Here is a 133472-nt window from a genome sequence, read left to right on the forward strand (position 1 = left end):
TATATGGGCACAGTTCATGGTGACCCAAAACAATTACAATAGTAGCATCAAAGATCACTGGTCAAAGATCACCATAACAGATATAATAATAATGAAAAAGTTTTAAATATTGTGAGAATTACCAAAATGCGACACAGAGACACCAAGTGAGCACACGCTGTTGGAAAACGGGTGCCGATAGACTTGCTCAATGCAGGGTTGCCACAAACCTTCAATTTGTAAAAAACGCAGCATCTGCAAAGCACAATAAAACAAGGTGTGCCTGTGTAATACTTCCCTCCCTTCTCCTCTCCATAACTATGTTTTTTCCCCACAGTCTGGAGTTCAGATGCTAGCTTGCTTATGGATTTGGCTTGCAATAGTTATTGAAAAGTGTTTTGTCTCCAGTGGCACTTGTGAAGAACTGAACTAAGTAGAGCATGGTCTGTGAACAACAGCTCAGCCACTATGGGATCTTCCCCTCCCCCCCAATCTTTGAGTTGCCTGTCCAGTTGCTGTTAGGTGCAAGAATACATGCAAAGTGTACTCCAGCTCCCTTGCTGCTTAAGTCTTTCTTTTTGTCCTTTTGCTTTACAGTTGGTCTTTTAAATATTGTTTCGTCCTCATATTTACCGCACCATTTTGTCTAGTTAATTAAAAACAAGATGTCTGTTGCTGAGTGATCTTGCTATTAATATGTCTGATCTTGGAGGGCTGCATCTGTCCAGGCATATTTTGAGTAATGCTGTATCATAACAAAAATTGGAGCCACAAGGGCAACCATACTGCAAAAAGCACTAGGAGCACAACACAGAAGTAGTCTACTTCTGCCATTAATATGATGTATTAACTGCCAACAAATAAAATTAAAATTGTTAAAAAAATTACTGCCCACAGTTCTCTATCCAACACTTGCTCTATAGGTAACCAATTTCCTTTGAAGGCAGCTTCTACATAGCTGCAATATAAATTCCAGAATTAAGAGGTAGGATGTCAACATTTTAAGCTGGCTTGGGAACAGAAGACTAAACTGTGATAGCTGAGGAACTGCTTCACAACTAACAGTTGCCTACAATATGGGGGCAATCACCATGTTAACTGTACATCTGAGAGTTAGCCTTCTGGATCATCACAGTCCTTCAGACCATGTAGAAAACCAAATTGATGAATGTAATGCTTTCATTAAGAGGGACTGCAGATAGTAAATCTCACCATTAAGGGTCTGTTGTACTCATTCAACAAATTATGCTCAAAGTGCATTGAGCTAAGATCAGAGAAAACTAAAGTTTTTGTCATCATGAACAAGCACCTTACTCAAAGAGCTGAAAGTATGATTTCCTCTCTATTTCACAAAAAGATGCAGTAGCACAGCCAAAGTCCAGATGAAGTGCAGATTACATATATTGAGCACTTCAATACTGGGACTGCAAACATGATTTTCCAAAACCCTGGAAAACAGTGCCTGCTCATGACACAAAGTTACTTCCAATATAGACGCTAATTCAGGATTGAACAGTGAAGTGACTAGTAATGGAAGTTTTGTGCTTTTCCACACGATAAAACCCCACTAGAGGGAGAGAACAGTTTTGTACATTCTGAGAACAGAATATAAGACTTAAGGCCCACAATCTTAGACAACTGAATGCATGTTAAACACTGGCATATTTTGAGGATTCAGACTCAGACAAGCTTTTTAGGCCCATTAGCTTAACCATACACAGTCACAGTATATTTAAATAGTGTGCTTCATGTATTACCTTTGATATGACTACAAAGATCTGGATTCCTTTTCACTGATACATATTTTTTATAGCACAGACCTAGAGCTTGCTTGTTGCAGGGACGAGACATTTATTTTGATACCCTCCACTACAGTAAAATCAAAATAGCTTTCTAATTAGCAGAACAGAACAGAAAAAGAAAGGTCAGACTTAGAGCATTTCCTTGCAGCCATCTGCAAGGTTGGATGTTTGGAATGCTTCTTGAACAGAGCAAGAGTTAGGTTCACATATAACTTGCACCAATAAGAAGCATTTACCTATGTAGATAGATGAAAATAATTCTGGTATTGGAGATTTAGATGTGGCATGTTACTTCCTTTTCAATGAATAACTTTTGCATGTGAGCTTCAGCAGGTGTTTTCATTTTTATGTTCTTTGGAGAACACTTTTTTTAATGTACTACTTGAAAATATAAACAATTCTAAGCACCTCAAAAATATAGACGATTCCTCTCTTAGCCTCACTTGCTCTTTTTGCCACTTAATGATATATTTTATTTCCTGTCCTTCAACCTTTTCCACAAGATGTTACTTGCTCCTTTCCTGGAGGAAAAAATAATCTTTCATTGCTGAAGTGTTTTAAACTTTCAGGTTATTATTAAAAAAAAGGGGGAAAAAATGCCTCTATTAACATCAGCAAGAAAAGTCTGGAAACTCCAGTAAGGTTTCTGATGTATACAAAAAGGATGAGAGTGTCAGACATGGACTGATGGATGTCTGTACACTGTACACTGATGGAGTGATGTAGTATTAAGGTCCTGCTCAACTATTCCCTCTCTCCTTCTTCAAAGGACTAGTTGTCAACCAGTCACAAGGGCATTCAGAACTCAATGTTTAAGTTAAAATCCTTGAATTATACCCATACTAAATCAGGGTAGCTCAAAGGAGCAGTAAAAATGCATCTCTGTGGCACCACCAATACTGCCGTATTTTGCAACCATTTGGTCTTTCAGTATCTTTCAAGGAAAACCAAATGGAAAGTAAATCACATTATTCCAACTCTATAATAATTGGTCAGTCTGTACATCACAAGAAAAGCAGTAAGGAAATAAAGGATCTATAAAAAATGAAACTGGACAAGATACTATAAATTTACGGTGGAGAACAAGCCTGTAGTGGCAAGGAGATAAGATAGAAAAGTCTTTAATCCACTTCATTTCCCCTCAGTCTTTCATTTTATGATTTAATTTCTTCCTTTCTACTTGTAGATGACAGACAGCCTTAAAGGGAATATTTTCCTAGTAACATTTCCAAATAGTTTTTTTGCCTACTTTCTAAGCATCTATTAAAAAAGAAAGCTGGGATGGAGGTAAAGTACAGTTTTCGAAAATTGTACATTACGGAAGAGCAGATAGAGATGAGAGAACAAGAGCATGTGTTACAGGTCAGCCCTGGAATGTGGAGAATGAATACAGTTGACAGAATGTGATCTTTAGAAACCACTCCGGGAGACTTTGACATTAATTTATAGTACATTTCACTCTTTGTACATCTCTGTAAATCTCACCTCTGGCAGTTAAAAAAAAAATCCACCAATCTGAGCTTTGCATATTGGGAACAAGGGAATTCCCCTTCCCCAAAACAACCATCTGCTACTTAAGTGCTAAGTTTTCTTAACAGACAAGAGAGAATGGCCAATTTATATCCAGCTGTTTAGAGAGAACACAGCCTTAGAAGCACCTTCTTATTAAGTATACAGGTTACACAGCTTTATTACTGGAGGCTGGGTCTTTTTTCTTTCAAGCTATTGTTTAATAAGGCTTTGTAAATATTTATAGTTATATTCAGAAATTTCATTAATTTATAGGCTTGGGTTTTGTTCTTCCATTTTAAACCTCTGACAGTAGAAGTTGGTGTGCTTCCCATCTGTTTCATCTCTCTCTTCAAATAAGCTCTTTTGTGCTTTTGAAAGGTTATTGATGTTGATTACAAAACCTGGAAAATATATGTTTAAGGCATGTCAAGCTCTACAAGACAATCCTTCAATCAGCTTATAGGCTACCTGCAGAAAACAAAAGGAAAGAAATGAAGTTTTTGCATCAAAAAGTGAAATAGAGTGCTTTGGGCATGGTCATACAAGAAATCCATTGGTGATGAATTGATTGCAGTACTCATAAGATCTCATCCAATGCCTCAAACACTTAAACATCTTTCCCCTTTTCCTATTTAGCCCTACAGTTCAGCATCTGCCTACATGTAGATATTGGCACCCTCTGTAAAAGGTAAAATCACAGCTGGTTTTTGATGCAGCTTTGCTTCATGCAAAGGAGTAACGAACAAACTAAAAAGCATTCTTGTTTTGGGAAGCCCCCCAGTATATGCAAGATAAAAACCAAAAGCAAAGGATACACAAAAAATAAGAATCCATGCTGGGAAAGCTTTTTAGAACCTAACATTAGAATTTACTTGCTCTTACTAAAAGACTACCATAGTAAGAATGGCTGTAGCTCATCCAGTATAAGGACAAACATTGCTATTTAGTAATCTTTAACATTGGTATCTAACTGCATGTTCTGCATGCTAAGAGATAGATACCAGAGAGTCTTCTGCATTGCAGAAACTGAATTAGGTAACCACTCCACTCAGAGATCTGCCTTTACCTTAGTCATAATTAAACTTCTGCCTCTGTCATGCACTAAAGGGCTGTAGCATGAAGCTCAATTAGGAGACATTACACAACTCTGGGCTATCTTGCAGGTCTCCCAGGCATGTCACTGCTCTAAAACAGAAACGAAGCTGAATCATTAAACAGGGACATGCAAATATTGATTTTTTTTGTTTGTTTGTTGGTTGCACTGAGAAGTTGGCCAAAAGAAAAAAAAAAGACATTTTGGGTCTATCTGAAGCATATCTTTTGGTTTCTCACTGAAAATAAAGAAAAAAAAGTGTGGTTGATTTGCTTTGTCACAGTATGCTACTGTTTAAATAAAGGCTACATTTCTAAATACATTTCTAAAGGCTATTCTAAAAAGACAGACGTATTTCATTTGATCTCCATACACAGAAGCTACTTATTTTTCAAGACTTCCCACCTAAAAAATACTTTTGAGGCAAAATAGTTAAACAGATCTAAACTAAAAAAATATTTTGAAACAAAAGCTTTGGTGAACAAACTGAAATTTCTTTTGAAGGTACTAAGGAATCACTTTCAGTTAGAGCAAGTTTATTAGAAGCACGCATGGAGGAATGTTCTAGTGGTAAGTAACTCTATATACGAACCAAATGAGTTTATTGTTGGTCAAGAAAGTCTTTCAGACTAAGTAATGTTTTGGGATCCTTCAAATTTAGGCTCAGCTGGACACTATTAAAACAATTCTCCTTTAGTGAATTTTAAGTTTGGTAGACAAATTGAGATATGCAGTCTGTTATGGTTTTAGCAGACTCTCCTGCCTCTCAGCTTTATGATATCAAGCAATGCCCCTTTAAATGAAAGCCCTAAGCCTTTAACATAAAAAGAAACACCCTCCGATCTTGGTATGTCCAAAGCAGACCCTATTGTCTGCGCCATCATTTCTCAGCAAGGCACTTCAAGATGCATGCAACTGCATTAATACTAATCAAAGTTTATGCTTGAATGAGATAGCCTTTTAATATCAAGCTGAATTAATCACCTGAAGTTTCAGGTTCTTTAAAATAGCATGACCAGATCAGTATCACCAAAGTCTACCGCAATAACAAGGATTTCATCTGTTATTGCGCCAGGAAATCAGCTGATACAAGATTTTGACATAATTCCTTGACTTCTTATATTTATCATGCTGGCTGTACAAATCTTTTTTCCATTGTTTGTGGAGGTTCCTTGTTGATCAGTGAATTTCACTGTTGTGGCATTCCTTGCTTTTCTTCCTTCATATTTAATCTGACTCCTGACTCTTTCCCTACCCAAAAATAAAATTCACTTAAGTGGGATAGAGAACCTTCTTGCAAAGAGCCAAAGTAGTCTTGTATAGGTAGACTCCCCTAGAAATTTGTATTTTAGTGTTTATTCAGGACCAACACTGCAGAAACCACCACCACCAAAAAAAAAAAAAAAAAAAAAAAAAAACCAAGCCAAAGACTGATGAAAACACCTTAAGGTAGAACTAAGGCTTCCCCATCCCTTATTTACATCAGCATAATAGATAACACAAAGGACAAATGGGGAAACAGCCTTACTTTTTTAAAAAAATATACTCCATATTCTTGACTTTATCATTTAAGAAAAATCACAGTCAAAAAGTATACACACATACACATGCATTGTCATACTCTTATCACCCATCTCTTAAATTTATCTAATCATTTAAAAGAGGAAGAAAACAAACCACACAATACTTAAAGTCAAGTTTTTAGCCTGTATTTTTTAATTCAGGCTAGACTGAGCTTGAAGTCCCCTTTAACTGGAAATGGCAGCTTCAACAATTAAAAAAAAATATATATATATATAATCCCCCAATGAGTAGCCTTACACAGGTTTAGTAAGCTATCTATTTAATAATAGAAGGTATAGAAAACTGCTGCTTTCTTCCTTACGATCTTAGAACATTTACATTTAGATCACTTTTCAAATCACAACTAGCATCATGATAGTGGAGCAGACTATGGTTTCCTTTACATTCATGTTTGTTTGTAGGTATTGCAATCCTTTAAGCTGTATCTTAGAACTAACTTTATTCTTTAAAAGAAAACCTATGAGGAAACAGCTTTCCAATTTTATTTTTATATATATATATATATATATATATATATATACACACACACACAGACATACACGCACTACACTGAAGGAAGCAAGTCTTGCCAGGCAATTGAATCCAGGCTGTTTCTTTAAAAGTTTGGAAGCATCATGAGCACAATAGCTCACAGGTGCAAAAAGTTAACATGAAAGCTAAAAGTAGTAATGCAGCCCTAAACACTTGACAGATTGGTCAAAGACTCTATGGAAATTGCAGTCAGCAGGTTCACTATCCTGATTAAGCTAAAATATGCCTGCAGCTTTCCTTCATCTACTGCATAGAGAAAAGAATTCTCTGCAATGTTTAAACATGCTAATATCATCTAGTGAAGACAATCTGTGTAGACTTAAAACATCAGTATTTATTAAATAGGCCTAATTCTCTTTAGAGAGGCACATCCCTCTTTTATACTTTACATGAGACTGGCCTCTACTTTTAGTCTGGGAAAAAGGCAAACTTCAGTTAGGGATCCCCGATTCCTCCCTGACCACTTCCTGTAGCTTCTCTTATACAGTTTAAAATATACATACTATTTTCATGTTTTACTTGATTTTGCTATACTGGCAGAACACAAGTAGCTGCTGATGGAGCAGATTTTTCTAAAGTTGCTTATTGGGACAATATTTGGCCTAATATCACTTTACAAAACAAGCTTTAAAATCCCATAATATTTTGTTGCTAATGTGTGCATGGAAGCTCTGTAGAAAAAAAAGTTATTTATTTCTATCAGTACAAAAAGGGCCCCAGAAAGCACCGATAACAAGGATGACAGTTTCATGCAGTTAGACCCAGTAAGGGAATCATCTCTTATGAATATATGGCAAACAAAACTTTTTAAATGAGTGTTGGCCCTTTCTTTAAAGCTTTGTGTTAGAGATTTTATTTTTAAAAATAGCATGAAGGCAGCAATAAATACTCTATTTTAAATATAGACATTAACATTCAGTAGGTTATTTTAAACAGTAGGCTGAAAGAAGTCTTAAGGAAACACCCTCACAGTATCTGTTCTCATTACAGCAGAGACTTGATTTCAAGGACAGATAAATGTTTCCACAGAGTTGTGATAAAACTTAAAGATGCAACTTTCTTCAGCTGAAATACTAATATCAAACACCTTTGATCCATGTCACAGGTGGCTCTCCTTAAAAAATATTAACAAATCCTTATCAAAAGCATCAACATGAGTGTTTCTCTACTGAAAGGCTAGTTAAACAAACAACTACCATGTATTGATTTGGCATTATACCTCCAGATGCAAGGCTGAATTCATATCTTTCTGCTTCAAGGAGAACCCTTCTGTTTTAAATTCAAATTGGCCAACAGGGATCACTTTCTATAGTTTAAGAGACTAAACTATTAAAGGACAAAAACCTCATTTTGAAACAGTTTCGGTTATGCTGATTTTACATGTGTTTGCAAGTGTTTAAAACTGGTTTGTAACATCCATAGAACTAGATATGAATTATATGGAACATGAAGCAGTAATTACCTGTAATTTCCCCTCATGCTCATCTCCCTCACATCACATGCCAGATAACAATGACTTATAAACAGATTAAATGGGGACATAACAGTCAGTGCTTCAGTTTCCATCAAGATAGTATTTAGATATTAAAGACAGCCCAATCAGAGGAGCAAAGGAATTTGATCTGTTCAGTCATTAACATTATGTGGGAGATCTCAACTATGCAGAGATACTTCCTTTTCCAACTTCTCTATTTTCTTTAAATCTAGTAATAATGGAAGAGAAGTAAACTGAGTGACAGTTCTCTCTATAGTATTATATTTGTTGCACCCTGAATATCCATTAGTTTGATAGGACTGTGACCATTTTCCCTTTCATATTGATTCACTATTACAGAGAAAATGCTTTTACAGTAACTGTGCATTAAAGTGCAAGTTTTGGTGGGTTTAATTTCCCCCCCCTTCCCTCCAGAGGTGAGTTCTATAGGCAATCGCTTTCTCTTCTCTCTATAGACCTTACCTTCAAATGCTGAGACAAGATCAGCATTGACAAGATCTTCCTTAGTCCCAGTTTGTTTTGTGGTATATGAAAGACACATGAATTTGTGATTCTAGGTGCAACGATTAAAGTGCGCTAAAGGACAGAAGAAGGGACAGATGAAATTGAAGTAGCTAGATGGAAGTGGTGAGAAGCAGAAAAAGACACAGGTACCTGGCAAAGACTACAAGATGGTATTTCCTACATGACAAAATAGGATGCAGGAATGTTCCTATAGTTCAGTAGGTAGAAGCTTCAAGATACACAAAGAAAGATTATCGGTACCTGAAAGTTCAAAATATATCATCCACAGTCATATTCAATACTGGCTAGCTTGCACTGACGTACCAACACCTCTTGGAAAGCATGTCTAAAGCCAACACTACTCAAATCTTCTAGTTACTGATGAGCATTCTTCCTTTCTTTTTTGCAAGTGTGCATATACAAATTCACATCACAACTCCTTTTTAAACCTCTGTAGTTACCTGATGAAAGATCTCAAGGCTCTTGGGAAAGGAACAGACAGATCACCATCCACTACTGCACCATGCCTGAAAGTCTCTGCAGTGACATCACGTTGAGTAAGAGAGAGGACTCCAAATGAGCAATCTGCCAGTGTCAGAGCACAAGTAATTTCAGCAGCGAGTTGCTTGGAACATACCATACCATGTTCAGGGTTCTAACCTGACATCCTCATTTCACTGCACTATAAATTGTAACAATTTGAGCATTTGTAGGCTAAAATAGCAATGCTCAGGATTCCCCCCCCCCCCCAAAGACAAAAAGGCAGGTAGTCATCTCCTAGAAAGGGTCTATCCTCTGTATCTAAAATGGAGTATCCATCACATCCAGATTATGAGCAGAAACTCTGCTCTGAAACTACATATGAAGACAGAGAGGTTAGGCTTTCCTCACTCCAAACACAAACTACTCCCAGTAACAATTCAGGGCACATTAAGCATGGAAAAAAATAACTTTAGCAGAATCAAGCACAAGAGTTCTCTTTCCTACCTTTCTAGCTAACAGCCATTTTTTTGATTGCTTTATCAAAACATGAAGTCAGGATGTGAGCCACTGGCTCAAAGACTTGACCTATTAGTGTAAGAACCACATTACACCCCATTGAGGAACTGTGTTCCTAAGCAAAGGAGTAAAACTTTTTGTTTTCCACCTTAAAAGTATCTACTTACATCAAAGTGGAAAAACTACAACTGTCCCTCTGTATTAAAGACCATATGGCCACTAGATGAACCTCAGTGCATTACTGCCAAAGTCCTTCACAACATTTTGAAGTAATGAAATGAAGGCACATTTGTGAAGAGGAACCTACTGCACAGTGTAAAAGAATCTTGTATTCTGCAGTAGCCTGCAGTATTCCTGAAAACTGAGGCCAAGACATTTAGGAAAAAAGCCATAGGAGAAGAGAGGCATGCAGGTGTTTTCCAAATACTACCTGAAGTATAAAGAAGCAATCAAGAGATTTCAGGATTTCTCCTATTTGAAGGAAGACTCTTCAAATTAATATCAGATCACAATAGCAAGCAATAATACCCAAATGCAACTTTTTCTTGTTTTACATTATTAGAAACTGTTTTGACTGTGAAGGCAGGGAGAGAGCACTGCTGCCACTAGGCAAAAGCATCATCCATTTCCTGAGCAGGCACCAAATACTATATGCTTTTGAAGCCATTCAAAGCACAAGAAACAAAATGCTTTCCATACAGTACGTATCCTTTACGCCTAGTAAAGTTTACAGCATCACTTAGCTGAAAGCTGTTCCAGGATGTCAGATTATGAGTAAAAGGAAAAACTGCCTTGGAGAGCGCTTTGAAGAGAGCACACTTTCCTCAAAATTGAGAGGGGCACTCAAGTGATCTAATTGGAAAAACTGCTTTTTCAGGCCAACTTTATTCTGGAAGACAGCTGAGAAAAGAATTTGCTCCAAAAGATCAGCCACAGACAAAGCACATGAGGAAAAGTGTTTACATGTGCAGACTAATTTGGTTATCCAGCCACTGAACAGCATAAGCAATGTCTGCATTCTGAATCTTAGCTAATGCTTGCTCTTACAGAAAAGCTATCCATTAAGCAAAAACAAACAAAAAACCCAAACCCAAGACAGGAACAGGAACTGAACCATGCCACACTTAGGAATTACCACTGGCCAACACACTATTTGAACTGCTTTGGAAGGTTGTGTATGATGTACATGTCCCTCTTCTATTTTCCAACACTTTGATGTAAATTGCAATGCATTAGAAGTTCCTGTTCTCAAATTTTAGCACCAAAAATGAAAAGAAATTTCTTTTGAAGTACTATTTTTCCATATTTATGCAATTTTCCCACTTCAATATACCACCTCCCTGTACCACTTTCTTTAAAAACCATACATTTAAAAAATAAATCCCATCAAACAATTCAAGCTGTTAGATCTAAATCTCTACTGACAGACAAAGTTACTAAATGGAACTCTGATGTGACAGTAAAGATGCAGCAAGTAATGACTATACATTTCTAGATAATTATGAAGAGAATGAATTGATTTAACCTTCGCAGACAACGCAGAGGGACATCATCTGCCCACAGACTGCCTCCTAGAATTTAACATGGATAAGAGATCTTCAACACCATGCATTATCATTTAAGAGGGAAATAGACTACAGAACCACAGGATTTATCAAAACATCTTTTAAAATGTATTTATGTAATTTAAAAAAAAATCACCTTTCTAGATTTAGTTTTCATAGTAGTTTCCATTCCACATTTAAGTCTTAAGGATCTGAATGTTTTAATCACTCTAAACATGAGATGGAATTTATATGCCTTCCAGGCAAACACGTATTTGTAGCCAGCAAAGAAATTAAGAAAACACAGGAGCAGAAGGAAGAGGGGGAAATAAAACTACAAATTCTTATATCACACAATTCAAGTTTATTCCATTCGTTCTTGCAACACAAACTTAAAAATACAGTATCATTTAGCATTCTGATGTCTATGAACCATGATAATGATGAACCCAACTGTGTCAAAACAGTTACAATGATGAAAAGAGGAAGTCAAATATCAAAATGCACAAAGCACTAATTTTCTTCCATCACTGCGTAGAAAGATGATTGTTTATCCATTTACAAAATATAATTAAGACAGTTTATTTTGAGATTTTGCATGCAACACTGCAATTGCTTGACCTAGGACACTCCACTCTTACCAGCCTCTTCTACAAATAATTCAATGCTATGTTCAAGAAAAAGGAGAAAATTTCCATTTAATTATTGTATTTCTTTTTCCACTTACTCCTCCTTAAGAAAAAGGAGCAGCAGGGTATAAAATCCAAAATGCATTTTAGGTTATAACTTATTGAGCAAAAATTTGAAAGGAAAAGGTGCAAGAAGAGAGTAGATTCCCAAGTGTATTCACTTCCAGTCTGACAAAGTATTTAACTACTGTTTACAGAATGTAAAATAACTTACAGTTTGGTATTTTCATCTAGTTAGGACCTACTCAAAGATACAGGTAGGCACCCAATTTTTTCTTCACAACATAGCTAAAAGGAAGGGAATGAATGAACAAGCCCAGTTTCTAGACAATTATGAAAGTTTAGCTTTTATCATCATTTTTTTAAAAGTCCGGGGCAAAATGATCAATCACCTCTCATGTAGTGCAAAAAAGCAAAAAAAGTATTTCTTTTTTATGATTCAAACACCAAATGCCATCTTTTAACTATCTGGAAAGGCAGCCTGGGTGTACACTACAGCCAAATTCACACTTGCCTTGAAGTTTGTTTGCATTTTTTCCTCAAGTAAGAAAGAATAAGGTGTTTACACATTTGTAGAAAAAGGATGGCAAAATTGCCTCAGTGAATCACCAGAAGAGTTAGTACAAAGATGATGTTTCTTTACTATGGTAATGCTCACTTAAATGAGAGTTGAAGGCAGGGGCAGGGAAAAGGGAAGAGCAAAGGAGAGGGGGAAAAAAAACAAAACAAAAACCTATGGCCAGACAATTTGACACTAATCAACACAAAAAACTTGTTTTCCACATAGAACAGATCGCAGTTTTCTAGACTAGTATTTTAATAGCTAAGTTTTTAATAGCATAATATGGAGACAAATTTATGCCAAGGATGGTTACTTTCATAGCTGAATAAAAAGTTAAACTTATATTCTATGTTCACACTTGCAATAACATGACAATTCAGCACTAATCAGAGTTAAGATTACAGAATTACCTTTAAATACTCATTAATAAGTCCTGCTCACCAAGCATGCTTGTCATTCTATCAACAGCTCACCAACTGATTTACCGCCGATTTCCAATCTTTCTGCTCTTTCTTGCCACCAATTTCCAAGAAGCAAAGATTAATTGCGCTGTATAGTTTATGGCCAGAGCTGATTTTTTTTCCCCCCTCATTGCTTTTCTTATGAGATGTGTACATGTAAATCAGTTTTGGGTCTCATTTTACCATTTAAACGCAAAGTGTTTTATAGCTGAGACATTCAATAATAATATGCAACATGATTCAAGTAAAACTAATCTCCATTAAATATTTGAGTGGTAGTCACTAGCCTACTTCTACATACCCTCCCAATTTCAGCCATGATATCAAAATAATATCAGCTACTTTTGTTTAAGAATTCAGCATAAAATTTTATATACACTTTTTTTGTATGGTATCAGAAAGTTTGAAATCTGTATTTAAAAAAAGGAAGATGTACAACTTTGTGGTATAAGCTTTTTTGTTATAAAACCTGTTATTCACTCTTGAGTGAATCAGCAGTCTGAAGAAAATTTTCAGGATGAAAGCCATAAGCTCAGACCTTCCTGAGAACTGTAGAATGTGACAGGAATCCCTATCACTATTTTAAATACCTTCCCATGAGTTGTCAAGGCTGTCATAGTACTGTCATGTTTAGTGATACAGTAAATCTTACCTAGAAGTTGACAGTTAATGTGGTAGGGCTGTAGTGGGAGCTTTCAGAACAAGCTCCATGCCTTAATAATAAATTTTAAGAGGTTCATTCAGTCAGCAATGAAACGTGAATTCAAGGACATGCACAATTAATGCTTCTCCCCCCCCCTTTGGTAGTTATAGCAAGTTGTTAAGATTTCTACTTGTAAGTCTTCCTGTTCCTAACAGCTAAACTTAGGAAGCTTTACATGTAGTTTAAAAGTTTACCAAAAAGTTTAGCAACTATATTTACCTTTGATATGAATGTCTAAATAATTATTGTTCGTTTTGCACATTTCATTTGATTATCCTTGCATACCAAACAGCCTGAAACTTTCACAGCCTATGCATTTCAGCCTATTGATTTTAGGCTGATATGATGAGTAAAGAAATTCCTTCTTACAATCCTTCTGGAAATAACTCGTGACATTTTTAATTTTCTCAAAAACAGCTGGTTAAAACTTCTTTTCTGCACTAGAACACATATGGGAAAGAAAAAGTTCAAGCATCCATAAGTACCTTGGCAGATATTCTGGAGTGTAACAAGGCCTTGCCTCAGCTGATCTTTCCTAGTTTACTCAAGAGTCAGAAAAACAGTAGTGTGACATCCAATTAGTCAATATGAAGAACAGCTCCAATAACTATTATCAAAAGTCCTCAGAACTGCAATGTAAGCTTTAGGCAAAAGGATAAAGCTACCCATTGAGAGAGGAGAGAAAAGCAACCCAGCCATCTATATTACTACACTTCAGATTATGGCAGACACTAATATCATGGGACTATTGTCTCCTTCACAATTACAGTCTTAGGTACATAGCACAATACTTCCATCTAAATGGATCTTTGAACAAAAACCTTAGGACTAACTTAGGAAGTTTACAAGCCAAAAATTCGAGATCGTGGTCTCTCTTCCTCCCTCTATTTTCACTAGAAATGAGAAGAGATTGTGCACTGAAAAGAAGTCCTAGAGGGACACTGTTTGTAATAGTTTTCAACCCTCTCCAAACATATTATCTTTGATACAAGCCCCTAACTAGTCTGATTCACAGAGAATTTCCCTCCCCCCCCAAAGTATTTAGCTGAAGAAGCTGGAAGATGCAAAGAGTGACAGACAGGCAGCAGTGTGAGGCCACAGGAGAGACATTTAAGATATCAGTCCATCCGTCACTGAAGAAGAGTTTTGATTGCCTGGTTGTCAGTGGCTTCAAAGGCAGTTAGTCCATCTGGGCCTTTCACAGTCTTATCAGCACCCTGTGAAGACATTGAAAAGGACTGTCAATTCATAAAGGAAGGCTGCATTATAGTATTAGGTGTGTCACAACAGTTACTTACCTTGGATAATTATATTGATTACATATAGCTTTTTATTCCAATGCATTTTTTCCACTTTGAAACCAAACAGGCCACATTTATCTGTGAAACTATTCAGCACACTTTTTTTTCCTGGTCAGAAGGCATAAAGTTTGAGAAGTCAGTCACATAACTTTTGTCACATAGCCAGCTGAAAGATCAAATTATTAATTAATACAGGATAGAGCCAAAAGTTTTTTGTTTCTAGCAGCTACTTATATGAATGCAAAAATTCAATCTCACACCTTTTATGAAACCAGGGTGCAATAAGCTTTTCCATATGACAAAATAATCATGCAACCTCTGGAAGAGCTTACTTATTAACAAAATAAAAATAAGTCAAAGAGGTGAGTGAGGAGCTCTATCATCCACCATAACAAAATTCCAGAGTAAGCCTCTGTACAGTACTTAATCCTATTTTGGATTAAAACTCAATGGTTGCCAAAGGGATTAGACAAGACCTAACTTAAATTTGCTTCATTTTCTGCTCATAAATAGTACTGAATATGACTGATTAAAGGCTTTACAGAATGTATACACCAGAGGAACCAAGAATCATCCTTACTGCAGACAGCACCTGCATAAAAGCCAAACCTATGACAAAAGAATGACCAATGAGTTCTAGACTCAAGGAATATGACTAAGGTTGTTTCATAACCAGTCTGACTAAACAGAGAATCATACCCCATTTTTCTGCGTCATAAAGATCACATTCATCTAGCATTGTGCTTCACTCCATTTTGAAAAATTAAAAAGGCATGCTTGCTACATTAAAAAAATTCTTAAAGTCAGAAACCAAACAAGATTTTTTTTGAATAAGCTAGGCCTCCCTAAAAGCAACAGAACAGAATATAGAGCCAAAATTACTTTTATTTACAAATCTGACATTACTTCACACAAAGTAACAGAAATGTACCAACTATACAAACTGCAGAAGAGTAAGCAGAAGTAGCATTAATGTCAGAAACAGAGAAGGAAATTAACAGTTAGAAGCAAAGAGATCAGCTAGTCACATTTGTTTTGAGCACTGTATAGTCATGCACATGAAAGTGAAAACCCAGGCTAAATGTAAATAGGGTAGTTAAAATAATAAAGGGATAAAAAGTTATCAGAAAACACAGGACTACAGAGATAGAGATGTTTCCTGAAGGTAAGTTAGTTCCAGAACATCTCCTTTTGGGAAGATATGCAAATCTCATTTTAAGATATCTAAATTAGGTCAATAAAATGACAGTAAGAATACTTTGGTACTAACATTCTTCGGTATGTACACGCACTGCAGAGTTCTGTCTTTAATTGTAATTTAACCTATCCTTAGAATAAGTACAAGTCTCTCCTCCCTCACATTACACAGAAGAAAGTGCACAGATTAATAGTAAAGGACACCCAATAGCTTTCTAAGAAAATGATGGACCTAATATTTTGAGAGCTTCTTTACTGAAAAAAAATATACATTAAAACAAACAACAAAAAACACAGTAAAGTTCCACACCTAAAACCATTTATTTATTCCCAGGATAACTCACAGTCTGAATAAGCTTCCCATTTAACTGACTTTCTAACAATCTAATAAGCTGCATCCCACATTGCTGTAACTTGCTGCCAATACTATCTTTCACATTGAATATTCACAAGTTTGAAGAGATGAGGTGTTTCAAACACGGAAATATTCCACCCTCCATTCTGAGGAGAATGCTTTACAGTGGTTTCAAAAGCAGCAGTGCTTCTCCCGTGGCACTGGCCAAATGGACCCTGTCACAACCATTCGTCTTGCTTGCAGCCTGCAGAGACCCTTGGGAGCACGACACAAGTTAAACGGATTGTTTGGCAGTAGTCAGCTGTGGGGCAGGGAAAAAAGTTTCTGCTATCAAGAGCCTGGGAAAATAAAACTGTCTCGAGAACTGCAGGAAAGAATTAGGAGAGAGAACTGCAATTGCTCGTTTTCTCTCCTACTTTTCGGGCAGCAGAATACAGACGTACCTTTTTGTGCTCATGCACTAAATTCAGTCAAGCGACAGGAGTGACCACAGCATTCACTACTCCTCCTGTCACTACATAACACACCTGACCAGGATGCTGCAGCAGTGCCTTGATGGGCATGAATGTGAGCTGAATCGGTTCATCCCAAAAAATGACTACTTGGTCATATGACAACTTAGGCAGAAAAGGGATTTTAACATAGACTTACCATTGAAACCCATTGTTTGTAAAACATTTTTCTCTGTGAAAAAACTGAGAAATTTAACACATTTGTCAATCACTATCTCAGGTGGTCTGGGAGAAAGATAGTCATAATAGCAGTAATAGCTTCTCTTGCAGATGTTGAATATTGCCACCATCTAGCTAGCACTCTCAGATTAGAATCCATGCAGAAATTAAAGGGCTTCAAAGTTGTTTTTTGTCTTATATTTAATTCTGAAAACCTGAAGAAATTTAAGTTTGAAAAAAGGGACTACACAGTAACTGACCTGTCAGTATTCATCTTGAATTTTAAAGAACCGAACTAAATCATAAGACTCTCCAATGTTTCAGCATTTATTTATAAAAGATATTCATAACTTAACTGAAATAATTTTAAACTATAGAGTGAACTTTTAGCTTAGATATAGGTCTGCTTTTCTGCCTCATACATTTGAGGAGTTGGTGACCTGTGAAAAATCAAAGATTCTACAGAGTGACAACATGGTTTTAAAAGCCACAATTTATCATTTAGCTAACTGCTACAGTTCAGATTAAAGCATGTACTACTGCAATTTTACAGGTAAACAGTTTATTATTAGAATACCACAAATTGATTTACACACGTTCTACAATTTCCCAACCAAAGTAGGTATTTAACATTTAACATTTAAAATGGCTTGTATTGACAGACCTGTTAGATATGCTACCATAACTAGAAAAAGAAATATTCTACATACCACAGTCTTCAGTATAATAAACTGCTCAAGCTTTTTAAGCTATTCCCAAAATAGGTAAATCCCCAAAGCAATCACAAGTTGACAATGCTGTGACAAACTACACAAAACATTATATACATGAAAACATTCCTTCAGTATTGGTAAGAACACTAGATCCATGTGGTAATACATCTTCATTATGTGGAAGAACTGAAATACAAGACAACCTGTAGGAGTGAACTTGTAGGTGGTATCAAGAAGACTAGTTTAACTTTTCTTTTGACAACACCTTTAACATACCTTTCAGCAATTTACAGCAGAAAAAAACCCACACAAATAAGATTCTGTGCTTTGCCCAGCACACATTTACCTCCAAGAGATACAGGTAAATAACATTTGAGCATCATTTTGGAAGCTGAATATTTTCCACAAACTTCACATCTATGTGCCAGAATACACATGAGAAGACAGAGCCTTTGATGCTACACATTTTTAAAAAAAAACAGGTGAAAAAAATCCAGCCTCCACCATTAAAAGACAAGATTTCTGTTCTCCCAAAAAAGCCCTCAATATTTTGCACTATGTTAACAGAGTTTAGTAAACCTACAACCAAAGAGGCAGAACTGCTGCTAGTACAAAGTTCTTTCTTTCCTTCCATCTCCTGCAAACATCAAGGGCTACCTTGCCTGAACCAACCAATTTTTTTTTATCCCCTTCCAAGGATGGAAAGCCTACAAGGCACTGACACCTTCTTTCAAGAGAGCTAATTCAGTGCAAAGAAAATATAAAGTTTTAAGTGTTTTCATCCTGATACAAACATCACAATCAGATATTGATGAAAATAAGGACAGTGTGAAATCCTACAAGGATCCATGCTAGACAGCAGTCTTTGAAAGAAGCAACAGATCAAATCACCACCACTCTTTGCTGCAGAGAAAACACCGGACCAAGGTGCTAGGCCATTCACAAGACAGTTGGCAAGTGAGGCAAGTGATTTAACAGTTCTTCACTGTTTGTCACAGTGAACAGATCTATAAACTTGCATATAGCTCCTGATACCACCAGATAAGGCAAACATCATGATTGTGTTTGTACTGTTCTGGAACTGATCTCTACTATGCAACTCTAATGCTGGGAAATAGAAGGCTACTGACACCAGATAGAAAAAAAAAAAATATATATATATATATACACTATGATTAATCAGAGCTTTGTTTTCTCCATAGAGTGTTCACTCTTGCTTACACTCTCTCTCTCTATATATATACACACACTTATATTAATAGTTTATTCACATATTTTTATATAATATATATATTTTTAAGGAGTACTTTAGGATATTGAAAGTTACAAGATACTTCAAATATGTCATTAGGACTTCAAGCTTTATGCTAATTTACACAATTTTGTATTGCATTTGTTGTGTACATTTATATTTCAGAAAACAGTTACAGGCATGTAAGATCTGAGTTTCTAAAACAGCTTTATTGAATGTAAGATAAGAGGGTCATAACTAAGAAAAAGACAGTTTAATACAGTCAGTATTAAAAAGTTAGAAGAATGGCTCCTTAACTAGGCAGAAAGATTCCTTCCAGCATTCTACAGAATGAGAAAGACATAATCAAGTTCAGGTCGAGATGACTTTAATTTTCAGAAGCACAACACTGCCTGGAAGCAAGTTCATTGAAAAGTTCATTGAAGTAAAATGATTCCACAGTATTCTCTAGTTGCCCAAAGTAGCTAATACTTTATCTTTATGTTCTTTTCCATATGTACACACACACATATATGTACATATGGAAAAGAACAGTGTTTGTGGTTCACTATTAATCTATGAACAAATTGGGGAACAAACCATGTTCTTTTCCATATATACATATACACACATATACGTGTATATATGGAAAAGAACAAAGATAAAATGTTAACAACTTTACACACACACACAGATGCTTTCTTTGACAGAGTAGTAAGAACAACCATGAATGCTTGGATTTTTGTCCCGCTTGGTCTCTTGTCCCACTAGGACAAACAAGGCAGCACAACAGCTACTGGGATACAGCTGCAGTTCAGAAAAAAATCATGAAGGCAGCAGGTAAGGTCATTGCAGAACTATTACCAAAACCTGTAAAACTGGAATGGGGGTACTTGATGAAGCTAGAAGACTGGCTTACAGAACAAGCAGCTAACTTCTGGAATTAGTTACCATAGGAAGTTGGTATCAGCTGTTTCAAAAAGGACCGAAACAAATACATAGACAAGAGATCTATAAATGCTTATTAAAGGGAACAGACATGCATGAACCTTTAAAATCCCTAATACAACAACTGGGGATACTCTGAAGTATGAGGGGAACAGATCACCAAAAGCAGTCAAACTCACAGCTCTTCCCAAATGGCATCCCTTTTGCCACTGTTGGGGGGGGGGGGGAGGCGGCAGCTAAACAGTTTATAAATGGTCTAACTCAATAGGATAGTTCTTAAAAACAAGACATTAGTAGTATAAACAAAAAGAATTAACTACAGCTAAAGAAGGCATTAGACAACAAGCCCTTCTTTTGAACTTTAAACAAAGTGTTCTTTCAGAGTACATCTAATTACTTTCATTATCAGTAAACCAGAGCAAGATAATATTACCAGTTGAAAGTCAGATCCCGACGGAACAGTTTTAGGTATTACTCTGCAAAACTCTGTAGGTTTAGCCTTTGGGAGACTACGCTACAAGTTTTCATAAACTTGTACTTATCCTCATTACTTGAAAGATATACTAAGAGTCCCCAAAACTATTTTTGGGCTGTATACTGTACAAATGAGGCATGATAATTTTTAAATGGTGGATTATCCAAAATAAGTTTTGGAGGAATCTGCAAAACAGGTTCTTCAAAAGTTATGTTTTAAGAATATATTTTTTTGATCTCTAGTCTGACCAGAGAGGTATTTATTAGAAAAGCACATCTCAACTCTGGCCTAGAGGTATTACATTACTTATGGTAGCAATAATACCTTAAGATTTAATTCATTCTACTTTAAGTTTGACAGAAAAATGTTACATCTATACGGGTTTACTTTTACTGATAGTCTGTGCCCCCAGAGATTATACACTTATACTGCCCTGATATGTGAAATGCAACAAGGGAAACAAAGTGCTCTTTACCAAGCCTACATCTATTCATCTGCTTTTCTTATTTAAGCAATATAAGCAACACAAAGCTTTTAAGAAGGATTAAAATGCAATCGCTGACAAAATTTTCAGAAACCAGTAGTATTATCAGAAAAGGATTATCAGCAATTTTCGAGACCAAGTAAGAACCAAAGAATGGCTATCAGCTGAATACAACGTCAAACTGGATATTGTTGTCAATTGGATTTTGGTCAGATTGTCTTGTTAAGTCTCAGCCTAAACATTTTGAAAGCAGACGAACTAAAATCTGCGAAAGTTTTATCATCCGTTCATTTCTAATGAAGTCTGAAACACAGCATTCAGTTCAGTCCTTCAGTCTTTCCTAGTTCAGCACAGGCCTTAGAAGAACAGTATGTGTGGTTCACTATTAATCTATGAACAATTCAGGGAACAAATCGTATTTATTTTTAATGCCTTGATTTGCACAAAACTCCTCACAGTATTTGGATTCTTTCTCCAGACACCAGGAAAGTCACTGTAGTCTCTTTAAGCCAAGTTCTCATGATACAGCTCCCATTTTCACATATGTTAAGACAGCAATTCTTCCTAAAAGAGTTGTGCTTCTGGGACAATAATCAAACAGCTACAACAATTTAAACTAGAAGAATATATGCCAGTGCCTTTAAGTCCAGCAGTGCTACACATATCTCAGTTCTCTAACGTGGCTCTCTTCTGTAAAAGAAAGACCAAATTTCCCAAATTTCTTCCTGACCTTGAGAATGGGCTGTATCTTTGTACTGCTTTTGTTGGCATACACTGATAGGTAGCACTGTTATTCAGGTAGCTATATGCAATAAAGCAAGCTTGTCTCCAGCTGTTAGCAAGATGTACACCTAAGCCACTGCCTGGCTTAAGTGGATTCACCAGCTCTGAAAAATCATTTCAACATATCATCCCTAGGGATACAAGAAACATGCTTTCAAAATATTCCTTTGGTAAAAAAAAAAGAAGAACCTTTCAAGGAATTTTCCACCTGAAAAAATAGAAAACATAACCCTGACCTGTAATACAGAAAGTAAATCTGCTGTGGAAACAAACAGAAGCAAGTCTAGGACACTACCTGCTTAAAGCCCACACCTTGTCCCCTTTTGATACAAAGCAACTTGAGGCCTCAAATTCTAGCTTTATGTTAATTCTGTCTAAAGGATATGTCTCAGTTATCTTAAAAGGTGGAACAGATCACCCAATACAGCAAACCTGTTACTGGGAACTTAGCAGCTGCAAGCCATTGAGATAATCACACTACACATAACAGGTAACAAACAAAATCAGAATGGGACAATTTCTTAGTTACTGAATTGACAGAACTCACATTCAATATAAAAATTATTAGCAAGCTGGTCCACACTTAATATTTAGCCATGCCTGCAAAAATGGTTTTATGTTATTACACATACTTACTGCTTGTACCATATAAAGAAATTGTATGCAGCATTTTTTATGTATTCACTTTTTTTGGCAAAAAACACCCATCCTGTAAAGATGAACTGATCCCTGAAAGTCAAGAAACAAGAGACGTTAAAGTGAAACCTATCAAATAGGAACGTAACATCAAACCAGCTAGAGTGTGATGGTTGAAAATTTGAACTAAACTAATACAGCTACTTGGTTAACTGAGATACTATGGTATTAGGGAGTGATCAATACCCTCCCCCTGTACCACTTCAATTCAATTCTTTTATCTCAATATATTGAGAGATGTGAGTACATAAGGTCTGTGGAGGAAGTTCTGACTAGAACTTTGACCTTTTCTATTCCTGTTTTTGCTTTGAGCAACTGGAATATGAGAACAATGGTGATTATTCAAATAAGATTATGAAAATTGCTATCCACCTTTCAGTCTTCTGTTACCCTAGACAAAATAATCTACGTGAGTTTCTCCTTTTCAGTCTTCCCCATGAAGAGAGATCATTCTGAGCTTTCAAATGGAAATGTAAGTTTTAATTAACAAGATTATACTTAGCAAAAAGCATTCTCATGCCCCCAAATCATTCACTTTTGTAAAGTTATTACTATATTTTTTGCTTGACTGCAAAGTTACTGAAAACAATCTTCTTTAATACACAATAAAATTACTTTATTTTATTACTTTATTTTTATTATATTACTTTATTTATAATTGCTCCCTACACAAGAAAGTTCTGCAGCGTATTTTGTTGCTATCTCAAATGTTAAGTAAAAGTTAGTTCAACCACTCCTTTTTGAGGTGAGTAAAACTGTTTCAGCCACTGTGTTTTTTAGTACACAGGTCTTTCAATCTTTGAGTACTGATACCATTTTGTATTGTTAAATTGTTAGACTTGCTCAGCAATACTTTCACCACTGGTGCAGAGAACAGTAACAACTGCTGCAGAGAACATTTATAGCAACATTTTAGGCATCTTATAACTCTATCCAGTATATCAGAAGAGACTTGGAGATCTAAACCTAAGAACCCTAAGAAAAAGCACAGGCTCACAATAGCCCCTTTAAAATCAAGATACTGTTCAGGATTTTAAAATACTTCTGAGTATAGAGTTTGATCTCTGAGAAGTCAGACTAGAACTTGAATGTTATTTGGGTCTCTGTCTCATTTCTTTCTAGTTTATTTGGCTCAAATCCCAATTAATAAATTCTACAATTCTACACTGTCTCTAACCCAGAGGGGCAAGACAAAACTCCAGCTTTATTAGAGGAAAAACCGTGGGAAGAACTTGTGTGATAGAGAGCCCAAGTGTGTATTTCATAACTAGTGCAGTTATTCTTTAATGGCAAACCTGGAAAAATGGATTAAATACCTCCTAACTATCCAAATCAAAAGAAAAAGCACCCTTGTAGTGTGCTCAAAAAAAAAAAAAAATCAATTAGAAGTCCAGCTAGAAGGATAGAGTGCTCATTTATTCTTGGAGCACAAACATTTATCTTATCCCGAAGAAATGTATTCTACACCTCAGGTCAGTGTTTTAGATTTACTGAAAACTTTATAGAAGAGTTGTTACTATCAACTGCTTAGTTATACTGTGAAACCACAATCTGATAAAATATACAGCTTTTTCTTCTTACTATGGTAATTTGAAGTGTTCTTGAAGGTCATTGTGAATTTTGGGAATTAGACCGATCTTTTCATTAGCCAAGCTGCTAAGAAATACAAGCCATACCATATCCAAAAACAATTAAACTTTGCAGAAGATGATCTAGCAAGCATAACAGCAGCTTAGATATTGCACTTTAAAATCTTCTGCCCAAATGTAAGATGTGGTCTTTTCGAAAGTCCATATATATAAAAAAAATCCAATTAACTATGTTTCAGTTTTATAATGAATTCAAGATTTTTAGATCAGCACTGAAGCTTTAAACTTTAAAGGTTTGGGAAGATGATAGCATTTGAAGATTTTACACCCATCAACAAAAGCTTTTTTTTTTGATCTTCAAGTTTAAATTAGTGTCTTATCAATGCTTTGTTTTAGCTGATATCAGGCAGACCTAAACCAGAGGTGACCACAACTGTTCCTATAATTGATTATGGCTGATCACTAATTAGCATTACAGCAGTGCTTGAAAACATTCAATCACTTGCAATGTCAGTTTTAAGTTTTTAAACTGCCCATTACTTTCTTACAATGTAAGAAATCAAACTGAGCAATGCATTTTCCAGAATTAAAGCATCTAAACAAGGCAATGGGAAGTCATCACTGAAATGCAAACCTTAGAAGAAAGTTTGTAACACAGGCACTTCTGAGAAACTACTTATTTACCTCTTGAGAAACTACTACTAGAGTAAGTATGTCTGTCCTTAAGTCACATTAGGTGTTTAGTAGTAACTTTATGTATGCATTATAATTATGTGAGCAAAGTCAGACAACTATTTTATTTTGTTTTAAACAATGAAAGATGTGTTCTTTATGCAAAATAATCATATGTTGGTTACATTTGATTTTTCATAATGGAAGAAATGTCTGAACTTGAATACAGCCACAAATTAGGGCAATGTGTGAGGCCTTAATTGAATTAATGATTAAGTACCTTAATCATAAAACAACAATTCAACAAAATGCTTTGTTCTGTGCTTCATGGATAGAGTAAAAAGAGAACTATATAAAAGCATTGGGGGTTAAAGGCACACCACCATTACAGTGGGTCAAAACCTGAAAGAACTAAACCCTTCAACAGTGAACAAAGCATTTGCCCAGTAGTAAAAGCAGCATGATAAAGCTTTACATTTTCTGGAACTACAAAATTACGGCTTAAGCTGACTGCAGTACTCATTTGCAACCACCAATAAAAATTAAACCACATTTCAAATACTCCCTGTAAAGTCCACCAGGAACTTCCATCAAATGATTCAGGAACACTGAGAAAGTTTCACAGTACTTAACTTGCCATTTTTGATGGATGTGTTCCCCAAGATCAAATCAAAACATTTAAAGTTTGTTTAAACTTTAAATGCTTGCATAGATTCTAAGGAACTTGCAGCTGAAACGCTTGGCCGACAGAGCTCTCCATACCCTCCAGACACAGAAATTTGGAAAGAGTACCAGAAGTGCTAGAACACACACCAGATTAAGGAAGAGCTCCTCTATAGTTTTAATATTGCCCCAGTTTTAATATGTAGCCAATGCCACAGGGCCTCCAGCTAGGTTAGAAAATGTAACTATGGCATAATTTGGAGCTGTGGTTGATCCAAGACAGAATTTAATGGATTCTTCAGGGGGAAAAAGGGGAGAAGCAGAAAATAAGATCTATGAAGTCTAAACCTCTCCAGAAATAATCAACCCCAGTTGCCTGAAATTGCACTAGAAGAGAAGTAGTAGTAAGGTATTCCCTGTTTTAGTAGGTGTAATACTCTGGACTTTCTGCCAGTGAAACCCCTTCTCATTGAGCGTGCAGCTGCAGCTTCTTTTTCAAGACTATTTCATTTCAGTTCTCTATGTCTTACCATGTTATCATCTTCCCTACAATTACAGCTGAGCATTACTTTCCATATAAAGGTCAAAACCATTGCATCATCCCAAATCAGTGGTTATTTGGATTATTTTGCCTAGCATGTTTCTTAGCATTTTTATCTTTTGCTGAAAGTAAGGCATTAGCAGATTTCTTGCCGTTAGAAAATGCAAATATTGAGTTACAAGTACATTTCCTATACAATGAAACTGTGCAGCCAAGCAGCAATGTGATTTACTGAGATCAGGTGCTTCCAAACAGAAATGTCCCAACATAAACTGCTGCTGAAACTTAGATTTCTAGAAATTTTATGTTGTACCAAAGTATGCAGACTCATACGGAAAAAAAGGAAGGAAGGAATAGAGGCAAGGCAATGGGCTAGATAACCTGTAGCCTTTATTAATTTTTTCTTAAAACAGAAGTTGTAAGGATGTATTACTTCCCCAGACAAGGGCATACTACAGTAAGTAAGGATCACACAGCTTATTAAAACTAATAAAGTGGAACTGAGCTTTCAAAGTGATGATGGCAAACAGGCTTGCAAGAATATTTTTCCTACAGTTCAAGAGTAAACATGAAAAAGTATGGGGAAAGGGAGAAATAGACCACTTGTGCCTTTATAACTGACAGTACAAGGCAAGTGTAGGTATAAGAGCTACTATGGGGGTATCTAAAAGGACTTCAGCTTCATCCTTCACATCCTTTCTTTGTCTCTTGCTCTTTAGTCTCAACTAAAATTCATCCTTCCCCTAAAAAAACAGGCAGCTGAGCAAGCATTTAGTACATGGCAACAAACAACTACCATCTGCAATTTACAGGAGAGCAATGTAGAGACTAGGTGAGTAGTACAACAAACTAGGTTCTAGTGCACACCTACAAAAGCTATAATCAAACCCAAGAAACCGCCCTCTAAAATAAGCACATCACACTTCAAGAGCACAGAAATTTTTCCCAAAGCAGCAGCTAAAGTGAAACTAAAGACATCTCATACTGAGAGTTTTTCAGTGGACCCATTATAGCTAAACTTACTTAACAGCCAGCTACTCATGAAGCTGCTCCCCTGTTCTTGTTCCATCTTTTGAAATGGCACCAGTGTATCTCCAGTTCCATAATACACAACTGCAAGGAACTAAACCAACAAAAAACCCTTTAGTTCAGAGACCTCAATTGGCAGGAAACTAACTACAGAAATTTCAATTGCAATAGGGTCAAATGAATGTCAGGGCAGTGTAAGGAAGCATTAGACTATACAAGTAAGAGTATTAAAAGACAGAACAGAATCATCCATTCTGCTGGCAACTAACCTTTATGTTGGCTTAGCTGTAACATGGATCTGCAGCCTCAGCTTCTACACCTAATGCTGGTGGGTACCCATCACACACTGAAGGGACAGCAGGGCAAGACAGACCGAGTAGACACACCTCACTTATGTGACTGAAGCTTCAGCAGAACACCACAAATTAAACTTTCAAAGATAAGCATCTGGTTGGGCAGATTTAAGCATAACAGACCCAGTGAAAGAAGCCTTGGTTGCATGTTACAAAGCATTCAGTGGCAATGCCTCCTTAAATAGTCCTGTTCTCTCCTCTCTCCACAGACCCATATCAATCCTGATAAAGTCAGTCAGGCTAGGCTGCTTTTCGTAAGGCCTGGCCAGATTCCTCATTCATTTCAAAGTGCTGCCACGCAAAATAATTTTATTGCTCCATTTAAAGGATTGGTGAGATTGCTCACACCACTAAATGTTTTTTTTTTTCCTTCTTATCAAGCTACAGCCTCAAAAACTGTTTTAACACTAGAATAGAATATTAAAGACTGCCCAAGGAAAGTACCATTTACAAATCACATAATATTTTTTCCTTTCTCTGCTTTGACATAGAAATCAACACCTTAAGTTAAAGTTATGTTAACCCAAAACAATGTCACTCAATTTAAGAGTTAAGGTTGCTAGTAAGACTCTCTTTTCCTCCCTCTCCCAGAAAGGAGATTAAAATATATTCAAGCCACTGAAAAACAGAAGATTGAGAAGCAGGGTGGCATCCCAACCCCCCTCTCCCAGCAACATTCCAGAAGCTGACAAAACCTAGCCACAAGTAATGTTTCGGTAACAATGGTGATACCACTTGATAAAGAGTTTGAAACTGAATTCCAGAAACTTGAACTCCAGCATGAGGAAAAAATTAACTAAGTAGTTTCAATGTCTGCCATTCCTCAAGTTGACTCAAGGTCTTCAAGAACAGGTCAGACAAACATCAGTTGCAGCTATAACATTCTTTAAACTGACTTGAAGATAACTTCTTGAGGCCCATTCTAAACTTTTTTTTTTAAATAATTAATCTGCACATCCAACTGATTTATCTACACTTTTCTCCTACATATTCTTACAAATACTGCAGAACAGAGTAGGAAGTCCTGCTTCTTAGATACAGGACTTGCCCAAGGCATTACTCTGCTATGGTATTGTCAGACTGGTGTCTCAGGGAGCTCTCAAAAATCTCAAGTCTTTCTTTCCCTCCATTGCCTACACATAAAACTACCTGTGCAGGCAGTTCTCAGAGGTCCTGGAGGACCTAAGCTGGCTCTGAATACATCACTGCAGACTCTACAACAGTCTTAATGTACTTACATTTCTTGTGAGTAATAGAATTTTCTGTAGATGGTGCTAATAGTGGAAGCCATTGCATCAGGAGAAGTCCTCCAGGACTGTTTAGTTCAATCTCTTATAAATGCAGTTGCACTGTTTCTAATGAGAACTTAGAAGCAGCTTGGCTGCTTTGTTATGGAGTGCAAGCCAATGTATTTTACAGACTGATCACTAATTACAGGTCTGATCACCATTATCCTGAAGCTTCAGTGGCCTACAGAGCGCCATAGAGTCCCTCAATGGCAATGTATGGCTTTCAGCTGGGTTCCAGCATGATGTGTACTACATGGGCTTTGCACTAACCATATAAAACCTAGGTTTGGCCCACAGAGTTCGTTCTGAGTGGGGTCCAGCAAAGCTTTAACTCAGGCTTCATTTTGTGACAGCCAAAATCAGTTTAGGTCCAGGTTACTGTCTCTTCTTCTCCAACCTGTGCCTCCCCCAGTCAAGAGACTATGCTCATGCAATTGAACAGTGAACCAGTAGAGATAGCTGATCCACTGAAAACTTGTTTGGCAAACAAAACAGTTTTTGCTGAATCAGCGGTCTATAGTCTGTTCACTGTGCAACTGCAAGACCACCAATACCAACAACAGAAAGTGCAAGTCCGCAGCAGCCCAGGCTACTTCAGCTTAAGATCAAGATCAAATGGCCACTGCAATCTCATCACTGAGAGCTTGGAAACTTGATTCAGTATCTCTTTACTACTTGTATATATTTAGTATCCTCTGCAAGTGAATCATGTCTAAATGTTTTTAGTGCTTTTACTACTCTCAGTAGAATATTCTTGAAAGAAAGCTTTTTGCTCATACTATATAAAAGAGCAAACAGCTTACCTCCATCAGATGAATCAAACTTCTACAGTAACAAAGTTTACAAAATCTTTGAGGTCACTTTAACTAAGTTTACATTTTTTCACATTTGGTTCCTTTATTACAGTTTTTTGGGGGTTTTTTTTGTTTGTTTGTTTTTTTACACTTGATGTGTGAAACAGTTCTTGGAACATCCTTTCTTCTCTCAATACCTCAAAAGTCTCACGTAAAAGGTTTAAAAATATTCCCACAATTCAAATACTGTAGAAAGCAGTATACAACGTTAGCTTAAAACATTTAAATTCTCAAGAACTGCATCCAACATTTTATACTACAATCTCTGAACACTTACTGAATTTTCATTCAATAAAACTAACCATAACCTTTTTTAAATATTTGCTGTATGCAAACAGACTAAGGAGATACACAATGTTTGAAAACTGACTGACACAGTAATGCATAAGTACTAAAGAATTGTCATTATTTTTGTTTTCCTGTTTAAAAATACTTTACAGAGAGTGTCGACTTATAGTCCAACAGGTGAGTACATTCTATGACAAAGGACACATAAAAAGAGATCAACTTACTGGGTAAATAAAGCCAGCTGAAAGTAGGTACATGTAAAACGAAAAATCTACTAAGCAGTAAAGCAGAACTGAAAAATACTTACAAAAGAACCAAAGAACAGAATAAACAAATATGAAAAATAATCTTAAATATACTGGTCTATCACTTGCAATTCAACTATTTACATACACTAATATTGGACATTCAGCATTTGTCCTGCATCTGGAATAATCATGAAATATACCTTAATCCAAAAGTAACTAGGAAAGATATTAAACAGCCACAAAGTTTAAAAAGTCAGTAAAGTGTTATAACTTTCTAGAATTTTGAAGAACACTGGCTGAAGAATTATGCTGCTTTTCAGCAAGTCTTAGTTTTTCCATAAACTACCAGGTATCTGCTATCAAAGAACATGAGTTCAGTCTATGTCACAAAGTGTGACAACGTATATTCAGACAGCAGTCCTAAGATAGTTGTATGAAGAGAGAGAACAACTTCTTAACATAAGATCAGCTTCAAACTGAATGAGATGGTGACAAGAGTTCAAATACATATATTTAGCTCTGCTTGAAGAAATTAGAAAATAAATGCAAGTTCCCAAATGATCCAGTTGCATTAACATTTTTCTAACTTTATTTCCTACTGTAAGTTCACTTTCTTACCACACACTGCACATCTTTATCAGACTGGCTCCTCTTTATGACTGTTCACTTTAACCAATTCCAATCAAACTGTACCAAGTATAAGCATCAATACATTCTTAACAGCTGTGTGAGAAATAGCTTGCTCAGAAAGGACCTTAATGTCCCCACTGAAAGAGACTGAAATGTATGTGAAACCCTTATCAGATGCCAGAAAAATCTGTGCATGAACTCAAATTTTGACACATCCATGCGAAAAAAATTTGTAGATTTCATTGCTCCCAGAGGTGGGTTTTTTTTTTTTTAAAAGGATGTAAAGCACAAAATGGCAAAAAATACAACATGGGATAAAGGCTTTTTTTTTTAATAATGCATATATAGTATTTATAAAACACACATATCCTTTTTTCTTTAACATATCTCAAAGCCTAACCTGAACCTTACTCTCAAGATCTTTATTTCAAGTTTCATTACATAATATCACAGAGCCATATGAACACTGATGCAATTCCAGTTGTGTACAAAAGCATACACTAAACAAAAACAGCATAGAAATTCTGAAGCAAAGTCACTGACACTGACATTTCTCTTAGATTAAAAGACCCCAGTTCTTTTAACAGTTTAGTAAGTTTGTCTTATTTTAACCGTTAAAGTCCAAGCAGACCAACTGCATTAATCTACAAAATAGTAGCATGTGGGAGCTTTAACTATTAATTTAATTAGGGGTCAAAAAAGTGATCACAGTAATACAAGGTGCCAATCTGCCAACTCCATTCAAAGCATGCAAGCTTTACATATTGAAAAACTGTACTGCTAAAAGCTCTCTCATCATAACACATTCCCTTTAAATCACAACCTTCCACTACTGTCCCAGGTGTGTTAAGCACAAAAGCAAGATTTAGTGATTCAGTTCACTAGCAATTTACTGTTCATCGGAATACAGTACCAAATGCATGTAAATCACTGCAGGCCACAGGGTAGAGATATTATTACAACCACACGCAGAAATTTTGATATTTGTCCTGGCTACTGGAATCCAAAGCAGAGGAAGTTTACCAATCTAGAACTGTACTCTTCCATTCTGGTTTGAAAACTGGAGAACCTACAAAGAATGCACACTTCCCTTGCAACAGATTCCCCCATGTGATCCATCATTAGAAGGATCTATCATTGCCCCATGTGGTCCATCATTTAGTATCTAAAAGGGACCACTCTCAGAGGAAGTCTGGATTTTAAAGGAAGAGAAATCAAGCCTTCTGAGCTAGCAATAAGCCCAACATCAAGGAACAAGAAGTCAAGCATCAAAATACTGATTAGACCTTACGAGTCTGCTTCTGAAGCTAAATTCCCCAAACTGAGCTTGTATCAGAAATGCTGTTAGGAACCAGACAGGTGCTCTGAGGACAAAAGTCTGCATCTGAGTATGTCTAATGTACCTCAACTGCAAACTATGCAAGAACAGCAGCTCAGAAAACTTGTAAATAAGTTTGTTCTCTTACCTAGTTAATTATATACTTTACCCAGCAAAACACACACTATTTTTCACATACCCCATGAAGATAAGCGATCAACTTGTAATTCTAATTAAATATCAAATTATTGATTGTATACATGTGTTAGTTTTCTTAGGTCCTAAAGTAAAGGGTCAGTCCTCACAACAACGTAGAGAAGACGGATGTATCATTTGAAGCTTTTTGAAATTAGAAGTCATAACATTCTTCGCAAAAAGCATAGCTAATATTAGACAAAGTTACAGAAGTGAAGAAGAGAAACAGAGTTCAAGTCATACAGTGTAAGTCAATTTTAAGGAAGTCATTTTACCTTGGAAGCTAACATATGAAAATGTTACACAAAACATGAAAGAAGTCTATCCTCTTTGGGCCAAATAATTTCAGTAGGTTTATACACAGCAAATGCACCGCTGTTAATCTCCTTTTTTCAAGGACAGTGAGCTCTAACAAGAAAGCGCATATAAGAACGCAGACAAAACACTACTTGACTTAACTAGTGCTTTGCAAAATGGACCACCTTTGCAATATGAATCAAAAGGGAGACCAAAACCAGATTAAGCTTATTCTGTCCAGGACAAAATTTACAAGCTCTATAGCAGAGAAACCTTGTCTTCTTCCTGGTTTTACTTCTCCCCTCCCTACCCCAGATGGGTTTTCAGACATCTGGCACAAGCAGAGGGAAACCACACCTCTGAGTAACTTCACAGCAGTGATCCCATGATTTGAGACAACTTAAGTAGCTGCCAAAGCTAAATCCCACTCCTCCCTGTCTGCTGAAAGAATGAACTTTTTTTTCTTGGCTGATTTGCTGTTGAATCCTCCCTAGCCAAAAAGCTCACAATACTGTCTTGGTGGTCACTACTACCTTTGCTGCAGTGCCCAAGTCCTAGAACTTTCTCCTTCAGTTATTTTGTCTATAGTGAGAGTTCCCTCACTGGTTTAAGCAACATAAACAGCCTTTGAAGTTTTGAACCCACCTGGGGCAGCATAATCTTATAAAAAAACAACACCACAGTAATACATTTCACTAATAGGTAATATGTTCTGAACATTTGTATCTCACCTTTGACAGAAGCAATTTCACACAGGAAACATGGCCCTCATAGACTGCTGATAGGAGTGGTGTGATATTATGTTTGTCTGGAGCCTGTAAATTGAGACACAGTTATTTGAAGCACAATTTCACACAGCATTAAAAGGTCTCACTTAACTTTAATTGTTTTGTCAACAGTTGAGTGAAGTAAAGGATTTTTTAAAGGATTTTTTTTCCCCCCAGAAATGCATTCCCTTAGAATTTTTTACTCTGCTTTCATATGAGAGAAGTCATGATATAAAAACCATTCAGAGCAACAAGCTATTCCTTCCATAAGGCTTTCAGGTATCCCAAAGTTTACCTTAAAAAAAAAAAGTCAGTGACAGAAAACGCTTTGTTTGTAGCTGACACATGTTGCCTAATTTAAAAATGCTACTTCTGATTCTCCCATTTCTCAGACAATTTAGTTTCAAATACGGCATGTTTTGGATGAAAAGGTTCTTTGGACTTTTTTCTCTCTATATTCCTGTGAAAGAATAAGAAATAGAGCAATTGAAATGTTCTTATTTTTTCCCCCATTTTGTGCTGAATTAGGAGGACTCCTGAGGAAGGGCTAATCTTTCCAGAAACCAAGGAAAAAAAACCAAGCCATTTTGTCAAGGATTAAAGTTAAGATGTTCTGTACATTAATTTTCAGGCAGATGTTCTAAAGCATAGTGTTTGGTATTTATGGTTAAAGTATTTAGAAACTTTGAGGGCTACACTGTTCAGGAGCATCAACTACAGCCCAGCCAAATCTTTTCATGACAAAAATCATGCATGTCAAGCTACAGCAGAACGACTAAGTTTCTTCAAGTAAGAATCTCCTGCAAAAAAGAAAAGCACAACAATTTAAGTAGAGTTGATCCTATCCTGGCAAAAGGCACATGATATCTTCTGATGTCCCTTCCAACAAATTTCATGTGTTTCATGTCATTTTTATTTAGGTGTGATTTCTGATTTAAGTCAAATTAAATCTGATTTTTTAAAGACGTTAACAACTTTTCATAATATATCCAAAAATGTAACAATGTCTACTAAATGTCATTTGAAGCTTCCAGGTAGTAGAATACTTCTCAATATTCTTAACTACATCAAATAGTTTAAGTAACTATTTAGTCATTTATACCAATCTCTTATATGAAAAGATTATGAAAGATTAAAAAAGATTCTAACTTCTTTTTGGAAATTAAAGTACATACATTAATATCAGCTCCTTTTAATAGCAGAAATTCCAGAATTTCAAGCTGTCCACAGTCTGCTGCATAGTGTAGAGGCTTCCTCCCACCTTCAAGTGTCCGGTTGACATCTTCACCCTTCAATGTAAAAAGAATCTAGTAAGCTATTTTTAGCTAGTTATCACACCAATAAGAGCTTGGATAAGAGAGAAAAAAAGACAAACAACACCTCAGGTATGCTGAAGAACATTCTATCCAAACATTTAAGCCATTAAACATTAAGTCATTATCTAAGAAAAATGAAAATCAAGCTGCTTTATTTCCTTCCCCTCTTCCTGTACACCTTTAAGACTGTATGATGACAACCTAAGTTTCTTCCATATTGCATCTCAAAATGTAGTGATTGCCCAAGTGAACTCTCATAAAAGAATTCATTGGAGCTTGAAAACAAGTGAACACAGGCATTTTTGCCTGCTCCTAACTTTCATCTGGCTACTCTGAGTTACTTTATTTGCTTTTATATTTATTCAGGTTTTACACACTGAGAAACAACACACGGAAGTCAGCGTCATAACTACTAGCAAGTACAAATATTCATAATTCAAAACCCAATAGCATCTGCCAATTCTATATGACAGAAACAAAAGTCTGAAGACAGTCAGTCAAATTAGGACACAGGAAGTTATATTCTAACACCACTTATATCAGCAGATTGAGACATCACTTAAGGCGTAAATAGAACTTAATTTAGTGAGTACCTAATCAGCTTTGTTTCCTCACCCTGTGTTGTGCAAATCAGGATAAACTGATTTGCTATACTTTAGCCATGCCAAGAAAGCACTGGACATCAAATACTGACAAGCTATGTGGTAAATGACTTTTTGTTTCATTTGTGCAAGTGATTTCAGTACTTTAGGACGTGGCTATTAGTTTAGCATCTTGCCTCAATTTGTGTCTCCCTTCAGAAAAACATGTCAGGAGAATTTCAGTTGCAGCACCAACTCACACTTCTCTATAGAATCCCTGCAGTTTCCTTACCCACCCCCACCAAAGCCCTTAGAAAATTCATAAAATGAAATACTTGAAACATATCTTCCAGAGAGCAGCTCCCTTCCAAGGGCAGAAGGGCAGATTACTGTCAGAAGGAAAGCTTATTCTGCATCTGATGTTCTATATTGTCCGGGTTTTATATTGCAGGCCAGGCAACAAAAACATCTCAGAATTCTTCTCTCCTGTCTTACCAACAACAGTATGTTCAGCTCCCTTCATAATATACACTGCTGAAAGTCAAAACAACAAAACAGTATTCTAACTTCAAGCGTTTAATCAGAACTGATTCTGCACATTCTCTGGTCTCAGAGAGCAGGACTTTATGTTCTCACATTTCTGAAGGTTCTGGCTTCAAAGTGGCATAAAAGCTTCAACAGAGGAAACCTGATGAAAAAACCTACAACTGGAGTTACTGATCCTGAAACAAGGTTATGGTTCCTGAAGAATGTTGTACATCAAGGATGTTAGTTTTACATTTATTTATGATTTTCAGAACAGGCTACAAGTAGAACTTCTAAGCAAAGTCCACCACAGCTTAGCTATGGATACTCAACACTAAAACAGTTAAAAATGCAAAGTTTCAGTATCAGTTAAACCCTCAGTTAGTCTTATCTGTGACATCCTTACCATTGAACATTGTTCTCTGCTATGCAAGTTTTGTAATATTGTTTCTCTTCTCCCTTATTTTGCTGAACTTCAGAACAACACACCAGTGGGAATATGTTAATATGGAATATGTTCCAAAGTAATTAGCCAGATCACAATACACTAACAGCATAAAAATAATCATGCGAGTCTGAAAAGCATGTAGAGGAAGTGGCATACTTGGCCGATCTAGTTAAGCTCTACACATTCTTATTTAAGCCTCACCATTTCCCACCAATTATAAAACAACTGGCACTTAAATAACACATGGTCTTTGCAGATACATCAGGACTGGGATGTGCAAATATAAGAAGCCAACCATATAACAGTCATATAATCACTATCTGAAAACACTCAAAAAACTGATGTCTGACATGCTAAATGCTAAATAAGGGAGAAGGACAAGCAAGCTAACTCCTAGGACAGCACACAGTAAAGGTACAAAGTTCATATTCAAAAACTACATTGAATCATTATTTCTTCAAAAGTACAGGAATGCTATGAAATTAGGATAGTTCAGCAAAACTCCTCTGTCTTACATTTATAAATATTGTTTCATTGGCTTACACACACAAAACCCCACAGATCTTGCTGTTCTTTCCTAAACTGGTTATAGAATAAATTCCTGCTAGACAATGAACTTAAGAAAAAACACTGCTGAGTTTTCTAAGTTTCCCTTAAAGATGATGAAAGCTTGTTCATAGGGGAGAACCTAGCATGACGTCTACAAATAAAGATGCCCCAAAGAGATTAGAGTTGAATACTAACACTAAGAAACTCTGTCAACAGCACCCAAAGTTGAATTATAACATCAGAATGTTTTAGTTTGAATTAACAAAGCCAAAATATCCTGAGTTGCAAAAATGAAAAAGTACTCCTAGGTTCTGCAGTAAGTAGAGACAAACATCCAGTTGTTTTACATGTGTGGAAAGCCACTGTAAAACAGACTCCTGAATGCTATAAAAATTAATACTCATCCAGCCTTCCCTACTCCCAACACAAGACGTAAGCAAGCAGGGATGAAAGACAAGTCAATCCATTTCATACAGAGAGATTAAATCCTGTCTAGACAGTGATGTGCAACACATCTAGCATCCTAGATAAGGTTGTCAAAGATATCTAAACAAGATGCTGTTTTCCTTCAAGCTTAGGATGTTTAATCCTGTGGGTGTTGATTTTTGTCTTCAGTAGATGAGCAATACAAAGTGGAATTTCTTGCTCTTTCACTTGAGGTACTTGATTCAGCTAAGCCAGGGAGAGATGCTGACTTAGGCGAGCAGTTGAGTTCTCATTTTTGACAGACTGGTCAGCCATGACAGACCACATTTTGTTCAAGAAATGCATCTTCTCCATATGGTGGTGTCCAAAAAGTGAATGAATACATGCTGGAGAATCCAAGGACTTACAACCTTCACAAAGGAATTATATATATATTGTAGCTATAGCAGCAAGCTCCAATCCTGATTCACATCTTCATAAGACAGAAGAAAGGTAAATACAAATATAAGGTAAAGTTTCTCAAGTCCTCTCCAGTTAACAAAAAACAAACTCTGGTGAAGATATGGCTAATTATGCCAACAGCATGAGATGAAGAGGTCTCCCAATAATATCTCCTGCTAACACACCAAGGCAGGAAACAGCACAGGAAGCAAAAATCCAGAGCAATGAGAGAATGGAGCTCTCTCTCCATAGCTTCTGAAATTACTACATTCTGAATAATATCTGCCAAAGATAACACATTGAATGCTCTAAACCTAGGTACCAGTGATCTTACCATCAAATAACAATTCTCAATACTGACCTCAATGACAGCAAAGTGACCAATAACTTGGTAGACCGAAGTAGAGACTGTACTAAATAGCTACTAAAGATTTTCTTTAACATGCATACACACACACACACCATATTCTGTAGAGCCCATATGGATTGTCAAAGCAGAGCATGGCTTTCCTTTATGTCCTCAAGAACAAAATCTTACAGATATTAGACAAAAAGCACAGGGACAGAGCAGTTCTTCTAGGAAGTTTTTAATGGGACTTCTGCCCTCTTCTAGAGTCTAACAGAGCAGCAACAAGATTAGTAGTTATGAGAATACTTTGGAGAATTAATCCAGAGTCTGAGATTCATATCAACTTCTGAATAAAATATACCTTCAAAGGCCACACTCCTCCTGAAAGAAGATTATTTTCTGTAGGGAAGGTCATCCTATAAGTTCATTAGCAATTGTGCAGCTGTTTGTGCAAAGCTGGGGAAAAAAGAATGTCCTTTCAAAAGGAAAGAGAAGATCACCTCTTTTAACAACTTTTCAGAATACACTGAGTTTGCGTAGTTAAACATTTAAGGCTGAGTCTGGCATAAACCACATCAGTAATATGTTTTTCTATGCAGATCAAGGACCTAGGGCACCAACTATTTGGTAACATTAAGAACCAGATCAACACACGAAACTTCAAAACCAGCAGTTAGCAGGTATCTACTTAAATGCTCTCTATTAAAATCTAATTACAGGGAAGAAAAGCCTCTCTCAATCTCCAATTACCCTTCAGAACATTGGTTTGAACAACAAGGCAGCATGAAAGAAGATGTAACATGCTGATTTTATGTTCCAGTTAGAAAACTCATACATGGATAACAGTAGAATATCCATTTACAAGGACTTGAAGCAACAGCTTCAACTGAAAGTTAGCTATCAGCTTTTCACTGAAGGCCAGGAACAAAAACACAAAAAGCTCAGTTAAAAATGCTTTCAGAAGTTCTCTCTTAAAACAAACAAACAACCCCCCCCCCCCCACACACACACTCTAATAGCATTAATTTTAGAGTCCTCCAAAGGCACTATCTGTGAGGGAGCAACTTAATCCATCAAAAGATCTCTTCCAGCCAACTTCTAGTCCGTAATTTTGAGAGTACTCTCAAGAATTTACTTCTCCCTCTGACCTTTATCACACAAAAGATTTGAGGCGAAACACTCTTAAGGTGAAACCTCAGTTTTGTCCAAATTTTTAAATGCCAAACTGTTAGGTTGTCAGAAGTGAGAAAAGAGAATAGAATCAGGAAAAAGTAAGGTCAGAAGGGGCCTCAAGAGATTATCCAGTCCAATTTCTGTTCAAAGTCAGATCAGATTGCTCAGGGCTTTGCCCAGTTCAGTTTTGAAAATCTCAAACAGTGGAGATTACACACGCTCTACAGTCAACCTTTTCCAGTGCTTAACCACTGCCACAGCGCAGAATCTTTTTGACTTGTGTCCAACCAGAATTTACTTCATTGCAACTTGTGACCGTTGCATCTCGTCCTTTTGCTGAACACCTCTGAGAGAAGTCTAGCTCCACCTTCTCTATAACTCTGCATTAAATAGTGGAAGACTGCTATTAAATCCCTGTTTTTGACTATCTTCTCCAAGCTGAACAAATCCAGGTCCCTGGGCCTCTCCTTGTATATCATACAATCTATCCCCCTTCAACATCTTCTCAGAACTAACTCCAGTTTATGTCTTTTATACCGAGGAGCAGCAAACTGGACACATTACTTCAGATGTGGGCTCAAGTGCTGAGGAGAAGGGAATAATCACTTTCCTCAACTTGCTTACAACCCAACATAACTGACTTTCAACAATGCAAAGCAACTCATCTGCAACTTGCTCAGTCCATCAGGACCAAGGTTCTCTCTGCAAAGCTGCTATCTAGCCAATTAGTCCCCAGCTTGTAGTGATACATGAGGTTATTCCATCCCCATGCAGGGCTCTGCATCTGACTTTCTCAAAATTCATGAGGTTCCTGTCAGCACACTCCTCCAACTTGTTGAGGTCCCTCTGAGTAGCAGTCCTACCTTCTACATTATCAAACACTTCCCCCCAATTTGGTATCATCTACAAACCCAGTGAGGGCATATTTCATCCCACTCACTGATGAATATTTAAGTAGTATCAAACCCAGGACCAAACCCAAAAAACATTACTTGTAGACAGTCACCAGCTGGATTTTGAACTACAGACACTTTGAGACCAATGGTCTAGCCAGTTTTTCACCTACCTAGTAGTCCACACTTTCCCAGTTTGGCTACAAAGATGCACGGTAGACCACATAAAAAATAAACAACACTGACTGTCTTCCCCTTGCCCACTGAAACAGAGTGACAAAACCATTCAGGTTGGAATGAACCTCAGGAGGTCACTCGTCCAGCCCTGTGCTCAAAGCAGGGTCAACACACAATTCAAACCTGGCTGTTCAGGACCTTCTCTAGCTGGGACTTGAAAGTCCTTTAGAATGTTGGTTTGAACACCTGTTCCAGTGCTTAATTATCCATAGTGAAAATATTTTTATTATATCCAAATGAAACCTCCCCTTTTTCTCATTTATGAGCATAAAATCATCAGAGAAGGCATCAGGTTTGTCTGGCATGATTTGTCATTCTTAAACTGTGCTGGCTGCTCCCGATCATTTTTTCTGTTCTTTTGGGGTCTGAAAAAGACCTCCAGAAAGATTTGCTCCATGATCCTCCTAAGGGTTGAAGTGAGCCTGACCAGCCTATCACTCAACAGATCCTCCTTCTTGCCCTTTTGGAAGATGGGCATGACATGCCTTTTTCCAGTCACTAGGGACTGTTATTAGTTGCCATGACTGAAAGGTCATGGTAGAAAGACATTAGGAAAAAAAAAAAAAAAGCCTCACAATGATGTCAGTCAGATCTGTCAGTACTCTTGGATGCATGCATCCAGTCCCATGGACTTGTATGCATCCAGTTTAAATGATCCCTTGCTCACTACCCACAATAGAGGAAATTACTTCAAATCTAAAGAATCCTGACAGCAGAGCTTACCTACAAAGAATGAAGCAAATGCAGCACTGAATACCTCAGCCTTTCTCCCATCTTTCATAGCTAGGTCATCTGTTCCTTTCAGCAGGATGTCACTTTCCTTTGTCTTCTCTTTTCCTGCCAATATACCTACGCAGAAACCCTTGTTGCATCTCTCATCCTTTTCCAGTTCAACTCCAGTCAAGCTTTGGACTTTCCAGTTTTGTCCCTGCATGCCTGGGGAAAGCGTCTACATTCTTCCTGGGTACCCTCTCCCCACTTCCACTTTTCGTACTTCTCCTCTTTGTGTTTGAGCTCAGAGAGGATTTCCTTGTTCAGCCAAGCTGGCCTCCTGTCAGGCCTGCTGGATGTCCCAAAGTTATCTGGAAGGATCTGCACCTTAACAGCTGCCTTGAATGAGTTCTGCCAAAATTAATTCCTTGTTCTTTTGCAGCCCAAGTTATAAGAATGAATTATATTTTACTGACTTTGTCCCTAAAATACAGTATGACATCAGCTCCTTAAAATTGTTGAATGAAAAAGTTTATTACTAAATTCTGAGTTTTAAAGCTTATTACCTTTCAGGCAGATTAAGTCACACCAAACTGGCAATTTTTTATTGTGACAGTACCCTCTAGAATAGCCCCCACTTTTTCTCTTGGCTACATTAAGACAGACGGTATTCCATATCTCACTTGATCTAGCTCTATCTGCTAACTTGCTCCTTTCCCAATTCCTGCCAGTTTCAAAAGCATCAACACTTAAAGCCACATAGGCAAAGCTAAACTCATCTAGAGCCACTCTAGCATCCCTATAGCATACCCTTAAGTGCTTCAATCATGGGTTTACTTTACAGAGGCACCCTAACTGAAACCAATTCTGAGCTAGCACAAGGCTATTCACTTGGGCACTGTAGCTTGCCAGTAGTGTTGCTCTAGAGCATTACTGCCATGCTACTAATGCCATAGTTCCACAACCAATTTAGCACTCATTTCCTCTTGACAGTCACAGTATCACTATTTCTAGTCACAATTTTACCCTTCCCACCCCTGCATCAGAATTAGTGGCTGAACAATAAATCCGGCAAGAAACTATTCAATTTGAATTAACCTGACCATTTTTCTTTTTTCCAGCTGAATCTGTTCCTTCATCTGATTCACTACATGGCACTCGAACACACCAGAAATCAGTAGTTGGCATGGGATTTACACTGTAGTTCCACTACAGGAATAGCAACTGAAAAGTAAATCCTCATTAAATCCTATTGCATAGATTAACTGTTTTAGTAGAGTGGGAGCTGAAATTCTGGTGGCATTAAAATACTCTTTCAGCATTAGAAATACTTTTTCCAACCTTAATGTCATTAACTCATTGTCAGACTGCTTAATTTCTCACGTAGAGATACTGAAATGTACCTGTGCTTTTATAAGCTTAATATTAAAACTCAGTGAAGTCAGTTGTTGGATAGGTATGGCAGACAAGACAGTCAGCTGAAGGACTACGATTGGGTCTGCTGTAAGTGGCAGTTTTATATAGTCACCTGACATTCGCAGATGCTCAATCAAAAAAGCCAACCCAATCAAGATTGAATTGTCACTATATGGCAGAAGAATCAACAGACTGTTGCAATATGCATTCTTCTGCTTGACTTAGAGCTACACAGACTTCAAAAACAACTCAAATTTGCAGTATATCCACTTTGATATGGAGTTCGCCCTAACAAATCCACCTGGGAATCAGTGTACAAGAGTCAGCATCAGTCAAGCTAGGCTTGAGAAGGCATACTCATGGGAGTCTGTGCACTGTGCTCAGCTATCAGTTCAGGGACAACATGCATACCTGGCTGTGCATGTCCCTCTCTGTCCTTACACTCTGACCACTATCCAAGACTTAACTCCATATCCCCATCTGCACTTACCCTATCATCCATAAATTACACCATCTCCCAGAAATAACTCCATCTCCCCATTTCAAATACCCTTTTCTTCTGACCTTAATGAACAAAAATGGATTTTATGTGGTCAGATGTCTTCATAGTGCAGGAAAACATCCAACAGGAACTGTATTAGTGGGTAATTCCAATCTCCATTATCCTGGAAAAGAACTCCTCGCTGTACAGTCTGTTGCATTAGTCTGATCTTTTTGCACACCAAAGATGGCAGTTCTTACAGGCTATTAGATAACTTTGACATTTTAAATAAAGCAATGTAACTTTATTGATATAATTTGAATGGGAAGGGAGAAGAGTGAGAAGATCCTTTTTCTGTAAAGAAAAGTTAAAACTTAAGGATGAGCTATTTGGACTATCTCATTGGATATTGAGAATACTACTTCTAAACATTTCATATTTTACTGTCTTTCCCATAAGCCTTTGTTCACACTGGCTAAATTTGATTTAAAAGTTCAACAAAAAGATTAAGTGAGATACAGTTCATCAGAAGTACTTCCAGCCAATCTCATTGTACAAACCTACAGCAAGAAAGCTAAAGCAAGCAGGAATATTTAGACAAACATTGGTTTTCTGATTTTAGGAACTGGTATGCAGAAACTGAGAACACCAATTTAGAGTGCTAATCGTAAACACCCCCCCCCCCCAACATTTCAAGTCTGATTAAAGTGTGCTTAATAGAGGAAAAGAAAAATACATGCTGTATTTTACTTCAATACCTTCCTCCAATTCTTTAACAAAGATTTACATATACTACATTATTAGAAAACCTTCAAGCTATATTTTTATAATTACCAATAAAAGGAAAAATGAAGACATTTAGAGAAGTCAACAGTTCACAGAAGTCAAAAAACAAGATATGTGTGTGTTTTTTTGTGTGTTTATATATATATTTATATATAAAAATATATATATATTCCTAGTATATGCTAGCTAAATAAGCATTGACATCCCCAACAGCAGTTATGACAATGGAGGTGACCTCTTGTGGAAAGCAGCTGAGGGTTACTATACCAATGTTCCCCAGCATAGGAACAATCAGGCAAATACTTGTGAATGAATGAGAAAGGTAAGATTTAGTATTTTACATTTCAGTTTTGTTGTCACACATAGGTGTACAGCCTTCATAGCTGAAAGGCCACATCGCAGTCTTTCTTTATGCAAGATGTTACTGACATTTTCCACTTTTACACGCACAGTGTAAAAATAAATGAGATCATTCTTTTATTTTATGCCAGGAGAAACATTTGAGAGCAAATAGACGAATTTATTTAGCATTGTCTGTTTCAGATGTATTCTTCTTGAAGATACATTAAAACACCACACACTCCTAGTATATGCTAGTTAAATAAGCATGATTCTCCCAATAGCAGTTATGGCAATGGAGGTGATCTCTTCTGTGTAACTGATATGTAAAAATCTTTCTTACATTGCAAGGTATTCTGAGTCCAGAGATCCACAAAATGCCCTCTGATGGAGAATAGCATGATTAGGTGTCCTGATTTAATTTCAACTTTGTAAAAATAAACTGGTAGAACTAAACTGTAAATCATTATGTTGGATACAATCTGAAGTCCTATTTTGCCAGAAGAGAAACTATAACTGTATCCACTGAATGATGTGTTTTTCCTCCCAAGTAAAGAACAAAAATACTCTAACTCGCAGTCTGAAAGAGTAAGTTTTATGCTTTTAAGTGGAATACAGAGAATCTGAGCTTTGAAACCACACAGGAGACCAACACATTTTTCAGGCTTCTGAAGGGAGAGCAAGATTGGACAAACCATGCCCTGAAAAAACTTAGTCACATATTCAAACAGGGTTTAGCAGGCAATCTTGCCTTCTCAAGTGGAAAGGAAAAAAAATGGACATGTATCAATCTTCTTCTAATGCTCTCCTTCCTTTTCTCAAATCAGTCACCCCCCCCGCCCCCATTCATCCTCAAAATAACTTTTTTCCAGATTTGTCTATCTGGGGAAAGATTTCTTTGCAAAAATACCCATACAAGTACTTTGAGGATAAAAATATTTCATTATCTCTGTAATTCTACTTGTATTCTCAAAATAGCAATATTTTAAATATCTAAGCTAAAGTTCATTGCTTAACCTGTGCTCATTTCAGTTATACATTCATAGTCTTTTCAACTCTTGATTGCTGTCACATTTCAGCTCTGTGGCTCATCTAATCCAAAAGTTACCTCCCTAGCACTGCAGATCTCAACCCCTTGATTGAGAATCTTTAAGGACAAGGCAACAACAGAGAAGGAGAAAAAAAAAGGTGGGGAGAGGGAGAGAGGAAGAGAGGGAACAATCCTATTCTCTAGGAATTTTGGGATCAAACATTCTGTAATTTCTACAGTCACCGTGAATTTAAGAATACGATACATAAAAAGAAACTGGTCTTACTCTGTTTGCTATAAGAGTAAAAACATAAGATGAGGCTAACTAATCCATGGGTCATAAACACCTGGCTGGAGGCAGCTAGGGCAAACTCAACCACCACATTTCCTGGGACAGTTCAATACTATAAGCTTCTGAATTTACAGATTCATGGAATCACAGAATAATTATGGCTAAAGAGGACCTCTGGAGGTTATTTAGTCCAACTTCTGCTCAAAGTAGATCCATCTAGATCAGGTTGCTCAGGATATTGTCCGGCTGAATTCTGTACATCTTCAAGGACGGAGGATTCCACAAACTCTCTAGACAACTCTTCCCAGTGTTTGATCATCCTCATAGTCAAGATTTTTTCCCCTTTATCTCTAACCAGAATTTCCCACATTCCAAACTGTACTGTTGCTTCTTATTCTTTTACTATGCAGCTCTAAGAGCCTGGCTTCGCCTTCTCTATACCCTCCCATTGGTACAAAAAGACAACAAAAAATGTCTTTCCTTTTTCTTCTCCTCTTAAGGCTAAAGAAAATATCAGTGTCTTCTTGTACGTTGTATGCTCCAGCGTCCTAACAGTCTTGGTGACTACCTCCTCCGAAATCACTCCAGTGTGGCAATATCTTTCTTGTACTAGGTAGCCCATAACTGAACACAATACCCAGATGCAGCCTCAGAAGTGTTAGAAGGGAGACATTATTTCTCTAAACCTACTGGATATGTTTTTGCTAATATAGTAGTATGCAGTAGCATACAGTGGTATGCCGCTGGCCTTCAACAATGCAAGGGGACACTGCTAACTTAACTGCAACTTGTCCACCAGGATCCTAAGGTCCTTTTCTGCAAAGTTGTACACAGCCAATTAATCCCCACTTGTACAGATGCATGTGGTTTTTTTCTTCCCCACTGCAGGACTCTGCATTTGTTTGTTGAAATTCACAAGGTTCCTGTCAGCATATTTCTCCAGATAGTCAGTCCTTCTGACTAGCAGGCAGCAGCTCTGCCCTCCAGGGTGTTGACTACTCCCCCAGTCTGGTATCACCTGCAAACTTTGCTTAAGAGTGAACTCTATCCCATTGTTCAGACTGGAAAAGACATCCCATTTTTCAAGTTTATGAATAAAGATGTTACTCAGAGCTGCCAGTATCAACTCCTGATAAACACCACTGGTAACCAGGCCTTACTTGGATGTGGTGTTGCTGATTACAACCCTTGGAGCCCAACAGCCGAGCTAATTTTCCACCAACCTTGCAGTCCACTTCTCCAGTCCATATTTCACGAATTTAGCTATAAGGATACAGTGAAAGACTATGTCAAAGACCTTGCTAAAGCCAAGGTGTACAACATCCATTGCTCCTCATTTGCTAAGCCAGTCATTTCATCACAGAATACCATCAGGGTGGTTAGACATGATTTGGCCTTGGAAAAATCCATGTTGGCTGTTCACAGCTACCTTTTCTCCTTAATGAACATGGTCATGGCTTCCAAGAGGATTTGCTCTGTAACTTTCCCAGAGACAGAGGTTAGACTGACCAATCTACAATTCACCAGATCTTCCTTCTCGCCCTTCTTGAAGATGGGTACGATGTTTGCCTACTTCCATTCACAGGGAACATTCCTTGAGTCACTATGACCTTTCAAAGGTGACAGAGGACATCCTCACAAAGACATCAGCCAGATCCCTCAGCACCCTCAGATTCATCCCATCTGATCCCATGGATTTACATGTGTCCAGCTTGCTTAAGGTGCCCAACTCTTTTCTTCTGTTGTGGGTAGTGTTTCATTACTACAGACTGTCCTGGTAGGTCTGAAGGACATGGGATGCCTGAGGGAAAGCCTTACCAGTGAGAACAGAGGCAAAAAGGCCTTTTCTGTGTAATTTATTCTACTGTGATATTTGTGTCCTCTGCCCCACTTTGCAGCAGGCCCACATCTTCTTTAGACTCCTTTTGTTATCAATGTACTTATAGAAGTCTTTCTTACTACCCTTCAGGTCCCTTGATTGTTTCAACTCCAGCTGAACTTTGGCTCATCTCCACCCCTGCATATCTGTGCAATGTTTCTACATTCCTTCCAGTAGCCCATTTCTGCTTCTACCTCCAGTGTAGCTGTGTGTATTGGTTACAGATTCCTCAAAGTGCGTGACTAGGGAGATCCGTAATAGCTGTGGAAAATACTCTGTAAACATTTCCCACACTACTGAGCGTGTCTCAGGACACCAGGAAAGGCCCTGAAACATCTTAACCTTCTTTACTTTAGACAGGCTGCAGTATTGTATCATCTATATTCAAATAATGTCAAAAAATCTGATTTTTCATCACAGAAAAAGAATTTTATAGCTCAGCTCTCCTGGATCCCTCTGCCACCAATCAGTTGCTTAAGCACAGAACTCTAGCCTCAAATACCCTGGTTTACAGTTAAACACTTGAGCAAAAGTAAATTAGAATGCTATGAATTCAAAGACAAAAACCTTAATTTTTATTTTTGCCAGCACAAAACACTAAACTTAGGTTTACAACCAAAAACAAGTGCTACTAGTCTTCCCACCACTTCTACTAGTCAGTCTTCCCACCACTGAAACATTCCTTGGGTTTATTACGTACAGAGAGCTCAGAATCCTCATATGACCTGATGGACAGTCCTTTGGGTCTCCTCCTCAACCTGTTTCTAGAGTGGTTCCACACGTCCCATAGTGTAACCTTAGTGCTTGCCTACTGACTTCCAATGAACTGATTCACATGCTGCTAAATGTTGAAAAACTTAAAACAATAGGTTTCTACAAACCCAACTTCGAGTTAACACATGTATTTGTTAAACATGTTGAAGAAATCTGACTGCAATATAGAACACTAGATCTCAAGTACAGCATTCACTGTATGAAAGTATTTGCTCAGTCTGCACTTCACGCCTTCAATTCAGTGATCCCACAACATTCCAGTCTTCTTAAATGGCATTGTAGTCAAATTATTTTTTCCCCTGTGGAATAGACACAGGGTCTAAAAGCAGCTTTGGCTTTAAAGTAGTAGTTGCCATTACTGTCATGATGTAAACTGATTTAGTCAAAATCCACACTGGAACTTTCACAGGTCCTTGCAAATTACCAATAGAAACACCCTTAGAATGAATTCAGTAATTTAGGCCTAATGGCTTTGCCCCAAAAAACTTATTCCCAGATTCCAGGTGTTAAATTAATACAACTTTTCCTGCCTCAAAACACCTTGGAGTAGCAGGGACAATGAATTATTCTTTTTCTATGCTGTTCATATAATTCTCTCTAGAAATTCTCTCATGGTAGCTGAAATGGAGTACTAGCCTGAAACAGTTGCTGCTGGGTAGAGCAGAGAGGTTAAATATTTGCCTCCATTACTGAAATTAATTCTGCTTTAAAGTGCTACTAGCAGACATACCCTCACATTAGCTGCTTTAATGCAAACTGAGAAATAACTGAGACACTAGTCTAGTATTTTATTCGAGGAAGGGTTTTTTTAGTTGCTAAACTTATGGGTATTTCATGGCAGACTACACACACTGTTTTCACAGTCCTTTTTATCTTCATTCTTGTTTCTAATAATAATTCAAACAGCCAGCTTATCATAAAAATCAGTGCAATATGCTGTTAAATGCCTTTTAAACAATTTTTCCCATAAGAGCAGGGGAAAAAAACCCCCACATCTTTGACATATGATGCTTTAGCAGTTGCAGAACTAAGAACTAGGCAAGTAGGTTGAAAAGATAATTCCACATTTCCACTCAATCCAATTATGTTGCAAGAACTACTAAGGAAACAACACACAGGAGTCCTAAAGATGATATATAGTTTCCTATATATTCCTATATATTCTGCTCAGCAGGGACTATTAAATCTCAAGTTTTCCTGTCTGTTTTCTGAGTCAGAAGAAAAATGACCCTTTTGTCCCTGTGCAATCTTCAACCTAGGAATGACAGTGGAAACTAGAACATGGTGAATATTTAACTAATAACTCAAAGGCTGAATTAAGCACTAAGAGCAGAAAGGGAAGGAGAAAGATTAAGCATTGTAACTTGTACATTGTTTTTATGATTTCGAAGCAAATTTCTTGAGTTAAAAAGCAACAGCAAGTTCCTGCCAACACTAAGAAATCCACTCATTCTAACTACAAGTAGGCAGTTTTCCATGGCAACTGCCACAATCTTGTGCAGGATCCAAGTTTTCATTTAAATTCTCTATATTTTCAAAAATGACTTACTCTCAGCCCACTTAATGAATTAATGTAAGCCTGTCTTATTCAGCCTGCAGCAGACAAACTACTTATGGTAGTTTCTGGTTAAGCAAATGCTGGCCATTCCAGTGGTTTTTCAACTGCGGTCCAAGTGGACCACAGTTGCTTGTGGACAATGGAAGAGGAAGAAAGTGGCCTAGATTTGTGTGGGATACTAAATTCCACTAACAAAGTTTCAGAAGATCAAGAACTTCTTGTTTGTTTCTTTTTAAAGACTGAAAGCAGATGCATTAGTTAAGCCTTTTATCTTTGTGTCTGTGATAGAAGATTTTTAATAACTTTCTTGCCACTGTCATTTTTTCCTCCTTTAAGTTCTGTAACCTGCAGCAATAAAGAATTTTCTCCCAGCTGCCCTCCTTCTTCCCTGTACACTTGGTGGGATATTCAGGACAAGCTGTCTTCACACCTTCTATTATGTCTTACTGAAACAAACAGAAATAAATAGCAAAAGCCTCTCTGAACAATCCTGTTAAAGATGATCAAAAAGGAAAAATCAAGTAAGCAGAAGTTCAGAAGGGGACTCCTTCAATATAGAAAGTTAAGAAGTATATCTCTGGAAGAGGTGTCAGGCATCAGCAGTAAGTAAACTCTTTATTGCTGCTCTAGATCCATGTCTAGTCTTTCCTGTTTAATCTGCTATATCCACCTTGACTTCAGTATTTAAGAAACTGAAAAAAGGCTACCCAAAGAATTTCAACATAACATCCCCCAGAAAAGACCCTCACCTGTTTAACAGAAGAGGTATCTGCTCTGATGGTAACAAGAGTCCCTCTAGTAGACATTTTGCAGGAAGTTCTACAACCAGAGCAGACAGATGTAGATGGCTGTGTATGTTAATACACATATCTACTTTCTCACTAAAGCGTGTAATTTTGTTTTGATACAAACCTTAACTTCTAACGATAACATCAATACTTGCTCCTTACAAGTTAAAAAAAAAAAAAGAATTATGAACCCTATGGTATCTTGCTATTTATAAAGGCTTTTCAGAATATTTTAAGCATCCCTATACTTCTGTTGGCTTAAGCCAACAAAAGGTACTTAACAAGCCTACTTTTCTGTTTTAATGGTTAATGGTAAACAAGTAGCCAGCTTTTCCACTGTAATCAAATGCAATCTGAAGTCCTTTGTCTCAGTCAAGAGAACATGATTCCAGAAGCAAACTGCTAAGCAAACTGAATAACTGAGCCATCTGTGCTTCAGTTGTTGTATCAGCATTTTTAGAGACAAACAGACCTGATACATGAGTTGTTCTATAGAACAAAGATGAACATACTGTTTTCCAGCAAAAGATTCTAGAAACTTGTGCAACCATCCTGGCTTCAGAAATGTGTCAAATGTGTACACTATTGAAAGTAGTTGCTTTTCCTCTGCCTTCCCCCTCCCCAAGTCTAATGGTTTAAGACTAAAATGAGAAGTAGTACAAACCATTCATCATTTTCATCAGTAAGTGATAAAGCAGGAACGTAGGGACCAGCTTTCTAGCTTCTCTTTAAATCCCCATTAATTTATTTCCTATTTAAAATCTTTGCCCAACATTGGCATCTCCAGAGCTGGGCAACAGCTCAGTTATGGCACTAATTTCTGGGACTAGTCTGAAAGAATAAGCTGGTGCAGACAGAGGCATTATTACTTCTAGCAAAAGGGCAGGAGCAGATGCCTACAGGATGCCACCCATAGCAAAGAACATGTCTACCACTAGTTATCTGTGAAAGTACTAGTTTAATTGTTGAATGTTAATGTGCTAAATAGGCTGGATTGTGAACCGAATGGCTGATGATCAGATGCACTTTCTAAACTGTCTCTTAGAAGAATTATTAGAATTTGGAATTAAGTTAAAACGCATTAATTGTAGCGCCAGTGCTTGCCTGTCAGACCTGACTGAGTACTTGGAGCATAACAGAAAATAAAACCATCTAACAGTTAAATCTTAAGTAATCACAATCAGATCTAATGGCTGTTCACCTTAACCTGACATAAAACTAACATATCTCTTTAGAGCAAAGATGAAGTACTGTATCCATTGAACACGGTGCAGTGCCCATTTCTGCTGGCACCACTGACCTGGCCTTGAGAGAGTTTTTCTCCAGAAGTGACTGACCAGAGTCAGTGTTTTAACTCTGTTGCATTTTTATCCAATTCAGATTATTTACCTTCCAAGGGCATATTAAACAGAAAATATCCTACCTAGGTGCCAAATGATCACCAAACAACAGAAGTCAGCCATACTTAAAGCAGAAACCAGCTGAGGTCTCAGTAATTTGTTTTTTTTGCTATGCACAAACCAATAACAGATACTATTATCAAAACAGAACAATCTCCTATAAAATGTTAACACTTGCTCCATTAGTTTCACACAAGCTCAAGCTTAGCTTGTCAAATCTTCTGGTCACAGAAGTCTGAAAGCATATTTGTACAGATAAAAAGAATGCACTATACTACATCTTGACCTTCTTTGGTGACACTAAGTTTGTATTAAGGTAAAATATTAAGTTCAGGGATAAAACCACTGAAGAGTTTGGTAATAGGATTCAGACTGTTTCCATCTTTAGATCATTGGTCCAAAAGCTAGCCAGGTCAGCAAGGAATAAGAGCCATGATGATCCAATCTGCACTTAGTGGCTAACTCTGAATGACAACATTTTCGGAAATTTTAAGAGCTCCAAAACAAAAACAACAAAGAAGTATTAAAATTCTCAGTACATACTGTCCACTGATAGCAGCTTTGGACCTCTAAGTCTGATCAAATATATAATAAACAGTTCTCAAAACTAAGGTGGCACTCTATTATAAAGCTATGGAAGGATAAATGGGGAAGATGAGTAAGTACAATGCCTTGGAAAAGTTACTGCTATAGTTTTTAAAAGATACAAAATTTTATAATTGGGGCTAAGTGTTTTAAGTGTGACTTCTTTCTCTAGTATCTAAACAAAGGATATACCCAAGGCAAGATCAATAGTTCTCTCAAACCTTAGCTTCTCCTCAGTACATTTCGAATCAGATTAACGGGCATTATTTTTCTCCACACACTGAGTTTAGATTTTCACCACATAGTGACACATAAAATGATATAAAATATCAACAGCAGTATTAATGATCATGAGTTTTCAGAATTTCTCAGCTTTAACATAGATTTTTATTGTCATGCTGAAGCAATCTGTATATATGGAATCATACAAAAACAAAACATGAAACTAAAAAACATGAGCAGAAAAGCTATTCTTTAAATCCACTAAGTAAATACTGAATGTCTTACTAGACTAAGAAACAAGCCTCAACAGCATACGCTTTGATAACATATGTATTAACATAGAATGGCTTTGTAAACACTTACATACTTTGAGTATTCAGTTTTGTAGTAATACTTCCATTAAAATATATCAAGATTGATACCGGACCATTACAAGAGTAAATTTCTTCAGGTTTCACCAGGATTTAGCATCCAAAATGCTTCGGCAACTAAAGATTTTGCTAGTTTGCTCCAAGAACTGAGCTAAAACATATTTCATGTTATATCTAATTAAGAAACATTTCACTTTTATGAATTAAGTCTTTTAAAATAAAAACTTTGAAATGAAACTTATTTACTCTTGAGTTACTATTTCCAAAATAAGTGCATGTAACAGATAATTAATGCTTTATTACAGGCCATATTCAATTTTTTGAAACCAAGACAAATATCCTATTCCTTTAGCCAAGGAAGAGTTAGTATTATTATTGAAGGTATGGAGAAGTCAGTAATCCAAGAAATAAAATGCTCCCAGATCTCTCACTTGAATGGAAACAATTCTGCCTTGTTTTGTTATTAAAAAAAAAAAAAAACCACACACACACACTCTGGGCATGCTCACGAATTACCAAGCATAGAAATGCAGATCTCACCCCAAAGAAACTGGAAGAGACCTTTCTCTTCTTATATAAAGGACTTGAAACCTTCTCCTGCTAATTGTATTACCTGATACTGTATTACCCGATTTGAATATTGAAAGAGTTCTTGAACAACCATATAAATCCCTGTTTAAACATTTATTGCTTATGGCATTTGCATTCACAGTAGCAACAGATCACTGATGGCCTGTAGGTCGCCTTTAAAATAATTTGTTACTGTTCTATGAACAGTTCTCTAGCTTTTGTCTCAAATGGTCTTACCACTCATCTCCTCCCCCTTGATTCCAACCACCAGTTTATGGATGACAACTCTGTTAAAGTAAGTTCATAAAATACTGGAGTTTGGGGAAAGAAAATACTGAGTCTTCCAACAATAACTACCAAGATTTGATCTTAGCTCATAAGAATCTTTGATCACACAATTCTGTTTTATAAACTGACTCCATAATTAGATACATATTAGAATATTCTTTGAACTTTGCATGGAAGCATGACAGACAAATCTCCAGAATACCTTTTTAGTGATGTTTTGTTCTGTTCAGCTTATTAGCCATCGTGCGCAGTTACTCTATTTGATTTTCAAAGTGTAGCTGAAGGCTAAGTAAAGTGATTTCACCATTTGCCTTTTGGCCTGTAACCAGTGAAGCAAACAGCAATTTATACAGGCAAAGATGAAAATCTAGACTATACTATAACTCTTGATGCAGCAAAAAAGCTACAAAGGGTTTTTTTTTCCTTCAGAAAGATGCAATAACCCTTAGTGTATTACCTATCTGTAGTGAACTACAGAATTACACTGCCTTAAAAAAAAAGGATAAAAGAACATTAAGACTGCAAAAAACTAACACGCACCAAAAACTAAGTCCCCCAAGCTACTTTAAAGCCATGTTCATATGCATTATGATACTGAATTTACAGAATCATGTTCCTCTTTCCCTCCCTACTCTATCTCATCAGGATTTCAACCGTTTTCAGAACAACATCAAATTACTGCCTCTCCCCTCCCCCCCCCCCCACTACACAAGTACATCCCAGTCAAACTGAGAATCAAGTCAAGAACTGTGGTTTATTCAGAAGGACACACTAATACTGACTTCCTTCCAAGTCAGAGACCTAAAAGCCTTCACTGTCTGAGACAGGAACACAATTAGTCCTTTAAACAAAACTACCGTTTCCCTCCTCTCTAGCATTTGATCGAGGGATTTATCATCGATGGTTGAAAGCAACATAGGCTTTGGCATCAGTTTCCAGTAAAAAGAAAACAGAAGGAGTCAATACAACTGTCAACATCCCACTAGAAGCTCTAACTTTTTGATACGAACCATACTATTTTAATCTACATCTGCCCTGCCTCAAAAAAAGCTAAAGCAGAAAACAGCTAATTGTTTAAAACAGTTGATATTGTAACATGTTTGAAAAATAATCACTATATAACAGCCTGGTCACTTATTGGCACTTAAGTCCAGTTACTGCTTTTGTCCCTGCAATATGAGCTCTATCCACCCAAATGACAACTTGTCTTTCCACAGAACTGTACTGGCAGGCAGATGCTACATTGAAGAAGGAGCTCTTGCTAGCAGGAAAAGAAAGGTCGAGAATATCTTATTGCAAACCTTAAACTTTGAAACTGCGCAAATTAGGTACATACATAAAAAAAAAAAAGCAACTTTTCACACTTTTTCTGGACACTTACCCAGAAGCTCAAACTAGCATAAGCAATTTTGCTAGCAGTTAAAAACCTGTTAATGACACTCACCCAGGAATGCATATTAAAAAAAAAGGCGATTTAAGCAATATGATTATATACATGCCCTGGCTTACCATACCTTCCCCAGTTTCCTCTTCTGACCTTCCACCTACATCTTCACAGTGTTTTTTAATCTTATAAAGTTTTTGGACTTGAGACGTTCTACTTAAACTCAGGTAGAACATTTGACCTCCATGTTTTGATTCCTTAACAGCTAAGAATATGCTCCTTTAAAATTAGTATATATAAATTGTTCAGACTATTGTGACCTGTCCAGGTGTTTCCTTACTTATGCACTCTGACACTGCTACAAGATCTATTCACTCAGTATTTTTAGTTATGTGGCCTGCATGACTCACCAATTTCATAGTATACAAGTCAATATTCAAGCACACAACCTTCCCAAATAACAGTTTTCTACATATTTTTCCAAATGGAGACAGAGTACAAACCACTGCAGAACCGTTCTTTTGGATTTGCAGAAAGCTTAACTCATCTTCCTTATGCCCTTGTGCTGAAGTCAAGAGTAACTTTAAGTTAACCAGAGGACAAGAGTTGGGCTTGGAACACATAAATGTAGTAAAGATAAAATTGATGCAGGAGGGAAGACTAAAATAAAAAAAAAAAAAGAGGATAAAAGGAACAGTACTAGAAGCAAGTATTCTCTCATAGCATTGAGTTCTCTGCTGGTTATTTATAACACTCCTAACCTTGCTTGTACTGTAGCACTTAGTGATGTATATTCTAAAGATTAACTCAGACGAAACAGGATATCACCGCTGCAAGGATAAAATTCTCTTTTGATTTGAGTACTGGAATACGTTAGACTTTCAACAACAAAGTTCAGCATTTTATTAAAGTCTAATTTTTATCACTCTCTCCGTTTTTCACATAAAACTACTAAAATACAGGACAAGTAAAACAGTACTATTAGAACAGCCCAAAGAGAAGCAAATATGAAAAAGGGCCTAACTTTTTATTTGGGCAGAAAAAAAACCCAACCCTCAAAGATATCAAACATGAAACACATACATAGGCAATCTCTTAAATACCCAAAGAGTTTCAGAGTGCAGAGGCCAAGTGAAAAACAAAATGATCTTAGGCCAAGCATCAACATCTCAGGAAAAAACTACTCCATTTAGAAGTCACAGATTCATGATCAGTCCTATCATGAATTCCAATTACATTTGGAATGGAAAGAGCCTACATAAATGCTTCAAAGAATCAATTATATCTGTATCTTCATGGAATGGATAGACTTGAGAACTCTGGCATGTTCATTCAGCCAGTAATTTATACATTCCAGCACTACATCAGGTTTACAATTTAATAGACTATACTCCTCCTTGGAAAACACTTTTTAAAATCCATAACTTCGTTTGGCTGATCCATTCTATGCCAGGTCGGGAAGATTCTCCTGATGTTTGTCCTATTTTTCCTGCTAGCATTGTCTTAGCGATTAAAATTCAGTGGGGACAGCATATACAACCTTAAAAAAAAAAAGAGGACACTGACATCACTGTTTGGCCTTTAGCTAAGTCTTGTGTATCTCATTGCAAGTTCTCCAGAACTCTGTATGTTTCCTACATATAAACAGTAATAGCTGATACACAGCCTTATAGAATTAAGAACTAAATATTATAGAATTCATCCGTTTTCATTAGTCAGTTTCCAGCAAAGCAGAAAGGCCTCTGCACAGTTGCCCGGACTGCTGCTCTTGGCAGCAACTGAGTTTACTATCCCATGCTTTCCCTGTATAACTATTCAAGGAAGTGATACATGAACTAACAGCATTTGTGAGCTCTTCTTTGCTACATGTCCTCTTGAATCAGATTGGTAGAATTTATTAGCCATCTTGAAAAGGTGTTTTTCATCTACCTCATACATCTTACTGTGCCCACTACTAAAGAGTAGCTGCCATACCATTCTAGTACATTCAAGGCATTTTATTTAAAAAACACACAACTCTGTCATGAGTATTTAACAGACTAAAAGCTTCTCTTCCCCACCCCTTCATAGCTATTCAGTAGTAAGCAGCCATTTTGTTTCATAATAGAAAATCTTAGCTCATGTTCAAACCAACAAAATGTAAATTTAAGACCAAGTTTAAGTAGAGATAAGTAGTAAAACAAAACTGTGTCTCAAGAGATCACACTCAAGTACACTCAAGAGTAACCAAATCAAAATAACGCAAGACTTGAAATACTCCAGGTAATACTTGTACTGTATGGGTTTTTCTTTATCAGAACACTGGGGAGCTACAATACAGAGATACTTGAATGGCTTCACATGAAATAAACTCAGTCCAGCAGCTCCAGGTCAGTGCTAGTCCCGATATGCTTCTGCACAACCACAGAGGTGCAGTTACACAGCATTATAATCCAGCAAGGCTTTCAGGCTCATATTAAAGCAAGAAAATTGTTTCCATATCTGAGGCAATCCAGATACCAATATAGGCCATAATCACAAACTGCACTTCAGCAGACTACATACTGAGCCAAGCAGGATTTCAACGTATCCATGGTATGGTTAATCTGTAACTCAAGTAACCACCCATATATAATGCTGCCTTAAGTGTTTATTTTCATTTAGTTTGTTCCTGAAGGAGTAGAAGTGATTTCTACAGACATGCAAAAGAAAGGAGGTTACCCCAAGAAAGTAAAGCCATTCATTTCTCCTTTATTTCTCCTTGCTTATCACTTTTGCCCCAGAAGTATTTAAGTGTCTTCTCTTTTACTACACTCAAAGACTTCAACAATACCTCTGATGGCTATCCCTCTGGGGGAAAAAAAGAAAAGTATTTCAAAATCATGTTTTTTGCTTCAGTCTCTCCATGTAGTTCTGTAGTAGTGAAGTTTTCCTCATTTCTCAAGATGTCCATACAAATAACAATACATCCCAAAGAACTTCAAGTGCTTTTGTAGTTACCACAATTTTGTGAAGAACATTAAGCAGTTGCTGTTTTCCAGTTCTCCAAGCCACTGAAGCTCCTCTAGCTTAAAAAAACAAACAAACAAAAAACCCCCCCCCACACCCCCCCCTCATCACCAGAAATGCCCACTAGGTAAGCATAGCATAGGACTTATTTTCTAACCACACCCATCCTGCAGCCAACCATCACCCCGATTTCCTGTCCTCACAGCACTAAAAATCTGGTACTTCCAGTGTGGCAGAGTGTTCTATCTTCACGTAGTTGTATTTGACAAGTCAACTGGCCTAATACTATAACCAGTGGCATGTTTAGGAGGCAATAATGTAGAGGATTACAACAGCTCATGAAATCAAGTATTCTCAGTTAAGCTATGGGAGATGCAATTACTTCAGGACAAAAATTTATTGTTACATCTTTCTTACAAATCCAAGTTTATCTTGCCAAAATCTTGGTGCCTAGTGATTGAACAGGAATTACACTTAGCCTGAGAAGTCTGTGGCTAACTGGAAACATTATGTGCATTTCTGTTGACAGAAAAGTCTTTTAAGCAATTATACAGCTTATCTCATTCCACTAGGGAAGGAGGAGAAAGAAGAGGAAGAAGAGTGAACACCATTCACATTAATAAAATAAGGTTCTGCAGGCTTAATATATCCTGCTCTTCTTTCAAACAGTAGTTTTTAAACACTCTGTTCCCTCCCTGAGGGAAGCAAATTTCTCAGTTCTGCATGGGTCCTCCTAGCTCATTTGACTGCACATTTGATTCATCTGTTCCTATGAAAGCTTCTGCTTTCTTGCAGAATTCTAAGAATTTCAGTGTATGTATGTGGGAAGAGTGAAGAATTACTTCAAACCCAGCCCTGAAAAGACACCTCTGAGGGCAACATATGCTGGCTACATTCAAAAGGAAGACAAAGAAAGCAAACAGTAAAAACTATTTTTTATCTAGTCATCATAAAAAATAGATGACACCATATTTAACAGCTAGTCTTAACAGACTACAACTGCAGTACTTTAGTAGAAATTAACACTTACCATAAAGAAAAACTTGACACTATTACAAGTTGATAAACATAGAGACTAAGATGCTTTTATTGAAAAGAAAGAAGCCTTACAGGACTATTCAAATAGTACAAATAACCTTTCACATTTTTAATCAAGTAGAAGCCAGCCATATCTTCCAAACCCACACACTGGCAGCACTAAGATCTCTGTTGTGAAGCAACAAGTAGTAACATTTGACATTTGTCTGTTTCATTGCCAACACACAGAACTATGTTTATGTGAAAGATGTTTTTTTTCTGAAGAAAGTGTCTTTAGAGTAAGACAAAAATCGCTTTACATAAGAATACGTAAAACAAATTGAGCCTCTTCCTTCTACCCCTCTACCCTTCCCTTGTTCAAAAACTGTTGAAGTAGCAGAAACTTCCTCTACTTAAAGAGGACAGATCAACCATTGAAAAGAAAGGTTTCCACATCGTACTGTGGGTTTCACCTGACATTTGAACCAAAGTTCTCCAATTGATCCATTAAGTTAGACTTCTTGATACCTACTAACCAAAACTGAAGTGAAAAAATAGACACTAATGATTCGAAAGACAGAACCTTTGTAACTTATGACTGCACAAGTGAAGAGAAGCCATGACTGGCTATCGGAGTTCAACTCTTATAATCCCATTGATGATGTCTATCTATACTATTATTTTTAATGTACCCATGGTCACATGGTTAGTAGTTCAAGCCCTGCCATTTAGATATTAAACAGAATCAGAAGTCAAACCCTTTATGATGCAATTGGCAGCATAACTGCAAGAGTGAACTAATGGGGAATTTAGAATAGAAGAACTGAAACAAATGAGAAATTGGAAATCAGAAGTTTCAAGAAAACAGAGAAGAAAACTAGAATTTTATGAAGATGCAGCCTGCAAGATATGTAAGACTCCCTACCACATTGCATAAGAGGAAATTTCTACTAGTGCGAAGTTTTATATAATTCTGGTAAAATCCCCAAATGCTAAATCATAATTGGAACAGGAAATTAGCAGGAAGCAGAAGCTATATACCTGATAAGTAAGACAGTCAAAAGTGAACACATGGAAGGGAGAAGAAAATACTTTTCTGAGAACTGGAACTATCAAAGCATTAATTTGCCCTCACATATTTGATTAATTTAGGAAACAAGGTACAGGTTACAGCTGAGGCTTTTCCTACAGTCAGTGGATCTGGAGAGTTCTCTTCCCCTTACTTAAGGCATATTTCCTCTTGTCTAGTAAAGCAAAAGCTCACTCTTGCAATCTTTTCCTCCCTGTAAGATCTCCCTCCTCTATTTCATTTAGTTTCAGAAAACCCACCAGTACCTTTGAAAACCTCTACTGTGTAAAGATCACCAGAAAGTAGCCAAAAAAGATTAACAAGCAACAAGGAGAAGAAAGATGATCAGCCAAACTTGGTCATATAAGCTTTGTTTCCACAGGAAACCATGCTAAAAGCTTACTAGCCTGCAATGAGTAAAGGCAAACACAAGGCCTGAAAATAAAACATTAGAGATTTTTTTTTGCTTCTCTAGCTAGTAGGATGCTTAACAGCTGAGGAAAAGGCATATCTGAAAGCAGGAAAAAAAAAGAACAAGATTAGGCCACCAACATGCAGAAAATTCCCACAGTTTTCCCCCCCCCTCACTTTCTACATTAGCAGCAGTCCTGAAATGTAAGAGTGTTCAAGGATTGCAGGCTTCTTTTACTGTCAGCACCTAACCATGGCCAATATCTCTCTTCTAAAAGTTTCTACCTCATTAGTGCACTTAGCAGATGCCTTCACCCTCTTCACTGTAGCATCAGCCAGGCTGGCTCAAGCCACTTTCAACAGCAAACTGAATTAAGTATTTAACTTTGGACTGAAGTAGATTAAGAGTGCTCAAAAACACCCAATTGCTGTATCTATTGCAGAGCCACTCAGAAAGGGTGGAAATATGAAAAACCTGTGTAACTAGTACTCTGATGATCTTGTAGATACAAACTGATTCAAGATGGTTATTGTCAGAGTTTTTGTTTCAGAAACTGATAGACAAGAATCTGTCAATTGCTAGTGTGTACTAAGCTCTTTAGATATACAGAAGTCCTACAAAAGCTGCAGTAACAATCCACATTATCTGCTGAAAGATTCTGGAGGCCCAAGAATGACAGGAAATAAAAACAAACCAGCATAGCATCCAAATTTCTTGAACAGGAAGAGAGCAAGACATAGGTACACAATCATTAAAAAATGGCTGAAGTGGGATAACATTATTATTCCCAGTTATTACCTCAAGCATTTCATGGACAGATCAGAGCATGTGAGCAGGCAGCCACTTTGATGCAAAGTCCAGTAGCTTAGCTGCAACTGTCAGAGAAGACTATTCAAGCTAAGCTGTTGGACTTTGTACTAAAGCAGCTGGAAGTACTCACACATTTCTTTCTGCCAAGAGCACTGCAAGTTTGGGTAACTTTCAACCAAAGCTGACAACTGGAGTAGGAAGAATTTAAATCATCACAACAAGATATGTCAGCACTTGTCAATACCTTAAGCTCCCAAAGACAATCAATAACTTGTTCAGAGGTCTAAATAAGTATAGCTAAATTACATATAAACCAAAAAGCTTGTGAGCCTCTACTCTGACATAATAGTTTCTAGACAGTATTCCTCAACACTAATGATTCACTGAAGCAGAATCTGGCTGTCATGTACAGGCACTTTTCCCACAAACCTCATTGACAACTGAAGGCAAATGAGGACAGAATCCAGCCTGCAAATACTACAAAGTATCTGAAGATTTTTCAGTCATTACAGAGGTGTCTACTGTTCCTTTAGCACTTGCCCTAACTGGATCTCAAAACACTTCACAGAAGGTTAATGAATTAAGTCTCAACACACCTGGTAGCTTAGCATACACCTGGTAGCTTAGCATCACCCTATTAAGGATGAGGCCTGAGGCACAAGGAGGGAGGATAACCAAACCAAGGCCACACATGCATATATACATATATACACTAGCAAGGCAGGACTAGGACATTGGCTACTCGTGCCACAAAGCTCCGTGTACTAGACTTTATTATAATAACTTCAGCAGCATGTACGAGGGTCGATGGGAGGCAGGGGGAGGGGCAGGGCGACGGGGGAGAAAAGGAGGAAGCACGCAGTAACTGAGAGGGCCCCCACAGGGGGAAGGGAAGTACGGCCTCCTGCCCAGACCCTCACCACCGCGAAAAGCTCACAGTTGCGACAGAGGCTCTCCCCAAGCAGGTCGCAGATCCTGCGAGCCACCTGCCTCCACAAGCCCCCCCCTGCCCCTCCACCCACCAGTTCGACCCCCCGAAAAGAGGCCTTCGGGCACATCCCTCCCTCCTCAGCCCGCAGCACCGCCTCGCCCGCCCCCGCCGCCGCCCGGCCAAGGCCCTCGCCGCGCCCACCGCCTACCTTGGCCACATAGTCCTTCACCTCATCCAAGTCTCCATTTTTGAGGGCCCACATGAACTCCTTGTCAGACATCGCGGCCGCCGGGCAGGGACGCGGGCGGGCGAGACGGCGAGGGCCCGGGAAGAGCTCCGCGGCGCGAGGGCGGCGGCGCGGCGGGCAGCAACCCCTCCCTCGTGCGGCGGCCGCTGGCTCCGGCGGCAGGGCAGGGCAGGGCGGCGGGCCGGCGGCAGTTACGGCTCAGCGCCGCGGGAGCACAGCCGAGCGCAGCAGCCAGGGGAAGCGGGGCGGAATCCGCCTAACTGAAGGAAAAGCGGTTTAGTTGCGCGCGGCGTTTCCGCTTCCGGTTTTCATTCAGCGCCCCCCCTCCCCCCGCGGTCCCCTGCCCACCCTAGCGAGACACCCACGCGGGGAAGCGGGCCGCGGTGCGCATGAGCTTCCCGCAGGCTGCCGCCGGAGCGCCGTTGCGCCTGCGCCCACCTCAGCGTCCCTCTGATCCCGGAGATACGGTGGGGAGGGGAGGGGGGTAGAAGGGGGAGAAGGAATTCGGCGGGCGGGGGGGGAGGGGGGGAAGCGGCGTGGCGCATGCGCGTCGCTCTCCTCTCGGCCTTGCCCCGCCCCCGGCTGCCCGGGGGTTGCCATGGCGCCGGGGCCTGCGCCCTGGCTCGCCAACCGAGGGCCGTTAAACTTGACGCGAGGTGAGGACGGAGCCGTTTGGAGTTCGGGCTTAGAAACCCTTATTTTGGCCACACGCGATGCCTGGAGCGGCCGTATGGGAGAGGGCGGCAGGGGGAGCGCAGCAGGGCGCGCTGAGCCCAGGAGGGTGGCGGGCCCCTGTTCAAACTCGCACCCGAGGAGCTAAGCGTTCAGGTGGCTCCTCTCCAAACCCGAGGCACTGAACACGCTGCGAATAATGTCCGTAGTGCTTCTGAAACGTGACTATGTGGTAATTAAACGATGGCACCTTGTGATTGCCTTTGTCTTTTGAAACCACGTGTTTTGCGTGCGGAATATGCAGCCTTGGGCGCTCTAGGTGCCTCGGGCGTGACTTCTGACAGGCAGCCGCTCTGTGTAGCCCCGCACGGCACGCATCAGCCTGAACACCCCTGGAGCTAGGACTGCTTTGACTGTACCCGCCAGGGCAACAGTGTGGAAAAAATACAGATAGTTTTTGAAGGTAGTCATCCTATTATTAATGGGGAAGAGAGAGCACTCCACCGTACAACCAAAAAAATAAAAAATAAATGCAGTTTTGGGAGGGAGAGAGAGGAGGAGAACAGTGCCATACTCGTGATTCTTTCTGTATTACTCTCCTTGTACTTCTGAACCACAGAAATGTTAAATATGTAGCGCTTTGCAGATTTTTGACGAGGATTAAATGGTATTTAATAGAAATAGAATAGAATGTTGCTTGCAAGGAAATAAAAATCAAAATCCTTTCAGGTCAGGATAATTACTGATTTCACTTATAAACTAGGGAGTTCTGGAACATAAAATATGACTCCTAATGTCATTAAAGAAAGCAAAAACAAAAAACTGAAAAACTGTCAAGTGCCCGTGCACTGTTTTGTAAATACTCTTAGTAGGTTCACAAATGTGAAGTTTTCAGTGTTAATTTTCAATCTACAGAAATAATAAGCAGGTTTGGATTTTTTAAAAAAAAGCTAAATCCAATTTCTCTTGACATTATTTAGGAAGATTAAATAATCCTGAGTTAATGAAGTGTGATGAAAAGCATCTTAAAATTCTGGATACTTATTTAGATACTTAAATATGTATCAAGGAGACAAATTGTGGCCATACTTTTTAAAATGTTGATGGACCCTTCTGTTGCCCTATTTGCACTCATTAACCCATGAATCTCATCATTCAGTTCTGCCAACAATTTGCCTTACTGCTATCTGATCTCTGAAGCAGGAACTCTTTCACACTTCCCTCTTTTTCTAGAAGTCCTGCTACCTAAAGTACATGGCTGAGTCAGACATTTTTCCCATTCTACCCAATACATGCCTCTTCTAGAGGTACACCAGTTAATTAGCATCAGACCTAAATTCTAAATGGCTTTTGTCTGTTTAATGAATAACACTGGGTATCTCAGGTATGCATACAGAAATAAAATCCATGCCTGATACAATTTTCTAGCTGTGGGATGCTGTTATATGACTGCTTTAACACCTGCATGCAATGCCTTAGTCCTTTTCATTTCCTTTTTTTTTTTCTGTCTAGTTCCAGCTCCTGAAAGTCTTTTTGCGTATAACAGCCTTGTTTCCTAGGCATATTAATCAGAAAAAATGAGTAAGGAAGACAGTGAATACATGTTTAGCAAAGGAATTTCTTAAACACAAAAATTTTACTCTCGAAAGCACTGTAAAGTTACAGATCTCTTGTTGAGAAGCAGCACAATACTAAATATACAAAGTCTATGAAACTTGGATTTAAACTAGGAACTAGTTCTACGCTTCTCTTTTTTTACCTTGCCTTTCTGGTAAGCAGTAGTGGAATGACCTCTCCACTAGTGGAAAGGGTCTCCCCTTTAAACTATCTTTAAGCATTTTAGCCAAAGCTTTAGGTTGTCTTTAAGTGCACTATTTGGAGAATTAGTTCATTGCTGAGAGACAGTCATAACTGTTAGCCATAGAATCTATGTTGGCTTCTCGGATGTAAGCCTTCACCCGCTGATATTCCCACTACAAAATAGTGCTGTAGTCTCAGCAGCAGAGGTTTCAATACAACCTGCAAGTCATGCTCCAAAAGAGTTATAAGGAAGACCCCTAAATAAAATGTCATTAACAATTTGATAAAGATAAATGCCAAATGTATTACCAGCAAGGAAGAACCTTATCCCTGTCAGCCTATTATTGTATGTTCTCTGTGAATGTGTGTTTCAGCAGGTTTAAAACTGGTTATTTCTGGTCCACATCCCAGGACAACTTGTTGTTGCATAAATTGTTATAAATTGTATACAGTTACATAATAGTACAATTATATAATGCTTATGCTTGTATAAATCATAAATGCAATACAAAAATAGTCTAGAATGAAAGACAGTCCTGTGAATTTAGCTATCCAAATAAAAAACAGAACAAACTAAAATAAAAACCTAAGCAAGAGACTTGAATATATATTGGTCCACCTGCAAGCTTTACTTAAAAATCCCTGTTTTATCAGGGGTTTATTTAACCCCTTTTAGTAATGCCAAACAATTCGTACAAGACAACTGTTAGTTCAGCAACAATAGCCAAGCAGAAAAACAAAATATTGTCATATATAAATAATTTTATTGAGAATAAAAAAAAATCAAGCTACCAGAAAATAACACGCTGGATAAAGTTATGCAACTAACACGAGTTCTGGGAATGATAGGTGAAAATTGGACAATTGCTTATTTTATTATTTATCAGTTTGCTATATTTATGCTATTTGATGTAGTTTGTCTGTCATAGAGATTACCTGAAAAGAAACACTAATATGTTCCCCATGCTTTGGGGATTCAGCAATAGTTTATCTCATTTTAGTCAGAAAAAGTTTTGGGGTCTGTGGTATGAATCTGAACCCTTATTATGAAAGGATACAAAAGGCAAGTATCTTCTGTCTCTTTGGGTTCTTTTGTCAGCTGCATGAATCTTTGGTGAGATGATTTAATATTTGTTGACACTACTGCAAATAAATTTGTTCCTAACCATTACAAAATCTGTGTAAATATTTGAAATCTAAGTATATTGGGCCAGGTTTTGCTTTGCCCATATAGTGAAGAAAGAGGGAGTGGAAAGGAAAAGGAGATAGGAAGAGTTATTCTTTTCCTCCTGAGATCAAGCCAGGAAGGCCCAACAACTTTTTACTATATTCACTATGGTACTTGAAATAACACTGGAGGCAGACAAATTCAGACATACAGCTCTAGTTCCTTGGCACTCATCTGTGAATCCCAGTGAGGCTGTACCTTGGAAGGTAATATAAAGGGAGGCATTCTGTGGAAATGAATCTTCCCTTGGGGTGGACCTGCCTTTTCCTTGGTCACTACTTAGCAGACGTGATCTTGCACCCAGTTTAGCAATAGGTAGACATGGGGCTGTCTCTGAAAACTGTGAAACAGGGAGTGCATCAGTGTTGACAAATAATCCCAGCAAGATTAGCATGTGAATAACGGTTTGGAGGCTTAACCCATGAGTAACGAGGTTGGATTTACTTATTAGCACAGATTACAAATCTCATTTTGGCTCTAGGCCTTCTCTCTTTCAGTATTGTTTGTAGATGCCAGTAAATGTTTATAGTCATCTTTGTTTATTTCATGTTAAGTACTGTACCTTCTCTTCTTTTATTTACAAGACCGTGGGTGTAAATCATTAGTTCTGTCTCCAGGACTAAAAAGAACTAAAGTCTTTGTTTCTTTACCGAAGAGAAGACACCTTTCTTCTATAACTTTATTTCTCATTTCACAAGAAGCTCATAGGAAATGGAAGTTCAAGAAGTTCTCTCTTGATAATCTCAGTTATTCCTCTAAATTAGAACCATAAAGTTACAGAATCACAGAATAAATGAGGTTGGAAAAAACCTCGGGAGGTCATCTGATCCTTCTTTGAGCAAGGATCAGATTGCACAGGGCTTTCTCCAGTAAAGTTCTGAATATCTCCAACTGTGGAGAAGTCACAGCTTCTTCTGGCAACTTATTCCAATGTTTGACTTCTTTTAGTGAAGAAAAAAAAAAAGTCCTCATATCTAGTCAGAATTTACTTGTTGCAAATTATGTTCATTCCCTCTTATCCTGTGTCTCTTCAAGAAGAGTTTAGCTTTATCTTCTCTCTACACTCTCTAGGTAGTTGAAGACAGCTGTAAGATCCCACACACACACATTAACCTTTTCTTCTCAGGGGTGAACAAGCCGATTTCTCTCTGCTTTTTGTCATGTGTCATGTGCTCTAGTTTGCTTATCGTCTTGATCATCCTCTGATAGACTCACTCCAGTAGGTCAATGTCCTTTTTTATACTGGGGAGCACAAAACCGGAAGGAGAAACTCCAGATACAGTCTCACAAGCGATGACTAGAGGAAAACAATCACTTATTATTGATTAGTCTTTTGAAGGCTAAAATTGCTTTCAAGCAAACTATTGCAATTAAGGGTTAAACACTGGAAAGCTCATGGAGGCATGAGTGAGAATACAGTCTCTATTCCAAAGTGGGGGACTGTTCAGTGTAACTGAGAATCACAATCAGGAGAATCTAGCCCAATGCTTTGCTGATGGTGCAAGAGTCTGAATAGGTTGCAGTTTGCTTTTTCACAATAGTATCAGCTCTGCAGTGCTGACAAAGGTGAAATCTTTTGCCAGTAAGCAAATGAGAGTTGGGCGCATTAGGGACTGATACTAACAAAAAGTAAAATTAGCAACATCATTTTTCTCACCGTACTCGCAGTTAAAGCAATAAACAACTGACTGCTGAAAGCGATACCAATGTAATTTTCTAGTTAAATGAAAATATCTTCTGATTATTGAACTTGCTTAGCTGCACAGAAAGAATTCTGAATAGTATTATAGGTGAAATTCTAGGATTTTAGAAAAAGTTAGAAAGAAAATTGAAATTGCCTGATATATAGAGAAGAATTCCAGATAGCAAAATTCTGCCTTTTGGAAAAGACAGCCATGGAGAAAAAAATTGGTATCTCCTCATGCATTTTTGTCCTGATTAAGGGAAGGCATCTGTGTGAAAGTTACGGTTTGAAAAGTGAGTGTAAGTTGGTGTAACTTATACATTGGGTGAATGAATGACTGGAAAGGTAGGGTAATACCAGAAATAGAACTAGCAAAAAAAGTGTTTAAAAGTTTCAGGAAAAGCCAGAATAAAGCATTTTGTACTTAAACCTTTCTTTGTTGCCACTTGCATTTTCATCCAGATTGGTGACTTGAGATAGCATGCAGTTGTAGGCAATCTGCCAGCTTTTTGTTTGGAGAATAGTCATAGGTCTGCTTTTAGAAGGAAACAGCTCTGTTGGAAAAAAATACAAAAATGCTACTGAACCCTTTGAGTTTCTACAGACATAGTAGAGAAGTCTGACTCTTGAGCTGCTGCTTCTTACATCTGCAAGTTGCTACTCTGATTGTGTGACTTCAATGTGTGGTAGGGTTTCCTCAGCCGTAGTCAGCTGGGAATTCCTCAGGACCTCCTTTTCTTCATGGTAGCAAGATCTTGCAACCATAAGAGGCATATGCTGCTGGCTTCCAGATCTTGTTCATTCTGGAACTTCCTCATTTTTTCAGTGCTTTGAGCACCATCTGAACACCCTCCACTTTCCACCTAAGTCACAAAATGAACAGCCTTGGTTCAGCAGCCTAAGTTACAAAATGAAACATACACATGAACATTTATATCACCCATGTAAAAAAGTTGAAAAAACTACACTGTATGTCTGTCCTTTGAATGTTTTATGGAACTGTATTTATGGATCTAGCCGTGAGCATTAGAAGCAAATGCAACTGCCTGAATATGGTACACAGATTTTACAGTGTATATAGTCTGTGTATTTAACGTATGTTTTAGTTGTTCTAGGAAGTACATAGCTAGTAGTTACAAAGTATAGAATAAATAATTTTTAATCAAAGCTACTGTATTCAAGTTTAGAGTTACCAGATTAAACATATGTATGGGCACACAGTTTAAAACAAGTTATATATAAGGGATTTAATGACTGAGCATTCAAAAAGAGAAATGAAACACACATGTTAATATTCCTTTCACTACCATAATAAAATCTAGATCACTGGTTCCACACTGAAATGTACCATTTTGGACCAGTATAGTCCTGCCTTTATGTGATTGTTTGCTGTTACAATGGTTGTCTGTCCAGGATCAGAGAAGAAAGATCTTCAGAATCATGTCAAACAAAATACATCAACATATGCATAGCTGTGCTGATCTAAACAATATAATAGAGTGAGAAAAAGTTTTGTATATTCTAATGTGTTTGATAAACCAAGTCTCTGCCTATAAATCAAAGGGCAAACACCATAACTATTTTTGTGTCTTGGGCATTGAAGATTTCACTAATGACATTTAACTAACAACAAGCAATAACAGTAACAGTGCCACAGGGAGACACTGTTGTCCATACCATCATTTCCTAAGCCTTCATTTTCCCATCCATAATGTAATACTTCTCTACAATTGTAAAAAGCTTTGAGAATCTCAGATGAAAGATGCTATATTAGTGAAAAATATTATAAATATATGGTTGATGAGGTTGTTCTTGGCAATCATATGTTGAGACGTGATAGATAGGAGTAAGGAATCAATTATAATTGTTACTACTCATCTCTAAAGAATTTCAAAAAAAAAGAGTCAGAATACCTTGGTGAAAGGTTTCTTCCCCAAATGGAATATATCCTGCTTTTGAAGAATGCTCATGTGAGAAAGTGAATACACTTGGAAACAGACATAAGAAAGCTTAGCCTCATTACAGGCAGTTGTTCCTGGTACCGCATTGAAAGAGTTTGTTTTTCTATATTAATACAAAATTTTCTCCTCCTTTCACAATAATTCTTACATCACTTATATTGCAATCATGTCTCTAGTTGCATCATTCTTGTAAAAATATGGACAGTATATATAGACTAAATACAATATTTTTATCTCTGTGCTTAAGATCTCTTTCCAATGTTTTTCAGACACCTGTGTGACTTGGGCAGGTGCTCAGTTTTAATCAAGGACTTTCCCTTATTTTTAATCAACAACTTTTTTTTTAGTTTTGTCCTTTTCCTTCTTGATTTATTGTCTTCCCTTCCTTATTTTTCTCTTGTCCACTTGCTATTTCATACATGCACTATCCTTCGTATTAACAGAGGCAGAACTGTGGTAATGTGCTTACCATAATCTATTTATATAACGGTTTGGGCTAGGTTCTCCTTATTTTGCAGAAGGGAATAGCTTCCTTGAATGGGTGTACATCTCTTCTTGTTGCATGGATTGTATGGATTATGAGACATTTTGCTCTCAGTTTGGTAAGGATCTCCAATTCAGTTCAGTCTGGAGCAGTATTGTGTTGCAGTGCTCCCCCTTCCATTCTCCCACATATGGTTTCGCTTCATTCTCCATGGTTTTAGCAGGGAATAAGCAGAATAAAAGTTTAAATGACTTGAAATAGTATCTTTCACTTTAATGTTGCAGTTACTGAAGGTCCTTGGAAATCTTTAACATATGAGAATACTTACAATAGTCTCAACAAGACAGCTAAATAATGTTCCATGTATTCTGTCAGATGGCTTATGTCCTGTATGCGTCACACTTCTGAAACACTGGTTTTAATGTTCATGGTAGTAGGTATAGTGACATAGTATACAGCCATCATTACTGTTAATATACTGTAGTTCTTCCATCACCCAAACACTCTTTACTCAGTTTTGTAACAGCACATAGACATCTGCTTTGTTCTTTCTTATCCTAGTAAGCCCAGAAGATGTTATCTCAAGCTCAGCTGTGGACAAAGCAGTCTTGCTGCTTTCATGCACTGCTGAGACCAAGCTCTGTTGGACCCAGATTAACTTCAAAGGCAACATCTCTGCTTTTGCATGGCACTGATTTATGCTCTGTGGGACCAGTGGAACCATTATGTGCCTCTGCACCATGCCCTCCAGTGCCTCCTCTAGCATGAGCATTACCCTGAATAACAGGAAAGATAGTGTATTGTAGCCCCTGCAATAACTGAAAATTGATTGTATCCTGATTTTGCTGTTTACAGTAAATGAACATCATTGTTTAATTTCTGAGCAGATCTATGACATTCTGAAGTCTCAAATAACACAGCAAACGAGGAGAAAGATCCTAGGTCCAGGATATTTCTGCAGGAATAATTATTTATAAAGCTGTGTACTCCATTCACCATGAAGTGGTGTTATCCACTTGTTATCCATGCTTTGCTCCATTCAATCAATATGCTAAGTTCCTATGTCACAATTCTGTGAAAATACATGTTCTGTTTCTGCTGAAGTGGATGGAGCATAGAAGCAGTGTGTCAACAGCGTAACTGGATAAATTGCCACATATTGACCGCATACTGAGCATGCCTCATTCCATATCTGTCCTTTCTTTCTGATACAGTCGTTGTTAACTTGCAGGAGCAGTAATAGCAGCTTACTGAGTACTGAGAGTATTTTTTCACTTCTCAGTTTTGAAATTCAATTGCAGATTACATGTGTACATGCTAATAATAAAGCTTGTGTTGTCCTATGCACAGTGCTGTGACATTTACCTCTTTCTCCATCCACTAGGTGTTACTCTCCAATTGCTGACTGCTGTGCAATGTGAAGTTTACTGCTTCACAGTGGCGGTGGTGATAAAAACAAATGACAAACTGTGCATTTTCCTGTGTCTTTATTTTTCTTGTTTCCTCTCCATGGAAACTGACAAGCTCTTGGCCCTATCTGGTTGTTTCTTTGGAGGAATATAAGGAAACTTAAGGTTACAGGGGTATTTGCCAATGCATATGCCACAGACTTTACTAAAACAGCAATGTCACATATATAAAATATATAGAAACACAGGAACCAGAACAGAATTTTGTACTGACTTTCAGCCTAAGTCTGAAGTCCTTATTCATAGTCATCACAGGTGGATCATGCCTACAAAAAAAAAAAAAAAAAAAAGCAAGCCAGTATGAGCCATAAGCGCAGAAACAAGCTCACAGTATTACATGTGGCAGGTAGACCTTAAATTTTGTTTATCTATTCAGTTACAAATCCAGAACACAAGGATTCCCAAGTTTTCCCTGCTTTGGTTGGGGCCAATTCTGACATTGAAGCAACTGCATAGAAGATGCTGGACTTTCTGTTCTATGTAAGTTAAAGATGACATCAGCTGTTGTAGGTAAAAAAGGATTATAAGAAATTGACAAGTATTAGAAGGTTCGCAGGCTCTTTTATTTGGATTTAGTAACTATGCATGTCTTTCATTTTTTGTTTTCTATCATATCATTGAAAATAAATTTAAATTTACTTTATATTTTTTGGCCTAGTATCAGTAAGGATTACATACTTAAAACAACTGTCTCAGAGTCCAGTAGATGGCAAGTACCTATACAGATTTTGCCTCACCTGATTAAAATCTGGCTGATGCACTGTTTTTGATAGAGCTGTCAGAGACAGGTATTGCTAGGGCTAGATCTACAGATCTATACTGAAAGAATTAGGAATCTAGGAGGTACAGTTAGATGCAAAGCTTAAGAAATGTTGCTAAGTTTGAGATCATTTCTTCTGTTCACTCTGGGTGTGGTATCTGGTAAAACATAACTATTAGCAAGTTAGTAAGCTTGCCAAAGCCACTGTAGTCTTTTGGGGATGACCCTACCTTAATGTCAATGTTGGTGGAATTATTCTAATATTTCCAAGAAAGTGCTCTTGGATAGTAAGAAGTTCTGCCAACGGATATGAAAAATATGGTAGGTTCTTTTCCTAGGGCTGGTCAGGATGAGAATAAGTGCTCCATCATGTTTAAGGTATTCAAAACTATTGTGCTGACAATTTTGCTGTAAAGTTGTGAAGTTTGCATTTGTACAGAAGGTGTCAGAGAGCAGCGAGAGCCAGATGCTCCACAAAGGAAGGTGAGCTGTGAGCAGAGCGCAGAAATAAGGCAGGCATAAGAAGTGACCTCACCAAAAAAGCACCGCAATGTAGAGCAGCAAGTCTGGATCAGGATCAGGGCCAGAGACATTAGTCAGGGTCAGACAAGTCCAGTGATCACCCAGCAAGTTTGTAGTGATGAGGCAGGTCCGAGGTCAAGCCAGGAAGCTGAGCCGGTGGGTCCAGGTCAGGGTCAGATTCAGGCAGATACAAGATTGAGCACAGACACGGCGGCTGCACATCTATTGTGTAGCGCAGGCAGGGGCCAGTGGTAAAGCCTCAGTGTAAAAGCAATTCCCAAGGAAAAGGAGGGGAAGACCCTCACTTTTAACTTTCTTCACAATAGTGAAGGAGCTGACCTTGGACTTAGCTAAACTCTTTAACTTAGCCAACTAGACTCCAAGAAGGGAGATGCACTCCAAGCCCTGACAGAAGGAAAGTTCTTCAGCTAGAGAAGTGCCATCAGAGGTAGCATTGCACCCAGCTTCAAATCAGGCTGGATGACTAGCTCACTCATGACAGCATCCCGAAGCCTGCTGGCTGGACATCTTTGGTACTTACAAAGGTCAAGCTGAATGGCAGCAGGACGGACAATGCATGAGTGCCCATGCAGTACCCAGGTAGTGAATTGGCATATGGGAAGAAGAAACATGATCGTTTGAGCAAGTTCTCCAAAAGGTACTTTACACAGTACGATTGCTAGCTAACTCTTGAGCTTATACTCCTGCATAGGTGGCAGTGGAAAGTAAGCATGTATGTCTGTGAGGAGAAGTGTTTTGATCAGGAGTAGCATTCTTGTGGACAAGAAAAGCCTGTGAGGCAGAGGCACTGGTAGCAGTAAATTGGCTCTTCCACTGAGTGGCGCTATTTATTTTGTGACAAAAAGTGATCATCTGCACACCCACTGAGCATAACTCATCTACCCCCACTAAAGTACTGCCAGTCGTTATACTGAGGGTCTCACCACAACAGTGACAACTAAGTGCATGGTTCAGGGAAGTAGCTGTTGAAATCTTTTGGATATTTCAATATGATGTTCTGCCTATATTCCAAGATTGAGATGGTGTTTCTCATTCAACAAAGGAAAAAAAATAGAGGATTATAGAGCTTTTTTGCCTTCTCTTCCCCCTCCCCCCCCCACACTTTATAATGAGAGCATTGTGTAAAAATCCTGCTTCAGCTGGCAACTGAAGGTCTGGTAAACAAGTAAACTTTGGTTCGATTTGAACAGTTCACTTAGTGAGATGTTTGCTGTGACCAGCTTGTATTTATCTAGAATGTCCATTTAACCACACACTTGTTTTCTGTTTTATAAAACTATGTTTGCCATATCATAACCTTTGTATCAGTGCATGTGGTCTGCCTTGAATATGATGTTTTCAAAAGCAGAGTTTTTCTTTCTGACATGAGAAGTGGAGTATATTTCAATCTTCTTGTATGTGACACTCCTCTTAACTTATTTCTCTTGCTAACGGCTCTTATTAGAAATCCTACAGCTCTTTGTGACAATGAATTTTATATTGCCTGACCTCTAGTGGTTATATTCATGAATTGATTCTACTCATGGATACAGAATGAATGTTACATTAACTTCTTATGTTTGGTAATCAGTTAGGGAAGAGGTGACCACAGATATAAGACTACCTCAGGTTTAAGGTATAGAAGATATAACACAGAGAGAAACCAAATGGGATTTTGGACTCTGGCCCAGATCCAAACTAGTGTTGCTAATTGCGTGAAGGATGGCATGTTTAGTTGCAGGAGGTTATGGTCTTCCATGTTTACCATAAGCTCACTGCATGAGTTTAGGCATATCTTCTGCACATCTGTGAATTAAAATGATACCTAGCCATCTTTATAAAGTACTTTGAGATCTATGGATAAGTTCTTTATGACTTTAGGTAGACTTGATCTACCAGTGGTAAAGAGGAAGGACACAAAATAAAAGCTACCTTGATCTGGTGTTATAGAGCAGCAATGATATCTGGGTCTGTGTAGGGGTGCCTGTGTGTGTGTGTGTGTGTGTGTGTGTGTGTGTGTGTGTACTCTTAGTGTATATCTTTATACGTAGACATCATGTACCAGTGCCTGTATAGTCAGAGGATGTCCCTATTGCTTAATAACACCAAGTGAAGACATTATTGTATTTATACATCCTACCTCTTTGCAGATAATTATGAAACATGTATATGTATATGTGTTTATAGGTAGGTTATGCAAATCTGTACATGTATACTATACACATACATATACATACATATACAGAGTGAGATTCCTGCATGCTGTAATTCTGTCTCATTAGTGCAAAGTCAGTATGTTCTAAAACCAGTTTTTCCTTTGAGCATTAGTCATGTTCCCACTCTGTGCAATTGCATTTAAACATTTCAGAACTATTTGCTTACTTAACGATTGCTATAACAAACTATGGATGAAGCACAAGTAATTCATAATCACCAGAACAGACGTGTGGAAATGACTGACAGTTACCTGCTAAATGAATGGACATATATTCGCACTGCTGTTCTAGTAATTTGTGTCTTAGTAAATCAGCCTCACCAGATTCACAGATGCTGTTGCAGTTATCCATCCAGAATCCTTTTGGCTACATTGACTATGCTAACAGAAAAAATATCTTGCTGCTAAATGTGCATCTGCTTCTAAAAAATGATCCACTATATAGAATTTCTTCTATAAGAGTTAATATGACTTTAGAATGTTTAATGTCAATACATATGCCTTTTTCTCTTGCTAATGATTCTGAGGTTTGATCGCAGGCAGTTCTGCTTCAAAACCTTGACATTACAGTTTTTCTTAGCATGATATTAATGTGTGTTTTACAGATAATGAAGTTGGTAGGAGAAGTCTTGTTGTATTTGAGAAGGGCTTTGAGCATTCGGTTTTCTGGTTAAAAGACCCACCTGACTGTGTATACAATATAAAACCTGAGTGCACCAATGTCTGAGCACCTAAAAGGGAAATAAGGTTTTCTATGGAAGTTACAAGAGCAAATAGGAGAAAGTGTGGGAGTGCACTCTGAGTAACAGTAAATAAATAGATATTCTTTTTTGCATTTTTTGTGGAGGCTATCACTGTGGTACCTAACTACTGCTTGATAGATTCAATTTTAAATGAAGGTTGCTGCTGTAGTACCATGTGTAGCTGATGAACCAGCTATGGTATTTGAAGCATTAACTTAGTGAACTGCAGTTTTGAAGCAGAACTGAAATTACTGTGTAATACTTCACAACACCATCAGCAACTAACTGCTCCATTTGCTTATCATTCAGGCATTGTATTCTGTGGTCACCAATTACTAACTAGTAATTCAAGTCAGTATTACAGAATATCAGCATAATAGAATCTGAATTAAAATTCCACTTATAAAGCAGTATTAATAGATTAATCATGAGATCGGAGATAAGGAATTTCTGAATCCCATTGGCAGTTTTGTCATTATCTGCTTGTTTAGCCTTGGGCAAATAACTTGAAAATTGTTCTGTCACGACTTTCCTAATCAGGAAATTATGGAATTTAAGTATATACTATTTGTACACTGTTTTGACCATGATAAGTAGGCTGTACCTGCTAAAGATCATTATTAATTAAAGTTCAGTAAGATTGCAAGGTCAAGCACTTCTAAATTAGGAAGTATTAGAGTAATTATTGTCCATTTAACCATTATTAACCAGTTGCTAGAATTTAGCAAAATCAAGAGGAACTGAGATGATGGGCTGGCAACCTTGATTAAAATTACCATCCATAGCATGAATCAGATACAAGAGAAGGATAAGCTCAGTTATAGCCTTGCTAGCAGACATAGGTATCCACAAAGTTGGTTTTGATGGTACTGTAGGTTCATTTTCTGATATAAAGCTTAGAAGAATGTAAGAACTGGATTTAATCTTCGCTGCTATCTTGAAATAATTGCTTGTTTTACTGATGAACTTTGAACAAAAGGTGTTAATCCCTGCCAATTTACTCCTGGTCTTGTTTTTGTTTTATTAGTATTTACTCTGTAAACTGTGTCTAAAGCATGTTTTCTTGACTGAGAATTGACTGAGCCTTCATATAGCAGAGACAGTGCCACGGTCTATAGAGATGGTGTATTTGCATAAAGCCCATTAGATCTATTAGTTATAGAATTCCCATGCAGTGTTTGTATACAGTTTTGATCTTTGTTATTTCCAAATCAGAAGCTCAGATTTCACCCCATACCTTATGAGAAATCTCTAACAAAATGTCAGGAGTAAGATTTTGAATGGATAGAACTTTTATAATTTTATCTGTAATGTACTAATGTCTAAGGAATTAATTATGCTGAAAAATTAAGTGAAAAAGCAACATTTGACATTTAAAAAGTCTATTAAAATAATGCTAGGTTATCAAATAAACTGTGTGCAAGTTTGACATTCAAACATTCCCAGCCTTCTAGGGGACGCAACATCCCTCCCTCAGTTTCCACAATTTCAAGGGAACGCTTAAATTGTACTATAGGAATGGAAGGAGGTCAGATAGCCAGTAGTGATGCAGATACATTATGAAATTCACAATAATGGGCAAATTGTCAGACTTTTTCTCTCTAGAAAAATATATATATGCTATCAGGTTCAAAGAGAAGGCTATTTCTCTTGAAGGGAACAGATTCGTTAAAGCTGGTTAGGGAAGGTGAAAATAATACCTCTTCTTGTCACTGTAATTTCCTGTGCCTTACAAAGGATTGATATTCAAGGAGGCTATGAAGGGTTATTGACATTATCATTTATTTTGGCCCCAAAGCAGGAATGATGAGTGCATCTACAGACCTGTGAAGTCTCAGCCTCTCAGCATGAGCTTCATTCATCTGGCTCCTCCTTTGCTCTTCTGTACAGCAAGGGCTTATGTCTCCCACCCATAAGTACGGGCTTGTCTTTGACCTATCAGCCCAATACCCCTATCAGGGGCAACTGTAAAGAAAAGGGCTATGAGGTCATGGACTGAGTTTATGAAATGCAAAAGAAACACATACTGCATTGCTGCAATGGAGCCAGTTACTGGTTGGACCTGACATGTAACATCCTGCTCACTGGCACCATCTGCAGCCACAGACCAGAGCTGCAGCTCTTCCCAACCACATGACCTGAAGCATCAGAAATGTCTCCCATCAAATGAGAAGCTGCAGTGCTGTCCCATGTACCTTAGAAAAAGAAGTCTGGGAGATTTGCACGCACTCAGCAGTAGAATGGCTGAAGGGATTTACTGAACCTAGTTCAGGCTATTTTCTAGCCTGAATTTGTTTTACAAAAGATTGGTTTATGCCACCAAACTGGGATCCCATTTTAGAGTCCTCAATATCTGAAGGGATTCATATCTAATTTTTGAATTTTGTAGGGAACAACTCTAGCCTTTAGAATTCTTTAATCTATTTTTGTGTTTGTTTTTCCCTATAAAAATCCCCCAAAGGTTATTGTTAATGTGACATGACAGCTGTTAAGGTTCAATATAGAAAACAAAGCTCAGTTTATAAATAACCAGAGCAGTGAAGAGGCTAAAAAAATATATAATGCTATCTTGTGAGTAACTTTTTTATTTAATGAAATGTTTTAGATGCTGACTAGCTTCCTTTGATCTATATTTATTATCTGTTGCTTGCTTTGAAATGAAAAATGTAACTGCTTTGATAAATGGATTTGAAAGGTTATCTAATTTCATGGTAGTTTCTCTAAGTTACCATTGCATACTTCACTGAAATGTTATTTAGTGACTTTCTGAAGCAACACTTCTTGGTGAACTGAATTTGGTACTGTAGGGTAGTAATAGCTCTCTCTTTCTCACTATATGAATATACGTGTGTAGACATCTGAGAGACAGGAACCATTTCACATTTCTCTCTACAAATAATAATTTAAATGATCTAGTACTCTCTGCACTGAAATGCGGGGGTCACTCATTTAAAGCTCCCATTTCAGATCTTAAAAAACATCCCTACTTCATTTTTCTCTCAAATTTGAAGTGATCCTTGATATTTAGTTTAGCTCAAGCTTTTGTTATCTTAAACAAAGATAAACTTGCATGCCTGTATAGGTGTGCTTACTGGATGATACACTTCAGGGCTTTAAAAAATAGTAATCAGTTTTAGTTTTAGAGATCACGAATGTTTCTTTAAACTGGATTGGTAGCTTAGCAATAGAATTTTTTACATCTGATATTATAAAGTGATTCAGTGGAGGTTTTTCAACCTCCATACTTATATTCATCAGAGAACCAGCTACCACGGAGTGTTCACACTAGAAATAAATAGGTCTTGCAGGGCCACTTCTAAGCTGGGAAAGGGCAAGCTAGCTAAAGGACAATTTCTCCATGTGATTCTTCCTCGCTGTATCTAGTGAGTACTTTTCCATTGACTTCAGTAGGTGCAAAATCAAGCTGTATGCCCATAAGCAAAGGCCTATAGGTTAATGGTAATCCTTCCAGCAACTTGGAATGAAGCAGCACATGAGGAATCCATATGCAGGATATGACTCTACTTATATCTTGCCATATCCAGAGGCCTGTACCTGTCAACTTCTTTATACCAGAGCACTCTTGCTCCCTAAGTGCTGTTACTCCCTCTTCAGCCTGCTCCCTATTAGGAGATAAAGGGCCTGAGAAAAGTAAGATACTTATCTGGGGAAACAGTCCAAAAATAAATGCTTTCAGGCACTTTTTGTACTTTTGTTTCAGCTAAAGGCACATTGTGCTCTTGCTAACTGTTAAGAAAGAGCTATCCTATTTTTCACTATTGCAAATGGTATTATCTAACTTTGAACCACCATTCGTCTTATGCAAATATTTAACATTTATATATATGTCACAACTTTTGTCTCCACAATTTATTCTTCGCCATAGTTTCTTGGATCTCTTTTTTATTCCTCCCTTTTCATTAATAGCTCTTGTACAATCACTTGCTAAAATATCTATCTCTATTAATCACAATTAGGTGTGCAGATTTATAGTGAATCAGCTATACACTGTTTTGTGATACCTGCTTTATGTTTGAATCATCTGTCTCAAGACAAAGGACTGGAGCAGGACAAAATAAAAATATAAGTACCATTTGAAGCACACTGTAACTTGTACCATCTCTTCTCAAAAAATGCTGAAGGAGATTGGCAAGGATATGGCACTGAAGTAAGTAAGTTTGTTATTCATCATAATGTAGTGAGTTGAAAGGGGAAAAAACTGGCTTGTGTGGGTGTATTCATATATAATAGGCATGAGAGGAAGTTTGTCTCCTTAAACTGAAAACAATAAGCCATTTGCTTCTGGATGGGTCAAGCAGATGAAAAGGTTCAGATTTTGGACCCAAGTCTCTGTCCTTTAAGCAAATGTATTATGGGCATTTCATATAAATTTCTTACTGCTTCTCTACCCTTTCTTTCAAGTAGTGGGGGAATTTTCTCTAGACCTGTGCCTTGCTTACATAAAATATTTCTTTAAAGGCTACTTACTCAACCACTTCTTCATACCATGCCAAATATTTTTTATGCAAGGCAAAAGGACTACACTCTAGTGGACTGATAAATTATTGCAGCTAAAAAGGCAATATTAGTGGGATCTTTATCAATTTTGACTGTTCTTAGTTTACTAACTGACAAAAATATTTACCTTTAGAATGTAAAATTCAGACCAACTAGAAAAGATGTCAATTTGGCAATTCAGCAGAGGAAATAAATACATTCTTAACCATACATTTTTTTCTTCTGTTATGTTAAGATCATTCTTCCGCATTGCTTAAATACAGGAGAGCAAGTGGAAGTTTTCTGCTGAATCAGGGTCTGTATGTGAAAGGTGAAGCTATAATATGAATATGGAAGAAGATAATTTAAAAACAGGAGAAAAGTTAACAAAATTCTTTTGTTATTATTATATTGCTAGCTGTCATACAAGTCCTTTTTGATAGGAGCAGTGAATGAGGCACAGCTCCAGAAGTTCAAATCTGATGACAAGGAGTCATAGGTTTCCATTGTATTTGCCTGAAAGAGTAGTAATTTAGACCCAAGTGAATAATTCACAGCAAACAGTTTATCTGATGAGTTTGGCATGTTCCTTTGATCATGAAATATCCACAAGCAAATTGTAGCTTCCTTAAATGTACCCATCTTTTTTCAGTTTGATTACTATATTTTTGATATTTTCTCTTTTAAGCTTGTGATTGACAGAAATTCTTTAAACACAGATTATGCTGTAATTGGTTGTATAAGTTGAACATTTTGTGTTTTCTGACTCTTCAGGATGCTCTTTTGCCTCCATCGTCTCACTTTAAATGAAATGGGGACAATTAGTGGTTCTAGAGCTTTGGGACTTCTCCTTCCCCGCACTTTCTCCCCCATTCCTTGCCTTTTTAAACTAAATAGACTAAATCTGAGAATTGGTATATATACAAAGAATTTGAAAACATGAAGAGAGATTTTATGGACAGGAAAAGTACTGGAAGCATAAGTGAGGCAATTGTTGAGAGAAGACTGATTTGAATTTGCAGGAATTCTATCCACCTGCCTGCTGGGTTATAGTTATTGTCCTGCTCACTTGAGGTAATATTTTTACCCAAGCGCTAGTTGTCTAAATAGTATGGATAGGTATGTTTCCTACACATTTGCAGAAATCTGAACATACAGTGCCTGATGTTTACTTTGAAGATTTCCTCTCTCTCTGTCTCTCTCTCTTTTTTTCCCAGTCATTGCTGCCAGTAAACTGGCTGGCTGGAAAAGTCCTCATGTAACACAAGAACAGAGGCATAGGCATTACTAAAGCCAATTTTTTTAAAAAATATGAATGAATATGAGCAGGTTTTTTTCTTTCATTATTTGTTCAGTCCTATGGTAACATAAAAGGGCTGCATATGTGTGACAGCTGAAGAAGGCATAGAAAGATGCCAGCTTATTAAAAGCTTTTTGTGTAAAAAGATATTCCATCATATCACTATCAAGCTCCTATTACAGTTTTCTGTGTCAGCTAATGCTTGGAGATAGAATGATGAAGCTTTTCTAAAGGCTGAAATCACCAGTTACATAGGAAACAAGAAAGGGAGCAGAGAGAAAGGAAAGCAAGAAGATTATTATGCAAGATGCTCACTTGCAGCTGATTGATTACCTAGTGTCATTCTAACCCAGCCTACTAACTTGTCCAGCTGGCTATGTGTCTGCATAATATGAAGGTACTACTGTTAATAGGTAAGAGGGTCCTGAGCTTCAGGGATCAGATAAGGATTCAGAAATCTAGGGCTTAGTCTCCAGTTCTACCTGAGACACCTTTGCTATTTTGGACCGGTTATTTGTCATCCCATGTTTTAGTACTCCATGTGTAAAGTGGGTGTCTGTCCCTTTTTCTTACTGACTCTGTGCCCTATCTATATTGCCTGCAGTCCTCAGGAGTAGAAAATATTTCTAGCACAAGCAGGTCCTTGTAACAGGTGGTGTTGTGGGTAAAGTTAATTATTTAGTAGCAGGCATCAGGTCATTATTTTCAAAGCTCTGCTGTCAAGAGGCCCACCTTTACCCACTTTCAGTTCAGGAATGGCACAGCCTTCCCTCACCCTGCTGCCTCTGACTTCTCAGTGTACCCTGGTTCTGCATGGAGTCATGTTTATCTCATACTCTCAAACCAAATCAAGTGTTCTTTCCCCAGTACACACTGTGAGTGTCTCAGCAGGCAGAGATCGTGGCATTCATTTTCCTTCTGGAGCAATAGCAATAACTAATACAGTGAGCAAACTCTTTTCTAAAAGCCATATAATATTTACTTAGAATGAAATGTTTTCAGGAAAAGTGTATCTCAAAAACAGTAAAACCAGAACACATGCATACTTGCTATTTTTGCTAAGTCTTATCTTTTCCTGGATTTAGGAAGACCAAATGTCCTTAGGTTCTTTCCACAGACTCTGTCTGTCAGCCTGAGAGCAATTCTAATAATTCCTTCTCTTCTTCAGATGTGTTTTAAAGCATGTTAAAGTTCCTTTGATCTCCAGCCTACAGACTTTGTCAGAACAGTGATTGCTATCTGTTGGAACTAGAATGCTTGAAGCTAACAGCTTGCCACATTCTTATTGGAGAACGTGCTGTCTCCTGTCTTGTCTAGATATGTTGTGTAGCTTTGCTGCATGCATTCCCAAAACCTCAAATCAGTTTTTAATCAGTAGATTCCTGTAAGGCACAGTAGTACTTCACTATGATATAAACATACATACACATATGCATACATAGATACATATACACACAGTGACTAACCTGTGCATTTGGAATATTCACACTATAATCAGATCATCTGCAATATTTATGCTATCACTGTATAGAAGTACTCCTATATTATTACCTAAAAGTTCCACATATGAGAACATAATGCCGTAAGAAATGTCCTATTCAGTCAAACTAATGATCCATCAAGCCCAGTGTTCTGTCTCAGATAGTGGCACTAGAAAATGTTTAGAAAGTGTATGTCAGCCTTGCCCCCTTCTTCAGTACATTCCTCTTATACTCCACACATCCAGAATTATAGTACAAGTGGTTGTTAGGGGTATGCGTTCAGGGACCTCTTGTCCCTGAGTTTGTCTAATCCCTTTTGAACTTGCTGTTATTATCTACGTCCACAACTTCCTTTGGTGATAAATCCCAGTGGTTCATTACCTCCATGTAAAGAATTACTTTCTTTTATCTGTTTTAAATTGATTTCCTAATAGTTTCAACAGGTATCCTCTATCTCTTGTATTGTGATATGGTGAATAACAGTTTGTCATTCACCTTATCCATTGCTTTCATTATTTTGCAAATCTTTACCTCACCCTCTACCATCCTTTTCTTCTCCAATTTGAAAAGTTTCAGCCTTTTTAAAGCCTTCTTATACAGTAGCTGCTTCCTCACCTCAATCACCTTCACTTCCCTCCTCTGTACCTTCTCTGACTCTGACTACTACATCATCTTGCTCTGCAGAGACCAGAACTTCACACAAGATGTGGGCAAAGCAAGGTTTTATACAGTGACAAAATAACGCCTTTTCTCAATACCTTTCCAAATGACACCATTTTGGGGGGATTTGTTGATAGCTGCTGCATATTGAACTGATGATCTCCAAAAACTGTTTCTGGGATCTTTTTAGTGAACTGTGACTGCCCGTTCTAAGTTCAGTATCCTGTAAGCATGGTTTAGATTTTTTTTCCCCTAGGTTCATTGCCTTACATTTGTTGCAATATATTTACTTACACTGAAGCCCATCTGCCCAGTCATTCTGTTAAGTGAAGTTCTTTTGGAGTTCTGCACTATCAGCATGTCATTTGGCCGCTTGAAAATCTGTCACACCAACATGCAGCACTCCATTGGAAAAAACCTGTGTTCCCAGGGTGCTTGCAAGACCTGTGTTTTCTTACTGGCCACAGAAATGCACGAGCAGATGGGAAGGCATGTATGCCATGTCTTTTCAAGATCGTACTTTTGTGCAGGGCTTCAAAAACATGGCTTCAGCAGTTTGATTTAACACAAATACTAGGAAATTCAGCACAAAAGCCTCTACAATCTTACCCTTCTTTCCATGGAGCCAAAAAAAATCAAGCTATGTCTATGTAATGTCACACTAATTTTCCTGACATATAATATCCTGAAAACTAAGCATAACACCTTTGAGTTCAGAACCGTGTTCCAGGCTGTACTCTCGGCTCTGTTATTCTCTGGAGCTTAATTTTTGCCTTCAGTATTACTATATATAGAACTTCACCTTTTACAGCTGCATTCCTTTTTAATATGAGTGAAGTACAGTTGTGTAAGTGTCAAGATGAATGTGGTATTGATTGCCATTTTAGTTCCATTTGAAGGCTTCCATGAGTACATGTATTACACTTCTTATAATAGGTGGGCCTAATTCATCATGCTGTCTTGTAATTTGCCCAGCACACACCAGATTATGCAAAGGAACACATTTTGATGTAATTTATTAACCCTCATAGATGGCTTTATTATGGTTAACCTAAGTCATCCCTGCTTTATAGGTCTAAAGCAAGCATAGTAGTGATCATGGGAGAAATCTTTGCTATGCCTTAAAATACAACAGCCTCTTGTGGTGCCCAGAGGGCTCCCATAACAGCTGTAAATCATGCCCCTTTATGCCCTTATGCACAAGTACAGTCTGACAAATTTTCCTATGGTTTTGGGGAATGTGTTTCTTTTTCTTTCTTTTTTTTTTTCTTTTTTACCATCAGCAGAAACCACAGCTTTTACACCACAATGGAATTAAATGTGTGCACCAACTTAATGAATGCATTTCCAGTGACATTTTTCTTTGATGATCCTGAAGCAGATTAGTAGTCCAAGATGTCTTTTGTTTGGAATGACATGATGCTAATTTATTACAACATGCTGCCATCCTGTGCTTTAAAATTAGCAGGTGGAGCTTTTCAAAGCCTGAGATGTCATTTATATGCCTAATTTCTACAGAAAGTCAATGGCAGTGAGATATGTAGTTGTCATTCATGCCTTTAAAGATCTTTTCTGCTCTTATTGGCCCTTGTAAATTGTTTAGCTAAATCTACCCCACTTTTAAAGAGAGGTCTCAGGAACTATATTGCATCCAACTTCCCACGTAAATGGTTATGTCATGGGCAGCCTATCCAGGAATGCCTGGCAGGGTCTTATGCTTCCACAAGCTGTACTAAAACAACAATCATGGCTGAAAATATGGGTTCTGAATGCTCTGGAAGGTGTTTTTCAACTGCAATAGTGATTTGGGCTTGCAATTTTACGGTCTACAAAGACAATGAAGCAGGTCTTAAGAACGCCTTTGTGTGTCCTGAAAAAACAGTAATAAACATACCTCTTGGACCTGATCCCTGCACCATTTGTTATTGCCTTGTCATAAACATTTGTCAGTGATGAAGACTGATTTTTAAAAGAACCACATTTGGGAGTCTGGAGATAAAGAGCTATAATATGAAACATCTTTAAAGGTAAATCAGTTTTGTGGCCTAATCAACTGAACAGCATCCCTTTAGCTTCAGCATCAGAAATGCTGCCCTGTATTCATCTGCAAATTTTTTTCTTTCTTTTTTCTTCTTTTTCAGGGACAGTATGTTCTTGACTACTATTTCTATGCAGGAAAGACAGACACTTATAAATAACTATGCACACAGTGGTAATTTCTAATAAAAAGGTAATGAAAAAGGACAGCCAGAAACTCTTTTGGACTTTTTATCCTAGTAACTGAAAGAATAAAGCTTTAAATATAATAAGGGGAGATGGATGTGTCTGCATTGTTAAATACACTTTTCTATTATACTTAGAAGCAAACAATAAGAAAAATGTAAAGTTGAGGCAAAGTAAAAAATGAGTTTAACATTCAGCCTTTCAGCTTTGGTTTACTTGTGTATAATCTTAGGATGCATGAAAAATATCCCCAAAATTTTGAATTAGTAATGACTTAAGAAATTCAGTTTTGTGAATTTCATTTGCGCAGATATTAACTCAGGCTCAGAAGGTCTAGATTCCTGAAAAGCTTTGGGTGCCCAAATTGTATTTTGGTGCCTGAGAATCTCTGTGGATATGGTCTCCAGAGACTCTTCTTAATCTAATTCCTGTTGGATGAATAAAACCCCTCCAGATTCCTAGGAATTAATATTCTTTCTTAAAAATATATGTTTGGAAAAAGCAAACACATGCTTAACTTCAAATGCAAGCCTAAATCCCATTACATGTTTAGCTAAGTAGACACAGTATGTTTAACTGAAGCCTAAAAATAAGGTGATTAGGATAACCAATGACTATACTGGAGTAAGGCTGTAAGAAATTACACTGAGGAAGTCTGTAGACATTTCTCATTTGGAAGCACAATACAGGGCTTGCTGGTCCCAGAAAGAGGGATGTAGAGTCTTTGAGCCACCTGCCTATCCTCCCAAGTTGGAACTGATCCACACGTCTATAACAAGCAGCTCTGTCAGCCTCTTTAAATTATTGCAGCAATTCCAAGCCACCCTGTGACAACAGCTATCTTCCTTTATAATAGTTTGTATCCCTGCCTCTCCCCATTCACACATGTACATATGTCTCCACTCTCAGGTCTTCTTTTAACCTCTGCAGCCCAGCTTGTGCCCCCACTCACAGCCCTTACCTGCTAAGTGCAATAGTGATTGCTGTTTATTTCTTTCAGTCTTAAATTCTGACAAAACTGACCCTGATCCTGTCCAGCCTAACATCCTCCTGTAATTCATCCAGCTTCCAATAAGGATTCCCAGCAATTCCTTACTGCCTATCTGGCTCCCTGTAGTACCATCTGTCTACTCAACTCTGTGCACCTTCTCAGTCTTTAGCTGGTCCTAACAGCATGAAGCCTTTTGTGAAACAATTGGTTGGAAAATGTCTACCTTGCATTCCCATCATGTTACAGAACTACAGTTGAATAATTACAAAAAGCAGTGTATTGGGAAGTGCAGAAAATATAGTGATTTACTGTGCCATGTTGCCTATAAATAGTATTTTGCATTCATTTTTTTCTTTCTCCTGCTTAATTCAAAAAATGGCTGGATATATATTTCTCCTTTAAGCCATAAAACACTTACTGCAAATCACTGAGGGAACTAAAATGACATACGGTAAGATCCAGCCTCTGACTAAAAATGGGCCCAGTGGCAAAGGCATCTCTAGGTTTGTATTGGCATAAACTGTCTAACCTTTGTGTCTACTGAGGAGCCTTAGCTGGCAAGGATGCAATCTCAGTTCTACTGAAGGTGATAGAAAGCTTCATACTGACTTCACTATGAAGTATTTGGGACAGGTTCCAGAGCAGCTCCAATTGCAGATATAGCTGATGAGAAAGGAAAAATAGCCAGGGTAGTTGGGATATTCAGTATAGGCAGCCTCACTTGACCAGTCTCTCAGAAAGCTCCTGGAGACTGAAGATGAGCAAAAGCAGAAGCATTGAACAGTAGGTGAATTCCTTTGGTTCTTTGACGCCATTTGCAAGGCAAGTAAAAGGAGGTGCAATGATCCTCTCTCTGTCAAAGCCCTACATGAGTCTTTTTATTAACCAGAGTAGGATTTGGCTGAGGTCTGATTTACAGGATTGTATTTGTCCTCAGAAACTCAGTGCAGCCAGAACTACATTGTGCTGGAGGAAATGGCTCTTAAATTCACTATGTTTTGTTATTTCAGCTGCACAACCTTATTTTAGTATTCATTTGGATGTGTCTCATCAAAAATAGAACACATTTGCCACAAATTAAGAAAGAAAATTAATACTTTAATACTCACTGATCCACTATAAGATTTTAAAAGCCGTCATTTACAATTGTAAGTGCTGTTTTAACTTATGTGATATTTTTCCTTGAAGTACTAAGATTAAAATAAAATCTAAAATTTTGAATTAATCTTTTCATTGGAAATATTCAAAATCATTACAAGTCATCAGGACAAATTCTGCACTGCACTCAGTAGGTTGCCTGTAGAAATTTAGCCCATTATGTTTATTTATTAGTGTTTCTCTCCTTTCTTATCCCTGACCCCCAAAAGGAGTATGAACATTTCATGGAGATAGAAGAAGGTTACTAAGCACTTAATGTACAAGTGTAGCCTTATATCACCATGGAGGAAATTTATCCTGAGGAAAAGTCAAGCAAAATGCATGTGCATATTAATCTCACCGAAGCCCTCCAAAAAGAGCTTGAGTGAGGGGCTTCAGTGGTGCATAGGTCTCTACCTACTCTTACTACTATAGTCTTAACAAAAAGCTTCCTGATGAAGATGTCCTTGGAGCTGAGGAATTAGATGTTACTTTTTTTCTCCTTCAAGACCCTTTGGAAGAGATTCAGTTCAAGATCAAGGCACCTAAATTTAAGCACCTACATGTAAGCTAGGTGTTGAGGCTCCCATTATAGTCAAGAAAAATCTAGAGAATGATCTAGTTGCCAAGATGTTGGTGTCTAGTGCCATTTTAGGTAACACAGAGTGTATCACCTGAACTGCTTAACCAGAATGGGGCATGTCTCCTGTCCCACATCCTTGAGTAGCTGCAATACAGGGCCTTCAGGTGTCTCAAATGGCATCAGGCATTTAGACAACTGAAGTGAGATGTAGGTGCCAAATTTAAGGAGATCTCTAAAGGATCAGAAAAGCTGATAACCAGATCTTCTGCTCCCGCATTGCCATGAATATGGAGAACCAGGAAGGCCATGTGCTGATAGACTGACTCTATATTCCTAAGCAGCACGATAGTATGCAGTAGCAAATAAATATCTGTTAGAATATGTAGCACAATATGAAAGAATCAATCACAGACTTATGCTTCCTTTTATTACACTGTTTCATTGTTTTTCATACTTAAGATTTTACTTTAATTAGCACTGGATTCATTTCCACCTACCCCTTCCCTAACAAGCAGGATCTAGACTTGAAAGTGCAGCTTTGGCCATTTCAGAACTATCATAAATTTGGACTGGAACTGTTGAAAACTGATAGCTGGAAACGGCTAGTTTCACAAAGTTGTGGTAATAGTAGATTGATGATAGTAAAACTCTGTAAGGATGTGTGAGAATTCTTGCTGCTGTCTTAGTGGATATGAATCCTTATAAACCATGACAATGCCAATAACCAGCAGACTGTTGGATATACTTGGAATCTATTTCTCTCAATCTTTCCTCTTAATATTCTTCTCCTATGCAGAAAATGCGTAAGTGTTATTTGGAGCAGGGAATGATACAGTGTGCAGCAGTCTCAACATGCAGTGAAAAGGTCCCTAAATCAGAATATCCTATATCCTGCCCCAGTGTTTAAGGCAGTATCCTGGATTGTGGGTTTAACTCTTTGTGGGCTCAAGAGAATTTTGAACGCTTGTTTCCTGCTCTTTAAAATCAGTGCTTGATGCATCAGATTACTGGTTAGCAGAAATGGCAGTTTTTCCTCTTGCAGTTTTGTGATTCTAGCTTTGTTTCTTTGGCTTTTATTTCAAGCACTTGAAAACAGTATTTTGTTTGACCATTTCAACAGGAAAAAAAAAAATCACCAGCCAGCTAAGAGGAAAAGAAGACAGGTCAGTAAAAAGTAAAAAATCAAGTTTTTTTCCAGTCCTACTTTTACAATTTTAAATTGCTGCTGTATTGTGATACCTGCACGAAATTTCAAACCCTCTCCTGCTCATGCATCCTGGTCCAATATCCATCAGGGTCTTTTCATCAATGTCAGTCAAGATTGATAATTGTATATTCTCTGGGACAAGGACAATTTTATCTTTGTAAATGTCTGTGCAATGCAGCTTGCACCTAAACCACTTATAAATAATGAATGTTGATCATTATAGTCACCTACTTGTGTTTTCTTCACAGGCTAAAAAAAAAAGCTTTATGAAGAAAGCTTTTTAACTGCAATAAAACACTACTTGTCATGCAGTATATCTTTTCTATATGTAAAGATGAACAATTGTTACTTTAAGCTGCTTTTACAAAGAAGATTTATTACTTACTTCCCAAGTGATGTGACAATTATTGAAATCTTAATAGTGGAATTCCCAGTTTGTAATTATCAAGCCTTCTGTTAGAGCAGACAATGGTAGTAAGGCTTAAATCTCTTTTTGCAATGTAATTCCTGGAGGAAAAATATGATCTTAGGTGAGAACAATAATTTCTGAAGAGCAATTAGTCTAGATGCATAAATAATAATAAAATTAAATATCATAACCTAGTAGTGTATAACTGTATGTGTGTAAATATATATATACCTGACTGCATTGCCTTTTATATATATGTGCATACATAAAGCATATATACTTAAAGAATGATTACATATATTCTAAATATATTTAGAGAGAAAGAGATAGAGAATATCCAAAATTTTATTAACTAAATATTAAAGTTGCAGAGACCTCAAAGACTCAAAAGCCAGGGAAAACTTGATTTAGTTTATTTTCCTTGTGTGCATACATTATTACACCATGCTTTCTTATGTAATCACATGCTATTTTACCTTGGTTTTGTATGGAAACAAAGGTTATAAAATCACTGTACCAGGGCATGGTATACTCTCCTAAAAACTTCCAAATCCAGTCGGCAGTTTCAACCAATTTTCAGGAATAGAGGTTTCAAAAGCTGTTCTGTTCTGCTGGATTTCCTAAAGAATGGGTGGTAGAGGATAGGAAAGACTGGATTATAAACACTCGTAACATTGTCCTGGATGAGTTTTCATTCCCTTGGCTGTCACTGCTCAGATACATTCAGGAAGAGGTAAATAATGCAAGGGAAATAGATTATTTTAGCCTAATACTTCAGATGTTTGACTAGACAAAAGTGAGTCTCCTATGTTGCCATCCAGATGTTTTGCTGGAGGATGGTTGGAAAGGGAAGAGAAGGGAAAATAGGTTACTTCAGCTTCATAATCCAGTTTTATACATATGGAAATAAAAGCAAATGTTGCTATAATTCAGTTAAAAGTCAAACGAGACAAAGGCAGAAGAAACCAGGCTTCATCAATTTTGGTGCTTGGAAGAAGATTTGTTTCCATGGGAAATCCTACAGTAGAAAATCCCTTATTCAGTGACTGGGCTTAATACTAATTAATTTTCTTTTTCAGTGTGTGGCCTAGTGAAATACTTTGAGCTCTTATCTTCCTTCCTCCAATGTAAGCAGAATTATTTATGCCTTTGGGGCATTTTTATGATGGCCTCATTCTAGTAACTTAGGTCTTTACATTCATTCACGGACATAGCTTTTTAACATCTCAGCAAGTTGATTTATTTTTATTATGCATATCTTGCACATCTGGAACTGAGGTGGAGAGATTAAGCCCATCAGTCATTAATTCAAGGCAGGGCTGAAATGAGCCTCCTTGGCATTTAGAGCATGTTTTTCTCCTTGGAGCTTTTCTCCATCTGCTCTTTACAACCTCCCCAGGCAGCCTGAAGTCCCCACCTCAGCTCGGCAGCAGCCCTTGCTGTCACCAGGGAAATATTTAAAGGCTGAGGCAAGGGAGGAACTGTTCGAGGGCAGCCAAGGGGCACAGTGAGGAGTGGAGGAAGGAATGGGGAGCAGGCAAGAGCATCTCTTTAGCCCTGTACACTCTGCATTCCCTTCGCAGCTCTCTCAGGTCATGGCTGCTGCTACTGAACGGTTCTCAACCTATTGCCTGTGCAATAGCAGTGATGAAGCAAGCAAGGCTCTTCCCAAATATGCTAGACTGCCACTCATTAGGAGCATTCTTACTGCTTGCCTCCAGTTTCCAAATCCTAATTTCCTGGTATGAACATTTTAAAAATGTCCCCTAAAATTTGGAAGAGCTGAAAAAGGAGGAGGATAATTTATTCATTGTTTTGGAGCCTTGCGTGTACTTTCTGCCAAAGCCTTTCTCATTCTCTCTTTCTAAATGTTGCCCCAAAAAATTTTGTTGTAATATCAGATTAAGAGAAATGTCTGATTCTTTGAGGAAATGATATTTGCTTAAGTAGGTGAAACAGCCTCTACCGACACTGCAGTGTTTATCACTTTTTCATTTCCCACAGGAAAAGAAAATGTCACAAGCCATTTTGTAACAGAATTGATTTCCCATTTGTTTAATGTTGACTCTCTGCCCCTTACAAAAAAATAAACTTCACTGCTTTCCTGCCTTCCACTGTGACATACTCTTATTCCCTCCAAACTTGACCTGTACTAAGTACACACAGAAATCAGTCTATGAATATATCTGAAAAAAGTGTTGAAATAGCTAACTTTGGACCTTTACCTTGACATATAGTCCTAGTGGCAACAAGGCTTTGGTTGTTTTTGCCTAAGTGCTGCAAATGAGATAAGCTTTGTAGTCTGAAATCTGAAGTTTACTCTAATTAGCTACACTTAATTAAAAGAGGATCTTTTCTCTATGAAGAGTTTATACCAGAGCACCTATTTAATGCATTCACCACATCTCAGTCCCAAATTCTACAAGGGCCCTTAAACATATACCACATGAGCTAATACCTCAGTTACAGTCCTGACCATGGACGCTTCTCATCCCTTGTTAATGCTGTATTTTCCCACAATACCATTCCTTTCCACAGAACCCTGGGCCTTGCTAAGATCAAGAATGGAAATAATTTGTTGAAGTGGACATAGAGCAAACAGTGCTTTTTCATTGTTTTTATTTAATTTTAAATACAATTTTACTCCAGAACAGCCTTTTTATTATACTTATTAAACAGCTCTCTCCTTTAGATAGGATTTACAAATGTCAAGGTTGCTCAGCCACATGAAAGAGAGCTCCAGCCTTCAGGGCTCTTCCTGCAGGCTGGCCTTACCCTCGCATAGCCCTCAGCTTATCATCTACATCCTGGAGAGTAAACCCAAAAGCTAGTCAAACACACTGTGTTATATGCAGCTTTTCATTTAGTTTTGTTGACTACTTAGAAAACAGGGCTAAGAGGAGACAAATCCTCAGTGGCAGCTTTTGGTACGGTTGCTCTGTGAGGACAGGGCCTCCTTGGCTCACCTGAGCATCCTGTGGGATGAGGCCTCCAAGCCAGGAAGCCAGCCCATCTGAAGGCTGGAGAGCTTTGTTCTTGCTTTCAGGAGTTAAACCACTCTTCTGTTTCTGTGTGGGCAAGATTTGGAAGAAGGAAAAGCAATACAGCAGAGAGTTGAAAAAAAGATCTATATTGGGAAGAACCTGTGCAAAGAGGCAGGCATTTTGTTACTCTGACCTATGTGAGAGGCTCCTCACTTCAGACACCTTTTCTAGGTCGATATGAGATGTTTCTAACAGATACATAAGTACAAGTTCTACCCTTGTATTATTGAAGAACACTATAGTATTATGTTCCCATACTTGGGGCTTTTTCACAGAAAAAACTTGAATTAAAACTAGCCATAATAGAGCACTGGCTTACAATGCAAGCCAGGTCTCTGTATATGTCAAAAGATATGGGACAATTTCAAAGGCTTTTAGATGCCTCCTTCCCATCCCCTGATTGTTAGATGGGGAAATTCCTTTAAAAATCTTCATCTTGTTTGCACAAGTCTACAGTCTTCTGCAAACTGTAGTTACCAGGTGGCACACGCAATGAGAAGAAATAACTGATTATCAAATCATATTGCTACTTCCTGGAGAACACATATAGTAATACTCAGTTTTAAGAAGCTGAATACAAAACTCAAGAGAGCACTTGTATATCCTTTTTTCTCATTTTGCCAAAAATTAGAAAAGCTTCCAGTGTTTTTAGTTGCTTTGCTCTTTTTCTAAATGCCTTTATGCTCATAAATATCTTTACAGAGGAAAACTTGGACTAAACTGTAGATTGACAGGACTTTTTTGTTTTTTGTTTTTTTATCTTCTATATCTAGTGGGTATACTGAACTGATTTTCTTCTTTGTTTGTTGTTGAAATGTATTTAAAAGCTCTCAGTTTTGCTGACATTTCAATTTGAACCTCCTCTCTTTCCCAGTTATACACTCCAGTAATGTTGCAATTTTTTGTTTTGATACTTTCAGAATATTTGGGGCTTTTGCTCCAAAACCCCCCACAAAACCCAGTTTTATGTAGATGCTCTGCATAAAAGGCTTAACATTAGGATAGAACCTGGTTTATGTTATTAGGATAGTTCCTGTTTTATGAAATCATAATATTTTGATCCATGTCCATTTTTCTTCCCTTCTCTATTGCTCTCCAGCTTATGTTTACTTCACAGCACAGCTGCTTCATTTGCAGTTTTCCCTGCTGTTTAAAAAAAATATATATATTAGCTTTATATATATATAGCCACTCAATTATCCCTTTTATCCCTGCTACTTGCCCTCCTCTTTACTCTGTTCTTAGTCACTTAACCTTTTTAATGTCAGTTCCCAGAGACTACACCCTCAAATATAATGAATGTTTCTCATGAGTTACACCCATGCTGAAATTGAGGTTAGAACTGTAATGTTCTTCAGTCACAGTTTTTTTGAGGAATAAATATAGCCCTTGCTTTAACAAAATATTCAGACCACAGGAGATACCTGGAGAGTAAAAATTTTAAAAGCGTATATTTTACTGACTCAATGAACAACAGTAGAAAACATATCATACCTCTTACAGACAGTACAATTAATTGAAGCCCAGCTATGAATGGAATTGGCAAGATTCTGATATCAGACACAGATAACAATCAAAAGTAAACATGGCTCCAATGCAATTTCTTCAAAATTATATTCTGTATTTGAGAGTGGGATTTACTTTACAATATTTAAAGGTCCTTTTTCCAAATGTCCAGCAGCAAATGTGCCCAACATCCACAAACCAATTACATTCTCTTTTAACTTGTTAAACAGGGTTCTATGTTCTTTGTAGTTCTCCAGTTGCAGATAATATTTTGTGTTTATTTGAATTCTGGACTGCTCAACAAAATTATTTATCCTCAGAGCTAACCACAGTCAGTGAGAGTATTTTTGTGGGTCTGGATCAAGTCAGAGAAGTTCCAGCTGACCATGGTAGTATACATGTGGGTATTGCTGATCCCCATTTTAATAACAGGCTCAGATTCTGTGCTTATGCTGGTCAATTTTGCCACAAAGTTAGCAAACTCTATACTACATTTTTTACTCTATTGCCAGCTGTTTGCTGTCTGTTGTATAATGCTGCAGAATGTACTGATGCTTAAAATAAAATACCCCTTCTCAGCACTTCATGCCATTTCTAATTTTTCAGCCATGTAGGAATAGATAAAATATTTATAGCAAGCATCTTTTATTTTTTGTTTTAGTTCATGGAATAATTAGAAAATTTAATTACTTTTTTTCAGTAAGATGAGACTTTTTGCTGTCAGAGTGATCATGAATATGGATATGTATACACACATACTAACACACACACAAAAGCATATTAGAGATGGACACCATATGCCATTCAGTCATGAGTTCTTATCAAAGAAGAGCTGCCCCAGAACAGGATTCAAAATGCCAGACTGGATGGAGAGCTCCATGAGCTAAAGAAAACTACCATTCTCAGTGTTTTTGGTTAAGTCCTACTTATCAGGTGTTTAAGGAGCTTTTCTGGTATTCAGGAGTGCCCAATCTCCTTAGAAAATGAAGCACAACCAGAAACAGGTTTTTGCCTGATAATTCAGCACACCAAGCATTAACTTAGGATGTGGGAAGGTTAGTTTCAGATCTCTCCTTTCAAAATTCTGGGAGGGTTTGGATCAATATTAGCCTGTTTTTTGAGTAGATACTCATATTATCAAAGTTCCAGTATGTGTTGCAATGTAGAAAAACTTTCACTTTCTATGGAAGTCCTAAATCATCTTCAGGGTTTTGAAAAACAAGATGGGACAACTGAATGGAAGAAGCAGAATGGTCTAGTGTTTCTGAAACATGGGTTTCAGTCCTTGATATAACAACACTCCATTTAATTAGCTAAATACTGGAGAATGAACCAAAACCAAGGCAATACCTGGCAAGTTCCCTAACTACACATATAGTTCTTCAGTGGGTTTTTTGTTTGTTTTTGCTTTTTCAAATTAAATCTGAATCAATTCAATTCATGATGTTTGCCTTTCTGACCATTAGAATATTAACATGTAGCTGAGTAAAGTCTCTGTTTTCACAGGGTAGCTTCATACAAATCTCTTGTAGCTACACTTGAAGCTCCCTTAATAGGCTACAGGGTTCATGGGCTTGCTTCCCACCAAAACATGCTCAAATATTCTCCTGTTTGAAACATTTCCAACAGGAGGTATGAAGGACCCACCTGAAATCAGCTGACAGCTCGAAACATGTGGACTATTCACCTGAGCTGCCATATCAGACCTTCTCTAGGAGCAAAAGAGGAAGTCCCACACATCCCAATGAAGGGGGAGGTGAGGCTATGGAATAGAAGGGAGGAGAGCACACCTCTTCTTCCCATCTGTTGTCTGTGTGTTGTGTGGGCTCATCAAGTAAATAGTCTCTGGGGATAGCTATGAATCTGGGCATGTTACAACTTCAAAGACCGAGGGAGAAGCAATAAGCATGTATGATACAAAAAGCTGTTCCAATAACCTAGGAATTTTGCTGGAATTTTTAGATGCCTGACTTAGGTGGCAGCTGAAGGGGCATTTTAAGGATCTGCATTTTGGACAGCAGTCCTAACAGAAGCAATAAAGCCAGGTTCAGATGCTTACATCCTTTTGGATATAAAACAAAATGGCTTGCTCAGAGTCCATCGATACAATAGGGACAAAAAAAAAACCAAACAAAAAAAACAAACACCCACCCTAGCTCTCCTGAATATCAGATGAATCATTTAATCATTACATCAGTCTCTTGACCTGTGCAAAAGGCACTAGGCAGTGAAATCCTGTGTGTTTACAGACTGAATGATAAAAAAACGTAGAAGAGTAAAATAACTAAAGAATACATACTTCCAGAGTACTGATAACAAGTATTTCTGAAGAGGGTTTTTTTTTTTTTTTGCATCATTAGGATCCATGCTTTCAAGCTTTTCTAAAGACAAATGACTGGCTCTTGTGAGTTTTGCTGAAAATAATGGTAGCTTTTGTTTAAAACAAAAGCCCAGACCTTCATATAATCACAAGAATCTTGAAGAGGAACATTTCAGGAAGTTTTAAAACTTGAAGATTTTACTGTAGTTCAGATCCAAAACAAAGGCAGTTTACACAAGCTGCTGTGCTTGGCAGGCTATCTGGAAAATCCAAAAGGCTTCTGGGAACACTGCTTGCCGTACATTTCATCTTTGTCTTTGGCAGCAAGCTCCAGTAAGCTTGAGTGACAGAACCAAATAAAGTAACTTTGGAATGCCAGAAACCACACAGAAGATGCATACATGTCTCCTAATTTGCCTTAGAACTTGTGACTGTCACAGAAGTAGAAAACATGAGAAAAATCGCAATAAAAGGAGAAAGGTCTACTCTCATGTCTGATTCTTTAAGCCATATAGAGCTCAGTTCAGTCAGCAGGACTTCTCAGGGGAACAAGCACCTTAAGCAGGTAAAAGAGCTTGAAGGCTTGCAGTTGAAAAGAGGATGTGGCACACAGACATAGCCTCAATAAAATCATTGCTTAGTCTGATATAAGACAGTAAAAGCAGAGATGAAATTGTTCTGAAAAATGCTCTTCGTATTGAGTGATTATGGGATTTCATTTTAAGAGGAGGTGAGGTGTTCTGAATGATTTTTTTCCCTTTCTGTAACTCATGACAGATATTAAGCTGGTCTGGCTGATCATTCCTCCAAAGATTCAGCAAGGAGATGAGTAGCACTCTGCTCCATGACTTGCAAGCAGCATTACCACATTATTAATGTTTTTGTTGTCCATCCCCTCCCTCCCATGGAAGTAGTATCTGCAGAGCTTGTCTTCCTATCCAGTATTCCACCCTGAAGACAAGACAAAAAGGACTTTCAGACAGACTTGATCTGATCAGAGCATGATCTGGTCAGATTTAGCATTTTGAATGTCTTTGTCTTCACAAAACATATGACACAAGTGTAAGTCAGCTGATTTTTGTGGAGTTTCTAGGCTGTTAAGTAGAATAAGATGGAGGCTCTCTATTTATTTATTATTTTTATTATTCTGATGTGGAGGGTCATGACAGGGTTAAACTGGTGGAAAGTTGCAAGTATCAAGCAACAGGAGCCTCAGACAAATGTACCCAAGGACACCGGTGCAGCTGGGAATGATACATCCTGAGAAAGTACAGATAAACTAGCAGAAGCCAGTGGGAACCAAGGTTAAAGGCAAGACAGCTTTTCTAAACAAGTAGCAAGGTACAAGGCATGATCACTGCGTGCGTGATCGGTGCAATGATTGGCTACCTGTGACATAATCTGCATGATGATTGGCTTAGCAAAGTGTGTCTGTGAAACCACTGAAGCAGCTAACTTAAAATATGCTCAGAAATAAACAATAAAGGTCTCAGGACGCAAACCCTCCTGAGTCCGTGCCATTCATCTGCCACATTCTGAGACTAACACCCACCCCAAAAAAGCAACCCACACTGCTTGATAAGAAAACCCAATAGAAAGTATACAATTGAAGAAAAAAGTGATCTTCACTTTCATATATTTTTACTCTTGTAGTTTAAACACAACATTCTGTACTGTAAAGTAATTCTCTGCACTGTGCTTTCAAAAGTCCTTGTCCCTCCTTTGTTTTTGCAATTTCATAGTTACATTGAGCCCCAGGTGCTATATTCAATGAAAATTAAGGCACCTCATCATGAAGACTTTCTAATAATCTAAATCCACTGTAACTGGTGATTTCAATTAAAATATCATCACGTTTCAGGTGAAGTTGGAAAATAGAGAAAGAAGAGATTAAAGGTAATGGGAATGAAAAATAGTGGACAAACATTAAAAAGCATGAAATCTTAAAGCTGAGATTGGAAACAGCCTTTCCAGTATAAGCCTCCATATAAGGTGGAGGAAGTGTAAATACTAAGGTTTGGATGTGGTGTACTGGCTATACCCTAGCAGCCAGCTCAAGCTAATGCAGGATTAGATCCTGAAAAACAGAATAGCTGCAAGACACCTACATCTGCTGGTGACTGCAATGGAATCCAGATGTGCTTGGCATCTCCTGGGGACTCGTCCACACTACAGCAAACAAGATTAAGCAATGTTGATGTTATTTCCCACACAAACCATTCCTGTAACAGCACATTACTGTCTGGTAGTATGATACCTAGGCTGAACTGTGAGAAATTTGAGTAGGAGAATGGAGTTTAGGTAAGGTTAGAAATAATAAAAAAAGACAAAATTATTTTGGTGACAGGAGCTGATATTTTGGAGAATGCTAGAGGTTTTTTTTTCTTTTTCTTTGGGGGAGGGGGCGCAAGGGGCAAAGTGTTCCAACAATATGGGCTGAGTCTGGAAACTGAAAGCAAATTTGAAATATGGACTACTCTTACAGGGAGAAATACTTGTAATATACCTAGCAGTGAAATAATGCGAGCACATGAAAGAATAAGCCTGGCAGCTGCATAGAAGAAATAAATCACCTTGTGTGTGTGTGTGTGGGGGGGCCCCCAAAGTCCAGAGCACTTCTAAAGGAAGAGCATAAAATAAGGAATTTTTTTAAAAAAATAAGAAAACATGAGCTGGATAGTATAGCCTGGCATGGCCCTGGATGTTGTGACACTTCTGCCTCTGCAGAAACTGTTGCATATGCATGCAAAGTGAGCTGACTGATTGCATCACCTGTTGCTTCCCATTTGGTCTTCACTGCCTTCTGAGCTATGTGAACAAATATTCTGACAAGAACTTAACTATCTCTGATCACAGTCTATGTTAATGGTCAACATCAGTGTGATGAAAAAAGTACTTTCTACTACAAATACAAAACTAATTGTATCAGATAGCTGCCCCAGGCTGATAGAATGGTAGAAATGCAGAGAGTTAGTGGCAGTAAGAAAGTGGGGAAGGATGGTGCAGACATCCTACAACTGGTCAGTGAGGACTTTGATCACTGACTGTGATCATTGCAGAGAAAGGCCAGGAGGTATACATAGCTCATTCTCAAAGAGACTGTAAGATGAGGCTACATGTCATATTCACTGCCAAGACCCAGAGTTCCCTAGAATTGTGCTTGAAGTTAAGTTCATTATCATTGGAGGGTTTACATTCTTTTATATCTTAAGTGGGTATTTTTTTAAACGCTCTCAGTTTAAAAAGAACTGGGGATATGCACTGAAAAAAGCAGTGTATTATAAGGGCCAGTGAAACCAAGCAGCAAATTTGGGAGGAGCTCCTTGTAAGCATCTCCAGATATGTCTCTTCTCTTCACTGAAATGCCCCTAGCCTCAGGAAGACTTGAGGAATGTTTGGCTGCTGACATGCCTTCCCTTTTGATCATCATTGATATGTATTTCCTCATATCTTGTTATGCATCCATGTTTGTCATCATGATTGTTTCTATCTTGTTTTAAATGGATATCCCCAGGGCCTGGAGCAAATATATGTTGTTTGAATAACTGATTTTGCACAGTGGTCTAGGTCCTTCATTACTGCTGTATGTTACGTGAACTTCTGTAAGCTCCTGTATGCTACATGAACAGTAATTCATGAGTTGATTATGGTCTGCTGACTTAGCACAGCCAAATGGAAGGAAAAAAACTGCTTGTTCCAAGACAGTTCTGTATCACTTGTGACATGCTCCAGATCATCATGAAGCACACAGATTTTTGATCAGCTCAGTTAAGAATGCTGCATGGAAGTGTGGGCTGGAAGATTGTTCTTCATTTTCAATGTGTCCCTTTCTTAAGCTTTAAATATAGAAGAAAGAAAATCCACATTAGTTTGATTTCTTTCCATGCACCATAGATCAGTTCAGACAATCTATATTGAAAGATTGTTTTGATTGCAAGGTAGTTCTAGAAAGACAACAACAGCTAAAACAAAAATAAACAGTGATAAGATTTTAGTCTGACTGTGCTTGCTGCACAGGCTTTCCTTGGGATCTTGGAACTATTAAACAGCTTTCAAAAGTGAAGCTGTACTTCAGTTTCTATTAAACACTTTTTTTTCTTTCTAGGGTTCTTCAAATTCAAGACCCAGAATCTGCAAATAGTTAAGCACCTACTTGTCTCATGTGAGTAGTCCTTTTGATATCATTTGAAATATATACATGCGTGCAATGGAGCAAAGACACATCTGTAAGATGATGTCTCAGGAACACAGAGGAACAGTTTATCTGGTTAAGTTAGCCAGCTGACCTACCTAGGCTGCCCAAAATTGCCTCAGGCTCTGAATTACCCTTTGACAGATGTTACTATTTGCCATTAGCTATAGAATAGGCATATAAAATATCATGTATACTAAGCCAGCCAAATAATGTGTCTAAACTTAAGCAATGCAAACACCTTTAGCTGCAGGACTGTCTGAAATATACTCAGATATAATACGGCAAATTGTTGCTTTTGGACTTTTTCCTCTCCGGCAGAAACTCTTGTTGGTTAAAAATTATTGTACATGTAAGTATTAATTTAGAGGAGAGAGCAAAACTGCTTAGAGACTAGCTGAACTGTATTAGGTCCTCTGTAAGTACATTGGAATTCTGCTATATTTAAATAAGCCTACTTGGAGAATTACTGCATTACCTGAAAATTCCTTGAAAAAAAATATCCATTCAACTTCATCCTCTTTGGGACACCCTATTAACTATGTTCAGCCTGTGGAAGAATATGCTAAACTTTAAAATACCAATAGCAAAAATATTTCATCAAGTGAGAGACATCCCTCATGGATGCTTAACTGGGGATTTAAAAATCTGCATTTATATTGAGATTCGAAAATATATAACCCAAGAGGTTATGGGTACCTTTTTCAGACATACTGTATAGGAAGAGCTTGATGCTTTTATTTAACTTTTATTTGTCATAACTTGCTAGTTATCAGGCAGCTGAGTTGGAGATTTAGCTAAAAGGAGAAAAATGAGGTTTGGGAAAATAACTGAAAAGTGATTAGGAATTTGATTTCTTGCCAGCTTGAACGACTGAAGAATTCGAAAGTTAACTTTAAAGGCAGTGATTAGATTCACCATTACTCTGCACCTTTTGTCATCTTTTGCACTGAACAAGAGCAGATATAACCCTTTACCATTCCAAGATTTTACACTCATCTCTCTTGGGATAAATAAGTACAGAGTGCAACACAATAGTGAACTGAACCATAGAAATGTAACTATCTTATCTGATGAATACCACAAATTGACACTGTCCTCATGCCCCAATAGCACAAGCAGAAGATCTGGCTCGCTGGGAATTTCTTTTGCATTTTCCTGAATTGTCATCAATAGCACTGATTTTATTGCAGTAAATTGTCTTCCTTGCAATGAAAAAACAACTATGTACTTGGACCTCCAAAGCAAATCACATTCCCAAGTGCTTCCTACCATCACAGATGCAATAAAAATAACAGTTTAATTAAGGAGGAAAGCCAGACTTCCCTGTTCTGCTAGAGCTTTCACCTGTATAGTGAAGAGGAGTCAAAAAATTACCAGTGATAGCCTTAATCTATGACATGTCAGATATTTTTTCCAGCTAGTGGCTTGAGCTATCTTATATAAAGCTCTCAAATCACAAAGGTGGGAGTCAACCCAGAGAGCCAGGTAATCATTTATGACTGGTTCAACTGGAGATGACCCTTCAATGACTCCACAGCAACATAAAAAAATTCAATAGCTCAATTCTTAGTAAAACTTCAGTGTTTCCACTCCATGACATAAAAAGTGTGCACCTATATGAATAAACAAGGTTATAAAAAAAGAAGGGGTAGCTCTTACTTCTGGAAGACAGCTTTTTAGGGCACACTGCAGGTTTTCAGAATTGGCAGCAGTAGTTTTTGCCCCCTTCTTTCCTCAGCTTCTGCAATAGCTGTGCAAAGTGACAGCCATAGTTGGCTCGATCCTTACAAAGTACTAACATACATCTTAGCTCCCACAAACATAGGCAGCCCCTTCTTCCCCAGACACTTAAATCTTTCTATAACAGCTTCCAGGTTTCTCCCACTTTTTGACTCAGACCGCTAACATATACTCTTCATCTTAAAGTGAGAGAAGATTAGGAAAGAGAGGGAAGAGTTGGGCAGGCTTAGAAAGTCTGAGAACATTATGCAGTTGGCAAAATATCTGGCAAAGTCAGAATAACTCCAACCCTCTAGAAGAGGTATCTAGGAAAGGTAGTATTGGTTGACATCTCCAAAGATGTCAGGAAGCAACAGTTCTTAGAAGACCCAGAAAAAGAATCAAGATGACTTGGGTCTTGATAATCATGGATTTATTAGACCTGTTTAGATAAACAGGCAAATAAGTCACAGTCCTTTGAGCTTATTCATTCACATGCTTTCCTTTAAAATTTTAAAAGGATGAAGTGATAGTTAGCTCTAGAATCCAGAGGCTTCTACTGTTTTAACTGGACACTGGAGTAAGAGAAAAGCAGAAGTAAAGGCATTGGTTTCCCTTGTGAGGATTTGGTTGCTTGAGCTACAATATTTATCACATCAGATAAGGTACCTGTGAGTGGATGCTTGCAAAAAGGGATTCTGAACTGTTCTGCTTCTCCACCTGTGCTGCATCCCATTGCTCTGTAGCTAACACAGAGTTGCCTTCCTATGTTCAGGGAGAGCCTGATGATAGAAAACTTTTACTTGAAATGGAGGGAGGCACATTTTTATTCACATCAGATGCAAGTGGCAAGTACATTATAAATCACTATGATCTGTATTTGTAATTTTAGAGCACTTTTGGCAATCCATTATTACTAATCCTTGGCAATTAGAATGTACTTTCAAAGCCATCTAGGGAGATTTACAGAGAAGTCAATATACAGGGTTTATTTTGAAACATGGAAGAGTGATACTATACATTTATATTACACAGGTGTCATCATGTTCCTGCCAACCATAGAAAGTATAAAAATAAGAAAAGCGGATGTTAGGAAATTCTGTCATCTAAGTTAAGGAACTATGGTGATAAACCCCTCCCTTCTTGTTGCCTTGAAATAGTATTATAACTAGGTAGGTTGTCTAGAGGTTCAGCAATACATCTGAGGGACATCTCATTGGGGTAAGAAGTTTGTGCAAGGCTTGCACCAGATTCATTTTTTCTGTAGGGGGAGAAAACACTCTGCTGTAGCCCAGTTTACCACTTAGCCCCACACTTATAAAATGAAAAGAAGACACAGCTTCCCCTCTGAGAATTTCACCAGATAAATCACACAAGCAGAACAAGTAATATGATCTTCAGGATCTAGACTTTCACTTTAGTCAGTAAAGGGATCCTTACCTGAGTACTCTGAATTATATTCTAGAAGATCCTAGCTCTCCCCATCCACTATGGGGGGCAGGGGGCAAAACTGTGCCCTAATTTAAACAATTAAACTTAAGTGCCTAAAGAGAGACATCTGTGAACCTCTCCTTAAATATACTGTGTCTATCACACCAGCAGCTTATTATTTGTTTATTAGAAGAGGATGATTCAAGTCATAAATAGGAGCAAAAAGAAAGTAGCCTAAAAATCAAGGACAGAGAATGCAGAAAGGAAAATGGTATAAATGGTGGTGAAGAAGAAGGAATGTTCATAGCCCAAGCAGAAAAAACAATATTGGCATGTCTTGGGTTTTTAAGCCTATTAGAGAATACTTCATTGTTCTCAGACTATTGCTATGGGCAAAAGCAGATCATCCTGTCCCTGTAATGTACACTGTGGCTAAACTGGAGTGAGGCACTAAGAGTCATGTAACTGCAGCAGTGTGGATCAATAGCCCAACTATTTGCCTTCCTGTTCAGACAGCTTTTGCAATTCAGCCTGAGCTCCCTCCTGCTGTGGTTCATTTCTTCTTGGTATGTATTAGACCTGGGTATGTCTCTGAGAATTATGTTTTGCCTTTAACTGCAGCATTGGCAGAATAATCATGTTCAGTTAATGACTGTCCTCACCCTTGCCTGGAAAAGCTTGAAAAAGAAAAGACTTTTGAAGTGCTTTCTCTTGGACCAAATTTTAAAAATACATCACTCTGGTTAACCCAAATATTTTACTTCTAAGTCTTGTTTTCCCTTCCTATTTATCTAATTTATCTCATTTTGAAGAAGCCTTTACTATTTCAAAATGAAAAGAGTTTTCTTTAGGAAAAGAAATATCTTCATAATAAACAGATTCCCTTCCCTTTTTTTGAGCAGAACTATTTGCTGCCTTCAGCACAGATTTTCATATGATTTACTTCCCCTTATTCTATTTTCATACTTCTTCCGAATCATTTGACTCCAGTAAGTGTAAATATACTTCTCGTTAGCTGTGTCTTGTCCCTGGATGAATGAAAGCCCCCATTTCTGTGGGTCTTCAAGCAGAATTTAGGTCTTAATCTGTTTTCTTTTGGTAACAGGATCTTGAAGACTGCTGAGCAGGACATGTTTGTTTCCAAGAGGCTGGAGTGGGTGAGTAAGCCAGATGATTGCATATAAATCTGAATCTGTGCAGTGATCTGAAAAAATGTTAACACTATTTTTTACAAGTAATGTATAAACTTTGCAGTACCCCATCATTTAAAAAAAAAAAAAAATCAGCTTTTCCTGTGATTGCAGAAAGAGTATACTAAACAGCAAGGAACTCTTCTGGGCCCTGTTATGGAGAGGAAAAACAAAACAAAACACAGAAGCTCTTCCCCTGTTCTCCACAAAAGAAGATGAAAAACATTGAAAAATAATTCCTTCCCAGATGTATATGAAATGTAACAAATCCCAGAGCCTGAACATATTTTGACTTGCTGTGTATGTATGGCAATTTAATATTGTGTAGTTAAGTAAAGGTTCAAATCCATTTGATGTTTAATTTAAACATATGCTGCCTTCAGAGGAACAATTTCACACATTTTACGAGTATTATCATCTCTTTATGGTTTGTACTACAACAGAAAAAAGAAGAAAGGCAAAGATAGGGAGCATTTAAAATGGGTAATTTAATTTAGGAATCAAGTATACTGGTGGTTAATATCTTAAGACATCTTTATATTTTAAAAAGGAGATTGAAGCTATCATGTGTTCCGTTTACTTTAAAGGCAGTGGTAAAAGGGGCAACTGGGCTTGGTAATCTCAGAAATATATCACAACATTAAGTAACCAAGAAAGGGAAGACTTAGAAAGAAAACCCAGTCTGTAGATCTGAAATAAGATTCCACAAGGAAAACACAATGAAGAGATTCATCAGATAGTAAGGGATGGACACTGTTTTCAGTGTCTCTGTTTCAAAGCTAATTTTGTCAGAATGAAACTTCAAAGACAGGACCTTAAATTTAGTTGAAAAAGCAGGATGTTACACTTAACTAAAATATACGTCACGGCAAGTTTTCCCAAAGCATTCGTCTTTGGCCTGATGGTCCCGCTGACATCATTGAACTATGTATGACGATTTCAATACAGAAAATTAAAAGTCACTGTCGAAAGATCACATTTTTCAAAAGCTTATCTGATGATTTGTGGTATATGACACATCCTCTGAGAAAAGGGATGTTCAGAGGATGGCCCGTTGATGACTTTGGTTCAACTGGGAGACTAGCCAGATTTTGACAAATCTTCATCTCCAAATATACTTTTGAAATTTTAGCTTAGCTCCTTTGATTGTAGCTCAAAAGACAGTTATTTCCAGCATTTCCTGTTTGTTCTCATGCTCTTCCATGTATGTAGCTGTACGTGTGTGTGTGTGTTACAGCACAATATTTAAGAAGAATTGGGAAGGAAAAAGAAAGGTGATAAACTGCTGAAGTATCTTTCCTGTGAATCTTATGAGTCAGAGAAAATACAGTTCACGCCACCAGCACATTATCAGCAGGAGATGAGAAGGTCTTTCCTCCTAAGATCATCTGCAATATAAACAACAACAAAGCACTGGGAACGGTTATGTTGTTAACATGTCCAGGCATTAGATAGTGAGCAGAATTTTTAAACCTTCTGAATCTCTATTTTCAACCCTAAAAAAAAAAAAAAAATTGTCTAAGGTAGGTTCCTGCCACTGTGGCTCACAGCTCTACAGCTGTGGCCTACTCTACTGACCTCTGCAACCAAGTCTATCAGTCTCAACTAATTACTTAGAAATGAAGTTCAGCCACCTCCTCTGATCAATTCCCTGCAGCAGCCACACTCCATTCAAATTACTGCATGTGCAAGGAGAAGAAAAATGTAACAATTTTATACCAAAAAACAGAGGCTGGAAAATTGCTTTGGAATGCTGAAAATGATTTCTCAGAGATTGTGTTTGCAGTAAACATCATTCATATTTAGTAATGTAGTAACATTAGGACCTAAGGAGGTTGGAAGTGTAACTCAGGAAGTTTTCTTGAATCTAGTTTATGTATTTTTGAATAACTCTCACTTTCACCTCCATCACTGATTAACGTTTTAAAGCCAGAGTAATGACATTGCATGCTCCCTACGCATGTGCAGTTTGGTATAATTTGTCAGTTTGAACCAAGACTTCTCAGATATATTATATTGGACTCAATTTAAACAGCAGAGACTTTTTCAGCAGCACATATCAATAAAAAAAATACAGAATCATTAAAGTCAGTAAGATGGCTTGCAAGTCATCTCACCCTGGGCTGAAAATCTATCAAATCTTGTGGGTTAGACAGCCATGGGCTGCACTGTTGCTTGGATAGGAGCCTCCGAGGAGTGTCTGTCACTCACTCAATAACTTGAACCTTTCAGTAGTCACTGAATCAATATCCCACTCCAGTGTGAGGGATTCTGAGATGCACGAGACACTGTTTTCAGCTAACAAAACAAACTGTGGTCCTGCTCGTCTGCAGCTGGAGGATCTGTGAAGCTTTCATAAAAGCTACTCTGGAAAAATTCTCAAAGATATAAGTTCATGAATAAATTTTCCACTTTCATCCTCCAAAGTATGCTACTCCTCCTTAGCTTTCAAAGCTAGGCACTGTTTAATTTCTGCTTTTTTCTTTGAACCTGTCGTCTTTCCCTCACCTTTTATTCCACCTCATATAATCTATAATCAAGCAGCCCTTGCTGTCTTTCATATTCTCTCAGATCTATGCATTCCACCACATCTTGGGATACACCTTCTCCCCTTCCCTCCTCCTCCCCTCCCTCCCCGCCCCCCCTGTTCATTTAAATAAAAGAAATGAAAAACTGGGTTTTTCAAAGGAAAATGGCAGGCTTACGCAAACAATTTGGACAAAGATAAAGGCTTGGTGAATGAGTTCAGAGAGGCCCTTTACATGCCATGGAGAAGGACGTTAAAGGGAGAAAGGGAAAAACTATACACAAGGACTGGCCTCAACAGAATAGATTGTCTGTTGCCCATTTAGTTTGCACAGACAGTGCTGATAGTTGGTCATGTGGATACTCCCACTGTCTTCAACTGGACTGTCTGTACAAGAAATAGCCCATTGCCTAAGTAAGGATGTTCTAGAGAGGCTCTGAGACTGTGCAGCTATCCAGCTCAGGTGTTAGTTAACCTTGTAATAATTCTGTCTTGCACTACATTTTTTAAAAGACATTTCATTCTGTACAGAATGTTACTTTTTGTGTTACTGGCTATTATGCTGCCTGCAGAATGCCTTTTCTTTCCCCGCTCTAACACTATTCAATAGTGCTGATGTGCTTTAATAAACTACTGCTTTGTTCTCTACTGGCTACACTTTGGTAATGTATGAGATGATCTCCTTCATTGTAAAACATTTTGTGAGGAAAGCTACTCTACGTTTATAGTCTTGTTGACACTCACGCTATCCACAAAGCTCTCCACAAAGAAGATACTTTGTGCCTAGTTTTACGGCATGTTTGTTCATGTGTCTTTCAGTCCCCCCAACAGTTTCTGAAGCTATTGGGTTCCAGTTATGATTCAGATATCTCAAAGATTAAATTTCTAGAAGCTGTGTGAGCATTGGTCGCAAGTTAGGAGAGAAATAGCACAGCTAGGAGATAGAACAGCTGGCCAGTCACTATGCACATCTTGATTTGCCAAGCATTAAACACAAAGCTCCTACACAGGCGGGGATTAGTACTGACTATAGAAGAAAGGTAGGCTTGGGAACGTGGGAGTGTTGTAAAAGGTGTGGGTTGGTGGAGATAAGACATACATTTACAGTTTTATCAGTCCCGCTGCTCATGAAATGCTGTCCATTCATGCTTAATATTTGAATGTATTTCAGCTGGTGTAATAAAGATTAGTGCTTTTCATGTATAGATGTATAGAAAAGGTGGTATTCTTAGCTCCATTTCAATGAAAGAAAACACTGATATAGCTAAGTCAACTGATTTGTCAAGAGCCCACAGGAATGCTGATTCCTACTGTTGTGATTTATCTATAGGGTCACCCCTGCAGTTAAAATTTCAAGGATCTTGCCTTTCTGAGGCATAATCCTGGGGGAAAAAAATGAACAAAACTGTGGAGAGAAGTGGCAATACTCTTTTTCTCACCAACATCACAGAGCAGCATTGGAACAACAGAAAAAGGCCCATCTCATTATGTATGTCCCTTTTGATATTCACAAGCAATACTGATTTTATCACATGAATGTGATTCATGTAGAAATGTGTCTTATTAATGTTTGTACTTGACAAGCTTTGACACATTAGTAGACAGTGTTGATCATCATTTCTGTATTGCTCGGCTGGCTGCTCTGAAACAGCCAGCTAACATACATCTTGATACGCATGCCCCATATTGGTAGACAAATGAACACTTGCTACAGTCAAGTGTAAACAAAATCTCTTTACTATGTTTTAGATAAACATAGTAAAAACACTGAGCCATTTACATTTATCATCACAAACTTGTCATCTGTGGATGATGAGAGAGGGAACTGTATGCAGAAGCAGGTCCACTGTATACAGACCTCCTTATTTTTATGGAGCTACAAATACATTAACATTTCCTGATGGCTTAAAAAAGCAAAGCAAAATATAGTCCCACTTTTGCTGGTGCAGGTCCAGTTAGCCAATGCGTTGGGAAAAGTGAGTTCTTCCTATCTACTTCAGGTTAAAGGGAAGAATAAAGGTATAATGCCCCCTGATTTCTAAGAGGCCATCCCCAAAGTCCGAGTTGGAAATGCAGATTTGTAAAGAGGGGTATAAAACTTTCTTAAACCTCTGCCATTCCCTTTTATTTTTGCTTTCTGGAAATATTTCAGAAAAAGCATTTTCTGGCTAGCAGCTTCATGAAAACAATTAATGTTAAGCACACAAGATCTAGGCTATGTAGAATGAGGATTCTGAAGCAGAATTGAACAAGGATTCCTCCCAGAACCCTGGAACTAAAAATCAGACTCAAGTCTTGAGGACATGCAAAGGAAAAAATGTAGTTCTGACCTTTATATGGATCGACATATTTCATACTGTGAATGCTAAATAGTCATAACAGAGGGCTGATGAACAACATAGGCATAGAGAGTCATCTGCAGAAATTGTTCAGTTTGACATTCAAATAGGAAACACATTTGAGCAAATTGAATGTAGCACAAACAAAAAGAATGGCTGAATTCATGCTGGACTATGACATTGTTTTCAACAGGGAGTATTTATTCACTTGAAAATCTTGAATAGATAATTCGGTGGGAATATTTGTGATAGGTTGTGAGGGAAGGGTATGTAGCTAGCCTGAAATTGCTGCTTACCTTTTATGCATGTTGAGGTGCTAAGATTTTTTTTTTTTTTATCATTTGAGATTTTTTTGTAAATTCCCATATTGCTCTTTGTCTCCTGACCACATATCCTGGGTTGTGGAATCAGCAGCTGAATGGTCAAGAGTGAAAAATTATCCAATCCCACATAAACCAAAGCATGTGATGAGCTAGGTGCTTCTTGCATTTTTTGTTTGTGAGGTAGCAGGAAGATGAGGGGAATTGAACTACGGATGTTTCACTCTAGCTCAGCGGAACGCTCGGAGTGGTCTTTTGGTGTCCTGGCATTGCAGATCACACTACAAATTATAATGGAAACTGTTAAGAGAAGGCCAGGTATAAACCTGCAGAATGACTCAGTAGATTAATGGTGAGGTGTCACAGATATCTGACTCCTGCGGATGTTAGTTCAGTTCTGGACACTGATGGTCAGGAAAACATCTCTATTTTGTTAGTGTCAAAAAAAAAAAAAGTCACTGTTCTAGGGAGAACAGATAAAATTTTCTTTAAAAGTTCCTTTTAGCTCGCTAGTATTTGCAGAAGGCTTGGAGAATATTTGCTTGCTAAGTCCTGTGGCAATGAATTCTTTTCCTTTCTGTTACGTTCCTGAACTTCTGGTGCAAGCAATTTCCTATTGATAGGAAGAGCAGTTTCAGTGAAGAGCAAAGATACCAGGTGGCTAACTGGAGGTTTCTCAATAAAGAAATAGAGACCTATTATGGAAACAATTGAACCATTTATTTAAACTCTTTATACATAAAACCAAGATGTCAGGTAATTTCCAAAGGCTGTATCCATCACTGAGGATTTAATGTTAGGCATCAGCCTTGTCTGTGCAGTTAAATATTTTGAATATGATGATTTGCAAATTTTATAGGAGTTTTGGATCCAGTTTTCTCATTCATATATGTCCTTGATAAAAACATAAAGTCATGTCTGCTTTTTTAATATACTTTCTCCTTTCTGTGGTTATTCTACTGGTTTCTTAGTTCACAGAGATAACCCTTTTGAAGGAGATGTTCTATCAGAAAGAAAATATCCAAAGTTTAGGCACAGTCTTAGGTTTCGTTAGGTTTTTGATTAATATTAATAAATGTGAATGCTGATATTTCTTCTCTCCCACCTTTTATCTATCTTGTCCCTTTGTTTCTAAATTCTTCAAGGCAATGACTTAATATATATGTTTGGATAATAACTAGAAAAGTCAGGCTATGATCTCAGCTGGTTCTACCTTAACTCCTTTATTAAATATTGATGCCAATTTTTGATATTGCTCACAGAAAACAACTGTCCTGTCATTAAAAGGAGCTCGATTTGGGCAGTAGCTATTCATACTGTGCTGGAGATTTAGCCCTCTGGATTCAGGTCACAAGCCTGAAACATGATAGTCATGGAGCTCCTTTGTGGTTGGTGGAACTGACATGGACAAATTCCACATAAATCCGATAGATCATTACTGTACAGCCTATATCCTTGACTTCTGAAAATATATGTTCGCCCAGGCAACTCAGTTTTCAGTGAGGTCAGACCACATCACATCCAGTACTATGCTATACCCAGGGACTCAGATTAAGGTCTACCTGCAGATGCACTTTCAGGATTGGGATCTTTACATGGAAATAAAAGTAATAAAACAATAATTAATAATTGATTTTTTGGATTGTATTTTAATGAGGCTTTGTGATATTAAAAATGTATGCCTCTTGCTCTATTTAAAGACCTATGGTTAATGATTGTTTATTAAAAAAAAAAAAGTTAATACTGACATGCTAAAGGAATTATACTTGTCACGTAAGGGCCTGACTACAAAACCTTGAAATATAGCCAGGTAATACTGTTTTTAAGGTACATCTAAGCCAGGTTTCTGACTTTATTCTTTATCTTCCCATTTCCTCCTGTTTCACATGTTTTCCAAAACCTCTTAAGCCTTTAGTGTCAGATGTTTTAAGAGTGGGCTGGGCTGGATTTTCAAAGAAACAGAGCTGCAATTCCCTCCATTGAGTTTCTAGCTCTTATTACCTGTTTTCAGCTTTCCATCCCACATAATGAACAAGAGGAGCTAAAAGGTTTCATTCTGTGTCTCCTAGCCAGATCTGAAACAGAGAGTGATTTCCCTGACAACTTTGCAAGAGATCTAGTGGAGGTGACCATCTGTGTGAGTGAGAAGGGACTCCAGGAGCTTCCTGTAAAATTGTTGCCATTTGACCAGAGAAGATAGATTGCATGATTTCTTTTCCCACATCAAGTCACTGTCTCTACTGCTAAGTTTTCTCTGCCAAGGATGATTGATACTATGAGTTTCTAAAAGTATTGTATGGGACTGTAGTATCAAGTGTTGGCTATGAGTGCTTTCCACATCTCTCAAAGCCTGGTCTGTATCCCAAGGCTTTAGAGAAGCAAACCTTTAAGGCTGTCCAGGATTAAGTTCTGTAGCCTTTAGGGGAACTCCATTAGTGGACACCTGTTCACATTTCTTTCCAGAGCTTCTAGGAAATAAAAGGTACAAATGCAGTAATTACTTTCTTGACCTATTTACCAGCAAGCTGTTCAGTAAAAATGAAACCAACGTATGGTGTTCTCAGTTACAGAATATAAAGCATGCATCTACAGGCAAAGGCCTTTTCTGGCATGCATTTGCATGCTGTGTATCATGTGACAAGGTCCAAGGATGTTTCACATTATCAGCACATACAAATGATTCATGAAGTAACTGTAGATTCTCAGCAAAGGCATGGAAAGTACGTCAGGAACATGAAGAAATCAACTTCTGGTGGTATTCAGAGAAAGGTTCCTTTCTTTTCAGGCTATTCTTAGACTAACTAGAAGCCTGTTGTGCCTTGGTAAGAAGCCCTTTGCCTGAAAAATGTCCAGCACTTTGTTTCTGTTTCTACCTTATTCAGAAAACTTTAGAAAGTGCAGTTCATACTGCAGTGGCAATAGCAGCTGCTTTGTATTCCCATAACGTGAAAAAATGATGCGTGTACACAATGGCAGAAGGTTGTTGATAATCTGTATTTCAATAAGCAGGCTGCAGTGCACTGATTTAAATCCAGGGAAGAATGGACTGAGATGCTCAGTGATAACTTTTCAATTAATTCATGCTTTCTCATCAAAGAACAATAATCTTATGAAAATGACCTCTGTGGAGTACACCCGGTAAACAAACTTACCCCAGATATGAAGAAATAAGAAACCTTAACTGGATGAAGAGGAGGTAGGAGGGATCTTGCATGGAAATTGGTTGCCATGTATCTGTAAGGACAAGTATTACACCTGTCTTTTCTGTTCCCAAACTCTATCCAGAAGAATTCCTGTGTTAGCCTTGTCCTGTTTAGAGCCCTTTCTGCCATGGCCTTCCAATGCAGCAGTCATCCTGTAGATCAGGGGTTGTGCCCTTCTTAGCTGGTTAGTTTGATTTCTAAACTGGCCAGGTGGGTTTCTGGTAAGGACTGTAAGAAAGTCATACTGAGCACTGTGGGATCACACCATTCTCGACCCCAGTTTATTTGGAATTGAGAGATCACAGTGACAAAAGAAATCCAGACTTTTAAATAATACTGTAGGATGTTGACAGGTGCCACACAGGCAAACGTGGGACTCAGGAAGGTGCAGCCCATAGATGAGGGGCTTGTTCTGGGGTGCTCCCCAGGAGTTAACAAACTCTGGGTGCACCACAGCCAGAGTCACCACACTGTGGAGTTGCTGAAGCTTAGGAGCACACCCTCCAAAGACCGCATGATTGACAAGTCCAGACAAAGGAGACTGGACCAAAGAGTCCAGACTCACACCATAAACAATCTTGGTGCTGTGGAATTCCCCACAAAATGACCTGTTAATGAGTGTATTGTTATTAACTGAGCACTGTTGTGGGCTGAGCACTAGGTTATCTGTTGATATGTATACTGTTATTGACTGGAGCTGTACAGCTTTTGTATAACTGTTGGCTGGCATTGAGTAAGCCACATACCTTGGTGCGGACTTGACCAACCACCAACCCTGAGCTGGCCTGTGGCCCCACCCCTGATGTCAATGGCGTGGTGAGGAGAGGAGAATCCAGGGAAAACTATACTGGAAAGGTGGCCCATAAAGGGTGAGAACCTTTGTTGTACTGTGCACATGCTGTTTGAGATTCCAGGGAAAACTATAACAGAGGGTGGCCCATAAAGGGCAGGAGCGGCCACTGTATCATGCACCTGTGATTTAACTGTAGAGCTCTGATATGTATATATATTTTCAGTCCTGTTATATTTCTAGCTTTACTATACTTTTAGCTTTGTTATAACCTCTTATCTCCAATAAATTCTCGTACTTGACAAGTGATGATCTCTCAAGTTCAGGGCAGCTAACTCTGGAATCCAAAAGAATTGCGGACACCCCTCTATTGGCAAGTCACAGATGTATACATAGGGTTAAATGCTGCAGTGATGAGAGTGAGCCACAGACATAGATGCATGACTTTTATTCCTATGAGTGAGTTGCTTTGCCGTACATTTAGGATAACGGATTTAATTATAAAACATGAGCTATAAGCCTGACTCAGCCCAGGAGGTATATGTCTAAACAACTTATACAGTCCTTTTAAAATATTGATGTTGTGGCATTTATAAAGTAAAAGTTCCTTCCCTCTCCCCTCTCCCCTTTTCCCTTCCCTTCCCTGAGTCATCTTCCACTGCAGTCACTGCAAAGACACTGGTTGTCATCAATGGATTATGGATCAGCCCTTGCTCTAACACTTTACTTCCAGAATTAAAAGGTCTGTATGTCACTCCAGGCTATATGGCACCTCTAAGTCACAGGTAAGTAAGTGCCCCCTAACCACAGAGTCCCCCAAGACACCTCTGCAGATGTTCCAGTCAAGTCCTCTGCGGCCAGCTCCAAGAGTGTTTTAGCTATATGGAAAGTCAAGGACTTTGGCCTTAAGCCTGTTCTTAAAATACAGTGGAGTTGCTGTTCTGCTCACCAAAATTAAAGAGCTATGAGGAGAGAGAAGAATGAAGTGCCAAAAACAATAGTCTAGCTTTTAATTTTAGTAACTGGAAGTGACTGTAAAATACAGGGTGGGAAGTTACAAAGTTTCCTTTCTTTTCCCTTAACATTAGTTATTCTGATTTTAAACAGGCACCTTTCTGATGATGAGCTTTCTAATCAACAGCTGAAAGATGTTGAACAAATTAAGCAAAAAATTTTCTATAATTTTTTTTCTAATATAGAAATAAAATTAATTTGAATTTTGACAAATTGCTATGGTAGTGGATATACAAATGTCTAGTGGGGTATTGATATTGTGATCAAGGTTAGTGGGCAAAGAAAAACACTGCTCAGATATTAAGAGAATTGCCCACCTCAGCTGGGTAACTTTGCTTTACAGTATGGAGAGGAAGGCCTGACTCATCTCAGCTGCTAAAGCACATGAAAAGGCCTGTAAACATGTATTATAAAGATTGCTGTCTTCTTCCCCTCACTTTACTCTCAGAGGTTATTCTCACACAGTTGTTTCACTGGAGTCCAGATTCTTGGTTCTCTTTAGCAATTAGTACATCTATGGTAGATCATGGGAAGACAAAATCACTGGTAGAACTCCCTACTGAATCCAGTAGCAAAGCTGTTGGACAGCTGCCACTCAGTGGGCAAGCAGGGTCCAGGGAGGGCCAAAATCTCTTCCAGGGTGTGGGGTAGTAACTAATTTCACATACTGTCATACACACAGAGCTAGCTAGTCACACACACCAGTACAGACACCAGGCTCAGGAGATGTTCACATTACATCCCTCCGTTCATCTTTCTCTCTTTTTGGGAGCCACCACAGCCTCACATGTGAATGAGAAGGTGGCTAGCAACTTGCCTCTTCTTTAGCATAACGGAGGAGCAAAGCTGTGGAGTGCTGTGACAAGAATCTGGCAGTGGCTGTGTCCACTCATTACTGCCGCATCCAATTAGCTTTCCCAAAACAAAGGCGGTGTAACCAAGCAGGCTGCTGTCAGTCCCTATCCTAGAGATGACTGAATTCACCTTCTTAGGCACGTGGGGCCAAGATCTCTGACTTTTCTGCATGCAACCTGTGATGAACAAACACACACTCAGACAAGTGTACGTGGCTCCTAGTATGAGCAACAACTCAACAGCATACTTTACTTTGCTGTATATCTTGTATCCCAGTGAAAACTTGCTGCATTGTCCAAGAAGGCTGGTCAAGAAAATCCTGGTGTTTTGTAGATGCCACCTACTGTTCCCCTCCTTCCTATTGTGGCTTAAAGGAATTAGCAGAATATTTTTTCTCACAGTGGGGAGCTCAGTTGATCAGTGATCTTTTTCCTTCCACTGATTTTTAGTTAAATGTCTTGTCATTTAAGAGCCCCCTGAAATTAACAAAACCTTTACATCCAGGAAAGCTGATATCTAGATTTAATACTTATTTTTAGATAAGCAATAAAGCTTGCTTTTACTTTTATTCTTATTTGCCTAGTTAAATGAGCTAAATATGTAGGTTTTTAAGTAGAAGAAAGCAGCACTAATGTAAAATGCATCTGGACACAGCTACTTTTATGACACACAATTTTAACATCCTTCTATTTCATTACTTATGTTATTTTAATTGGTTGTGAAACCACCACTGTCTGAGTTTATATCACCTGAAAAATAAAGTAGTTGTTTTACATTGTAAATGAAGGAGTTTAAAAATTTGGGAAGGCATTTGCATATGTAGATTTAGTCAGAGACCCAAATTCAAGTCCAAATCTTTCAGTTCCTTAAGGATGTCCTACCATGAAGAAAACCAAATGGGTCTGGCTCCAAGGTCCTGGCTCCTTTATTTTTTTATTACTGAGTAAAATACAGTCTCAGTCCACAGACCAAAGACAGCAGAAAACAAATACATAAACTGTAATGTTTCTAGCCCCCAAACTTTGGGTCTTTAAGCAAAACAAAGAATAAGGCTACTGTGTTAAAAAGAGATCATGTTTTATATAAGGCTGCCATGGGGTTTCCAGATGTGTTGAAGAGAAGATTGCAGCATACTTACTTTAAAGCTGAGTGCACTGTGCTGTAAATCATCTTACTGTCTGAAATAAGGACATGGGTGAAATGAAAATTGGTTTTACCTTGCCAGACCAGGATCAGGCAGTGATATTGTACTTCAGAGACAAAAATATGTCTGGGGAGCCCTTAATGTAATTAATTCATTTTGCACTCAGTGATTTAGTAGACTGAAGCTGAATGAGCTGCATTCTTCAACCCTTTGGATAAGTGGCTTGATTCCTTCATGCCTGAAATGTTGTTATTTTTATTTTTATTCTCCTCACTACTTTTTTGTACGTCTATATATTAGTATTACTAAAAGTTAATAAACTCACTAATAAAGATCCTTGCCACTGTTAGCACTCTAACAACCTTCTGAAGTGTTGTTTCTCCAGCAAGGGATCATAAAAGGGTTCGAGGATGGGTTGCAAAGTGTTCATAAGAGCTAAAGAATTACTTACACATAAAATATTCTGCCAAGATTCTGGGCCTACTGGAGATCATACAGAGACAGACCAAATAAGCACATGCTTTCAGAAAGGTGGAGAAATATTATTCTAGCACTTTTCTTCATTGTTATTGTCTTTCCTTTCACCCCTCAGTTTCATTCCATCTTCTTATCTCCATTGTCTTTTTGTTCCCTCCATTAAGTTTATTGTTTTCTATCTTCTTTTTATTTCCTTTCTTCTTTACTTTCCCCTCTTTCTCTTATCAGCTCTGATTTTATAATAGTCACAGTTGATAAATGTCACATAACCAATATCTTCACACTATTCATCTGTATAACTTCTTTTGTATAGAAGCTATCCTTGGATATGTATTTGAGTACCAAACATACATAGTTATATAAAAGTAAAATAACATTTCAGTTGCAAAGATAATCAATAAAAGCTAGCCAGGCAATGATAGCATAATGCACAGGCAAAATTATATTTGGCCTTTTCTTATTTCTGACAGGTCTTAGGGTTCAGCTCCAGATTGTGCAGAGGTCAGTTCTCTGGTGGCTGTAAATTCCTCAGTTCCTGTGTCCATAGCCTGCCTCTCTCCCACTCTGCTCTCATCTATGTTTGCTCTGTGCTATCTCTCTTTCATCTCCTGTTCAGGGCTTTTTCCTGCGGTTCAACATCTCAAGTGTTCAGGTCTTGCTGTCTCCTCTTCTGCTCCCTTCCACCTATTATTTCTGTTTATATTCTCACCCTCTTCTCAGTTTCTCTGCATCTTCCCTCTGTTCTGCTCTTGCAAGCTCCTTTGCCACTGCCCTGTTTCTCTTGCACATGACCCAGGCAACACTAAGGGGAGCTTTCTGCTCTCTGATCTGTGTATCTGTCTGTTCTGATCTCTGATCAGTGTAAAGCCCTGCTAAAGGCTGGGCAGTTACTTGTCCTGTACTCAAGTGGCCTGGAGCCCCGGCACAGGGCTCAACTGCTGGTGTCCTTCTATATTCTTGGCCAACAAGGTGATAGTAAAGGGAGCATGGGTAGAAATGCAGTTTAATATTGCCCTGAGTCCCATGGGGGCTCTGTGAGGCTCTGCCATAGGGCTCCCTTCTCCCTTGTGAAAGAAAAAGGACACACTGAAGAGGAAGTGCTGCTCTGTCCCTGCAGACTCAGGTAGTAATATTTCATTGCAAACTCTATGAACTCTTAAAAAGTTTTGATTGTACCTGTGCATAAAGAGATTTTTTCAAAGCCTCTAACCAAATGTGGGAGAATTTTCCTGGGAGCTGCAAAACGCGTGTTGCTGCCACATGCAGTAGAGAGCAAAGTGAGGGAGAGGGAAGGCGACCAGCTGCTCAGATGTCATCTTCAAAGGACCTCCCTATGGAATGGTTGTTAGGGCACATTTCAAATAGAAAAAACATGTATTTTCTTTTCCTTCTTGTTCTCTGAAGTAGCCAAGCTATTTCTTGTCACTATTTCCCAAAGGTCTTCAAGAGGGAAAATATCTGTTTCCATGATTAAAATGTATCAAACCAAGACATCGATCATCCCTGTGAGAAGGACATCCAGGATGGAGAGTTGCCATTTAAATCAGAAGTTGTCAAACTTCTTTTTTGAGTGGCAGGTTGTACTCATCAGACACTTAATCAAAAAGTGGCGCCCACCTGTTGTACAGCTCAAGCCCCATAAGGAGATGCCTTGGATATTTACGCAGTTTGCTTTTCACATTTCTTATGAACATTGCCCTCTAACAGCAACTTTCCAGAATTCTTAATAAAGTCCTCACCCTAATTCAACTTTAATTAAATACACGTGATCTATAAAAATAGTTATTTATCACCTCTCTGATTCTTTTTTCCCATACCTTCCTTCTTGGGGACGTTACATCTCTCCTCTCCCTGCATATGAACAGTTACACCATTTTTCCTCCTGTAGCCCAACAGCCCATCCACTACTCTGCCCCATGTCACACCCTAAAGCTAACCTCCTCTGTGGGAGTGCAAAAAAGGGCTATAGCCTGCCCATCACAACCTCAGAGTTGATCATACCTTTGGCTTAGTGTAGAGCAAGCACCACTTTATTGCTGGACTGTGGTGGTACTGCATGTTAGTGAAGAGGCACTCTGCCAGCTTTTCCATTTGCCTGCACAATCCTGTAGATATCTTCAGATTTCTATTTTCTTCTCTGCTTCCTCAAATAAATTCTTCTTAGCGGGAGATGTGGAACACCCCACTCTGTACCTCTAGATGTGCTCCCTGTGCTTGCTGGTATATTGCTGAAGAAAGCCAAGAGCAGAAGGAGCAATACCTTCTCTGCCTACTTCTGTGGAGTTAGCTTAGATTCAGAACAAGGTGTGCCTGGGGATGGTGGGTTGTGTGACTACCACTGCGCCTCCAAGCTGCTTTATAAAGTCAAGTCAGCTAGCACTGATTTTTTTTCAGTGACTGTATGTAGATGAAACCCCACATGACTAAAAATGTCTTCCTACCTATTCAGCATAAAGGCAATGTAATCGGTTTCCTCTGGAGTGAAGCCAGGGAATTTCCTGAGTCCTCTTCACTCATCAAAAAGACCTCGGGACCATCCCAAGGCAGGGACTCTAAGATCCCTGCAAAACAAGATTGTTTAACCCTTAACCAAGAAAGTCTGGAAACTCATCCTACTTTCATCCTGCTAGAAAAATGGTGACTAATCATTAGGTGATCTGAGGCATTTCCTACCTACTGAATGATGAGGTTGCCTTCATGCAACTATGTTTAGAGTAGAATATTAAATTGCAAAATGCACAGAACACAAATAATTAAAATTTTCAGCTCTTTTAATAGCCTGCAAAGTACAAGGAAAGGTTTAAATGAACAGCTACCCCTCTAGAAGTGAAATAAGGAATAACACTCCACTCACCCCCTACATCCGTGCACAGCCTTTATTCCATCAGAATGATCATTTCTCCTCTAGGCAGGAGGGATAGAACTTACAGCCATGGGAGAATATAGAAAGCTAAATATTGCCAAGGAAGAAGGAAGATAAACTGAGTGCAAGTAGCTTCCATCTTTAAACAAACTATCTCCTCCTGTTAGGCAATGCAGAAGCTTCAGTACTAATCCCATTGCTGTGCGGCTGCTGGAATAATATGGAGAAGATTGAGGACAGAAATGATCATGTCATTTGCACTCAGTTTCCTCCCAGGAAAACTGCCTTTGAAAATGGAGCTATTAATGCTCATAAAGATATTTGAGATGTGGCAGAAATGAGAAAAATTTATTTTGTCTCAGTAAGTGTTTTTTGTCCGTGGTTAGAAGATCTGTCTGTGTTAGTAAATAAAGTAGTGTAGTTTCATGAGAGTATTTTTGTGATCCTAATTTATCTTTCATCTAAGGAAGTGCAGTTAGAAACAGTTAGAAAAATGTTGGTCATACAAAATAATTTAGCTTTGTACAGAAAATGTGAGGATTGTAATAGCACAGAAAGTCAGTGTTCCACAGCTATTACAGCAATATGCTTAGAAATGGCTTGAGGTCATGAGAAATGTATTGATTAGGTAAATTCAAAATGTTTTGCTTTGATTTTGAAGCTTCACTTTTTATCATAAAGTAGTTTTTAAATGCAATTTTCAAATGTTTTCTTCCAGACAGATTCTAGCAATATATTTAAATATTTCATAAGCATCTATTTTTTTTCCTTTTTTGGTAAGTTCTCTAATTAGTTTTGTTAGAACTGCATTTTGGTAAATACTTAACCAATTCCCCCAAAAATTAATAAGAAGGTTTTTTTTTTCCTCTCACACCAGGAATACATTTGGTACATTAAACAATAACTAAATTATGAGGCATTTTAAGTAAAACATGAAAAAAAGTGTAGGTTAGTTATAATTTCATTTGTGCCACAGGCTCAAGGATACAGATTTATAGTGGGGAACTACATACAGACATCTTTGTCTCCTCAGCAGAAAGCTATTTTGAAAAATTGTTTTGGCCTCCAAAATTGTTGTATTTACACTGAATGGAAAAAATAACAATTCTGTAAATTTGAAGATGCTTTTACATGATTTGCCATAGGCAATTAAACCTATCCTGTTCTTTATCACCCTTTCCAGGGCTCAACTCTATCCCGAAGCTTTAGGAATGTGTTATGAGGAGACAGAACTATTTTCAGAAGCTGTTCTTAACAGACAGGCTCCTGCAAAGTGAGTTTATTCTCAGCGCTCCCCGCCAGGTATGGTGTTTCCCTGCCATCCCGTGTGCTCAGCGGGTCCTCCCGAAGGCGGGGCGCTGCCTGCTGTGTGTGCTGCGGGGCTCGGGGCCCGGGGCTGCCTGGGGCCCCAGGCACCTCTGCGCAGGGCAAGGTGCGGTGGTGCCAAAGGGGCGCCGTCTCCTGTCCCAGCAGCTCGTCGCTCTCTGCAGCCACTCTTAGGGCTTGTGGCTGGCCCCTTGCAGCCAGAAAACCATGCTTTTGCTTATTTTCCTTCTGCCAAAAGTGAGATCGGGGCTCTTATTTTGCCCTTTCAAAAATGGGACACTGTCTGTCAAGAAATAAAAAAAGACCTATGCCTAAGCTGGCTGCAGAGCACTATGATTTACAAAGCCATAGCTGGTTTACATAACAGCACAGGCAACAGGCCTCCGTGATCTCTCAGCATCCTTCTCTGTGATCACAGTTAGGCAGTAAACACAGACAAGGCTTAAAAATGGAGCACCCTAAGGCGGTGAAGGAGACACAAACAAGAGTTTGCAAATTTGGCCTTTGGTTGTAATTATTCTTAATAAAGAAAAACTAAGCTAGAGAGAGGACAGTCTTTGATGGCAACGTATTGCAGAAATAGAAAGTAGCAGGATTTTCACTTCTTCCATTTTAACAGTCTTTTCATTTGTTTTATTCTTCTCATGACTGCCAGTCTCACTTGGAGCTGAGTTATTTTAATGAGGTTTTGAATGATTGTTTTCTACTGTTCTAATATCTCTGTTCAGGTCACTAAATTAGAGTAGCACATTCTAATAGATGTGAGTGGAAGTAAAAAAAAAAAAGGGGGGGATAAAAGGATTACTAAGGAGAATTACTGCTAAATCACAACCACAAGAAAGATAATATTTTTAATGCTAGGTATGAGAAAGATCACACATATATTTAAGAGTTAATGAGAAAACTGAATCTTCAGGGGAGTCTGGCATAATTCTGAAATCTGTTTCTTACCAGTCCTGGGTAAGGTTGATTGACTGGTTCAGGACATAAACATGAGTATGTGTGGTAAATCGCAGGTTCAGAGCTGTGCTGTTCCCACAGGTGAGCAGGGAGGGAGGCATGGTGCCTCCTGGAGCAGTTTGTTCAGACAGCAGGGAGTTGCTCCTTCGGCAAAGCAGCTGTGCCTTAAACTGCAGCCTGAGAGATCTGCTGGGCAGTTGTTCGGGGACGGAGAACCTGGCTCTGCGTAATCCCTGTCCTGTGCTCCTGGTGAAATGTTCTAGGGGAGCATCTTGTTGAATTCCCTCAGCAACCGCAGTAGAAACAAGGAGAGGAATTGCTAACTGCCTGCACAAGCACAGCCCCAAGCATTTCTATATGAGACATATAAGACAAGTCAAAAACAGGACACAAATGCCTACTCAGTATCTGGTTCCTCAGAGAAAGGCATTGCCTCTCACATTTTATAGTAAGCAGTCAACTGTGCAAAGCCTTTTATGGTATGGAAAGAAGATAAATTACTTTCCAGTCCTTCTGACAACCCGTTTATGCCAGATACCTGAGACTGGGTTGCCTTTCTTACTCTGTAGAAGTAGATATGTTTTTCTGCAACATTTTTGTGCAGATTCTAAAAAATTTGCCTCCACTCTGACTTTCTGGCCTATGGCAGAAAATCCTCTGAGATGCAAATATGATATGTTGTGTGATCATAATAATGTAATAAATAGTTAAATGCATTTTTTTTAAATGGAAATGATGATTTGATAGTTCTTTACCACAAAGGGTAATTGTACTTCCATCCAGCTGATTCCCTCAATATTATACAAAGCCTAATTTGTCTAATACAATTAGTTTGACAGCTCCATTTAAACTAACTTTCTCTTGCAACCTTATAATTCTTCTGCAAACAAAATTTCCATAGAGGCCAGTAGTGGTTTTCTTGTTTTAGAGTAAAATTTTTTTGATTCAATCTCACATAAATAAATTATATATACAGCTGTATTTGAAAACTAATGCTCACCAGAAATACCTTCACAACCCCAGGCTGATGGCAATATAAAGAATAGATGAAATGGTCCAGATTCCATTTAATTCAGGGGTTAGAAATGTGCTTCTCAACCACAAAAACGTATGGAGCTGTCTGTCTTGATGTGTTTTGGATAAATATACTTTGGGGTTTTTTTTAGAACAACAGTACCATTTAGTTGGCAGTTAGATTTATGATAAAGAAGTATTATAGTGCGGTGCATTTATTTTACTCCATGTCTACTTTCTTATTAAGCCCCTCTATACACCAGAATTAGAATCAATCCACTGATTTTGTTTTATTTGCTGTTTTGCTTCCTTACGTGTAGTGTCCAAAAAATAGAGCAAGCATGAGTAATTGCTGGACTCTCCCATCCAGTGCTTAGACCTACTGCTGTGCACATTTCTCAGTCTGAAATTCTAATCCTCTTGGGCTTTCATGATTCATAGGCAGCAGCTTTGGCAGATAAATCCCCTACTGTGACCATTGCCCATGAACTGGTAGGAGCTGTGCTCAGCTTTTCATGAAAGGACTTCTATTCTTCTTTATGTATGGTATAGAACAGATCGAAAAGATAGATGTAAAACGTCATCTTTGCAGGCCCTCTGCCTCAGGCACTTTAGATGTTAATGCATCAGTGTGCTGTGGTTTGGAGTTAAGAGTCATCCAGATAAGTTTACTGACCCTTAAGATAACTGTATTTTCATTCTTTTGTGAAGAATATTGATTTGGTTATGTGTGAATTTCTACTGCCCCTCACTGAATTTGAATAAAAGAATATTCCCAAGCTCTGTGGTGCACCTTAGACTCCCGACTTTTCCAGGGAAAGAAAGTGAAACTTGCCAGCTAATATCACACTACTTGTGGTACACACTGTGGTGAGAATCCCACAGTTACTGTGTTCAACCATAGAGCGTTATTTGATGGAATAAACACTTGCATTCAAAATGCAATGTGAAAAATTTTGGATGAGGAATTGCAGTAAAATGTAAGTGACAATTATTAAATATGCTTACTACAATTTGCATAAATATTTGTTTACTGCAACACTCTCCATTTTAAGAGTCCATTTTAAGATATCTGGAAGAAAGTTTTGGTAGGCTGCAATGTAGTGATCTACAAAGCTTGAAAATATCCCCTGCTGAGGCTACAAGTTTTACCTTATTCACGTTAGAGCATGAAAGCTTGATGCATGACTGGTGAGGTGCCAGGTGTGGTTTACAGATCAGGTTAAATATGCTTGTGATCCCATGGTAGGCTCAGATCCCAGCAGGTTTGCACAGAAACTCAATCCTTCCTTCTGCTCAGATAGAAAAATTCAGTTCTAGACTGTTGATTTTTCCAGTCTGCAGACAGAACAAAGATTTCCTAACTTTTATTACAACCGGAGGAATTCTCTTTCTCACATCACTTTCATGGAAGGGTTTGCCTTCCTTTCTCACAGGTATATGTAAGTGAGTTTTAAGTCACTTTGAGATTAAATGATAGTATGCCTATATTTTTAATTTACACACACACACATACACACAAACATATAAAATTACCAAAATAATGGTCATAGTGTTACTGTTTCTATTGCCATGGCAGCCAGACTACACTGCTAGTCTCACCCTCTCTCTCTTTCTGTAGATATGTATACACACACACAGGGAGCGACAGTCTGTTCTAATGGTGTAAAAAGAGACGGGGAGGCTGTGGGAGGTATGTGTCAGGAGGAGTGTAAACATCATCATCTCTGCTTTATAGAGTCTGAGACCCTGATTCAGGAAAATATACAAGCAGGTTCTTAAGTCTACCTTAATATGTGAAGGCACTCACTTATCTTTTAAGGAGTTTAAGCCTCACTGTGCAAATTTGATTCATGCTTGCTTATTAAGTGCTTTTTGTAAGTCAGAACCTAAAAAGCTGGCTAAGGCCAACCGGGAATTCTGGAACTCAGGCTCCAAGCACAAGACATTGACTCCCAATGTTGAGTCTTTCTGAGTGAGTGATAGCATTGCTACCATGGTATCTGTGGTGAAATACATGTCTTGTTTCTCAGAGATGGGGAGGTCCCTCAATTCCCTTGTCTGTTGTAGATGGTTTAGGGACAGAGACTGAGCGCAGGAACCTGTGGTTGTATAGTCCTTTACAAGTGAAGGCCCACAGCTGTTTGGGATTAGCTGGCATTATTATATTCAAAATGGTCTTCATTCTTCTTTTAATGCCTTCATTAAAGCAAAGCTGTGAATAGAGATTTGCAGAACTGGGCTGCAAACTTCTTGTCACATCTGAAAGCAAACTCAGTTCCCTTGGCTTGGCCTCTTTTTCTCATCAGTGTCCGTGCTTGTTGATCAGCAAATACATTCTAGGAAGGGAAGTCTTAGAGGAATAAAGAGAGAAAGAAATGAGACTTATTAATCTCAGAAACTCAGGGCTGATCCTGTGAAGTGCTGAGTGACCCTGGAAAATGGTGTCCTTAGCTGTCAGTGGCTCCAGAAAGAATCACCAGTGATGGTTAATCATACTGCTTGAGGGGTACCAGTACCTGGTAGGATTGGGCTCCTGGGGAATAACCAGTTGTTTAGTGGATAGAACAGAACAAGGAGGTTATTATAGATGATGCAATACTTTACAAGAAGCAAAAAAATCTGTGAAATGCATCTGCAAATGTTCCTTGAAAACAAACTCTTCTAGTTAATGATACAATGCAGTTTTCCAGCTGTATATTTCTATTTTTCCTTTGGCTACTTACAAAGTCTGAAAATAGCAGTTGACTATTTCTAGAGCTATTTTGGGGAATTAGGCTCATAAATCCTGCACCGATGTACATTATTTTGGTGGGACCTTCATCTGCCAAATTGCTCCCTTTTTCCAAGTCATTTTATTCCTCTTTGGATTTTTTAAAACAGTACTTATGAAAGGAAGATTTCATAGCAGCAACTGAATCTGAGCTAAGTATAGGCAGACGCTAAGCAAGATTTCTACCCATCATCCTGCAGTTGTTACCAGGTTCCTTCACTCTCACTTGTGTCATTGCTGTGTTGGCCTTCTGCAGCCATTCACATAATGAGTGTTTCCTAAAAGATGCATATTAAGGCAGATGTGTCTAAATTAATAGGCAGACTGAACTTGTATGATTGACTGGTCCATACATGAATTTAAATGAAATGCTTCTCTCTTAATCTTGCCTTGTACAAAGGCTGGAGACAGCATCCTTTCCCTGTTCTGTAGACAGCACTGGGACCATCCCCTCTTGGGAGAATTTAGGCTGGGGAAGACTCATCTTTCACAAAACAAAAGCTTCTAGACTGTTTTTGTGCCAGGGGGGAGGCAACAGACATCAGATAGCTTTCGCAACCATTGCTTCTTAGTGGTAATAGGTAAAAAGAAATATCTTCTGTCAGATTTAAGATTAGAATTTCTGGAAGTAGTGAATCTGAAAGTAAATTTGGACTGGTTGCTTCAAATATGACTTAGGTGATTGTCCAGGATCAAGGGAATGAAAAAGGCCTTTGTTATTAAAAATCAAATAAAAGTGCTTCTGCCCTCCTAGAAAGATATTAAATGGAACTGCAAACATACACTTCCTCTCTCTCCCGAGTACTTAATGTACTGTGTATTCCCAAGGCAATATGATCAGGGTATAAAGATATGTTTTCTAAAATAATATGAACAGGCATTTTAGTTTTTGGAGGCTAATATACAGCCCAGGAGGGGGAAGGAAATTACAGTACCTTATTTAAAAATTAAAGGTGAGCAGATCAACAGATATGAAACCTATTTGCAGCTTTCATTATATTGTGTTAGCACTTAACAGAAGGAAACAGGAAGAGATAAGATAAATGCAGAGCATATTAGTGTTAGGGAAAATGTTGAGTGTGCTAGAGGAATGAAATTATTCAGTAAAAAATTACAATTTGCTATTTAATATTCACATGGAGATGTGATCCATGTCAAAGCAATGCATAAGAAGATTCATTTGTTAGGAAATCTGAGATCTCAGGAAATTTAGATTTTCATCTAAAATCCAATGTAGAGAACAAGTCAGTGGATGAATTAGAGTACAGCAGAGGTGTCAGTTAATCATAGCCCAATGCAATACCAAATGAAGCCAGTCAGAGTTGCTCTACTGATTCCTATGGTCCTCACATTTGGTCCTCTGTACTTAATGATGATGACAAATTGTGTTTTCTTATCACCTGTAAAGCAACCTTCTCTGGTTTGAATGATAAAGGAGGGGTCATTTAGTTTGTAGAGTCCTATTAACTATGTTTTCTTTTGCTTGTTATCGCCAATGCTGTGTACAGGTTGTATTTTCAAACCAGAATGTCTAACTTCAACTTCTGAATTCTTACTCAAACATGTATGTGAAGGCTTGTATTTAACTGCTTAAATATCAAGTTAGGAACCTGCTCATAAGCATTAAGGTTTAGAAATATTAGCCTGTCCTTACAAGCTGATGTTTGGATTTGTTTAACAAACAATGTACAATATTTGCTACTGTACTTCCATCAGTTTTGTGGTAGTGTAATTTTCCAGCAATTAAGGTGCTCTTAACATTCCCTCCTTTGTTTTACTGTGGATAACAACTGAAGCAGTTAGTAGCAGCAATACCATAGGATTAATGCTAAAAACAGTCTCCAGCTATGATGTATTTGGCACCATAAGGACAAGTTGTACTTCAGACAGGGCTAATCTGTGCTGGTGGGAATGCAGTAGCCCTACATGATGAAACTGCAACTATTGATAAATTGTCTGTCTGGATTCATTTCGTCCTTTGGCCTCAGTACTGTAGGGTGAATACATACTAAACTGGATGAAAGGACAGGATGCTTAGAACAAAAAACGAAGCACCTACCCAGAAAAGTTACCATATGCTCAAGCCGTCACATTTAGAATCTGGGGATAAATCAAAACAAACACTTAAAAAGATTAAAACCACAGGACAAACAGAAATGGAACTTTTTTAATGCTTGCCCAGTATTTTAGCTTTCAATGAGTTGTTTGCATGAAAGAACTCTGTCAAAGATGTGCGAGTACAGAACTGAGTGAGTGAGTGGTATATTTTTCTTTCAAAAGAAATAATCCAGTGTCTGACTGTGCAGCTGAAGTAGAGCGGGAGAAAGAACCCAGTAGTGAACTGTTTTGCTTGGCGTTTTTCAGCTATACAGATGACAATATCAAGGAGAACAGAGGAAATACATAAGGAAAAGAATTGGGAGGGGAGAGCATAGAAATACTGTAGCAAGTTTTTAAAGGGAAGGCCATTAAAGTGTGATGTACAAAAAGAGCTATTCTGTCTGTAGAGAGAGATCGGCACTCATCAAAGAATTTTCTGAATCCCTGCTGTAACTCCTTACAGCTTCACATTTCTTTTGAGGAAATGTGAAGAAGGTGACTCCATCACACAGCTGCTAGCAGAGCTAAGATGGGTGGCAGAGCATTGCCAGTGTGTACACTTTTTAGATGAACTTTGCAGGGCAGATTTCTCAGTGTGCTGCAGAAGAAATGCAAGGAAAGCTACAAGCCCAAGAAGCAGTACTCTGAGAAAGGCTGTGGACTTAGTTGCCTGTCAGGAGATTGCAAAAATGGGCAAAGTCAAGTTCATGAGATCATCATTTAGGAACTCCAATACCTTCGGGTAGGTGAGACTTAAAGACAAGTACAAAGGCAAGGTTCCTTCCCTGACCAGCAGCTGAAGCAACAAGAAGCTTCTTGGAAGCAGACCCTCCAATAATACATAAATGTAGCACACACAGATGCCAGGGAGCTGGGCACGTGTTTTCTCAGAACAGGGTATATATCTCATCAAAATTACTAAGTTACAGGGGCAGTCAGAAAAAAGACTATTAAGCTGCCCACCATGACTTGTAAATGGAGAGAGACAACTCAGAGTGCCTGCTCTGATAAAAAGGCACAGAGGCCTTGTATGTACTTCCAATAAAAACTGTTAAATGATCCCACCCTACGTCAGATATAACCTTTCCTGTCATTTTTGTACCCTGCCTGTGCTTGCAGCATTGCTGGCTTTTTCATGGTGCTGCATTTATCTCTTCTCCCACTTGCAAATGTGATGTGATAACTTTTAAGCTTATTTTGAATGGCAAACCTTTCTCGGGAGAACAGGCCCATGTTGCCAGTATACCCCAGCTCTGCATCAGACCAGAAGCTCATATTCTCTTTTTCTGATATAGCAATTCCACATCCGTATTTCTTCAGAGGGACTGGAGGAATGTTGTGTGATGGGGCTGAAAAAGATTGTGTAGTTACATTTTCCCTCTGAACTGTTCCTTCTTTCAAGTTGCTTCTTTTCCACTAGGTGCCACTGAAGGCTAGGGGAGCAAATAAGCCTCAGCAAGAGCATCTGCCTTGCCTGAAATTCAGAGCTCCTGGATTTCCCTGTAACTTGGGGGTGGGATTTCAAAGTGCTCTAAAACTTTTGGAAATTGGGCTCCTAATTATACTCCGTACTGCTGAAAATTCTACCTTTTTGTTGGAATCCCTGGATGATGCAGTGTTTGGAAGCACGTAGTAAATACATTGAAAACCCATATAGGAATTTAACAATAGCATCATTGTGGACAACCCTTTGTATGATTGTGGGGACTGCCTCTGGCCCTGGCCAGCTAGACATGGCTCGCAATTGCCTGGAGAGGACTTAGAGTAGTTTAGGGTTATGGAGCACTAGGAGATATAAAGCTACTTTTGCCTCTTACTTTTCCTGATCTGGTACTGGATACCAGAACCATGCTTGGGATATTTTAAAGTATCTGCAGTTCCTTTGCACTGCAGAACAGAAGGCTGTTCATGAAAAAGGCTGCTAATAACTTTAATCTCAATGCGTAATTTTTTAAAACATCACTGTTGTTGAACAGGAAAGTTTATGGAGTTCTACAGGCAGAGGGAGTTTAAAGTGTTAAAAGAAATTTATCTTTAAATTATACCAATATAAAAATATTGGCATTGATTCAGATTTTGTTTAAAAGTGGCTCTTTTTTCAAGTCCAACAGCTACAAAAAGGTTCAGCAAATTTTACACTTTGAAATTCCCTCATTCTTCTTAAAGAAAATTCTACTACAGAGTAGTTACAAGCAATTTTTATTTGAATCTGAATCTGAAGTCACACAGCAGGAGGGTATAGATATGTAAACTCAGTATACAATTTAAAGCTCATGGTAACAGAATTATTAAGCAATTCCTTCCAGAAAAGACCACTTTATACTCTGCTCTTAAATGTGAGAAGCATAAAATTACCGTTACAAAAAATTTGCCCAGCTGCCCAGTTTATGTCAGAGGACTCACCTGATTGCTTCTGCCCATGGTGCTGCAAGAACATGTGTGTGGTGTTCTGTGGATCTGTAGTAGCACATCATTAGATAACAGACGGGCAGAGCTAATGAAATAACTGGTTTTAGCAGCATCATTCCCTACCTTACCTGTAGGCAATTAGCCATGAAGTAACCAGTCCAGCTCAATCACATCTTTCAAATCCTCTTTAGAAATGGAGTCTGGGTACAGAGACATTCATAACAGTCTCTGTCTAAAGTGGCTCTGTCCACTCTGCTTAAGATCAAACTCCCTTAGGAAAGCCTGACAGTGGAAATTCAATTACTCTGCCAAGTACTTAAGGCCTCCTATGTGATCAGCTTTGGTAGATGTGTTATTGCCTATAAAGAGAGGTTATGCAACATTCATAGAGATGTTTCTGGGAGTATAACTTCACTGACAATGCTGGAATTTTACAGAAAGGTTAAAGGGGAGAACGAAAAGCAGCACAGTCCCCGGACCATGAGTGGATATCGTGATGGAGAAGGGCTTATGGCACTTGTTTTCCATTCTCGCCCTATTGAATGACCTTGACAAATCACTACACCTTCCTGTTCCTCAGTTTCTCTCTATATATGACGCAATGTTCATAATCTTTTTCTACCTTCACGCAGCGTTTTATGATACACAGGTGAAAAATGATATCTGACAACTATGACATTGTCCCAGCTGTGATAATCTAAGGGGAAGTCTGGGATTTATTTAAGGATTTGTGTATCTAACAGCTTGCTCTTTTTTCTAGCTGCTGACCTGGTAAAAAATCCCACAACTACCTGCAAATCTTTCCTTTCTCATGGTAATTTTGTGAAAAAACAAAATGCAGTGCAAGACTTTCAACACTAGCATTTTTTCTACCTTCACCTTGCATCATGACGTAATATTTTTCCCTTTCATCTCACTACATTCCTCAGTGGTCCCAAGTGCATGGAGCAATAACCATTCCTTACAACTGCTTTCATTTCCCCATGTCCCTTTAATATGTTCAGTGAACAGTGTGCCAAATGCTATAGCCTACCATCTTGCTGAACACTATCTCTGTTGACAGCTGGGTTCTCAGTGGTATAAAAATTACAGTGGGACAAACAGGAGCCAACATTTCTCAGATATGGTAGCTCAGCTCTCTGCATATGTATAACAGCACTGCCTACATGCTCTTTTAATGTGTTGTTACTTCATATTCAAAGATGAAAGAATCAGCACAAGAAGAGGTGATGGACTGTATCATTTGCAACAGAGCCACGTCTGAGTAAAACAAGGATATATAGATTTATTTTGTCTGACACCATACCCAACAGCTTATCCCCACAGTCTATGTGAGCTGTCAGCCCTTCTCATCCATCAGCCTAAACAGCATTCTACTTCAGCAATGTTATTATCTGTCTTATCTTCCTTTCTGTTGCACCTGGTGGGGAAATGATGCTTTTTGATGGATTTTCACTCAGGTCTATTGTTTTCTTTCCCTTCCCTTTTAAATAAATATCCTGTGGAGTGCAAAATTGGAAGGATTTCAGAGCAAATTTTACTAGCAAGGATAAACAGAATTCTTTTAGCATTTATTCTTTTCAAACCTTACTGGGT

General features: G+C 38.1%; 1 protein-coding gene and 1 long non-coding RNA gene across 3 annotated transcripts; one reads left to right on the forward strand and one right to left on the reverse strand.

The window, feature by feature from the left end:
• Positions 1 to 11384: 11384 nt before the first annotated feature.
• MTPN (myotrophin) lies at positions 11385 to 62523 on the reverse strand. The gene is made up of 4 exons (XM_067307783.1): positions 62293 to 62523; positions 34221 to 34334; positions 33010 to 33093; positions 11385 to 14675 (listed from the first exon to the last, which is right to left on the reverse strand). The coding sequence occupies exons 1-4, from the start codon at positions 62362 to 62364 to the stop codon at positions 14589 to 14591; spliced, it is 357 nt and encodes a 118-aa protein (XP_067163884.1). The 5' UTR covers positions 62365 to 62523; the 3' UTR covers positions 11385 to 14588.
• Positions 62524 to 62701: 178 nt separating this feature from the next.
• Positions 62702 to 105896, forward strand: LOC136993624 (uncharacterized). Of its 2 annotated transcripts, none has more exons than XR_010886016.1 (3): positions 62702 to 62798; positions 101333 to 101389; positions 105678 to 105896. It is a non-coding gene; the product is annotated as an uncharacterized lncRNA (long non-coding RNA). The 2 variants fall into 2 exon arrangements; XR_010886017.1 differs by lacking the exon at positions 62702 to 62798 and adding an exon at positions 62905 to 62987.
• The last annotated feature ends 27576 nt before the right edge of the window (positions 105897 to 133472 follow it).

Source organism: Apteryx mantelli, chromosome 1 (assembly GCF_036417845.1).
Source record: "Apteryx mantelli isolate bAptMan1 chromosome 1, bAptMan1.hap1, whole genome shotgun sequence".
Classification (NCBI taxonomy): domain Eukaryota; kingdom Metazoa; phylum Chordata; class Aves; order Apterygiformes; family Apterygidae; genus Apteryx; species Apteryx mantelli.

Coding starts and splice junctions, on each gene's coding strand:
- MTPN (XM_067307783.1), bottom strand. CDS start 62,364: ATGTCTGACAAGGAGTTCATGTGGGCCCTCAAAAATGGAGACTTGGAT. Junction 34,335..62,292: donor TGAAGGACTATGTGGCCAAG/GTAGGCGGTGGG, acceptor TTTACATTGAAG/GGTGAAGATGTCAACCGGAC. Junction 14,676..33,009: donor TGAAATTGCTTCTGTCAAAG/GTGAGATACAAA, acceptor ATGTCTTCACAG/GGTGCTGATAAGACTGTGAA.